At 41.2% G+C, this 121,896-nt stretch overlaps 7 protein-coding genes across 20 annotated transcripts; 2 read left to right on the top strand and 5 right to left on the bottom strand.

Annotated features, from left to right (window-relative positions):
• Nucleotides 1-386: 386 nt before the first annotated feature.
• On the bottom strand, nt 387-24,904 carry ptpn20 (protein tyrosine phosphatase non-receptor type 20). Its single transcript, XM_078273670.1, has 46 exons — nt 24,781-24,904; nt 24,421-24,584; nt 23,327-23,392; nt 23,049-23,228; nt 22,817-22,892; nt 22,223-22,303; nt 21,975-22,050; nt 21,183-21,336; nt 20,860-20,931; nt 20,481-20,655; nt 19,974-20,109; nt 19,736-19,874; nt 19,474-19,626; nt 19,121-19,306; nt 18,860-19,022; nt 18,482-18,749; nt 18,302-18,381; nt 17,698-17,775; nt 17,464-17,571; nt 17,200-17,316; nt 16,838-17,046; nt 16,522-16,623; nt 16,205-16,298; nt 15,551-15,636; nt 14,923-15,094; nt 14,310-14,521; nt 13,213-13,311; nt 12,597-13,129; nt 11,467-12,109; nt 10,494-10,664; nt 10,200-10,374; nt 9,895-10,105; nt 9,757-9,794; nt 9,419-9,505; nt 8,610-8,671; nt 8,017-8,178; nt 7,687-7,936; nt 7,313-7,419; nt 7,075-7,157; nt 6,545-6,681; nt 6,280-6,428; nt 5,150-5,240; nt 3,372-3,706; nt 3,049-3,264; nt 2,644-2,706; nt 387-2,548 (listed from the first exon to the last, which is right to left on the bottom strand). The coding sequence occupies exons 1-46, from the start codon at nt 24,902-24,904 to the stop codon at nt 2,438-2,440; spliced, it is 7,194 nt and encodes a 2,397-aa protein (XP_078129796.1). The 3' UTR covers nt 387-2,437.
• Nucleotides 24,905-30,066: 5,162 nt separating this feature from the next.
• On the top strand, nt 30,067-39,895 carry mapk8a (mitogen-activated protein kinase 8a). Of its 2 annotated transcripts, none has more exons than XM_078272607.1 (12): nt 30,067-30,238; nt 32,384-32,550; nt 32,809-32,938; nt 33,098-33,156; nt 33,293-33,431; nt 34,470-34,635; nt 35,393-35,464; nt 35,870-36,052; nt 36,175-36,299; nt 36,434-36,497; nt 37,389-37,466; nt 37,803-39,895. In XM_078272607.1, exons 1-12 carry the CDS (start codon nt 30,230-30,232, stop codon nt 37,976-37,978), a joined length of 1,368 nt encoding a protein of 455 aa, XP_078128733.1. In that variant the 5' UTR covers nt 30,067-30,229; the 3' UTR covers nt 37,979-39,895. The 2 variants fall into 2 exon arrangements, with proteins under 2 accessions (XP_078128733.1, XP_078128734.1); XM_078272608.1 differs by having other exon boundaries at nt 37,798-37,893.
• On the bottom strand, nt 39,189-52,760 carry arhgap22a (Rho GTPase activating protein 22a). 9 transcript variants are annotated; one of them, XM_078272603.1, is made up of 13 exons: nt 52,230-52,516; nt 51,458-51,582; nt 50,925-51,142; nt 49,581-49,685; nt 47,246-47,442; nt 46,404-46,491; nt 42,960-43,088; nt 42,575-42,785; nt 42,339-42,471; nt 42,184-42,257; nt 41,762-41,883; nt 40,608-41,619; nt 39,189-40,525 (listed from the first exon to the last, which is right to left on the bottom strand). In XM_078272603.1, exons 5-13 carry the CDS (start codon nt 47,426-47,428, stop codon nt 40,306-40,308), a joined length of 2,172 nt encoding a protein of 723 aa, XP_078128729.1. In that variant the 5' UTR covers nt 47,429-47,442; nt 49,581-49,685; nt 50,925-51,142; nt 51,458-51,582; nt 52,230-52,516; the 3' UTR covers nt 39,189-40,305. The 9 variants fall into 9 exon arrangements, with proteins under 9 accessions (XP_078128729.1, XP_078128731.1, XP_078128725.1 ...); XM_078272605.1 differs by having other exon boundaries at nt 49,581-49,648; XM_078272599.1 differs by lacking the exon at nt 49,581-49,685 and having other exon boundaries at nt 52,230-52,517.
• A 260-nt stretch (nt 52,761-53,020) lies between these two features.
• On the bottom strand, nt 53,021-58,329 carry LOC144532697 (uncharacterized). Its single transcript, XM_078273606.1, has 10 exons — nt 58,027-58,329; nt 57,310-57,445; nt 57,053-57,163; nt 56,834-56,966; nt 56,515-56,693; nt 56,292-56,365; nt 55,955-56,117; nt 55,770-55,852; nt 54,994-55,184; nt 53,021-54,583 (listed from the first exon to the last, which is right to left on the bottom strand). Exons 1-10 carry the CDS (start codon nt 58,145-58,147, stop codon nt 54,098-54,100), a joined length of 1,677 nt encoding a protein of 558 aa, XP_078129732.1. The 5' UTR covers nt 58,148-58,329; the 3' UTR covers nt 53,021-54,097.
• A 1,839-nt stretch (nt 58,330-60,168) lies between these two features.
• Nucleotides 60,169-105,620, top strand: wdfy4 (WDFY family member 4). 5 transcript variants are annotated; one of them, XM_078273219.1, is made up of 64 exons: nt 60,170-60,442; nt 61,605-61,862; nt 62,798-62,909; nt 63,764-63,891; nt 64,196-64,324; nt 64,475-64,664; nt 65,285-65,474; nt 66,149-66,309; nt 67,495-67,727; nt 67,821-67,960; nt 68,707-68,837; nt 69,068-69,169; nt 69,303-69,493; nt 70,409-71,130; nt 71,756-71,846; nt 71,948-72,162; nt 72,326-72,429; nt 72,592-72,817; nt 73,067-73,143; nt 73,229-73,447; nt 74,132-74,310; nt 74,398-74,629; nt 75,775-75,926; nt 76,002-76,113; nt 76,205-76,395; nt 76,516-76,668; nt 76,812-76,885; nt 77,231-77,389; nt 77,517-77,611; nt 77,719-77,815; nt 77,937-78,139; nt 78,403-78,569; nt 79,938-80,057; nt 80,147-80,326; nt 80,412-80,570; nt 81,033-81,159; nt 81,270-81,421; nt 82,503-82,741; nt 82,838-82,959; nt 83,064-83,255; nt 83,351-83,460; nt 85,906-85,983; nt 86,139-86,330; nt 86,419-86,494; nt 86,596-86,810; nt 88,331-88,479; nt 88,588-88,702; nt 89,007-89,092; nt 89,633-89,695; nt 93,077-93,119; nt 93,323-93,442; nt 93,533-93,656; nt 93,741-93,850; nt 95,431-95,581; nt 96,390-96,481; nt 97,740-97,949; nt 98,070-98,190; nt 99,523-99,680; nt 102,741-102,899; nt 103,004-103,183; nt 103,452-103,634; nt 104,115-104,202; nt 104,875-105,004; nt 105,259-105,620. In XM_078273219.1, the coding sequence occupies exons 1-64, from the start codon at nt 60,422-60,424 to the stop codon at nt 105,320-105,322; spliced, it is 9,762 nt and encodes a 3,253-aa protein (XP_078129345.1). In that variant the 5' UTR covers nt 60,170-60,421; the 3' UTR covers nt 105,323-105,620. The 5 variants fall into 5 exon arrangements, with proteins under 5 accessions (XP_078129347.1, XP_078129349.1, XP_078129345.1 ...); XM_078273220.1 differs by having other exon boundaries at nt 71,753-71,846; nt 78,403-78,563; XM_078273218.1 differs by having other exon boundaries at nt 71,753-71,846.
• Nucleotides 89,888-90,733, bottom strand: lrrc18a (leucine rich repeat containing 18a). The gene has a single exon (XM_078273692.1). It carries the CDS (start codon nt 90,731-90,733, stop codon nt 89,888-89,890), a length of 846 nt encoding a protein of 281 aa, XP_078129818.1.
• Nucleotides 105,621-107,281: 1,661 nt separating the features above from the next.
• Nucleotides 107,282-116,694, bottom strand: vstm4a (V-set and transmembrane domain containing 4a). The gene is made up of 8 exons (XM_078273224.1): nt 116,557-116,694; nt 114,824-115,276; nt 111,876-111,929; nt 111,665-111,772; nt 111,504-111,537; nt 111,232-111,383; nt 108,643-108,710; nt 107,282-107,883 (listed from the first exon to the last, which is right to left on the bottom strand). The coding sequence occupies exons 1-8, from the start codon at nt 116,603-116,605 to the stop codon at nt 107,731-107,733; spliced, it is 1,071 nt and encodes a 356-aa protein (XP_078129350.1). The 5' UTR covers nt 116,606-116,694; the 3' UTR covers nt 107,282-107,730.
• Nucleotides 116,695-121,896: the final 5,202 nt, after the last annotated feature.

Raw genomic sequence — 121,896 nt, 5'->3', positions numbered from 1 at the left:
CCAAGGGCAGTGAGAGTAGACAGAGAGAGAAGGTGAGGGAATAAATCTGCAGCCATGGCTTCCCCCAGAATCAGGTTTATGTGTGTTGAGCGTGCAGTGTGTTTCCAGTGTTTCCATGCTGTCACAAAGACCCCTGTGAGACCATCTTATTTACCCTGCAGTAAAACCCGAGAGGGAGTATACCCTGCAGTAAAAGTGAAGAGGGGGCTCAGTGGAATTAGATTTACGGCCGCCTCCGACTTTCTGTTCTGTGTGTGCCGTCAGGGAAAACCCACTCTGCTGCTCCTGTTCCGTTGTTCAAGTTGAGTTATGTTGTTCAGAAGGGGGTAAAGTGTGTTGTATAACATGCAAACAAGTTTCACAATAGTTTTTAATTAAAGAGAGAGGTATTACATTGTTCTCAGTTATTGGTTATATAGTGGCTGGTACAGTGACAAGAGATTAATTTAGCATAAATAAGCAATTGTGCAATTAAGGGTTATTCAATTTCACAATGCTATTGCATAAGCACTTGCTTTGACTGTACAAGATGCATTTCCACAGATGAATGCAAAATGTGCTTTTGTTTGTTCTGAAGATCTGAGGGAGAAAACATATCAACAGGATTTTAGAGAGAACATGAACTTGCACATAACAGAGAGTAACCTATCGCTGGAGACCAACCGACCAGCATTGATGAAAAGATGTTGCATACACAGAACAGAGGCTGATGGCTCTGCGTAGCCATCCACATGGCAAAGGTAGAGTAATGCATGTGTCTTACCAACATGCTCCAAACTGTTTGAAAGATGTTATCGGGTAAGAAGTTGACATTCTGATTACCCCTCCTTGTGGAGAGTATTGCTTTGTTACATTCCACATTTTGATCATGTTCAATTCATTCAGCCAAACTCCAGGCTCAGACGTCTGTACTTTAAGAGTCTGCATGCAATAAGAGAGCTGGTGTGTGTGTGTGTGTGTGTGTGTGTGTGTGTGTGTGTGTGTGTGTGTGTGTGTGTGTGTGTGTGTGTGTGTGTGTGTGTGTGTATGATAGCAGCTAAAAGAAGTTGCATACAGCAGTTACATCCAAAGTTCGAGGTTCAAACCAGCAGCTATAAATCATCTTTGATCTGTGACTCGGAGATGCAGCGATATTGCTATGTACACATCATATACAGCTTAAGTGGCAAAATGGAAAGTTTGTAAACCTCATATTTTTTGCATTTTTGGCTGAGTTTGTATTAAAATAGCTATGGAATACAGATAAAGGATGTTGTTACATAACAAATTACACCTTAATGCCTAGCAACTAACTAATTAAATGTCAATTTAAATCAGTTTTGTACATTCTACAAAAAATCTGAATATTTAGTGTTAACGCCTTGTTTAAATTTTAGTAAAACAGTGAATTGAAAATGCATGAATTCATCCAAACATTTGTTATGTTGAATCATTCTTTATCTGTATCAGGATGTGCAAGTTGTGATTATGTGTAGTAAGACTTTCATTGTTATAAATTCGGCCCACAAACAAAATAATTGACAGGCGGTGTGCAAACTTCACATTGTTTCTAAGTTACATTTGAACAAAAAGGTGAGATGTAATCCTCCTCTGGTTTGGATCAATCAAACATTCACCTCAGACCACAAACAGACTGAAAGCTACACATTCAATCTACAGTAACCACCACCGGGTGCTCTCAAATCAGTTTCATGCTCTCTGTTCCCAACCGCTTGTGACAAGTGGCTCGGGGTCAATGTGGAGCAAGCGGTGTGAGTCATTCCAAGGCACTTGATTCTTTTCATTTCCAGAGATGATGAACTGAAAAATCAATAGTGTTCTTTTGCTAATGCCCTTTTCACCAGGGTACAAATGCACTTAATGAAATGATGATACAATGCCTAATGAAATGCTACGCATCAAGGTTACAAACAGATTGGTATGATGATCTTATGATGATCTTATGTTCACTTGTGCACTTTGCTAATGACGTTAGAAACATTACTGCCAGATAAAAGATGTGAATGTTACCAGATTCTAAATCCCATGCAATATGACTGTTGCAAATGAATGCAATTTGCAAATTAAAGGACATGGAGAAAATAAATGAGATACATTCAAATAGTGACACACATTAAAAAAAAAAAATGCTAAAGACAGAAGGCAAATCACTAAGCCTGAAAAGGCAAAACAACCTCAGTGATCTAAATTAAATTGACATAATCACAGCACCGAGAGCACATACAAGAACAAAAACATTAAAGTTAAAGTCATTGTAACTAAACAATAGGCCTTCTCAACATAAAGTATCAAAACAGAATAGTTCAGGTTTCCTATTATAGCTAACTAAAATAACTACAGCCGAAGAAAAAGGTATAACCAGTATTATGATAGACTGCACATGGTTACTCATACACAGTCTGTGCTTTACAGGTCGGTGAACTGGAGGTGGAAACATTCAAACTACTTTGTGGTCTCGAGGACTTTCCGGTTGCCATTGGTTGCCGTGAAGTTGTAAAATGCCCTGTAAGACCTCCAACCAGACTTTGTAGCAGAAGAAGTACTGTTCCTGAAACGAAAGAGACAAAGGGGAAGTCTAGCTCTTGGAAACAGTATTTCTTTTAAAGCTGAACTTTGAACTATAACCCCTCTGTTGGTACTCACTTTAGTTTGAATCATCCCATGCCGCTGATATCTCATCTCCTTTACGATGTTGCTTACGTTAATCTGAAGACAGAGACAAAAGGTTGTTAGGCACAACTACAGCATGTTTTTGAACTAGTCTATGACGGTAGTTTATTTCTAACAAGGCTAAGCTATGTGAGGCTGTGCTTAGACACAGTGGTGCTTTGAGCTACATGCTAACAACAGCAAGCTCACAATGACTCCTGCTGGAGGAAAATACAGAGGATTACCAAAGTCAGTAGGATCCATCATCTAAGGACCATTATTTGTGAGACATTTCAGTCTGGACCAAAGTAGTGGACATGCCGATCGACATGCCACTACCATGGCAAAAAAATGTTATGGAAACCAATTAGTAAACCTAATAAAATGGCTTCCACTCACAGGCAAATCGTTCTGAATGAGGCAGAGGAGAACGTCAGTGCAAATGAGAACTCCTGTGCGTCCGATGCCAGCGCTGCAGTGCACAGTGACTGGTCCCATATGGTGCACTGCCCTCAGGTAGCGGATGAAGCGAACCAGCTGCTCGGAACTTTTCGGCACTCCGTGGTCAGGCCAGTGTGTGAACTTCAGGTGACGGACAAAATGTGTCTCACCGGTCTGGAATAACAAGAAGTTAAGAACCAAGCAGAATTTTGAAGTTTAGAGTAAACCATAATATTAATGGCATTAGATAGGCAGACAGGTATTCCTCACAAATCTTTTACCTCTGTCTCCACCATGCGGATGACCTTGATGTGGAAGTACTCCAGGTACTGATGGTTCTCCAGGTGAAGCTGGTACCTGCCGGATTCCAGAGGCAGGCCTAGCTTCTCTGGCCAGTACTTGTGACATTTGATCCTTCCTCGTTCTACTTCCTGGGTCATCATGGCAATGACATCAGATTTGTTTTCCCAGATCATCTGCCAGAAGGCCGGAACTGTGGAAGGCAGAGGGCCCTGACAGGAAATGTAGAAGAACTCTTCATCGCCGACTTGCATACGGATGTAGCTGGCGTTGATGTAGTCCTGGTTGTCTCCAATGGCAACACGGGTTTCATCATCTATGCGGGGAAAGAGAAAGAGGAAAAAACACATCAAACTGTGTTTGTGTGTGTGTGTGTGTGTGTGTGTGTGTGTGTGTGTGTGTGTGTGTGTGTGTGTGTGTGTGTGTGTGTGTGTGTGTGTGTGTGTGTGTGTGTGTGTGTGTGTGTGTGTTGTTTTGAGTGTGAGCATGCATCACTGCATGAATTCATAAGATTTAAACAAACTAATTACACCTCCAGCAGCATCCTCCCACAAACAGATCAGACAGACATTCCTTCCAGTTGGTTTTCTTGATGTTTGATAAATCCATTCATTTTTTGATCACAAACAACAAACACTGCTACCTTGTTGTTTTGCCAAAAGCATGCAGTCTAAGTGTACAGTAAATAAAGCCAAGTAAACAGCTCTGAGGTCTGGAGTCGGGTGCAACAAACCAGCGCTGTGAAGAGGTTTGTTGATGATGAGAGAGGTGATAGACTGAAGGCAGTTAGGAATGTTTTCTGGGTTGGTCCCCCACCTCCTGCTTGTGAGGTCAAAAAAGCCACAGACTGGAAACCAGGCTTTCTATAGAAAATAGTTAAAGGCTATAAGCAATGGATCGGATCGGGAAATAGCATGCCCTTTTTATCTGGACCTTTTGCACAAACAGCAGTTGTAACAGGCTGCAAGCAACAAGACGTTTGGTAAGGTGTGGTGGTATTCCACTGGGGGTCACTATGCTTTTTATCACGCTCATTCATTTCAACTTTGATCCTTTCAGTCCAACACACTGAGGGCTGGAGAAGTAAACACTTCTGTGTGTTTGTGTGCATTTGAGTGTGTCTCCAACTTTTATACCTTCTTCAATATTAACAGTGTTGAGCACAAGTATTACATCCCAGGGTACACACACAGACAGACACACAAACACACACACACACACACACACACACACACACACACACACACACACACACACACACACACACACACACACACACACACGTTTGTGGAGATATTCTGTTTCATCTTGTCTCACTGTATTTATCTCCTGAAATTCATATTCATTATACAGTTTATAATATAATTTTATCCAGATGTTGCTTTATTTATTAAAAATATAAATCCCAGATAATTACAAGGGGCAACAAATTATATCTTTTTCATCATCACATACTTGGCTAATTGGTGGGATGGGAGATTATAAGTGCTGCTCAAGTGAATTATTGATACTAAAGTAGGAAATGATTTGTTGTGCAGACAAGTGTTGTAAACAAACATCTCCACTCCCTTCAGTAAAGACCTTACAGAAAAAAGTGCAAATAAACTAGCTATCCTATAAATGCCAAGTCTGTGAGTATCCAGCTTTTACAAGCTCACCAAAAAAATAAAGTGCAGGGGTTTGAACAAATGGAGAAAGTAAAAGTTTAGATTCTGTCAGAAGAAAGTAAAAGTTAACAGAAGTCGTCTTTCAGACTTACAGGGTAGGATGTCTCTGTAGCGGTTCTTATCTCTGTTCTCAGGGGCTTTTCCCACCAGACAGTTGTCAGAGGGCTTCAGATGTTCCAGAGTCTGAATGAACAACATGAGCACAATGTGAAACACTTAAAAAAAGTTCAGCTGGATCACAGTATGTCTGTCCGTAAAAATAGTCTAAAACTGCGTATGTCTCTCTCTCTGTGTGTGTGTGTGTGTGTGTGTGTGTGTGTGTGTGTGTGTGTGTCTGCACTTTTTTTTGTGCTGATTTCTCTCAATGTGTCACATTGCAGTACTTATTATAATAACCTCCTACTGTATGTATAGCTCTTATGGCAGGTTCAATGTGGGAAAAGGTTACATTTATTTATTTATTTGACAGGGACAGTGACCAGCTCCTTAGCAGTACCAGAGTTAGCCATAAGCTAATTTTCATATGTAGTCCCTGGGCAGGAAACAGAGAAATACATCTTTGTCAGAAGGAAAACCTAAAACTGGAGTATAAAAAGGCTAACACAACAGTAAAAGACAACAATCCAATTTCACATTATTAAAACTCCACCACCACCACCACCACAACAACAACAACAACAATACAAAACACAACAAAAAAACACCACTCCGACAATAAAAACCACAACATGAAGACAACACTACAACAACAATACAATTTGACAGCATTAAAACCACAACAATAGTACCAACAATAAAATCACAACATTAAGACACCACTACAACAGGACTACACAACATTAAGATTAGCTGTTTGGGTTTATGCTTGATGGGAACATGCTTGGGTTGATTTCAGCCATGATTTCATCTTGAAATTAAAACCAGCAAAACAGTTCCATTCTCTGATCTCGCTTGATACTTTGTGGCTCTAACAGAGAAGACTGATCCGCCAATCTCAGTAGATCTGTGCTGTACTGCACAGTCACCTCTGTTGGTCATCCTAGTTCTCCTCCCATTGTCTGAGCGCAGTGATACAAACTCATTTAATGGAGGAGCGGCATGACACGCATTAATTGGTCAATGTGTAATTTAACCCTTTGTTAAGGCAATATTACAAAGAATAAATTACACAGATCGGTAAATACCATGTACATGAACTATGTTGTCCATAAAACATACACACCATGAACTCTTTGACCAGTTCCTGCTGGTCCAGCTGATGCTGCAGAATCTGGATGAGAGCTTTGACCCTGGAGCCTGAATACTGGCTGGTCGTAGCGGGGATAATGAGAGCTAAACTGGCCAGTTCCTCCTCTGATACTATGGGTGGGCCTGAGGAAACAAAACAGGAAAAGAGAAGGACAAGGGTTGCTGGTACTGTATGGCTCAGCATAGATACAATTTTCACTCTGACACAGCACAGTAGAGAGGAGTAGAGCAATAGACACCTGTTTGTGCTGAGGTAATTTCTCGACCAGTGGCATCAAACACATCATCATCTTCTTCTTCGCTGCTCCAGCCATCTGACTGGGTTTTCTGGATATCTTTGCAGGACCGGTCCAAAAGTTTGGTCACAATTTGTTTCCTGGGGGAGTCAGGGGGCAGGGGTGAGACCAGACCATTTTACTCTTCGGTAGGAGGGGAGGAAATCATGCAAGGCTGTGCTTCCTTTCCCTGCGACTTTTCCACCTAAAATACAGTATAGACAAGAGACTAAAATAGATTTATACTTCTGCCATACTTCTTGTTTTTAGGCTACAGAGAAGAGTACTACAAACTTCCTAACTGCTATTTTTGTCTCATTGGGGCTCACAGCCCATAAGCAACAGCATTTTTTTTTATTGCTCTCTGTTCCCTCCTGGTGGCTTACAGTGGAACTCCAGCAGACCAAAACAGAAGAAGAAGCAGGATGAGGAGGTGGAGAAGGGGAGGAAATAAGTAGACAATAAAATAGGAGAGTAGTTTGTGAAGTTACTACCTTTCAGAAGCTCCATGCAACATGTCAGTGACATTGAGGGATGGGCAGCAAGCTTGATGAGAAGGGGTGCTGTTACAGCTCTCCTGTTCCACACACAGGCAGCCAGAGGAGGCAACAGACAGAAGGTGCAATATGTTAGTAGTAGATGTTGGTAAAGAGGTAAGGAGGGGTGTGATTTACGTTAAATAGAAGTTGACATCATTATTACTACACACACTATAGTCCATGTGCTTGTTACCTGTATAATTTCAGTGTCATCTGTTACGACAGTCAGTCGGCGTGGTGGAGGAGGTGGTGAGGTAACAAACACTCCAGCTTCACTGACCAGAGGGTCTGAAGTCACCTCTGAGACAATGATAGTAGGACACAATGAATTTAGTTAGGGCTGTTTCTAAGTCCAAGTCTTCAAAGGCAAATTGCAAGTCAAGGTGCTGTCTTATTCATGTTTTGTGATTTTACCATTTACATTTTCTTTTTATTTGAATTCTTATGTCAAGACTTTAGGCAGTGAAGTCTCAAGTAAGATTAGCAGCACACACAGCTCTTTATTTCAGCATTATTTCCTTTCTAAAAATGAATGATAAAAGGAGGAGGAGTTGTCAGAGATCGTACCAGGGGGGCCATCAACTGGCCTTTTCAGCATGACATCAGGAGAGGAACAGGTATCAGGGCTGGACACAGGAGCCGGCTGCTCAGCTAAAATAGCTTCAGTGTGAGCAGACATATTGGGTGGTGTAGGTGACTCGGAGTAGGTCAGGGGCAGGATGTCTCTGCAGATGGTGAGCTGTACAGCGCCTTCAGCTCTACGCAGGATATCCACCACCTTACTGTGGGTCAGCCCGGACACGATCACACCGTTCACCTAGAATACACACAGTGAGGATGAGGGTCTCCCCATTATAAATAAATATAATGTAGTTTGGGTGTATTATGGGTTGTTACCTCTAATAGAATATCTCCCACTCTCAGCCGGCCGTCCTGCTCAGCTACTCCACCAGAGCAGATTTCCTTCACTCTGAGCATGCTGCCATTGGTTCCCCCAATCAAAGCAAAGCCAAAGCCTCCTCCTTCTGGTTTTGTGAACTCCACTTGCATGATGCAACTCTAAAGGGACCAGAGGTGAAAAGGAGGAGAAAGAAAACGAGAAATCGGAGGAGTCAGTTTCTTCCAGTGTATTTACAGGAGCACCTTATGTTGGCAGAAAAATGCCATTCTGTTGTTAATACATCAATCAGGTGTAAAGAAAGCCTGACACACACACACACACACACACACACACACACACACACACACACACACACACACACACACACACACACACACACACACACACACACACACAGTGACCCCCGCCAGCAGAGTGTGCATTCACAGATTGACACACAGTAGACTTATGTTAGAGTTTGTGTGTTTAAACACTTAAAAATATGTGCACTGCAAAAGGAACAGATAGAGCTGGCAAGAGGCGACAAAATGAAGGAGTACATCAGAAAGAATGAGCTTTTGGACAAAGATAAATATGTTCAGAAACTTACATCCTGTTCTTGTGTGAGAGAGTGACATCTGAAATTTCCAGGAGTCCCATACAAGGCTTCAGCTGAAAAAAATGAGAAGACAGACAAAACAATGTATTCAATTAATATTGATCAAGCCATTAAAAGCGATGTAGAAGCTAAATAAGGGAAAAGGTCTGGAGTTCGGCCCGAAGCAAACAATGGAACTTCCCTTCTGTACCAATTTCCATCCATGCGACCATTTACAGCCAATTAAATTTCCGTAACAGACAGAAAAAAACAGCACACACCAACCGGCCATTTTGAAAGAGAAGTGTTGATGGGTACGTCTCTTCTATGACAGATGAACAAGGCTGGTCTTTTCAGACTGACCCTCTCCACTGTCCCTTACTGATGCATGCACCGTCACCAGGCAACTGAGCTACCTGCCCTGTAGACCACTGGCTGTATGGCACTGTCTGTGTGTGCGCGTGTGCGCGTTTGTGTGATGGCTACAGCCCTGCAGTCCAATACACCAGTGGAGGGCCTGAAGCTTGCTAATTATTAATCCTGCTGTGAGAGCCCAGGATCTGTCTGTCAGCATTCAGATCACACACACACACACACACACACACACACACACACACACACACACACACACACACACACACACACACACACACACACACACACACACACACACACACACATACACACACACGCAAAGAGAACTATCTTTCAGCACTGAGCTCCGGCTTCACACAGACAAAAGACCAACAAGCAAAAGAGTGAAAGAGAACCAGTTATGGTGCTGAAAGAACATGTGAGAGTTCAATGGAGAAAAAACTCACCATCTTCAGTAGGAGAGTCTTTCTCTGGAGAAACAGGCTCTTCAAAACGGGCAAAGAACTTCTTTTCTTTTTTCCAGTCAAACAGACCTACAAAAGAAAACTTGTATAGAAATGCACTACCACAGATTGCACAAGGAAACAATTATTTTGAACTACTGGTGTCTTCCCAGAACTGAGAATGCTTTCTGGTAATGATTTAACTTGTTTTCATTGTTCAGTTGAGCACAAACATATCTGGTTTCTAGGCAATCCATCAGTGCATATAACAAGCAAACTAGGTGTTCTTGGGTTAACTCAATCAGGTGAAACCATCCCATAAATCATTCAGAAGCCCTTACCATTCCACTTAGCTTTGGGGTTCACTGGCTGGTCTTCTCTGTGACAGACACAAAAAGTAGAGTCAGTCATTCAAGAAACAAAATCAAACCTACTTCAGTGTCAGTATCAGTATCTCTCTGGGCTTTGAAGGCACATACCTGAGGATTTTAAGCTTGACTTTACGAGGGGCGATCTCACAGGCTTTGACTGCATCCTCCAGGGTCATTCCCAGGGTACACCTGCCACAGATGTAGAGGATCTTGTCACTGGGTTGAACGGTGCCCTCCTCGCTGGCTGGGGAGCCTGGCACCACCTGCAGACAGTAGATGCCCTGCCATTTGCTGCCAATGCCTCCTGTCAGCTTTATACCTGGAGAAGGCACACATATATAGTAGATACAACTAAATGATACTGATGATGTGTGTCTATGTCTTCAAAATCTGTGAAAATATGCAGTTCCCACCCAGCTGTCCTGAAGGTGTCTTGTAGAGAACTATATCAGGCAGGCTGTCACAGGACGGAGGGGCCACCAGGTTGGAAACAGCCCTCCCCAGGGTCATACTCAGTCTTCTCGGAGATGACCTGAGAATCGTCATGGCAACATCATCTCCCACATTGGTAACATCATGTCCATTTACCTAGAAACAAATGACAACGTGTCAACTTGACCAGCACATACTCAAAATATTTTTTGTAATAAAAAAAAAAAAAGTTTTTAAATGTGCATTAATGTACGGATAAGTGTGTTTGTGCATACTGTGACAAGCCTGTCTCCTGCCCTGAGTCGTCCATCTGCCTTGGCTGGGTTGTCCAGTATTTCCTGTATGTAGTAGCAGTTGTCCAGTTTGCTTCGAGTGATGGTGAACCCAAAGCTTCCATTCCTGGACTTGGTCAGAACCACTGTCAGCTCAAACTCTTTAACCAATCCCTGAGAGGCAAGAAACACTGATAATTTATCTTTTTATTAGCTACAGAAATTCTCCAAATAACTTGAACATCAAGGATTATTTTCATCACTTCATGTTTAAGCTTAAACTTCAACACTTTTTTTGACTTTGGTGAACCCTGTTGACAAAGCCCAAGAGTTCCTTTTCCTCTAATCACAGATTTCTAACCATAACTTCACTGTAAATCTGTTATGCAGAAGAGAGAGAGTCTAAGATGACTAACTATGGTACAGCATATTTTATATAAAGAAAACTATTTACTGTATGTTACATTGTAGCCTGTATAGCTTTTCGTCTTGCATTTAACATAGCATACAAGTATAGGATGTGATTAACCAGTAAGGCTTTGGTAAATAAGATTTATTTGGAAGCATAATAAAGCAACTGAAGTCCTCTTTTTTAATGTAATGTAATGTCATTTTATTTAAATCGGGACAATGCGCAATTAAACATTAACCTTGTATTAACAAGGAGAGATGCATTTATTATCATTTGTTAGTAGTATTGTTGCTTTTTATTTGATATTATAGTGGAATCACAATTAAAATATTGCATGTAAATTATACATTGAAAATGTCCTGGTAAATGTTTTAAATAGACTAGTTGTCTACAGTATCTCTTTCTCTGTTCATTGTTGGTTTCAAGCCAAAAAACCAGCCAACTTTAATTACTGGTTTGTTGTACCAAAGCTTGTATTCCCCAAACATTATGAAAAAGTTTTCAAATGTGTTTTCTGCTGGCAAAGGTAAAGTGAGCCAAGAACATAAAAGATCCCAAACTTGCCTTCCTTCGACTCTCTTCCTCCTCCTCCTCATTCTCTTCATAATCATCATACTTGTATTCCCTTTCTTTCTTCTCTGCTTCTTCTCTCAGCTGTGTATGGCTCTGGGCAGGAGGGGGCAGCATTGTGGGGGGCAGCGTCAGGGCAGGTGGACTGGCACAGGGAGGCACAGAAGGGACAACCTGAGCTGTAATGGGGGTCAATGGGGGATCAGGAGGCTGCGGTAGGGGCACGATAGGCTTATTGTTCTTGGAGATGGCTTTGTAGTGACATGGAAGAAGCCCCTGCTGGATCGGATGGTGCTTGGATTTTGGTGGCTGGGTTGTGAGCGGCTGGGATGGGTGAGCCAGGGAGCAAGTGGTCGTGGTGTCAGACGAGTGGCTGAGGGGCAAGCTGGTGGTAGTAGTGGGGATGTGAGGGTCGAGGCTTGGATTCTGAGAGCTAAAATTAGAGGAGCTGTTGGAGATTTGAGAGTGGAGGCCTGTGAGGTTGGTTGTTGGAGTGTGAGCGGCCACACTGGAGGGAAGGCTGAGAAGAGGCTCCAGTGTGGAGCTGATGGTCAGGTACTCTTCATCTGCCATGATAGTCAGTCCATTTCCCATCAGGCAGTAGGTCACACTTCCATCTGCCTCCTCTCTGACTCCACTGCAGATAAACAGACAGAAATACTGTATATAACGTACATAACATAATACATAAAACTTACCCAAAACTTTCTAAGTTTCTATCCAGAAAATGTAGAATTTAAACAGTACCCATCTTCATTAATTCATAAAAGCTGTTTTTAATTTCTAAAATCATCATTTGATTTTAATTAATCGTTTGATTTAAGTTGAATTAAAATAAAACGTCTAAAATGACATTGATGGCACACTACAAGCTTTAAACACAGCTCACTCCTTAGCTCACTCCTTGACTCTTGGTCAATGAATAGGCCATAGGTGGGAACGATTTTGCCAAGAATTATGCCAATATTCTAGTAAAAGAACATGCATTATTACTGTGCTCTGTGAAACGTTTTCATCTGGCACGCCAGGCTACAAGAGAGGAATAATTGATACAAACATTTTTATTATAGGATAATGTCCAAATATGTAACAGTTTTCATGTGTGGCTACTTTTGATACCTTACCTGGCATATGCGTAGTTCGAAGCACTCTTAGGACAGTCATCCATAAGCATCACAGTTGAGCTTGTAGTCGTTGCAACATCTTCTTCCTCTTCGTCTTTCCCGTCCTTGTTCTTCTTCCTATCTACTTCCTGTTGTTCCTCTAGTTTACCAGTGGTTGGTTGTGACTCTGGTGGAGCCAGGGGAGAGCTGCAGGCAGGTGAGGCAGGTGATGCTGGGGAGGCAGGTGAGGGTGGCGAGACTGGTGACGGAGGTGATATAGGTGAGGTGGGTGACGGGGGTGAGCGAGGAGGAGATGGGAGATTTTCGTTGGATTGCACTTCACCATCCAGACTCTCCTGGGTCTCCGGGAAAGCTGGAGTTGCATGATGATCTGAGCTTTTCTCTGCTGTGTTTGTCAGATCTTCCTCATGGGTGGATGACTGTTTTGGGGCAGATATTTTGAGATCATATTGGAACTTAAGGAGCTGGCTGTAGTCCTCTCCTAGTCGGATGTCCAGAGACTGAGATCGAACCTCACGGAAGAATGCAGGACTCTACAGAGTCGGACATGAGTATCACTGGGTCTTACTTTTGCTGTTTTTTGTGTGTATATGTAATTGTGTGCATGTGAGCTCACCAGTGTGTTGTCATCTGCATCATACAGTACTGCAGGACCTGGTCGGCAGACCAGCAGATGAACTTCAGATGGAGCTCCACGTAGCAGGAACAAAACCCTCTGAAACAACACCAAAAAACTGTGTGTTAGTGTGGGAATGTTTGGGTACAGCGTGAGATAGACTCAAAATGTGCAAATCTTTTAAATTGTTACATGCTGACTTGTGTAAGTGCACCTGTGTGAATGTCATTGTAACTTCTTGGCAGTACACAAAAGATTAAATGACAGACTAAAGGCTATGACACAAACAGCTTGCTATTTTCAGTGGCATGAGATTAAAGGATTAGTGGACCAATGACGTGGCCGAGATCTTAAGAAAGACCAGGGCCACTAATGGCCCTCCTACAGTCACCAGCCCATTCACAATTATTTATCCACAGACAAAATCACCCACTGTGCTGCCTAGGGCTAAAGATTTATTGCATTTGCAATAATATCGCAATATGTTAAAAGAAGATTTTTTAATCGCAGAGGCTGCAATTACACTCTGGTCCTGTGACACGCGAGAGTAAAGCAGTCTACAGAGAAAGCATCATCTTCTACCTCGACAGAACCTGACACTATGGAAAATTTAGTGTCAAAAAGGAACACTATGTCAGTTGTGTGGGACTATTTTGGCTTTAAAAAAGAAGATGCATCTGGCATTGTGCAAAAACTGCTTGCTAATGTTGCTATCTCACAGGGCAACACTACTAACCTGTATCAGCACTGACATGTAAAAAAAATAACCGCATATTAAATCGCAACCGCAATATTGGTTAAAACAAATCGCAATTAGATTATTTTCCAAAATCGTTCAGCCCTAGTACTGCCATTAGTGAACAATGCTTTAGGCTGTAGTCAGCACCTTATAAAAAGTCTATTATTTGACAGTTTTTAACCACATTGTGCACCCACTTTTTTAAGTCCCTATTTCAATTTTGGAAAAAAAGATGAAAACTGCATCCACAACAAAAACACATATATGCAATTAGCAAGCTCTACTTATGAATGTGGACCTCTGCTGGCTTTATTTTTAGGATAGGATTAATAATTATTTTAAATACCCTAAACCCAACCTGGTAAGAGAGGTCCTTGACAGGCTCTTTGTTGACAGACAGAATGATGTCTCCCTCTCGCAGCAGACCACTCTCTAGCGCTGGTTGACCCGGGAACAGACGTTTGATACGAACCACGCTGCCAGTGTCTGGACCCGAGTGCAGCTGCGAAATGTTAAAGCTGAAGCCGAGGCCAGACAAACTCTTCTTCAGCACCACTTCATGTGTGTTTTCTAGGAATGAGAGGAGATGGAGGGGAATCTTGGAGCATTAATATGTGTTGTGTAATCTTTAATTATTTTTCTCCAATGACAAAATATGAACAAGCAGACTATCCCTTTTTCACATATTGTCTCACATTGCCTTCAGAAGGAAAGCTTTGTAGAGATGAGGAACTGTCCCTTTAACTAAGCTCAGGCAGGAAACAGGCAGCTTCAAGGTTTCAGTGCATGCTGTCTCGGGGGACTAAGGGAGCGTCAGCCCTGGATGACTCTGACAGCAACCACAATGTAGCTGTCAGATGACTCACAGTCACCTTTGGGCCATGTGTGCAAGTGTGTGTGCGCCTGACACTGTCTATCTTTTCTTTTTTTCTCCTATGTGAGAGTATGTGCCCCTTCCTCTCGCCTCTCACCATCAGTCACAAAGCTGTAGTCCTTGGCTCGACCACTCAAGGTCGTTTCCATGGAGACTTCAGTCCTTAGGTGCTGTGTATGTGATGAACTGTGGGCCAAGGGGGGGCAGGGTGAGTCAAGTCTGGGCTCCAAGATCACTGTGGGTTCCCTTTCCAACAGCAGGTTCACCACCTATGGGGAACAGATTCACATTCAAGCGCTTTATATGTTCTGCAGTTCATACTTCAACATGCACCTGCAAGTACAGAAAATAATGTACAGTATTACCAGCTACTGTGTTTTTTTTTCGGTGCATATTTATAATAATCGTCTTTGAAAAAAGCTTCTCTAGATTACTGCAGATAAGGTTGAAGGGTCGTAAGGGTCCAACAAGTGCAACTAAAATGGGTTCATGATGTTAGGGAAGGATTGTGATGATCGTCGAAGAAAATCAACATTGACTGAGAACAGAAAAGGGGTAACATTGACACTGGACATGAACATATGCTGTTGTACTGCTATTAATGAAATCCTATCAGCAAAAGAGAAATTATGTCTATGTATAATTGTGCTTTACTGCATGTGCATGTTTGCGTGTGTGTGTGTGTGTGTGTGTGTGTGTGTGTGTGTGTGTGTGTGTGTATATACCTCCCCAGTCCTCTTCAGGCACTCGACAGCTTGGTGGTGAGTCACGCCCCTCATGTTGGACCCATCAACCTCCAGCAGTCTGTCACCTGTCATATGCACAAACACAAATCATCAATACAGTACATAAACGGTTTGTGCTTGTGTGTGTGTGTATATGTGTGTGTGTGTGTGTGTGTGTGTGTGTGTGTGTGTGTGTGTGTGTGTGTGTGTGTGTGTGTGTGTGTGTGTGTGTGTGTGTGTGTGTGTGTGTGTGTGTGTGTGTGTGTGGGGTTTGATGGGCATGTCAACAAATCTAAAAGTCGTTCCTGCTCACTGAAGCATGAACCAAGCAGATGCAGACATAGCACAGTGACCTTAATGTTACACTTATATTCATAAAGGTTTTAGCTGGCATATATATCACAATGTTCTTATGATATCATTTGATAATGATGCAAAGGGAATTGGAGATGTCATTCACGATAACACAACACGCTCAAAGAAAAAATTCACAGATGAGAAATGCAAATAAATGACATGAATGGCTTTTGCTACTATTTCCCTACTAAATCAGAAGTTAAGTGAACATCCCGCACAAAATCAAGCCTTTGTAGAACCTTTCATGTTTTTGGCAGCCACCTGATCACATATCGAAATGACAAATGAAAAGATTACCGATCTGAATGCGCCCGTCCTGATCTGCAGCACCTCCAAGCACCAGACTTTTGATGTAAATACCTCCATATCGCACATTGGTGTTTTGTCCTCCCTTTTGGAACAAGGGAGAAGTAATTAGTCAATGTCTAAAATAACGCTAGAAACAAACACTGACTCAGCGTAAATATATCCAAGTTAATGCGCATCATAGCTTGTTATCTATAAAGGATTTGTTGCAGGACTCTTGTAGTAGTTTTAGCTATGTGTACCTAATAAACTGGCAGCTGAGTGTATACGGTAAATGCTGTATAATAAAAAGAAAACAATTCACTCACAGCAACACTGATGCCAAGACTACCACTGTTTTTCTTCAGCTCCACCATAAACTGCTCCCCAGCTTTCAAACTTAAGATAGACGGGGACCTAGAAGACACATTCTGATAAAGAGAAGCAAAAAGGTAAACAGAAAACATTTGTTTTAGATTGAGAGAGGAATACATGAAGAAATGATAGAAGTGTGTTTTCAGGACACTCAGAGTTTTATCACATTATTCAGAGTACTTAATCCATTTAACAATAAGCACTGGGTTAAACTCTTGACCCCATGCTGACAACTTTGCTTCCATGGAAACAAAGTCACTTATCTCTAACCTGGGCATCATGGATTCGCACAACAGGAATGTGAAGCCTCCTGCTCTGTTTTTGGGTTGCCATGTTGGACAGAGTGATGGCCTCCTCCAGTTCCTCCACGACAGGACGGTACTCTGTGCCACTCAGTGTGGTCTGTGACCCAAAGCTTCTCTCCAATGCCAAACCGAGAGTACTTTGACTTAAGGAACTCATTCTGTCCTTCAGATAGTCTGATAGGAAAACAACCAGGTTGGATAAAGGACCTCAGTACACATATATGTTATATCAAGTGTCACTACTGTACAATGTTTTATGAATATTCCATAACTGTATGAACTTCTCAGACTGTGCATGCAGAGAACAAAGCATTAATCAGATCTTACATTTAGGCTGGGACACAATAAGCTCCACCTCTTCAGGGCTGCTCTGTAAGATGGCAGCAGCATCACTAAATGTCACTCCTTCCAAACTAGTCTTGTTTAGGGAGATAAGACGTCCACCTGGAAAAATCAACTAATCATTACAAAATCCTTGTTATAGGTTGTCACATGCAGCCCAACATGCAGCCCAATGTTATTCCTAGTGATGTTAAGTTGTAAGCCACAAATCTATGTTTCCAAGTTCTCAAGTTTGTTGGTGCTTCATACCGGGTTTGATTCGTCCATCTTTGTCCGCGGGCCCGTCAGGCACAATGGAAGCAATGAAGATCCCAAGGTCAAGTTTACCTGTATTGTCCTCGCCCACTATCACAAAGCCTGAAACAGGACCAGAGAGGAAGTGAGGACAAAAGTCTCCTGTTAAACAATCAGATATGTGGTACTCTGCTGTCTGCTCATTAATTTTACATCAAGTTCACTGCTAAGCTGCCTTAATAAACTCACCAAAGCCCAGTTTGGGATCTTTCTTCAGGGACACACAGACTATCTCTCTCTCTGGTGGGGTCCTGGTTGGTGTATCAACTGCAAGTCACATGTTTTAATTGGGCCACTGTAATGTGCTTATATATTTTAAATACCTGAATATCGTGTTCAGGGTCACATAAAAAACAGACAAACACATTCACACCTATGGGTAATTGTGGAATAAAACCCAAATACTTATTATTACTTCTTAACAGTGTTAACCACTGAGACACCTAAATATAATCATATAGACAGGTGACAAATGAAAGAAAAAGCCTCCATAAATGGGAAGAGAAACACAACAAATGCAGATGCAGAGTATAAAAATGTTAATCATATGTTAGGGCCTTCATGGTCAAGATCTCAACCCAACTAAACACCTATGGGAGATTATTGAGCAACATGTTAGACAATGCTCTCTACCACAACCATCAAAACCAGTAGAGGTCAATGATTTCTATGCCTAGGAGGATTAAAGCTGCTCAAGAGGCTCATGGTGGCCATACACCTTACTAAAGATGCCTAATGTTGATTTTCCTTTAACCTGTCTGTGTGGGTTTAACAAAAAAATAGACATTTTCACCTCGTATAGAGGAAGAGGCTTCAGAGTCCTGCTTCTGTAGCGAGACACTGGACATCATTCTGGGAATCGACTCTGGAGTGCTATAACACATGTGCACAGTTGCATTACATAGCTGTGTGATGTTCACAGAGACAATATTTCTATAAGAAGAATATTATTTGTTATTATCATAAGGGCTACCTCCAACACTGTCGCTCTTTCATGTCTCTGAGGTCTCCTGTTTCAGTGAGCTCCTTGTTCAGCTCTCTGCTCATCTCCCTCCTCATCTCCCTCTGCTGGCGCAGCCTCGCCTCCAGCTTGGCAGTCAGGTTGTCACAGGACTTGGAGAGGGAGTCTGGTTGACCAGATGTCAAACCTATATGGTGCAACATGCCCTCTGAGCAGGACATCCGCTTTAGGTCCACGTTACGACACCGGTAGACGGACATGTACTTATCCATGTTTTCATCTAGACAAACAGAGGTGTTATTTATTCTTTGTAATTCTTGGCTATAATATGCATTGGTGTAGTCAAAGTCAAAAACAATTCATTCTACACAATCAGTCAAATTTACTCACCTGGTATCATGGTGTGGTTAAGTTGACGGGACGTCATCTCGCTATGGAACTTGTGCTGTGCTGAGCAGAGGTTCAGAAGGTACTGTGCTATTTTTGAGCTTTCTGTTATAAAACTGTGCTTTTTCCCGCTGGGCCCACCACACTCTATAATGAGTTTACGACGCTGAAAGACAGACACAAGTCATCATACATTTACTTTGAGCTTCGTAACAAAATGAGCTGTACAAAGTATTGTCTTATATAGCAAAATCTCATTTTTACCCCAGTGGATATGGTGTCGGTTTCCCTCCAAAGGAAGCGTCTGATGACAGTCCGGAGGTGGTTCTTTATCTCGTACACAATGATTCCTTTGGCACAGACTCCCAAAACCAACTCTCCCACCGCTGTTCTTTTCTCTCTCCCCACACGGTGGAACATAACCCCATACTCCGGCAACTGCTGGGCAATCTAAATGGTACATATTTTTTTTTACATGCATTACATTTTAAATTATAGCCCTTTATTTTAACAATCCTTTAGATTTAAAGGAAAATAGTAGTAGTAAACAACTTATTCATTTAGAATCATGCAAGGTGAAATATGCATGTGAGTGGATGCATTGGTAGTCCGGATACCTTTAGGTACTCTGTTTCTGCCTCTTCAGGCAGAATCTGGGCATGACTAGCATGTAGTCTTGGCAACTCTTCCTTGACATTAGGGAGGGCCAGCTTCTCGAGCATCCTCTTGGACACATAATGCTCTGGCTGATAGTAATTCTTACCATACAGCTAAAAAGACACACAAAAGAACAAAATGTGTGGCTGTAACACTGAAAGTTGCTGAAAATGCTGGTATTTAAAGACATAAGGTGAACATTTTTCTTTTCATCCGCGTTACCTCTGGCATGTAATCCCCAAACTCAGCCTGCAGAGCAAGAGCAGCCAGAAACAAGCCTGTCTCCTCATTACAGTAAAGCCTGTCCTCCAAGAGATCCTTACGCAGCTGTAAGTAGTACTGGTGACGAGTCAGTCTGTGCCTAGGAGGCAGGACAAAAGATAAAGTAAAAGACTTTTAAACTATGTATTTCTATTAATGGGTTTTCTACATATCGGTAAAACGCCAATACTGTACTTACAAAATGAAGGACATATCATCAACAAAAAATTTGATTCGAAGAAACACCAAAAAGGAGAAAATCTGCCCTTTTTTCCAACTGTCAGGTGCAATTTTGGAGATTTTTGTTTCATGGTCCAAGAAGAAATATTCATCATCTGCAGAATGAAAGAGAAAGGCCTCTTTGACTTCATACTGAAACAACAAAACAGGCATAAAGATCTAATATATATAATAATATACAGTATGATAATATATAATATGTACTAAATTCAACTTTTTTTTAAGTAAAACAAATATTATCCGAGGTTAACCCCTCATGTCAATTGTGAGGGCACAATATCACTACATTATATATATATATATATATATATATATATATATATATATATATATATATATATATATATATATATATTGTGCAGTCACAAGTTGGACTATGGATATTTTGAATTTCTATTTGAAATGTTGCAATGTGATGCACAATCAGTGCAGTCCAGGTAGGTCCCACATAATATGTCACTCTTACCATCTATAAAGGCAAGACCAAAGTAGAAGTGTTCCACCAAGTTTGCGTGAGCCACCACCATGTCAAACACATCTCTTGCTTTGGACTTAGTGTCACAGCGAACCACCACGTACTGTCCGTTAGGCAGCACTACTGTCACTTCTCTCTGAGACGAACACGAACGGCCCTTTCTGGACTGTGGTGGACACGCACACAGACACACTTGGACATAAAATAAACTGACAAACACACTCACATGCATGCACATAAATACTGTACATGCAAGTATGCAAACAGGCATAGTTCAGCATGCAAAGAAAAGAAATTAAAATAGTGTGAAAAACAATTTACATCGATATTGAACAGAAGCAGAGGAGATAAAGAGAAATGATACATTTACCACAATAGATCCTGGAAGCTCGAGAACAATGTGTTGTTCGTCTTGCATTCTGACAAACTCAGGACCCAAAGCCTGACAAAACACACATTTATAATAAAATAAATAAATAATAAGCAACACATCTGACAGCTCATCTACATGCTCTGTTGTCTGCTTAAATATACTATAAACTATACTCCACAGTTCACTGTCATTCTCGTTCAACTAAATACTGTATACCAAAGCTGCTTGTACAGAACATACACTTTTAGATTGTGGTCTACAAAAACATTTCCCTTGCATTTATGTAACTGAACAAACATTTAAAAAATGCATAATCTTACCTTAGCTTTCCTCTGGCTCAGGCTGAGCGAGGACTCGCTGAAGGTGATGGAAGGACTGTGAGATCTGCCCGATGTCTTGGGAGAGATGTCGTGTTGGGGGCTCCTACCAAGCCAACTGCAGTTGCTGTCCCTGTGACGGACCCCACGAGGGAGTCTGAGGGGAGAGAGAAGGATGGGGCAAGGACACATTGTGTAATAGTTGTGCAGACAAGTTGGAAAACTCAAACTCTCAGACAATGTCATGTCCCCTTAAAGTCACTACAGACAATGAAGGAGCGAAAAAAAAGAAGTGGAAGGATTTATTTATGTTGACATGCACACGTAAATAGCTCTAATAGTTGAAGAATCTTTATTGAACTACACTATTAGTGGTTATTAGGCGATTTGGTTCTCTATTATAGATCCAAGATGAAACTGAGAGAAGGGCGAGACTCAGAGAAAAAGTCACAATTAAGAATCCGTTTGCTACTTCAGCACCACGGACAGCGCCATGGATTGATCAATACACAGCACAGTTACAGTTAGGCTACTGATATTTTCGAGCCATGATCAGGCCTATAGATTTGTAATTTGCACAAACCTCAATTAGATAAGGGATCAATGAGTCAGGCAGATTAGACTAACATAGTCAACTAAACAACCACTCTGCCCCTGCACTCTCTCTGCTAATAAGAGATGGAGAGGGGGGTGGCAGGTTAACAAGGGGCAGGCATGTTGGTCATTTTGCTAACATAGGGGATGGCATCCCCCCCCTCATATGGTCTACTGTGTAAGCAAGCATATTGTACATACCGGTCTAAAGAAGATTGGTACAACGGTGTGGGAGAGCTCCTTGGTCTTTGTCTCCAAGGTCTCTGAGGTAAACTCCCTAGAAAACGAGACATAAAACGATCACTTGCATTGTCAAAACAGCCTCTGATGAAACACACAATAAAGAAAACTTAGTGATTAAAATGTTGCATTTAATAAAGGATGACATGGATGACAAAGGATGACAAAGGAATTTTGTTAAGTGGACACAAGACACTTGTTTTCAGTACCTGACTTTGAGTCAGAGTCCGTTGAGTATCTTCTCCCTTCACCACTGCCTTCACTGAAGTCTGAAAGTGGCCCTCTCTTTCCTGTCAACCAGGTAAGATATGAAAGATGACAGCAATTTTTTATTCCTGTCCGTCACCGTGCTCCCAGGAGATACTGAGATGTTTTCACAGAACTGAGGTGGAGGATTTAGCCTGCAAGCATCCACACTCTGTATCTGATTATTGGCTCTCCCAGGATCCTTATCCTGGGCTTGCTTTAGGGTTAAGATTTTAATCCTGTTGACCTGTATGCTGTTTTGAATTAAAGGAGCAATGACTCAAACTAAATTCTACAAATATGTAAGGTCAAACTTCAAATTGATTTATGATGGTAAAAGAATATAAGCAATAAGGCATACTACTTACTGATGTACAGTTAAGTAATCAAAGATCTGCTTGTTTGTCAAAAACCCTTATTCAAGAAAATTCCCAGTATCATGCTTATGTTCAGTAAGATTTCATCTCCGCTTTCTCCTCTTTTACGTGATGCGTTGGATGTTACTTGTACAACTGGTTTAATAAAACTCAGGTTTGTAAGGACCATAACATGCTCACCATGAAGTCTCTCTCTGATCATCTGACTCCTGCCACTCAAAGGGATGTGACTGTCTGGCAGAGAGCCATGGTCCACCTGGAGGTAAAGAAATCGCCTACTATTCACAATAATTTTAATTTTTTTGTCATTATACAGATTGTGCTTTTAAATTCTGGCACATACACAATGGCCTTCAAAGAAGCTGAAATGCTTACAGACAGGAACATACTGTAGTTAGATAACTAGACTCACTGATTCGTGAAAAACCTCCTCCACCAGCTGTCTGATGACTTGGGCGGGTGGCGGCAGGATGGTGGCTTTATGCTGAAATTCGCAGCCTTCCAGGATGGAGATAAGATTCACCCTCCGGTGGGCCAGGTCCTCACACATGCTGAGCAGGAGGCTGTTTAGATGGTCACTCAACTGGACTGGCTGAGAGGAATGACAGTGGAAAGTAATTATAATACTTGAGGTTTGGGACTGTGATGGGACTGCATTAAAAACGACAGCTTTGTATGAAGGGCTCCTACCTGATTTTGAGGTAGGTGAAAATCAACTGACCAGTAGAGAGTCATACCCAGTGAATACACCTGCATCTGTGCAACAAAATGAATTGGTTAATACAAAATACAGATTGGATTATTTACCATTACCACCTAGCTCTAAAGTAAACTTTTACATACATGTATTTATGCTTAATGTATGTATGTTTTTTATTTTGCACTGTCAGGGGACTGCAGATATAAATTAGCCTGTGGCTAACGCTGGTACAATGCATCAAATGGTAACATTTATGTTTAAAAAAATGATCCTTCATGATGTTTTTTTCAAATAATACTTTATATTCAACCCTTGCACTATGATTAAAATCCTAAAATGAGCTCCAATCATTATCATTATCATTACATATGAACATAAATGATATATGTGGGATTTTAGATTTAAAGTGCAGGACTATGTTGACACACAACATCTTATGGTCAAGCAGGAGAACTATAAATTAAATATTATCCAACAAATTGAGAGGGAATTTATATAATAGACCAGGCAGGGACATAATGATCAAATTATGATGAAAAAATAGATTAATAATGTGTCTCTTAACTTATTCTTCTCTTAAATAGTTTACATAGGGTGTCTGAAAAGCTGTAGACGAAGAATAATCATGATTTAAAAATGCCTGTTTGAACAGACTACACAGTAAATGGTCCGTCTGTTAAGTAAAAGGCAACAGTGGTTAAGATTTCTATAAATAGCTAATAAGACAGCACATGTTGTTTTCTATTATGCAGGGGTAACATTTCCTGCAGCTTTCACACATAAAATGCTAACCCATCTATGAGTTATATTAATAGGACATATTGTGATTAAGAATATGAGAGGCAGATTACTTGAAGGTGTGTGTGAGACAAGCGCACACATGTGCAAATCTACCCAAAGTTCATAAATTAGGGCTTTGAAGGGCAGAATACAGAGCAGCAGTTAATTTGCTCAGCCACTAGATGAAGTGCTTACACCTCAGTTATCCTTCAACTCCTGACATCCTGAGATTTTACACTCCAAGGAAAAACACAGAGCAGTTTAAAGTTACTATTAGGACAAGTATGAGGATGAATGCACTGACCCTCTCTATGGCAGGTTTGGTTGAGCTGGCACGGCCCTGCAGCATCTCTGGAGCAGTGAAGGTGGATACCTCATCTGATAGGCCACAATTCTTAAATGCTAATGTACCAGTGGCTGACAGCAGCAAGGAGGTGGGGCTTATGATAGTATACATATTGTGCTGACCTGGAAAGAAAGTAGTAAGTCCATAACATATATGATGCTACTAATACAGTTCTACTGTAAAGTCTGAGTGAAACTGAAATACTGCAAGTTATATTCAAATGCTTATGTTACATTACATTGCAAAAACATAATGGAATGGTCATAGCATTGATGTATGTGCGACGACAATGAGAGGTGGTGATCTAAAATGCTTTACCCTTATAAGAGACATCCACTAAAGACTCTGCAGTGGCCAGCAGCAGGGACCAGACTTCCTCCTCCAGCAGAGGTCCCCCTCGTGCCTCCAGTACTTCAGCTAATGTGACAAATGTGCTGCTCATCCTGCACACATTCCAAGTACGCACCTGAGGATGTACGCATATAGAGTACACATACATACATATGAAACACACACATGTAAAAACCCAACACATCACATGTGAGAGCTTTTGCTACAGGTCATATTTCATATTTTTTTTGGCTTTGGCTTTGTTTACAAATCAAACATCTACAGCTGAATGTCTTATATGTCTTTCAACACTCAATTGAAAAACAACAACAATGGAAACTCTGTATTAGTCCAGCTTGTTATCCACTTAATTCTTTTCCAATCACCTATACTACACATCTTTACTTCATTTTTAGGCCACAACTCTGTGTGAGGGTATTACTGTTGTTGTTTAATCCTGTCAACAGTACTTTGTCTTCAGAGACAGTTATGATAGATAGTTCTGAGAAAAAGACAGTTCTTTGCTCTGGACCCTAATCATGTTATCTAACTTCAGATAAGTCTCACTGCCTCTCGCTCTCTCTGTCCCTCCCATTTCCTAATAGGCTTTCTTCTGATCAAAGGGAGCTGTGCTTCTGGGACCAAAGCAACTGTGTCATGATCCTGTGCTAGTTTGATGTCACATACTGGGTTGGTATTACCACAACTATTTACAGCTGAGAATATGGAGGAAAAAACAAACCTGACCTATCAGACAGGGGATGCTCTGCGTCAGTTATATAACATATATAACACAACAGATTAGTTTGACTATATATATTTTGGTCTTTCTTTGCTTTTCAGTCTGATTTAATAAGGTAAATGTAATCTATATTAAAACACATTAGATGAGGTAGATACATTCAAATTGAACCAATCACACACTAAAAGATCAATGCATTCTCCAATTTTCTAAAAGATTGCATGTTGTTGTAAATCTGGGCATATCAAAACACCCAATTAAGACTTGACTTGAAATTGCCATCATTTTGGAAGATTACAGTAAAGGCTAACATGAACATTTTAATTAGTATCTGTCTCAAAGGGCAGAACTAATTGCAACTCATTGATGTTTAAAAAGTCAGCAAAAACTGACTTGCTGTTTTCTTCCAACGGTATTCTCTCAATTACAAAAAAAAAAAAGAACCAGGTTGTTCCTGATGTGTGGCCAAGGCTGTGAGACCCAACCATCATGCTTTTTATTCCACCGGATCCATTTTTCTATTTGTCTGTTCCTGTAAATGTTTTAAAGCAGTAATACAACAGGCTACCCACAGTCAACCATGTATATACATAGTGTACTGAACGAAGCAACATGCTTCCAATGATACAAACTCAACCTAATTACTTTAGGCCTGATTATCCTGCTCTTAAACTGAATTTATCCTTGGATTGTGACACCAAGATTGTCAACTGAATATGAGGAAAGTCCAACAAGATTAAATGTGTGGCTACAAACAAAACAAAAAAACACAGATACAGTGAGGTTATAAGGTTTCCTAAAATGTAAGGCCATTTAGTGATTACATCATTATATTGTTAAGAAATATAAAAAGTCCTACTGGATCGCTGCACGCTGGTTTGTTGTTATGATGTAGAAGGGATCGAAGAAGAAAGTAGGAACCCTGCCAGGTGCACCCACCCATTCACTCTAGAGCAAAACTTTTGCAGCATTACTCCCTCAAAGTGGTCTGTCTACAGGTGTAAAGCTACTGTTGTGAAGCCATACACTACAGCACACGTGTCAAACTCAAGGCCCGCGGGCCAAATCTGGCCCCTTGCTAATTTTGATCCGGCTCCTATATACATTTAGGTTCACAATATATTTTGGCCCGTCTACTTTTTGTCACTTTTCATGTTTTTTTTCCGACATTTTGTATGATTTTTTCAAACGTTTTTGGCATTTTCTTCGACATTTTTGTCGACCAAACTGTAACTGAGAAGCCTATATGAGACATGCAATAATACAGTCAAAGATATTTGACTTTTCCCATGACATAAAAGCAATAAATTCTATGTTTGGCCCTTAGGAAAGCTGAGTTTGACACCCCTGCACTACAGGGACCGACACAGAAACCTGGGTATTGGTTGCTAGTTATATAGACACTATTATCATGTGTTGCTGGATATCTGGGGGGGGAGAGACCATAAAGGAACTGTGCTGTGCATATAACAACATAGCTTTTACCTACACATGTTAATTGGCTCTTCTGCCCTCGCTTACCATAACATCAAACTTTCGCATCCTATTGCAGCACCTGCATTCCCTAAATCACAACCCTTAAAAATTGATAATTAAGATGAAATATGTCTCATGCAATTGCAGGATGTTCTTTTGTTGTCTAGAACCAACTTTAGTTTAGTATCTAATAATATGATACCATGTCCAGTTTACACTTCAGTTGCCACACCTTTTCTCTCCTGGATGTAAAAGCATCTGTATTCTCCTATCCAGCCAGGGTTTTAATGAACCAGTCAACAACTAGTCTTATTACCCTGTTACATACTAACCACCTTAGTGCTCAATTAAGCAGACCACCACATGATGTAGACACAGACAAGAGGAGAAGCTTCCTTGGTAATTTGGGACAACATGCTTCTTCAGGATCTAGGTCTCTTACAGCCTTTTCTCACTACAGTAGAGTGACAACACATTCCCACGTTCATGTACCATGACAAAGTGTGGTAGTATAGCTACTGTGCTCAGAGTGCAGTTTAAGTAGCTACATCATAAGCAGCCTCTTACAAACAACACATTTCACCAAGATGACTTTTGTCGTCACAGGCCTGAATATGAAGGCTATAGGCTACTATGCATTACTCTTAAAGGTAAATCTCATTACAGTCCTGTGAATGTCTAGCTATCGTTAGTGCCTTTACCTAATTTCATCTGAAAAATCTGAACAAATGTAGGCTCTAAAAATGAAGACACCCACCTCAATTAACCAAACTGTCAAACAGCCCTATAGAAAGGAGGACGATGATTAAGAATAGATCAGTGGAAACATTACCTGGTACCATATGTAACCTATGTCAACGGTCTGCTCCTTTGTATTATCTTCAGTGCTCCCACCACGGATCCAAAATAATCCTTGTGATCATCGCATTGCTGTTTTGACGTTCTCTTAGTAAAGGCTGCTCCGCTCCGGCAGGTAATTCATCAATGACATTATCTATACATGGTGCCCCATTCATTTGCTCTATTGCCACCAGCACCACGCGGACGATCTGAAACTTTTACTGTAATTGGGGCTATTCTTAGCTTCTCGCCTTTAAACACTTAATTGGATTAGCCTCGCGGTTTGACAGCGACAGGAGAGCCACCAATAGCGGTTGGCGTGGGATCAGCTACACCGATTTAACTAATCCGTCGGACGCCCAAAGGTGCGGTGGATCCCCGGCAGTAGGTGCGCTACAGAGAAACCTGGGAAGGACGAACGACCTCGATTAGCGTGCTGCTGTAGGGCTGCCCACAATGATCATAACACTGCGGGCTCTCTTCGAACAAGGGGTAAGAAACCGTAGTAGCCTTGTCTTGCTGCGGGAGTCGGTGCTGGGACGTTTACATGCCGTTTCCCTTCTGCGCGCAGCTTGTCTCTGCAGGCCCCGGGGTATCTGCGCAGGGACAAGGATAAATAACAACCATCCAGTGCTGTCAGGTGGGTGCAGGGGGAACTACTCAGCGCTAAGTTAACGTAATTTTACCTAATGTCCTTTTTCAGTCATATGCCTTTGCAGAGCATGGCTCCGTGAATACCTCCGTTGTTGTAGCGTAGCGTAGCCTACTGATGCATGAACTCTAGATGGTACCCTAACTACTACGCTATGGATTTCTGCAGAGCCTCTGCATGTCATCGTTCACAAATGATCCCACAGTTTAACAGAAGATGCTCCACGGGCTAAAAGGAGATGCTCGCTAAATATTGCCCTGACACTGATCATGCAAATAATCATAATATGTAGGCTATGATCACTGCAGCGACACCGTTTACTCTGGAAACAGACATAGGCTTTACAGTAGACTAATAGACCCATTGGATCCAGACAAAAAACTAACTAACTAACCCTAAGTAACTAACTAACTAACTCATTCACTCACGTACTCACTCACTCACTAACTAACTTTGAAAAAACATACATAGTTAATGTTATTGGAAGCCTAGTCAATGTTTTTTTTTCTTTCTGTAAATCACAACTACTAAGGTGAAATGATCTTAATTGAAGTAGACCTGTTTTCCCCTTGTGTTCACTAACACCACTGATGAAAGACATCCCTTCAGAATAACAATGATAACTTAGATCTAGTTGTCTGTTAGTCTGCATATAGGCTACTATTGAAATACCTGTCAATAATAGTAACAGGGTTCCAAATCCATTTTTTTTTATATATATAAAAGGCATTCAAACAGCCACTAAAACCAACTATAGCCTAATTGATCTAAATAGACCTAAAGAAAGAAAGAAAGAACTAATTGAAAATTCTTACACATCAATTTCAAATGTATCCATATAGGCCTACTTGACTATTTAGCATGAAACTGGTTTCCTGTGTTTCACTATAGGGCCTACCCTTAATGTGGACATTGGGTTGTCCTTCCATTTATCCATGTGAAGGATTTTGCATCAAGGACAGTTTGTGGGGAAAATGGACATCAGTTTCCAATGCATTTAGTTTTAGTTACAGAAAAAAATGTGAATGACTTTTTGACTTGTGTGATTAGTAATACATAATCCACACAACCTGCACTCCCTCTCAGCCATTCTCTTTATTGTCACAAAAAAAAAAGAAATTTTATGAAATATTAAGCAAAAAATAAAATAAAAAATGCAGCCTCATATGTACTCTTCAGTTGGAGATGCTTATTTCACTTACACAACATAACTTGTGTAACTGTTGGACAGAAATATGGCCAACATTCCAATATCTATCATGCAGTAGGCTAGGGTCTATATTTTCAGTGAGGCCTACTGCAGACATAAGAGCATAAAATAACATCTAATTTATTATGTTTTAAAACGGAAGTGGGCCAAAACAAGTTTGTGTATCTATATAGATAAATAAACAGACAGACAGACAGGAGGCAGAGAGAAAGGCGGAAGGAAGGAAGAAAGAAAGAATGGATGGATGAATGGATGGATGGATGGATGGATGGATGGAGGAGCTGGTGGGTGTGTCTCTGTGGATGAGTGACGTACTGCTGGGACGCATGCCCCGTGCGCACTGCGCGTCCTGGCCTGTCAGTAGTAGCCAGATGGAAACGTAGGCAAGTGAATTCGGTGAGGTCATGTATTTCTAAGCCACACAACGGAATAAATCATCCTTCATTGGCGGCATAAACAAATAGTCCGGAACATTTCGCCGCTGATCGGACCGCAGGGGGATCGGTAGTTTCATTTGATGACAGAAGTAAGATGAGGATTCGCACCTCTGCTCCGTAGACGTGCTTATTGTTTGGCCGTGGGGGAGGGTCGTATGTCGCTATGTGCATGCTGCTTAACCGATACGGTTGTTGTTTAAGGGTGTTAAATTGTAGCTTCAGTTAGACTATTACTTACCCAAAATACTCTCTTTTGTGTCGTTACAATGTGATACGTCCGTTCACGGTGTATATAATGCATATTGAGACAGCAGCTAACGCTAGTATCACCACCGACTGCGCACTGTGTTTCATAAACAGGCCCTGTCATATCACGATATGGCTGTCATTATCACTGAAAAAATGTCAGTGTCCACTTTATTCAGGCTGCTACGCTTTTAGCATGCACGGCTCTTTTCTGCAGTCTTACAGTCCTTTACCTGCCAGCTACCTGTTCGTCGTCAAGAAAAGAGGGGTCGTGTGGCCAAGGTTAACGCGCATATATGAGGATATGTGACAGAATATATATTAGGCCTATCCATAAAGTAGATTATAATAAATATGTTTATGGCTGAGATTGTCCTTGTTTTTCCTCTTTTGGTGATGAGTAATGCATGTAAAGTGGGAGAACATGAGATGATATTCCACCTATGCAAATATATGATGATACATTAGTATTGTATTAGTTAAGTGTGTGCTACTAGTTTTAATGTGGGTTTGTGTGATGTTATAGACAAGAGCTGCACAATATCACTTAATATTGTGTTATTTGTGAACACAATGTGCATTTTTGTGAGAATGTGGGTTAATTGTAGTATACTTGTTAACAACCATTGCCAGGATCTGAATTGTTCTTTAAGTATGTCCCTGGAAGCCATTCATTAAATCATTAATATGAAGCAGCTTGTTTAGAGAAAACAGTGGTTAAGTCATTAAAGGGCAGTGCGCTCTAGGAATGACCTCACTATATTTCTGCTTTTGCAGGATACACAAGGCACCTAGGGTAGATGTATTACCTCTTCCTGCCTTCAAATCCATCCATCCAAGACCTCTTATGTGCTGCTGCTGAGACTACTGATGTGGCTGCTGCATTCCTTGTAAATACTGCAGCTGACACATAACTGCAATCTAATAGTGTGCCATTGATTTCAGAGGTATTTGTCAATGCAGCATGTAGTTGTAAGCATCAATATTTAGTTATTTCACAGCAGGGTCAGTACTATTAACACTGTGGGTGTGTGACTAAATAGGAATGTAGCGGATCAAGTCAGCCTGTGATTCCATTCCTGACTTGACCTGACCATCCTATCCTCATGGATAGTCATTATTATTATTATTATTATTATTATTACAGTTATGACTTTACCACAGAGGAACAGATAACATACCACCGACACTACTGCACACCAACTGCAATGTCATTCAAGCCTTCATAACTCAGACAAGTAAAATTGTCTTCCTGTCTGAAATTTAGAAAGAGGCGGCATGTCTATTTTCATGTTGTGAAGGAGGTGGATGTTATGTATGTCTTTGTGACGTTGGAGGAACAGAAGGAGAGCTGACTCATTTTATTCTGGCATTTATATCCCTCATATGGACTATGTGTCAGCAGAGTTAGGGAGTGAGTATGTTGCTTGTATAAGAATTGAAGAAAGGGAAAGGAATCCCTTTTTCCTTTTTAGATTTTTGTTTTAATTAAATGTTTTCGGGGACATCGTGCACACACATTGGCGTCTCTGTGTTGTGTCTTATCTGGGCTCACAGCCGCATGGTGCAACTTGACCCAGTTGACATGTGTCTGTGCAAGACCCGCTTGTAGAACTAGGCTGGAGTCCTGGGCTGGGGTCCAAACTCAGAAGGAATTAACACCAAGCTTGGTTTTCCAGTGTGACAGAGTCACTCTTGAGAGTCATGTTTCATATGATGTAGAAGACCTCCCCGTAGTCTGCTGTTCTGCCACCCCTGCTGTGCTGATGATATAAAATCTTCCATTCTGGTGTGTTTGCTGAGTTGCTGAGGTAAGGAGCCACAGCGCTCGCCTCAAGTGTGAAATTCAGCAGTGCACTTTTCTCGCTTCTAATCAGGTTTCTTGGGAGCAGGGATTTTCATTTGACTTTAAACATTTTGGCTGGTATCTGTGGTGTAGTCCTGGCACTACAAAATATTTGATTGCTTGCCTGTTCTTGTGTACACAGAGGACATTTTTGGATGCACAGAAAACAGTAATCGAAGATTTCGCCATGAACAAAAACAAGAGAGAAAGAGAGTTCTACAGCCTCGATGTTGGGGATTCGACGTTCACAGTACTGAAGCGATACCAGAATCTAAGACCCATCGGCTCAGGGGCACAGGGAATCGTCTGGTGAGTGTTGCAACCTCCTCCATATTCAGTTAACAGCTTCTTGCTGAAATATGTGACACTGTTTCCAATACGTCACCGGAACATTCATGAGAACCAAAACATATTTCACTTAATGTTGCCTCAAGAAATCACAATATGAATCCATAAAACTGTAAATTGTTCTCCATACCTGAATGAACCATAACCTGTAATGTCTACTACCTATAACGCTACATTTGTGACAATTTTTTGAAATTATTCACTAATCTTGTTCCTCAGCTCTGCTTACGACCAAATCCTTGACCGAAATGTTGCCATCAAGAAGCTGAGTCGGCCGTTTCAAAATCAAACCCATGCCAAGAGGGCGTACAGAGAGCTAGTCCTAATGAAATGTGTCAATCACAAAAATGTAAGTAGGCAAATATATTCGGCCGAATAGCCAGTGGGAAACGTGATATTTTAGTATGGCAAAATGCTAATAGCATTTTATGCTTAAATGTGTGTAACTCAATTTGTGCTATAATGACATGACAACATCAATCTGATTCATGTCATTTTATACCCACAGATCATTGGCCTTCTAAATGTATTTACACCACAAAAATCATTAGAAGAGTTCCAAGATGTGTAAGTAACTATATGTTTATAAGTGTGGATGTACTTTGTTTTAGAGCAGACAGTATGTATTGTTCATAGAATTGCCTCTCATGTGTTTGCTGAAATGCTTCTCAACCACTTGTGTAAACCATTTCTGCTCTGTCAGATACTTGGTGATGGAGCTGATGGATGCCAACTTGTGCCAAGTCATTCAGATGGAGCTGGACCATGAGAGGCTGTCCTATCTCCTCTATCAGACGTTGTGTGGTATCAAACACCTCCATGCTGCAGGCATAATTCACAGGGTAAGCATCAGCTGGCCATGACTGCACAGACTAATGCTAGGCCAATGTCAAAATGAGGTTCCATTAAACCTTCTGAGACACTTGACACTGAAATGTAAGGGCAAACGGTCAACTGACACACTATGAGATAATGAATATAGTATTCTAATTACCAACAAAACCCTCTTGAAAACATATTGTAAATTATAAAACCTTTATTTAAAAAAAAAAACTGATGTAAAAAAAACAACTTTAATTAATGAATTTCTTAATGAAATGTCCTTGCACAAAACACTGTACTTCTAGCACAGTACAGACTTCTGACCTCCATTTCAAAAAGTCCAGATGAATGTATCATATTCCCATATGGATCAATAATAAGCAGGTGTAAAGTGTGTGCGTGCACTGTGATTTACAATTGTACCTCATCATGAAGCATTAGAAACATGCAGCCAGGTGGGAATCTCACTGCAAATGGTATTACAGTATGGCAATAATTCTATTTGCTGATAGTAGTAGTACGTTTTAAGGGTATGTTACATCTTCAACAAAACATTATTCCTAGTTAGAATGAAGGAGCAGCAAACCTGAAAAAAACATTCAATAATGTAAAATGCCACTACTTGATTCATCTGGAAACTTTAAACTTTAAATGCATTTGCTACTAGCAAGCAAAACACTCCAATAAGCAATTTGTACTGCAGAGAACCATGACATAGACAAAAAGTAATCTTTAGGAAATAGCTGCAGCAGGAGCTGGAACCTCAGGCTATCAGCTGGATTTCAGTCATGATGGATAATGTAATTCAGACAATACTATGATCACAAAAATAAACAAAAAACAATCATTGTTTGAACAATGCTGATGTTCAAGATGTTGTAATGTAGGGTCCATTTTGTCTTAGAATGATGTTAGATGGTATTTTCCCTCCATGCATATTACATTAGCTGTCACTACATTTGTAGCTATCTGCATTTTTTGTCATTGCTTCGTATTGACAAAAATTAACATTTGAAAAAAAAATGACATTTTGGTGTGTTCGTTTGGTTCCTCTGTAGGACCTCAAGCCCAGTAACATAGTTGTCAAGTCAGATTGTACACTGAAGATTTTGGACTTTGGCTTGGCTCGGACAGCTGCCACGGGCCTCCTGATGACACCGTATGTGGTAACGCGCTACTACAGAGCACCAGAGGTTATCCTGGGCATGGGCTACCAAGCCAATGGTTAGTGATTATCTATGTATCTTTGGTCAATCTACAGTTTTGAGCCTTGTTGATTTTAAATGTTACACTGTAGAGCACCATAAACTATTTTTTGTAAGCTCTATTATAACTCATATACAGGGACCTGAAGATACATCTTACTGTTAACACTGTGTAAGCTGCATGGTGCTTCTGCACATGATGGGACTTTGTTGTAAGAAACTGCTCACTAACTGGCCCCCTATGTGTAACTAACCTGTTGTCATGCATTTCTCTCACCTCTTATTGGCTTTGTTAACCATGTTCCACTTCACTAGTGGATATATGGTCTGTGGGCTGCATACTGGCGGAAATGGTTCGCCATAAAATCCTCTTCCCAGGAAGGGACTGTATCCTTGGGTCTTTTTAAATTCTTCTTCATGCTGTTAATCTTAACAGTCTTTGTAAAGTGTTTGTGCTTCGTGCTGTGCAGACTGTCAGATCTTTCCCTGGTCAATTCTTGGCTTCAATACAGTATTTTGTGGCAGGCTATGGGGACTTTTTAATATAACCCAGTGTAACATGCCTTGTTAGAAGCGTTCTGGCTGTCATGGGCTGTAAACATTTTATCTGCTCAACACTGCATTGCACACTCTCATTTATATTTGGCTGGTTCTGCATGTTCTTTCATTTCCATCACACAATTCTGCGTGTATTCTCTCACCTAGTTTGTGCTTTTTTTAATCTCACCATTTTGTTTGCATGTCCACGTCCCTGTCATCTAAACGTCCACCTCCAGTGGACGTATGGTCAGTGGGCTGCATAGTGGCCGAGATGATCAGGGGGAGCGTGTTGTTCCCCGGCACTGATCGTATCCTTCCCCGTCATTGATTGATCACTGTGTCCTCACTTCCTTCTGTGTGAAGAGATCCAACACCATCCTGAGAGTTTCCCTCTATCACTTTGCTTTTCATTTTCAACATTTCCACCCGACAAACAGGACCTCCATCATTGCTCCGCTACACCCACCTATTGTGAGAATGTCAAGCCAAACCAGACAATAAAGGGCAGTGGTTGCTGAGAGAGTGTGTATCATAGTTATGTATGTATTAGCTGCATAGGAAAGGAATGAGTGGTTGCATCATTATGTGATCTAAGTATGGGTGTGTGAACTACGTAAGCAGAGCTTCAAAGAAGGTTAAATGTCACACTGTCCTAATGGTGTGTTACTGTGTGTGAGTGAATAGTGTGTGTTTCCTTAATGTTTACACTTCAGACATCGACCAGTGGAACAAGGTAATTGAGCAGCTAGGCACTCCATCTCAGGATTTTCTCATGAAGCTGAACCAGTCAGTAAGAACGTACGTAGAAAACAGGCCACGCTATGCTGGGTACAGCTTTGAGAAACTCTTCCCAGATGTGCTCTTCCCTGCCGACTCTGACCACAATAAACTGAAAGGTAGTGTTTTTTTCATGCGTTATCATATCGCATGAATTCATACAGAAATCCTTCATCATATACTTTTGTAGACTTGTGATTAATAGCAGGACATCTTATCTATTTGTTGTTTCTCCCCTCAGCAAGCCAAGCAAGAGACCTCTTATCCAAGATGTTAGTGATTGATGCCTCCAAGCGCATCTCTGTAGATGAGGCCCTGCAGCACCCCTATATTAATGTTTGGTACGACCCAGCTGAAGTGGAAGCGGTAAGTGGATCGCTGATCGGAGCGCATGATTCTTAAATGGGTCACTTGAGATTTTAATTACTTCACTTGAAATGGAAAGTTGACATCACTCTTGTACCACCAATGTGCCATGTAAGCCATTTTCTCTTTCTCAGCCACCTCCAAAGATCTTAGAGAAACAGCTGGATGAGAGGGAGCATACCGTGGAAGAGTGGAAAGGTTAGACTGCATACTGAGATTCTTAACGCTTAGTTTCAGTGTATTATTTACCTTCTGGCTTCTGAGGCAGCACAGGAATTTCCTAATAGGTATCACTCAGTAATGTTAAAATTGAATAGTCTGATAAAATGCATTTTCTTTCAAAAATGTTTGGGTATCTGCTTTGTTTTACCACTTCAAAAAATGACAAGTTATTGATTAACAGCAGATAAATGAATTTTGGTTTTAAGTTGACTATAAAACCTGCTGCTTATATAGCATCTAATATATTAGATGTCACAATTAAACCCACTACCCACTCACACAGTTAATACATTCAATTTTGTGCAAATCAGATGTGTTTACAATGAATAGAAATCGTCAGCTGGTCAGATTCTATGACTAGCAGTTCACCAGTGGTGACATGATTAATTTCTATTCATGGAAAGCACAAAAATAAACCGTGTCTAAAGAAGTCCATTGGGACAGCCAGTGAATGTGTAGATATGCAGTCAGCTGGTTACAGACATTGTTGCCTGAGGAGCTCTGTATCTTCACTAGAGCGTGCGTTGCGTGACCTGAAATCCCCCTTAAAGCCTCTCAGTTAGTGTTTTCCACTGTGGGGAACCTGATTCTGTGAGGCACGGAAAGACTTCAGATTGTGTGTAAATATCACTTTCAGTTGTGCAGCAGGATGAGCTCATCCTAACCCCTGCCAGGTGAAAATGACCCCTCACTCATTTTTAGAAGAGTCACACCAGCACAGCCTGTCCAAGTTAGAAACATGATGCCGTTTGGACTGTACAGTATGCAATACACTGTGACTGTACAGAAAAAGTGTGATACACATATCAATGATTTCTCTCTGTCTCTCCTGTCCCATTTAACCTTCTCTTGTTCTTTCATTTGTAGTGCTAATTTATAAGGAAGTGAGTGAATGGGAGGAGTGGACAAGAAATGGTGTGATAAGAGGCCAGCCACCTCCTTTAGGTGAGTGATCATTATAACTTTGGGAGATAAGGTGGGAAGGATGAACAACTGAATCAATAGAGGCACATGATGCATATTTATCAGAAGCTTGATATAAGCCTAAAAATGTTAACACGTTTTTCTTCACAGGTTTCTGACACTCACTCAGTCTGTACGATTAAATAATGCAAAAACACTTTTTATTTTATATGAAGTTCACTGAATTCTTCAAATATGCACAGTACTAACCTTACTGTACTTACTTACTGGGAATTTAAAGTTTAAGGCACTGTTCACATCTGCATTGCAGTATCCTGAATGAAACCTATGCGTTGACGTGTGTTTTTCGCAGCACAGGTGCAGCAGTGATCGAAAGCCCCCCTCAGCCCACGTCCTCCTCCTCTTCGGCCAACGATGTCTCGTCCATGTCCACAGAGCCCACTGACCCCAGCAGTGACCCCACCATGACCTCTGAAACAGACAGCAGCTTGGACAGCCACACCTCTCTGAGTGCACTGGCCTGCTGCAGATAACACACACACACACACACACACACACACACACACACACACACACACACACACACACACACACACACACACACACACACACACAAAGCAAACCTTTCCTCATCAGTGTGTGTGATGGGAGAGGATTTAGGCCAATGGAACTTCTCATGTTAGTTTCTAGAGCTGCGCTTTTAATGTACAGTTTGTTATTATTTCCCCTCCCCCTATACTGCTGTAAATGATTGTGGTTGGAAATTGTATCATTATTACTGTATTTTTGCTGCAAAGAATCAGAGTATGTTTTGATGTGAATCTGTGATGTATGTTATGAAAGAGAGGGATTTGAGTGTACTTTACTACATTGCGGTTTTTTAGCCACTGCTACACAGTTGAATACCAAGCTGTTAGCACTGCAATATTATGTTAAGTATATTTTTGAATTGTTCAATGGTATTTCTTTTTTATTGTTTTTGGGACATTTGAATGAATCTACACAAATTCTCTTTTTAACAGTAGACTATAGCGCACTTCATCTTGGATCCAATTGCAAATGAATGATTTTATTTTGATATTGTTCTTCATCTTTCTTGTAGAAAGCATCCTTTGGTGTATCCAAGTTAACTTATTTCTTAGTATTATGTCACCTTTGTTATTGTGTGCATCTCGACAAGCAGTCAAATGGTCTATTGCCCTGACACTGAATTTCTTTTTTACTATAGCACACTGTTAACTGACTGTATTTGAACTTGTTTAGTTACTTAGATGTAATTTGTAAGCGATGGTCTGTTGGATGAGGAAAAACAGGGTGAATGTAAGTAAATAGAAATGTGGTATAGTGAGGAGCCAGTGATTACTGTTAGCGCTGTAACAATTTAATATGGGCCATTCCACTGGCTAGAATGAGTTCTGTATTTGGGGACTGTCACCAGAGACTAAGTCTAAATTAGTCACTTTCCCCTTTTGGCAGGTTCTTTCAGGCATTATTCACAGCTGTCTGATATTTAAATTTAAAATTTAATTTAAGTGCCCTTACTCAGTTAAGTGATTTTCAGTCCTCTCTGTTGTAGATGCTCCTCTCTTCTGTGGTGCGTCTTTCTGAGTTCTACCTCACACAAGCACACACTCACTCAAACACATTTCTTTCAAGATACAGTTTGTATATCATGGCACACATAATTCGAAAGAAATGTGAAAAAGATCAATTTTCTTTTCTGTATTTGCATTATTTATTTATTTATTTATTTATTTCAAGCTAGGAGACGTCTATTGTATGTAATGTACATTTCATTCAGAAGTATTATTTATATGCATTTTGTTTCATTTTTTGTTTGTTTTCTGTGTAATATAATTCATAGATTAATATAGTCAGTCATTGATCTGTACATTTTACTGTAGATGTATGTATGTTTTCTGAGAGTCAGGAAATAGGCATTTGCTACCTGCTATGGTAACCTTTGGATGTAGTTGATTGCTCAAATTCCCAACATGTCCCTTTGCTCTTTTTAATGGTTGGGCACTCCAGGCAGTAACCCCTAGCATCAGCTCCCAGAATGCACTTTGGGGATTGTGACGAATGCCCTGACCTGTTCTGGGCCACATCTCAACTAACTGTTGTGGCCTTCTCTTTTTGTCATTTTCCTCTCCTCCATCTCCTCAAAAATAGAAAAGATAGAATAGACCATGCATGTGTTTTCTCTGGTTTTAGTGCAGGTATATTTAGAGGAAAGACAGGAAAGCCATTCAGCACTACTGGGATGATGCTGCAGTCTTCTGATGGTTTGGCCAATATGACAGCAGAGTTAACCTGTTGTGGTGTGTTTTGATCAGGCCAGTTGTGTGACGTTTAGCCTTTAGATCTGAAATTGCCTCACTAACAGACCAATTATATACATCAGAAACTGTCTACCTTCAACTTCAGCAAATAAAAGAGTTGAATTTTAATGTGTCGCCTTGTTCTTTCTTTTACTGTCAAGCTAACATTTCTTTCAAGAACATGAGTTCTAAGGGGAAATGAACAGGGTGTGTATGGGAAGACTGAACCTCATGTAATCAATACGGCTTTTTCTGCTCTCTTACAGAGGAATTTAGTCAAATAATCAGCTAAATGGCCTATGGTGTATAATATTAAGGACTTTTGTGGAATGGTAAAATGCTTGCTTGGTCCAGAGGAGTTCTTGTTTGGCACCAGCACTAGTCAGTGTAGGCACAAGACGGCTGTACTAAAGAGGACACGATGGCAAGTAGTACAGCACTAGAGGTATTTGGTCTTCAAAGCTTTGGGGCTGACTGGTCTTCCCAGTAATCAAGCGCCTCCTCTTCTGATGGACCAGATGAAGGCAGGTTGGTCTGGTCTAGTTGGTCCGTGATGCTCCTATGGTCAGATCTCCAAGGGTTTTGAAGAACTCCTCCATCTCTTTCTGGAGGAGAACGTTTCTGTTCTCTGCGTCTTGATGTGCCCTCTCCGAGTTCCTGAGTCGGATCTCCAGCATGTATAACTTCTTTTTCTCCTGGTCCAGCTCCTCCTCGAGGCGGTTAACCTGGGACTGGTACTTAGAACAGGACTCCTCCAACCTCAAACAAGAGAAGAAAAGGTAAGAATAACAACTCATGCTGATTTGAATTGGTTATTTGACAGAAAATGACTCATTCTTACTTGCGAATGCAGGTTTCGTAGCTTGTCCTCTGTTTCTTCAGCTCTTGCTTGAGCTCAGTCAGCATGTTGGTGAGACCTTCATCTGTTCCTGTGAGATCATCCTCAGTACCGCTTGCACTGTAATCCAGAGTACTTGCACTGTCCCTCACGTCTGTGGGTCTCTCTTGACCCTGCCCCAATTTCCCTGCCTTATCGCTTCCCTGTGGCTCGGCCAACGAGATCTCAAAGGACATCCAGATAGAGGAGGTGTCAGCAGGCAGGCTTAGACTGGAGGGGGCAACATTGTCATAGGCAGACAGTCTGTGGGACTGGTGGAGGGCTCTGTGAGACAAGGGGGTTTGAGAGGAGTCTTCATCAGAGTCTCTCTGTGTGTCCTTAAGTGGAAGAGTTGTCTCTTTAAGGGAGAGGGTTGAATCCTTCAGAGTAGGGTCTTTAAGTCTTTCACCGGATGAGGTGGTGCGCCTGTGAGCTCGGAGGGACGACAGGCCATTCATCAGCCAGTTGCTCCCACCAGCTGCTGACACATCCCCTGCTGAGCCCCCTATTTTCCCCCTCTGCCCCCCAGATGCTGCACCACCTTTGAAGGAGCACCTCCAGGAGGGCAGTGCTTTAGACTGTTTACTGGGGCTTACAGCTACTTCACTTCCACCTTTCCCATCAGTTTTGCTATCTGCGTTTCCATCGACTTTCTCTTCTGTCTTACTTTTGCCCTTCCCTTCAATCTGACCATCCTCACCTTTCTCCAATGTTGTAGTGAAGCTTGGTGCAACTGGCTTACTGTTTGTACAAGTGGTGAAAGATTGGGGTTCCTCTTTAGGAGTTTTGGAGCCTGTGCCTGAGGAGGGTGGCGGGTCAGTGTCTTCTTGTGAGAGCCATTCCACTTTGCACCGTTGGATAGGACTCTGCTGTTGCTGTGGGGGAATCTTGGCCTCAGTGTCCGGCTCCTCCCGTTGGTAAAGTCGGGTGTGTTCACTGATTAGCACAGTCATGAGGTGCTGCACCTGTGAACTTCCTGTTTATAATGACAAACACACATACACTTAAGTATACACCTGCTTAAAATGTTCCATGGCATTGTTGTACATATTGATTGGAAAGCAAGTTTGTGTCACACATTGTGATGCAGGTTAACATATGTTGACATTGTCACCCACCCTCCATCATGGTAACTGGATCCTCCACTCTGGGCCGAAGGATATTGGGTCCAAACACAGTGGCCAGATTCTGAACACTCATCTTATTCTCATTGGAGTGAGATTGAACCACGTCCAGAAACCTGAGCAGAAAGAACCAAAAGCTAGGAAAACTCAAACTAATGAAAAGGAAGACTAGATGCAGACGGCAGACAAGACATGCAATTATTCACATTCAGTGTCAATCAATGTGATGTTACTTCCCCTGATGACGAGGATGTGGGTGTAATGAATGTTATTTCTCTTGTATGACAGGCTGACAAATCCTCAATCATCAAACAGTGAATGGGACATAGCATCAACAATAAAAAACGTCACAGTCACATCAGTTAGCTTAACATCTACTGATATACACAGCAGCTGACAAAGTAGTGTTGACTTACTTGCAGATGTATGTAAGGAGGTTGTAGTTGACCTGAGGAAGGGATTTCACCTGTTTGCCTAGCTCTATAATACCCTTAAAGAAAAGTAAGACATGTTTATTGCCAAGGCAAGTTGGGAAATATACTTGTAAAGTGTTACGCAGATATGTAATTACCATTGCTTTGTCCTTGGTAAGAAGCTGAGCACAAGAGAGAAACTGTGTGTATTTGGAGAATGGGATTATAGGCTCCGGCAGCTCCCGAATGTACAGCTTTAGCAGTGATGCCACTGTGTGGACATCTGTGGTACTGTAAGAGACAGAGAATGGACATGCAGTAAAGAATACTATCCAGCATAGGTTATAGCTTGGCATGCTGCTATAGATAAAAATGCCCCCTCCCATTGCGTCACCTGTCAAACACTGGCTTCTCGCCACGGTCAAAGGCATCCTGCAGCTCTCGAACATGATTGGTCTGTCCAGGGGCCCTGAAAAGGCCCTCCTCCTTGAGCCCATGTTCACGTATGAAACACACACACTGTTCGACCAGCACTGGGACTAAGAGCTGAGGGCCACACTGGGCCTCGTATAACATTGTCTCCTCGAGGTGCTGCCCAAAGACACCTGCAGCCACACAGAAAATGAACACCAATCAGGTCATTAATAGCTCAGAATTTTTCCTCATTTGTACCCTAAAGGTTTAAGTCCCCTCTTCACAGCATTCATAATTGATTTGCTTAAACAGTGCTGTATGTAGACATTTGTATTTATGGGTATACATATGTTTAAGAATCACACCTCCTCCAAGTGGAGCCCATATGACTCTCCGTATGGCTCTGACCCAGTCCTCCATGTCACTCTGAGAGTTGGCCATCAACAGGAACGATTCATGGCTTATACCTGTTCGATCCTTTTCTCCAGCTCCCCCTGAACACACACACATGTTATTACTTTCTCAATCAATAGGACAAAATGATTAAAACATCTCAAAGCCACTGTGCTTCAAATATGTGGAATCATACACAGAACAGATACCACTTTGAAAAGTACTTTTCTGATCACATAAATTGTATAATCTGAAAGGAAGTCAGTTCTACTGTACCAACTGAATATACCAGCATTTCCAATAACCTTATTAGCTCCAGCACCCCCTTTAAAGTACAAATATAGACAGAGAAGCCATGCAGCTCTGCCTCCCTGCCTCTCCTTCCTCTGGCTGCACACAGCTTGATACCTCCCAGTTTGACATTTCAGTTTGACATTTTAGTTTATTTCAGTTTAGCTTTGATTACATTATTTCATTCAATTCCATTCAATTTTATTTATAGTATCAAATCATAACAAGAGTTACCTTGAGACACTTTACAGATAGAGTAGGTCTAGACCACACTCTATAATTTACAAAGCCCCAACAATTCCAGTAATTCCCCCAAGAGCAAGCATTAGCAGTGGCTAATGCGACAGTGGCGAGGAAAAACTCCCTTTTAGGAAGAAACCTTGGCAGACCCAGGCTCTTGGTAGGCGGTGTCTGACGGTGCCAGTTGGATATGTGATGAACAGTGGCAATAATAGTCACAAAGATAATGTAACAGTGACTACAAATGGTAGTCATAGTAGTTCATGTCATAGCAGGGCACTGAAGGGCGTTACAGGATGTAGCGTGGCACAGCAGAGCATGAGTGGACGTAGCAGGACGCAGCCGGACACTGCAGGGCATCGCAGAGCGTAGGGCCACAGTGACAGCTCCAACCAATATCTTGGTGCCACCATAATCCAAGGGAATATTCTGGGCAAGAATGTTATGTGAAATTCTCTTCCTTTATGTGACTTTGCAATTGCTTGATTTTGGAGAGGTGGAAACATTACTCTGTTACCGATGGAGATAAAAGAGTCAAAGCTGCTATTCATAAAATGTTCTTACATTTTGCACAGATGAAAACCTTCTAATAAACACAATCCAAAAGAGATTTTTTGAAGTGTTTTTTGTAGGGGTTCCTTTGTCATATATCAGTACCTGCATTCTTTACTAAGCCCTGCACTGTGGTGCATAGTGTGTTGTGTGTGAGAGAAATGACCCAGAAAGAATAATGTTCCCTCCGGACACCAGCAACTGCACCATATCTCATTTGTCTTTCTGTGCCGGACCTTTTCGTCAGCGTCTTTTCACACTGTTGTTTCACTAACACACAAAGTGACACCCGACACCATCTCACATGTTAAGAGACCACACCGGTTTATTTGCATGTTTTACCCCATTTACTACAAATTGCATATACTTTGCATGCCCTTGCCAACCATTTTTCAAAGCACATCATTGTGTTTTAGATTTCCGAATGTGTTTTTCTTAACTTATAGGCAGCCAATGGTCTCCATTCAGTTGTATGGAAATTGGCTTGCAGAGAACTAAAACCTGAGGGTAATTTATCAGAATGAGCATTTTATCTTCAATCAAATCAAAGTTGATTTTCATGCTGTGAAATGAAATTGAAACCTGTCTGTGAGGTGGGGGATGATAAATAGTTTGGGATGAGGAAAATATGCATGTTACATAACATAATGTATGCATTAATCAACAATTCTGAAAAGTTCAGTATTGCAGTATTGCAGTATTGCCAGTTGCAGTATTGCAAAAACATTTCAAATGTGCTACCTGAAGAATTAATACAGTATTGACCCAGGAAGACACCCTGTCCTTCCATAGTAAATTAGTTAAAACATATTAACACTGAAATGGTCCTTTATGTGAAGACGCACACACACGCATGAACAAACACAGAGAGGTCACATACATAATTAAAAAAACTAACTGCAACAGCCAAATAGTTTTATACCCATAGTATACAGTAGATGTATACTATGACCATCTACTCCCATATGACTATGACCAGTACACTACTACCATCTGATAATGATGCAGTGTGTTCCATGTATCACCATGCAACCCTGCAGTGGCGCTTAAATCTGATGACATTCATGTAATTCTAAACACAGGTAATGTGCTGTATATATGTATGGTTCAGTTAGGAGCATACACATTTTAATATAACCAGATCCATCAACTGCTGAGACAGTGCAGCATAACAGAGACAGCCAGTGTTGTCAGTCATGCAAAGTGAAAATGTCACAATTGTTTCCGTGCAGTGTTTCTACAGGACCTCTGATACAATACACAAAGACCTTGTCAATCCTGGCAACACAGAAAGCCAGAGAGGAAGATAAATACAATACCTTCCAGCAGTTCAATCTGCTTTGAAAAGTACTTCAATACAGTGGTGTTACAGTATTTCTACAATACATCCTCCAAGCCTTTCAAGCTGAAAAAATGTACTTACTACCATCATTAATGGGAACCTCATCCTCAGGATAAACTGTCAAGGTGTTAGTCAACCTGCTGCAGTAATGGCCCATGCTGAACCAGTACCGATAGTGGAAAATAAGGGCTACAAATGAGCAGTGGCAGCCCTTAAGGAAAATGAATGCTTGCAGCTGAATCTATGCTGATATGGGCGAGGATGTCATTCCAAGAGTGCCATCCCATCACAGCCAATGCAAACTGTCTCATATGTCTTTCTTTCTTTCTTTCTTTCTTTCTTTCTTTCTTTCTTTCTTTCTTTCTTTCTTTCTTTCTTTCTCTCTTTCTTTCATCCAAGCAGGCCCTCCTGATCTGCTGTACATACTGTCCTCTGTCCGTAATCATACCAACCCCACGCTGTCAAGAGCAGAGATGAATGAAGCCGTTGTTGAACCCTCAGACATATGGTCGTGGAAATCACATCTTTTCTGCTGTTCTGCATATTTCATGCATGCGTTACGGATTGTGACTCATATGTAGCTATTGATTTACTTCTGTTTTCCATCCATCACTTTGATTATTGTTTATTAACGTTTACACATAGAATATGACCTGCTGTATACAGTATGATTACAATTTAAAGCAAGATGGAGAGATACTTTCTGCAATTTACAGCAAACCTGACATCAGGTTAATGTTCTAGTGGTTGTGCTATATGCACTGATGTTGCACGATTTGGGGTTTCATCACCTTCTGAACAATAAAAACAAAAAATTATTACTGTATATCAGATTTGCTTCATCATACCTCAGGATTTAGTGTAACATACAATTTCAAAACAAAAAGTTTATTTGACACTTGGTACTAAACAGATGGTTCAGCAGCACTTGAACAAGACTTAATTACTTATTCACTTCCTTACACACAGAGTTCTCACCATGCCAACTCACCTGGAACAATTTCAAAAGGGTGACGTCCAGGCTCGTCCTGATTGGCAGGCAGCTCATTGACCTGACTGCCCTGAAGAGGAATACAACCCTGTGGGAGAAAGGAGAGGAAGGCGTGAGATTGGCAGATAGAAAGACGGACTGACAGGAGAGGAAAACACGTGTATCAACGGTATTCAAGGGCCAAACGAGAAATCAATTAGTGGTTCTGGACTTGGACGTGTGGTGCATGTTGAACATTGTAGAGTTCTGAGTACACTGAGCTCTGGGCATCCATCCAACAGAGGGAGGTAATGATGATGGAGGGAGGGATGACTCAGGGAAACATCTCTTCATCTATTTATCCCTCTGGTGCTTCCTGTACTGTGCATTTCTGATCCCTCCAACATAGAGAGGAGCAAAGGTCACCTACTAAGTGCTTACAACAGAACCATAGGGCAGCTAGTTACAACATTATCATTGTGTATGTCACACAACTTTAATGGAGAGGGTGGAATGGATATTTATCCAGCTATAGTTTGACACAAAAATATAAAGATAAGAGTATGCAGCTTTAAAAAGCACGGTCACATAATGCAGAAAAGTGCTTTATTTTACTCGAGGGATACAACATGTATTTTGCCGCCTGATTTAAAAGAATCAATAAGCTATTTTCAGAGTTGGAGAAGAACACACAATAGATCGACTGGCCCTGGGGGGAAAATACTAATCAGATAAATTCATGAAGCTTGCATATTTATCAGGCTTTGAACTGGAATAATCCAAACACACAGCAGTGCAGCCTCTTGGGGCAACAGGTGACATCAGGTAACTGTCTTGTATATGTGTTACTTTGTGAGTGTCACCTGTGCCTTGGTTTCATCCTGGTCCTTGTAGAAATACAGAGCTTCAGTCCTCAGGACAAACCAACGCAGTTGCCAGTTTTTCATGATACTCCGTTGTCTCTTCAGCCAGCCTGCTTTTAGTGCTTTCTCCTGATCCAGAGGAGAGCAGGGCCTGGAGACCCGAGACAACTCTCCAAGCACCATGCTCTTGGAACGTGCTGAATGGATACACACACAGAGATATAGTGAGGGAAAGGGGAGCTTGCAGGATTAAGAGCATCAGAATGAGAATGAGTTACATAAAAATAGAGGTTTCATGTTATTTGGGGATTTTCTTTCTTTGTTGTTTTGTTATTATTCTAAAAAAAAAAAAACATATATGATCCTGAATCATTATTCACAGAAGGCTCTCCAGTGTACAGCTACAGCCAAGCCCACAGGCTTGACCATGCATCCAGATTTCCTCTTAAGTCAATCTACCAACGTCCATTTTGCAGCGAAGACATCCTGCTTAAGATGAAATCCATAAATCCATCTATTCCATTACATTTTATTATGTGTTTCAGTTATAAATGAGTGCATATATCATTTCCAATTTCATTGAGGTACAGAGAAGAGTTTTGCTTTGGATCAGGTTACGCTTTAACTGCTACAGACTGATTATTGCAAGTATGTATTATATATTAGCATAGGTATGGGAAATGAATAGAGCAAAACAGTGACAGTAGAGGGATCCCTGGGGAGTCGGAGAGAGAGAGCGAGAGGGAGAGAGAGGGAGAGAGAGAGAGAGAGAGAGAGAGAAGGCAGAGGGAGCGGAGAGAGAAATCAATTGTGTCTTTTTCCTGTTAATTGCATCTTGCTTTCTGCTGAGGACAGCAGGGAAGGTATCTGCAAGGGCCTGGACTGAAATCTCTCTCTCTCTCTCTCTCTCTCTCTCACTCTTTTGCTTATCAGCTCTCTGTCTGGACTCTTCATTTTATTTCTCCCCTTTATGTTCTGGATGTCCTTCATTTGCTAGGAAGGGAGAAGTCAAGAAACCACGTAAAGCAGTCATTAACAAAACTGTATGCTGACAGCAGGAGCAGGCAGAGCAGGATCTATAAATAAAACAGACATGGCTGTGTCTTATAAATCATAGTCATCTTTAAAAAAAGGCAGGAAATCTCAGAGAGGAACTGCTTTTTTAAATATATTGTCAGCAAGGAATATATTAGTGTACAAGGATCAAATTGTTATCTTTTCAGGAAATAATGTTACTCAAAGTGCATCACTTCATATTTAAAACATTAATATACATATGACCTCATTAGTGTTACAGATGATAGAAGTATTCAGATCATTTACTTACAAACAGTAGTACACAAAAAGGTTCAGCACTCAGAATTTTAGATAAGTAAAAGTACCTACAAAGGATAATATTTCCCTTTGAATTGTAGTAGAAGTATAAAATAAGGCATAACATTGAAATACTTAAGTAAAGTACCTCAAATGTGTTTTTAAGTACAGTACCTGAGGAAATGTACTGTACTGTAGTCACATTCCACCATTGTAGGTATCAAAAGTGATAGTACTAATTATGTATGAAAATGGCCCCAGTCAGTGTTACATTATGTCACATTATTTATTAATGATGCTTTACTGTAGTATTTCACTGTGCTGTTTGGTTGCAGTGGAGCAAATTTAATTTGACTAAAAATGTATTTACTGTTGGGTAGATTAATCTATTGTAATGTGTCACATTTTCAGATCATTATACATTTTGTTAATATATAAAGTAAAGTTTTCAAATGAAATGGAGTAAAATGTACAGTTTGTCCCTCTGAAATATAGTGACGTAGAACATCTTAAACAGCCTTAAATGGAAATAACCGACTACTACTAAGTACCTTAAAATTGTACTGCACTTGAATACATGTATTAAGGTACATTCCACCACCACTGTAATTAACCTTTGGATATTCAAACCTGAAACTTACTTAATACCAGGATGTATTGTAATGGTTAAACATTAACAAATCATTATTTCCCCACACACACACACACACACACACACACACACACACACACACACACACACACACACACACACACGTTAATGGTCTATTTACTAACATAAATAGTACTAACATAATATAGAGACCATATTAATATTTTGTATTATTATGATTAACATGGTACAGCATCAAACCTTCTGCAGTTTGGACTGTCTCATTATGGAATCTCACTTATAGTGCCTCAAAATAATAATTGACTTAAAGCACTTCACTATTCATTCAAATGTCCTCATATTGACAGTTCTTCAGCCACACTTATCACTTTTACCAATAACTTCCTGTAAGACTCTACACGACTTAACTGCTTTAGGATTCTGCTCTGATAGCTCAGCTTCTAAGTGCAGATCCGGCTCTGTGATGCTGTATGATGCTGCATTAAAGGGTCAGAGGAGAGCAGAGCTGGGAATCTAATCAAAGGAGAATACCATTACAGCAAATTAGAGATGGCAAGCGTACAAAACGTTTCAAGCAAAGTGAAGTGGCTACTGCACTGTCCAACTGTGTTGAAGGAGAAAGAAAAGGCATTTCTCCTTCTCATCATCTTTTATGGTCTAACTTTTACTGCTGGTCTAGAATAAGAAGCCAAAAAGCACCAACCTTGCCTAAACACATACACAAAAGTAAGGGTTCTTGAAGCTGCTGCTAGCCAATATTTTGCTCTGTTATGTCCATTTTCATACAAAGATGTGAAATAAAGAATAAAGAAACCCTTCCATGGTGGAAATGCCTCTAAAACAGCAACTGTGTGGATACTCTTCTCTAAAAATCCATTTCCCTGAGATAAGTTGGCAATTGTCACAACCACGCAAGCCACCTAAAACAGCGTGTGTTGGTTGTCTATAGATACCACCTGCATCATGATAATATCGGTGCCAGGAGTTGATTCTGTGATGGACAACTTCCTTCTTTATCTTCACACAGTCATGTGAGAGGCATGTATACTGTATGCGGCGTCCCGACTTCAGTGGTCACAAGTGGGTTTTACCCGGCATTAGAGGAACTATGTTTGACAGTCAGCTGTTGTGATTTATAGGAGTGGAGAGCCCTGCATTCCTTTCACCACCTCTGATCTAAAGTCACCCGTCAAAACCATGCCAACCAAAAACTAACCCAATAAACCCTGAACAAATGGAGATACTTGTGTGTTCAGGTGTGAACATGTCAGGATGCAGACCATTGTTGGAGGGTGGATTATCCTTCCAGCAGCCATGTTTACTACAACCTACAGTATCTCCATCAGGATCAAATCTTTTAGTAGTACATACAGTATAATCAAGAGACACTATGGGTTACATCACTCTGTAGTAGAGAGACTGTTAACTATCAATGAGCATTGGACACAGAAGATAAAGCCTCAACACTTTAGATCATGCAGGAAACCTCAGGTCATCGCTGATAACAATAGTCACTGGGATGCAGAATGACACTGGTGCTACGAATATGGCGCTGTTCCATCTTTTTGAAGTCATTATCAATGAAAGCACTGACAATCAATATTGATGTCACATTATTACAAAGACAGCAGGACAAATAGAGCTCTGCAGAGACAGCGAGAGAGGGAGAGAATGAGATGGACTGCAGAGAGAAAAAGGAAAGAGAGGAAATAAATGGAGGGAGGGAGAAAGGGAAGGAGGGACTGTGCTTACCCCGGCGTGCCTGTTTTATCTTGGGGCTCAGCATGGTTACCGTTGCTGTGCTGCTCCCTCTCACTGAGACATGACTGCATCCCTCTGTTCACACACTATTCCTCAAACACACAGACACACTCAGAGCCTCTCGCTGCTGCCTCGCCCTGTTACTCCTCATCCTCTCTGAGCATCTCTCTCCCTGGCTCACTGTCTTGCACTTGGACACTGTCCTCTGTCTGATTTCACACACACATACACACACACACACACACACACACACACACACACACACACACACACACACACACACACATACAAACTTACAAACACTCTCCTCTTCCTCCCCTCCTTTCTTTTATCTCACTCCCCCGTCTGTCCCGGCGTACTGTTGTTCTCACATACTGTACCTAGAGTCCTGCCGACTCTCTCTCTCTCTCTCTCTCTCTCTCTCTCTCACTCTCTCTCTCTCTCTCTCTCTCGCTCTCTCTCTCTTTCTCCTTTGTATCTGCCTTTCTGCCTTCCGCTGCACACTCTCAGTATCAATTTCTCACCGTCTATAAATATATGTCTGGCTGTGAGTCCTCTGTCTTGTCACCCATGTCTTTACATTGGCTCCTGCATCGCTCCACAGTCTTCACAATCGCTCATGGTGATTTGATTATGGTCTCTTCTGTACCTGAAGTACAACCTCAGATCAATACATTTGATTTAACTGACACCATTCACACTATTAAATGTTTGATGCAGCATGTGCCTGTACCTATAAACCACTGCAGAGGTAAGATAAATTTGGGTTTTATGTTAATGTTAATGTTAGTTAAAAAAAACTTCACTGTGCGGCACTTATATTTAGTATTCAGGCTAAGATTTATAGTCTGAGGGGTAATGCCACACTACTCAGTCACTCAGCAATCTGTATAATCAAAATAATGAATCATAATGTTCTTGTTCCATTTCAGCCTGGTAGGTAGTGGATGTGATGAACTAGACTAAAATGCAGTAAAAGGACACTGCTGACTGTGCTTTCTCATAACAAAAAAATGACCTACTCAGCTCACACTTAACAATCAATGACAAATATTCCCCACTATACACTGCCTGAATGAAGGCTTTATAAAGGACTAGTAGTACATTAGTAGCATAACATTGGTAATGTCTTAAAAAACAGCTCATACCCTGACAGATAAATATCTTAAAATTAGAGCTTAACTGTATATGAGAGCTCAGATAACCAGATGGTTGGATCATAAACAACAACATAAATCATCACATTGCTTGATACAATGATCATTGTTGCAAAACAAACTAAAAAGAGAAATTTACCTGCCAATTCTTTTGGTTTGTCACTGGTCAGTGGAGTCCTGGATGGTTTCATGGTAGTGAACCCATCTGCACAGTGTATTCCTCTCTACTGGGGCCATTTCTAGAGCCACAACACAGGCACACTCAGGGTCTAAACAATGGCAATAATGAAATCTCAGCCCTTTACCTAATTGATAATCACTAAGAAACAAATCAAATTACATTCCCATACCCAAAGAGAAGGGACTACTATTGCTGCCATTATTAACACACCGATGACGTGTGCCTGAAGAATGCTGATGTGAACAGACTCAGATAGAAGGAAGGAAATAAAGACAGTCATGCGAGTATTACTTGCCATGTCATCTCGGATGAGCAGACCAGATGACTCTCAGTCTGGAGCCAGACTCTCTGTGCTGCACGAGAAAGAATCACCGTCCCAATCAGCTGCTGTGATAGGTACTGCTTTATCGAGAAATAAAACACAGCTGTGCGATGCTCTCCTGCTGTCCTCCTCTTCGGAATTTTTCAGTCTGTCTCTCAATAAGGAAGTGAGCTGTCTTGATGGAGAAGTGAAAACTGCTGACTTCTGTGTAAAAAATGTTATGAGTTTCTCCTTAAAATGTTGTTACTGTACATTTCTGCCACTCACAACAGTGTGAAATTCAATGATCTGACTGCTAGTGATTCTATGTAAATCAAAAGTGAAGGTCACAAGGTTTGAATTTGAAAAGACCTTAAAAGCCTGTTTCTTTTTAGCTAGACAGTGACATAAAAGAGAAAGATTCACGTTTTTTAAAACTTTTTTCAAGGCAGTTTTCAGTGTTTTTTTATTAAGCATATTTTTCCTACAGCATAAAAAGTCATCATGGCACAAATTAGGTATTATCTTGGAAACCCAAATATACTGTGTACCCACAGATAAAATACATTACTACATATGAAATATATTGGGATAGTAACAAGTTGCAGCGAGTTAAATACAATAACACTGATCCAGGGACAGAGATATACAGGCTTACATACGCTCATCTTAACCACTCCATATGCGTGACAGGCAGTACAGTAGACACTAAATAATATCACGTGACGTAGCCGCTCACATAGTCCAGACACTCCAGCCTCTGAGGGGTGTGGGGAACATCATCTATAATCTAGAAATATGGTCCTGAGGGACACAAAGGAAATGAGTGTGTTTAATTGAAGGCATGAAAAGAGCATGTCTCATTAGTGAGAGCAGAGGAAGTGTGATAGCTCAAATGACTGGGAGCAGGTCAGAGAGGTAATGACATTATGTGAGGAACAAAGTCTTTAAGTGCATCTGCTATTAACCATTATCGTTAATCTCAGGACTTGCTAATGTTATGAGTACAGAAATCGTCACAACGCTGAATGATGCTTTACACCATGACGCACTTTATTCCAAACAACAATAACAATGGTGTTAAAAAAAATATGCTGATTTGGGATATAAAACAGGTGTAAATGTGAGCATTCATTCAGAGGCGTTACCTGCTAAAACACAGCTTTGGAAATATCCAGTACTTTACACGGAACAATGTGAACCAATACATTATTTAGAACACTGTTATCTTAAAAGGGTTTCGTCACGTTTCTAAAAACTACTTGAACATCTAAACTCTTAGTGGTAGTTATCCTGCTAGCCACTTCATGGACAAATCTGATGTCAAATCTACTCTATATTAAAATAGAATATTGAGAGATAACCAAATTTTACATTCAAGTACAACATGTTATATGGCATTGGAGAGTTATTGAATCTAAAGAGGACATTATCACAAGGTTGAATGCACACCAAAGACTCCGTAAACTGAGAAGTAAGTGAGCGATGAAACAATTTCAGCTGGATACAAGACAAACTGGCAGTTTTAAATGTCTATGGAAGTCTTGTCCTCTTTTTGTCCGCTGCCCACCCGTCTTCGACCCTCCAGCAGAAACGACAGTACTTTAACCCAGCGCTGTCCTAGTGACCTCTGCCGTGCTTTGCTTTCACACTGTCTGAAGTAGGTGGTCGTTCCCGTGGCAACAGCATCAAACTGCTCGGTCAGTAGCCATGCCTCCCAAAGCAGTGTCAGTGCATTCATAACCATCATAACCACAACCCAGAACTCCTCCCCTAACAATGTGAGCCACAATGACAAGCTGTGATTGCCCGCAGGCATCTTGTCATACAGGTAACTTGTTGCCGTGGCAACAAAAAGAAGGTGGGCAATAACCATGAAGAGGATGAAGAAGATGAAGAGGCGGTGGTTACCCCGGCCGACGCAGCGGTTGAGGAAAAGGCAGTGGTGGTCATAGTCTTTAATGCACACATCACACAGCTTGCAGTGTTTAGTGAAGTCGGGCTGAAACAACTGAGGAAAGCAAAGACAGGGTGGGCAGGAGAGAACATACTATTATATTATGTAGCGAATTAACTAGAAAATGTGCATCTTTAGCTTTACCGGCTACATTTTTCAAAAGGATGCTGCAGGTTTTGTGTTTTATCTCCTACCTTTCAGACATTTACTGCTTTTGATACCTGCTTTTTAATTTCACTATGGGACGAAAATCAACTGGCAGAGACTTAATCACCTTAAATATTTCATCACATTTAATTGTTACATCATTGATTCATTGTGACATCTGAGAATTTTGAGCTTTTCGTAAGGGAAGACCATGTGAAGGAACACACCAAGAGGAGAAGGGCTGTGTGTCAATTTCTAGATCTAGACAGAAACTAGATAGAAATCTCTCTGAACCATGACCAGTGTGAATGTTTTACCTCACAGTATGGACAGAACCTGTGAGGGCTCTGGTTGTTCTCCACCAGGTCAGCGATACAGGAGAACCGAGGATCTGCATCTGCTCTGTCCATTGTCCCAGGGTCCTGAGTCAGAACCTTACAGAACAAACCGATGACTAGGGAGAAGTGGAACATTGCCACCTGGACCAGAACACTGATTGGCCACACACATTCAAAAGGTTAAGGATGAACCATTGTCATTTTAATATACAAAATCCTAGATTACATTTGCCGTACTGTGTATATCTGGGTGAGCAAGACAACTAAGAGAGCACTGGCCAGTTGACAATTTTCACAAGCGAGCTTGTGTAGTGCCCAAAATACAAATGTATTATTTGGGGAGCATGAATGTGCTTACCAAATGTCACTGCATTATACCCTTTAAATTTTGATATTTATTAAGTACAAGTGGAAAATGTGGCTCAATGGTGACACTGGAGGAAAGGTCAGACTGGGTAATTTAATGAAAATCCAAATACTTTTAGACGTTGGTCACACGTTTGGTTGGTCTGAGGGTGGCACTATAATATTTATGAATCATCCTGTGAGGACCATGATAATTAAGGACCAACTTTTAAAGTAATTTGGCTTTTTCTTGAGATATGCCTCTCTGAACCACAGTGTTGGACAGACCAACAGACCAACCAACATTGAGAGCATTATGTCATACTGTTAGCACGAAAGTAAGAGACAGATGATACATACAAATATACATGGGCATGAGACTAAACGTGTGCTATATTTGTTAAGGATATTAGGCATTATCTTTCCATAGAAGCAGAGCAGGGAATGAAACAAGCCAGCTATGAGGGTTCCCAAGTAGATTGGGTTGGGTAACCTAGAAGGAAGACAGATGCTGTCTGAACAGCGATATAACAAACAGTGAAATATGTTGACTTACTGATAAACATTTCACATGTACAACATTTTTTTGTCAAACCTTTGGTATGTGGTCATGCGGTGGTACTGTGTGAAGATGTTTCTGGCCAGCCAGGGGAAGAGCAAACTGCAGCTTAACCCCCCATAGCCTCCCAACATGGCTGCTATCAGCAGGATGGCAGCTCCACTCAGGGTTGGAAAAAACAGTGTCCAGTAATACAAAACTGGTGAGAAAAGACACATGATACAAACATAAAATGATGTGTGAAAAACTTGACACATGAATGCACACACAGCACTTTAAATGTTACCGTGCCATTATTATCATCACCATTGTCATCATCACAACCCTTGCTTTATCTCTAAAGAAATTAACAAAACCACAGAGTAATATTCACCATGAGACTCTCTGGGCTTGTGGTGTATTGGCTCATTAATGTACCGACTCAGTAGCTTGGTGAGTTGCTGATGTCTAGAGAAAAATACACAGTATTGCAATCTATTAATCAGCATCAGAATCCCAAGAGAAATCAGTCAACATACTGGATATCTAAAGGTACTGAGAGGTGTTATTATTCTAAGTCAGTGATTTCCACAGATTTCTTAAAACTGCAGATTCACCTAAATGTTTTCCCTTGTTTGCAGAGGTCAAGTGGTGTGAGGCCGCTGTGGTTCTTCTGATAGAGCATCCCGCACCCTGTTCTCTGCAGCAGTGTCCAGCACACCTCCACTGCACCCCTCTCTGCTGCAACATGAAGCGCTGTCGCTCCCTGCTGGTCAACTGCATCCACAGCACATCTCTGAAACAGAGTGTTGAGGTGCACAGCTGCTGCTAAAAGATAGTCACATCTGCACTGGGCCCAGTTGAAGCCAAAGTTTAGTCATACTGTTGGTCAACTGGAGCGTGTCAGTGAGTGAGAGATTAGAGACTATCTCATACCTGGTCTCTGAGCAAATACCGGACCACCTCTGTGTTGCCTGTGGATGCCGCCAGGTGAAGGGGTGTCACCTGGTGCATGTCTGTGTCTGAGAAACGGAACATTCCTGTCTCCCACAAATAGTGCACTGTAACACTGGGAAAGATAACTAACAGTTAGTGCATGCAATATATATATATATATATATATATATATTGTGATGTGTTGTTTCCTCTACTCACATGCTGCCCCCTGTGACTGCATGATGCAGTGACGTTTTTCGCTGCAGGTCTATGAGGCGCAAATCAGCTCCATACCGCATCATTTGGTACATGATAAAGATGTTCCCTTGCCTGATCGGAGTCAAAACCACAAACTGTTATGACACAGGATCAAGCACAGAACAAAATGCATGATGCTCATATCATGACATTGTCACCTCAAGAATCCAGGCATGTTTGTTTAACACCAGAGAACTAAATGTGCAACTACTGCTCACCTGCAGGCAAAATGAAAGGCTGTCTGTCCTGCATCACATGTCATATTAGGGTCAGCTCCATTACTAAGGAAAAGGTCAACCATGGAGCGGTTGCCATGGAGGGCAGCGTAGTGGAGCGGGGTAAAACCACCCCAGCCTGGATGAAGACAAACAAATGCACATCACAATCCCATCTGCAGTCTCTGTGACTGTAACAATATAGCCTGACATAAATGCACGGCCTGTCAGCCTGTTGATCACTGGATTCAGGTTTAGGGTTCCCTTTGGCACAATGTGACTTTGTGCCGTGTTGTCAGAGGAACTGTCCATCTATTTCTGTGCCAGACCGTCTCACAGAGGAGCTGCAGCAGTGTAAGTTTCCCCTTGGCATTGTGACAAAATCACATCAGGAGACACTGGAGCACGAAACGTTAAAGTGGTCCTTTGAAAATAACATTGTACTTGCTCAATGCTATAATAATTGCACATAGGCTAATTTGTACAGATTTTTAAAAGACAAAATTATAAATGACACATGACACAGATATAACAGGTTTGTTCTTTTGGAAAACAATGTCCATCGTCTTTTTAATAAGCAAATCTGGAAATACCATCACTGACAGGTAAATGCGAACTGTATGCTGACAAGTAGGACAGTAGGAAGTGGTCTGTAGTTTCACAAATATTCAGCTTATTGTCCACATCAAGATTTTTATTTAGTATATTATTCCACCTTACCTTTTTGTTTGAGAAGCGATCGGTCATTTTGAACGAACTGTATACACAGTTCAATATCTCCTCTTTGTATACAGTCAAATATGTCTCCACCGCTAACGGAGCACACAGGCATCGGATGCATTATGATCGGTGCACAGAGGCGGCCTGCTACATCCACCGACAGAAACTGCAACAGAAAAACAACAAAAACCAGTTCCTCGGACGAGGCGCTACAACATCATAATGTAAAGTGAGAAGGGAGATTATCTTTCACTGCAAAGTAACGGGGATCCTATATTGTGCTAAACTGATTGAGGCTGACCAGACCACGCCCTGGACACCTCGTTGGTTGGTGCAGGTCACGTGATCGGTGATGTCATCTGTGTCTCTAAAAGACGTGGTTCCTATATGTATTGCAGTAAATATAATTCAGAGAGGGTCGTTAAGAAATATGAGACAGAACAGGAATGGAGTTTTAACTTCAGGGAAATCAGAAGGGGGTTGGTAGGTTAATGATACAGGCAGGATTTTAAAAAAAGGATGTGTTTCATTTTTAAATGATTCGTTTTTATTTCTTTTCTATACACCCCGACACAGTAGGTGGCGGTATGCACCTTAAAGTTGGTTTGCGATCTGCCTATGAACACACAAAGAAGGTAATTAGCATGCTAATTAGCAGTGTGTGTCATGCTCTAATCGAACCCATACACCCATGTGCTGAACATGGAAATATTGGTGACAGAAATCTGAAAAAAACACTTTATTTGCAGAGATTATACAATTTAGCTCAACACACATAATTTGAATGTAAACTCCTAATATGCAATACATGCAAGTATTATTATTATTATTAGCCTAGGGCTATATATTATTTATTTCGCCAACGTTTAATTTGATACTGCGACGTACGCTAACCTACTAGAACTAATTAATACAGTGAGTGCGACTCGTTCTGCAGTGTTCAGAGACTGCATGCTCACTGGCTGAAATGAGAGTGCTTGTTTGGCTCGGAGGGTTTTCAGCTTATAGAAGTTAGTTAACAGTGCGGCAACAATGTAACAACTATTAGCCAAAGCACAGTGTATAAGGTACGCTATCTTATGGCGTTTTAACATCTCGAGGCAACACTGCAGGCCTGCAGATGGAATAAAATGGATTGAAAATTGGGGTATGTACGCGATATATGGAGCTCTTAAGTGCAGTTGTTGGTCATTCTTATGACTGATGGAGCTATATCTAGGCTACTTTAATGAGTGAAAACATAGGTTTATAGTAATATTTGTTTTCTTTTTGTAATGCAGTGCAGAGTCTTTTCTTCGTAGATATCTTGACTTTTCATACTTGTTGAAGGTGTAATTAATCACATTGTTTCATTCAATTTCAGAATAAGCCACTGTTAGCATCATACCATGCCATACCATGCCATACCATGCCCATACCAGCACAGTTAACCACAGATAACCACTATGGCTGCATTATTGTCATTGGTTACACGTAGTTTTCCTGCTAAAATGGCTTCAGTAAACAAAAGGCCAACACGATTGAGCAGGTTTTCTATTTATTTTTGGGACAGTTTTTTTCTCTATTTGGCTGATGTCCGCATTGTGTCATGTATCATTAAAACCCACAAGATGGCGCTGTTTAGCTAAGTTAGGTTAGCACTGCTTTGATTTTCTGTCACCGATATAAACACAGCAGTTTCACAATCTCAGTGCAGTTACACTATAGGCATTCAATCCAAGGCCCATTATACTGTTCACATGTGAACCAAATGTAAAACAAAGAAGAAAAAACAACAAATATATAGTATTCCTACTGAATTGATTAGTCTTTAATTACAAGATTTAACACTAACAAAATCCGTTTGGATGTTTTCTGATGCTGTTAAAGGATTGTTTACCTTTTTTTTTTTTTTTTTAAAGAAAAATATACTAAACACAATTTGTTTGTATTTGTTTCTCCTATAAGTCAAAGCTTTCAATCTCTCCAAATAAATCTATTATTACAAGTGGTGTTTGCTGGCTGCCTTGAATCATGGGATCCTGTGTTGTGATTCATATCATACCAGTCTTACATGACATATCTATAAAAAGCAAAGTGACTCTTCTTGAGCTGTGGTGGGAGGGCCCCATCCAACCAGCTAAACAACACTTTTTCACTTCTGCTTCACTAAGGAAGTAAGAAGGCACATGACCAGCTGATTTGAGTTGCTCTGCTTGTCCAAAGTTCAGTGTGCTTGGTGCAGATTAGTAGGGGCTGTAGTTTTACAGAAGGGTTAGCACAGTAAGCACTAGTCACATCTTAGCAGGTCTATGCTTGTCTTTCCTTATAACATGGGAACTGAGACAAACCACTCACTCAGTTGGATTAACGCAACACGGATAACAGCGTCCTCGTAGAGCTGGGAAAATCCCAGATGGCTCTCACACAAGTACAGGTAAGAGGACTTAACCATGAATCATTTTCCTTTCGAAATGCATATTAAAAGGCCGCAGAAGTGTCATTGTAACCTTGATTATGTATTTCATTTTGACATACTTGATTGTATGTAATTATCAATTGGGCTATGTGTTGCTTTTTTCATTTCACAAGGAAGCAATGACTTTGGATGCTTCTGTGTCTTCTTGCTGTCGGTCTCTCTCACACACTCTGGACAAAGAACATTCTCACATGAGAAAACATCAAAGTATTAATGAATTTCTATGGAATGTGAACTGCCTTTCCCTTTACTTTACCATCATAACTGATTTTACTGGCTTTTGGCTTATCAGTTTAACAGTCTGCCTCTACCAATCTCCCTCATTGTTCATTAGGAGTGTGTGACTCTAAACAGAAAGTTCCCAAAATAATATCACTGTAATGAGGAAACTGCTCTAGTTAAAGCCTCAGTCATACAGTAACATGTCTGCTTGGGAGGAAGACTTCTTACTCACACTAAGTGTGACAGAGAAGTATAACACTTACTGTATTAGCAGCATCCTGTGTGAAGGAATTCAAATTCAATTGTAGAGTAATTTTATTTCACATGAGCAATAACTTTGGCAATATTAGGGGAACCACGGAACACCCTAGGATTTTATCGTTGTCACATTCATTTGATTTTGTAAGAACAAAAGGTATTTACATTAACTTGTAAGTGACAGGACTGATTAGGTATTCCCAAACTACTGCACAATTACTGTTGATTAGATATTGCATGGTATAAAAGTGAAGAATACGAAAACATGGTAAAAAAAAAACATCTGCCGTAAAATGTGTCCATGCAGTGGTAAATTTGAAGCTTTTAATATTTACTGGCATTATGTGCTTCGAATTACTGAAACTTGGGCATCAATTATACCACACGGATCCCTCACAGAGGTTGATAATCAGTTAATAAAAAAGGCACATGACTGTCAGTGCTATCTGGTGACTTCTCAATGCAGACGGTGGGCAGTGTTGGGTAGGCGATGAGGCCTGAAGGTTTGGTTTGGGGCAAATGTTTTTGAGGAAGTGAGACAAATATGATTAAAATACATTTAGCATATTATGTAAACTCAGGGTATCTAAGGATTATAAATGAGGATTTCTCACTTTTGGCTCTATTTTTTTCCCTCCAGGACCAGACTGCTAAAGGGGAAAGGATCAATAAGGAAACCGGAGAGCTGAGTGCTTCAGGGGAGTTAGCCGTCTCTGTGGAGTTGAAGGTGGAGAAAGTGGAGGGCTCTTGTAGGAACCCTCAACTCCAACAAGTGCTCAGGGAACAACTACAGGAGCTGGGAATTCACAAATGCTCAAGCCCTGACCACAAAACTGACCATGTTCCTTTAGAGCAGAGAGAGGAACATCTAGTCAAAGTCCTGCCTCTCTACATACAGGTATGAACCACTGGGACAAGAATGTGTTCCTTTTCGTGTCACATTGTTCTTTTAGAGTTATAGTTTGCTATTCATCAACCAACTAATTTAGTTATTTTACTATCAACTGGAGAGTCATGAATCAACCAAAACTGCTCCAGACTGCATGAATGACAATGTGAGGTGGCATTCAGATGTTTGGCCCTCAGCTGATCCCATCACTGTTTCTTTGAACGGAAGTATATGTGGTCTCTCAGTAAATCTATACAGTTAACTGAACGCTTTAGAGCCATAGCTTCAGGCCTCGCTTTGATTAATTGGAAGAAGAGCAATTTCTCATTCTCCGTGCCTGAATTGCATCACAGTTATCAAGAAACCTCCTGACTTTTTTTTACCCCAGGCACACACTCGGTGTAAATTCCATCACTGATCAGTGTGTGTGTGTAACACCATTGATCAGGCTTACAGCTGCAGACATAATCACTCTTTGGTGTTGTGTGTAGTTCTGTGTGTGTATGTGTGTTGGTATATATGTAGAAGCCTCATGACCAGAGATTTGAGCAGAACGTAGGGCCTCACTTAAGAACAACAAACTCAGTGAAATGTGATATCCTCTTATGAAACTGAAGAGCATATATTATGCTTTGGCTTTTATGATTTATAGTGTAGTGCATTACCCAAATATTCAACTATAGTGTAGTTACTTTGTTTTACTGCGTCTCGTATCTTATAATGCACCAAATGTGGCAAAGTACAACCCAATGAGTACAACATGTCATTTTGTGCTACTAATTTACGGCAAAAAAGTTAAAAATGTATATTACAGACACATTTAGATACAATTTTCACCCAAAAATGCAATTTCATCTCATGTTTCATTTTGTCAGTATATCACAGGTGTTTTTTGCTCTCCACCAGTATCTTTGTATAATAGACTCTCTCATCTCTGATCCCAGGTCTGTGAGGATGGTGGCAGACTTGAAGGTTTGAACATAAAGGGGCTTGCAGCTCTCATTGCTGATATGGTCATCCATAACATCCACACCAGATTGGCAGAAAAACCTGCAGGTACTAACAACTGCTCATATCATAGCAAATACAACCGTTTTTTTTTTCCAGGTGGAGGGACTTTCTACCTCCTCTGGCTACTTCTGCATTTTCAGTGTGCTGCTGTTCTTTTCCAGTAGTTGTTTTCTCACATTGTAAATGTCACTCATGTCATGTTATTGAAAATGGAATGCCAAAGCAGAACATGCAATCTGTTCAAAAAAATGTGGAAACCTGTAATATGTAGTTCCTTTCTTGAGGTGTGGATGCTTTCTTTCTTATTACATTGATCTACTGATGTTCTGTCAGATTTCTCTCTCTCTATGTCTCACCTGTCTTACTCCCTGTCCCTCTGTAGCTGGTTGTTTATGTATTTTTCTGGAGGTTTGAAGGAGAAGCTTTTTTTGTTTTTAGGCAAGTTGATGCTTCTGGTTTTTTATGCTGGGTTCGAGTTTAATGAGGCGATAGCATGTTGTAGCTATTTAGTACTTGTAAGTGTGACTTTTCTTTCTTAAGTCGAGGCTCAGCTGGTCTTTTTAGGTGTCACTGTCATTAACATAATTTCACAAGAACTCTTACGTAGCCTAAAAATGGGCACTCGCCAAAATAGAAACAATGCAAATTTTCTCTCTGAAAACAGAAATGAAACTTTATTAGACAACGACCAAATTCTGTTTAGATATGCACTTTTCTTTTTATTTGAACACTGGTACACTTGACTGAAATGTGGATTTTACTGATTTCGAGCGATTGTGAAGTGAAGCAGCTACAGTATAAACAGTCTTGCACCATTGTTGTCTTTGACTTGTTCATCACACATTCTTTAGGCTCATTGTTCAGCACATGTTTAGTCATGTTGAGTTTTCTGTTTTCAGAGGGGGCTCGTAGTGAGGTGGTGCAATTCTTCTGGAGGCAGGATACTAAGGAGACAAACTGTGAGGGGAGAGACAATCAAGGATGGCTGCTGTTAAAGTCTCTGCTGCTGCTGACAGCTGACAGCTCAGTGAGTGAAAATAAAGTTTTGAAGTGAGGTTTCCATACTTTTAGTTGATGGATCTTGCCGAAAACCTTTTTACATTTGATTGGAGTCACTTATTCATGGGGAAATTACTCTTATTTATGTCAAGTCCTTGACTGGTGTTGGACAGCATGAAGTTATATTCATTATGTTGATAATTACCACACACATCTTCACAGTGCATCAAACTTCCCAAAACTAGGACAATATGGGTTATTATAATTAGTATTAAAAATCGTTTTCAAAAGTGTGTGTGTGTGTGTGTGTGTGTGTGTGTGTGTGTGTGTAGGATATATTGTCCTGTATAAACCCAGGGCTCCCTGCTGCTTTGGTGAAATGTCTGTACCTACTAGTGTGCCTTCCAGCTAAAAAGGAGAACTTGGCCATTGAAGAGACCTTTCAAGAGCAGCTAACGCAGGTCAGAGGCAATAGCTTCATTTTACAGTTTGTTAACTCTCTGTATTTTTCTTCCTCATCATGCAAGCTCTACTTGCCCTCTATGCTGCTTCTATCCTTTTTCATTGGATTTTGGTCTCACCCTAAAGTTTTTCCCTCTGCTCTTTTCCAGGTTCTCCTTCAGCTCTGTAGGCAGCCAGCCAATGTTGAGAGACTGGTGGAAACTCAGGAACTGCAGTGTCTTATCATTGGCCTCACATCACTATGGGACCAGACCAGCGCCGCATGGAGACATCAGGCCTCCCGCGTGCTCAAGGCAGTCTCGGCTGTAGCAACAAGCAACACTGTCCCGAGCTTGCAAGGTGAGGTAACTATTGGTAGAAATAACATTTCTATTTATCTTATGGTCATTTAATAGTTTTGCTTCCTTGTTATAATAGACTCTACTCCATTAGTTCCACTAAACACATTGTATTAAATACATCAGAAAACAGGCTGCACAGAAAGTGGCTAATTAGATTTTATTTGTGCAGACAGATATGTTTATTCCAATAATGAGTTGATTATACAGAGACACATGACCATGCATCCCAGCAGAAATACCTACTGCAAGAAGTTTCACATGATGCCTCCATCCGCACAGATAATTCACTTAAATGTTCTGCTACACATAAGTTTACTTCGATTTGTTTTGGACACCAAGAAGATATCAGCATTTTCCAGCAAGAAGTGTTTTTTCTCTTTGCTATAGAATCATTATTCTATAACAGTTTGTCAAATCTGGGTGAAGACAGGAGTGAAGGAATTTATTGGAACTGTATCGCTGAAAAAGAGGAGTGCACTTGAAGCAGTACTTGTTTGTGGTGATGTGTTTCTTGAACTGGAAACTTTGAGTATGCAGGCACTAGTCTTCTGATGTACTTTATATATCGCAGAGTAATTACTTATTCATTAACCAAGACCACTGTCTTTTCCTCATTAGTCAAGAACTGTGTGCGTATCTGCATCCAGAACCTGCTGCACATCAGTGCTGATGTCTCAGGGCCGCTGCTAGCTGAGGTGGCTGTGGCTGTGTTTAGCTTCATTAGAGACACCTATCCGCTCAATCCAGCCCTCTTCGTGGAGTTTGACACCAACAACGGCTACAGGGCCCTTGAGAACATCCTGAAACGGTGAGATAAAGGGACATGAACAGAAGAAGAATGAAACAAATGAAATGGGACTCAATCAAAGAGTGCGCTTAGAGAGGACAAACTTGTTAAAAGAAATGAAAAGGCATCAAAAGAATATGTTTGTGTTCTTTTTGGTCTTGGTCAAAAGTAAATGGACATTCTTTGAAATTAAGTGGAATTTTATGGTGTAAATATAGAGCCCCTTCAAAGGGTGCAGTTCTTCATAATAATGTTATGTCTGTTCTTAGAGTTAGGGCTGGGTACTGAATTCAACACTTTTTAGGCACTGACCGAATTGCCTCCTTTAGAATCGAGTGAAATGCCTTGACATTCAGTACCAAATTCCAGTACCTAAGGAGGGTGGAGATTGGCTGCACATTGTAGAGACAATCAGGACAAACTCTACATTACACACAGAAACAGGGCTCACTTAGTAGAAGCTGAAAAATAAATAAGAATATTGTGCTGTAATGTGTAATTTCTTTTGTTAAAATGGATTTTATAAAATTGGTATCGAAAAAAGTATCGTTCAGGAACCGGTATTGAAGTCACAGCGTTGGTACCGGTATCGAAATCTTTTGATCGTTACCCAGCCTTACTTAGACACAGAGATCTTTATTACTCTGCTATGCATTTAACTTAACCCCTTTGTCTCATCATTATACCATCATCAGCTGTGAGGAAGGTGTTCCTGTGGAACAGTTCCAGCCTGTGGAGGAGTTGCTGGCTCTCATTGCATCTTTCACCCTGTTGGGAAAAACGGAGCTGAAAGTGGCTCTTTGTGTCACCAACCCCCAACCTCCAGCCTTTAAGTTTGACCCACCACTCACCAAAGGTAGGTCAAGTCTTTTTCACTTTGTAAGTTCTGCATTATTACTCTCTGGCAACCCCTCCCTAATTATCTTTACTAACAGCTGATTGTATTATGAGGATAAACTCTGAACCGTCCCTTCCAAATTCAAACCATCTAATTATCATCACATGCATGACTCAGCAAAGATGGGCTTAGGGAGGGGAATGGGGCCCCCAAATGACCACAAAGTTCATCCCTCCTTTGCACTTTTGCCCTCATAAAGCCCACCCAAACGGCTCCACTCCCTTTTCCTGATTTCCCACACACCCTGGCTCTCCATTCCCGCACTGCTACCCCGCTGCAGTGCACAGCACCCCTCAGGTTAACAGGAAGCTGAGGTGATTATGTCTGGGATGATGAAGTGAAGGCTTTCCCTCTAACTTTGTTAGGATGCTCCACATCCACTCACCACTGGCCTACAGCAACCAGCCATCTATCATAGATGCACACACACCTCCATCCAACACTCGTAAATAGAGTGTCCATAATAAACACAAACACACACACACACACACATCTAATTATACACACAGACACACACACTCAGTACCCATCCATCACATCAAGGAGAAGATCTCTTTCCAGCAGAGGCACCAGAGGGACTGTTTTGTGCTGATCTTATTTGGATTTGATGCAATTTTGATTAAGTATGAAAATTAATCCTATTACTAACCAGGTATATATTTATTCGCAACAAACACTCCCAAATCTAAGACCTCCTCTAAACATTTTGACAATGCAGCGAACAAACTCTATCAAGGCACATTATGCTACTTTTCTTTTGTGTTCATGCATGTTGTGCTGTTTGTTTTCAATCTATCTATGTATGTATGTATAACTCGATTGGCTTATTGGATTTAGCATGTGCTCTGCGTTAAAGGTTGTTTGTAATATATTTGTTTTCCTTTTTCTATAAAATTGACTGTCTGACCTTACCAGAGCAAAATCTGATAAATTGAGCCTTAAATTCAAAAGATATTTTTGGCTAAATTGACCTTAGGCTGATATTGTTTTGCAGTACCATATTTCATAGACTAGTACAAGAACATTTTATTAACGTTCGATAAACAAACACACAGACTATTATTCTATTCATTGACCTATTTTTAACGACTAAACCCTCCGTAGACAAGTGCACTGACACCTTCTCTCCTAATGTCTCTCCAGGTTTAGCAGTAAAAAACCTGCCTGCCTTCCACCTGCTGCAGGCCTCCCTTTTGCGTTCTCAGGATTCACTGCTATGCTGCCAGCTTCTTCAAACCCAGCAGACAATATGGGAGAGGGACCCAGCCAATTTTTTCCTCTTGGAGTGGACTGTCCAGTCGATGGCCCAGCTGGCTGCCTGTCTGTGGCGTAAACCAGCACCTGTACAAAAACTATTCTTTTCACTGCTAGAGATGGTATGACTTCTAATGTTGGCAGCAAAGTCCTTGGCATACTTTTTTTTATATATACACTGTGCGTTTGAGGTTTGATTAAATTATTTCCTACAGGTGATATTTAAATTGAACTACATCCCCCATGAGACCTTGCGGGCACTGCTGGGTTTGCTGAAGCAGAGCTGGGCTGGGACACTGGCTGGAGGAGTGGCGGGGATAGAGTTTGGAGTGGTGGCTCTCAAGTGTTTCCACAGGTGAACAGTGCTACTGTAGTTACTCTGAATTGTTCAGGATACTCCTACTTAAAATATTTTATCCTAAATGTATCTGATACTAGTCAGAATTTGTTTTTTTTATGTTTTTTTTCATGCTTTTTGGCTTTTTCCCTTTCCTTTATTGTGTTTTATATATATATAAAGTGAAAAAGCCCAAACTCCACCCCAAAGGCACTTACCATCTCCAACAGAAAACACTGTTCACAAACTGCTCCAAACAGCTCTATTGTAGTCCAGCCTTTACTTCCGTGACGAACGTGCGTCACTTTGTAACACGTTATAATGCTCGCCTAGCTGCTAGCGTGGCAAGCCGTCATACTCTGCTTCTGACTGGGTAGTTGTCCGTACCTAGGTACTGCGCATCTGCGACTCCCAACAAAGATGGAACAGAAGTGAGATGTCTCACTCTGTAGCTAAAACAGAGAGCTCAACACACAGGGTGAAAAGAGGAGCTGCAGCAATGTGCAGTACAACAAAAATATGGTGTTTTTTTTTTTTATTAAACCACGTAAACCTATTCTGGTACAAACTCTAATTACAATTATGAACCTGAAAATGAGCATAATATGAGCACTTTAAATACAAAAATAAACAAAGATTTAACCTTCTCCAAATTGTACTGTACAAGCTTGGTTAGTTTTATCGTTAAGACAAATGAACACAGAACAGGTAAGACAGGATAAAGTTGCAGATCTTTTCAATGGTCTATCTCCTCTGCTCTGTAGGATGACAGTGTACAGTGGTATGCTAGCTGAGGTGCTGAGTGACTGGGGCCTGCTAGAGCTGCTGCTCAGCGAACTGCGTAGGAGAGCCAAAATCCTCAGGAAGGCTGGAGTTGTCTCTCCCCCTCAAATAAGTATGAACCAACATATTTATTTCCTCAACGTATGATGTAATTATGATTGTACAACTACTAAGAGCAGACAGAGAGTGATTGTTGAACATAATGACACATCATTACTGCAAATTTGGGATTGAGTGAACACACCCAGTCATAATTCAGTACTTTTACTTTCAAAGTGAGTGATTTTCAAACTGAATTGATGTGTACAAAAAAAATGCATCTAAAGTTCATGTGCTCTTTAGACCCCCAGCAGCTGCCACATGTGGAGGAAAGTGAGAGACTGCTCACTACCTGTATGCTTCAAGTTGTGTCAACCCTTACTTTGCGTTCAATCAAAAACACAGGTATATACCTTCACTTCTTTTCATGTCCAGTTTTTGATTAAATTCCTTACTCTTTCACCATCTGCAATTTATTCTTTTCATTTATGTCAGGGCTTGAAACTGCTGTTGTATATTTTTTGTGTGTATATTCCAGTTTCAGTGCGAGACCTTGGTATGGTTCCCTACCTAAAGATCTTCTTGGATGAGGATCAGTATCGAAGTCCTACTCTGAGCATTTTGGAGCAGCTAGCTGAAATTAACCCAGAGGAGTTTATGAGTACCGCCATAGGAGCCCTCTGCTCCTCTACACAGCAGGAACTTAGTTTGAAGCGGGACCTTTTGCAGGTACTTACATTTTAGATTCACCCGCAGTTGGACAGCACACACACATCCAAAAACACTCAAGATATGCAGTGATCTCAGCTGAACTGTAAACATAGTCTCCACTCTACATCAAATCAAACACATTGAAATGCACTCAAAACATAATAAGCTAGTGAATTTATTTTCTTAGCATGTGGGACCCTCATTACATTATAGACAAATGCAGATTGATTTGCTAAAACAGGTTTAGTTGTTAACTCTAGACCGATTTGATTAGGCCAGCAGCCTTGTGCTGTGGCACTCTGAAGATTACCACCTCTATCAGATCAGTGAATGGGACAGAGATCTGATTAAGCCTAACTAAGTTACACACCCACTGTATGTGTCCGTTTTTATAGATGGCAGTGAGAAGAGCTCTTACTTGCAGATAGTGTGTGTGTGTGTGTGTGTGTGTGTGTATATGAACTTTGTGAATGCATGCTTGTTTTGGTGTGTGCGTGTTCTTTGTACTAACATGGTTAAAGCAGGTGGCAATCAGATTGGGTACGACCTGGGTTGGCAAGTGTTAAGAGCCATTGTGATTACTCCAGTTTCAGTTAATCACATTTCCCTCTGCGTTCTGCCTTACAGATTACCTACCTGATGGATTAGGTCTCTAAATTGAATAAAGCTAATATGATTTTGTTCACCTCCAAAAACTAGTTACCAGAAATGATTTATGATATATCTATGCGTTTCATCTATTTTTCATGACATTGTTTTAATTGACCAGGGAGATGCTATTGAAAGCTGAGACTTTGAGCTAAGCGTAGTGTCTATCAAAATACAAGTATAGAATCCGCTTTGTCACGTGTGTAGTTAGGCTTATGTGTTTTTGGTGGTTCCACATGCTCACTGTCCAAATGGTCTGTCTGACTTCTCACTTCTGTATTTCAGTCTGTGTTAAAGGTGATGGAGAGCCCCAACAGCTGGGACGCCTTCAGGAGAGCAGGAGGCTTCACCGGACTGCTTTCTCTGGTGATCGACATGGAAGGAGCTCTGTCTGACCCTCCCCAGGGAGAAGTGTGGAAGTCCTTTGGACACCAACTGCTGCTGGACCTCCTCCTCCTCACTCTACACATTATGGCCTTGGCTGTGCATCTTCACACAGTAAATGCACACCATTTTGAGACTGGTGGCTTTTATGAAAGGCTGGCAGAAGCTCTACTCCAGCTGGGCTGTTTTTACACAGAAGGCCATGACAAAGTGAAGTTTGATGGAGAGGAAGGCTCCTGTCTCAAGGCTGCAGAGGACGACCAGTCTCTTGAAAAGAGCTTCCACCAGTTTGTTGAGTTAGCAGAGGCCCCTGAAGCTCCCTCCACCACACCGCAGCCTAATCTGCCTGTCACTCTTCGGACATGTATAAGGCTGCTCTCGTATCTCGACCAGTTCGCCACAGGGACCTACTCTTCTCTGGAGATAAACTTGGGACTAGAGCCACAGGATGGGTGTGACGGAGATGAAGAGAAACTAAATGGACCAGCAGGGCATGAAAGAGTGCATTCAGGGTCCCCTCCTGTCCACTTGAGATCAGGCCTGCAGTCCGTGGAGAACACACAGGGAAGGTCCAGAAACACAGCACCCAGTATTTCCACAGTCTGCACAGAGTCTCAGTACAGGTGGATATTTCTAACCATTTGGAGGTCGTGGAAACCATATTCCTATAAGATGAATTCGAATTTCCTCTACATCAGGGGTCTTAGCTGAAAGAGAGACGGAGCAGGAACCCACCACATATTGTATTAAATTGAGTTGCATATTAAACTGGGCCTACAATATCGTGTAGGGCGGCCTAAAGTCTTTACACATACCATCTGATGGTACATACAATACTAAGCTATTAAAATAATAATTATTGACATTCATTCATATACATGTTTTAATGTTAAACATACATGTAGCACAGTGAATCCTTAAGCTTAACTGTATCTGGCTACCTTAGTGGCTACCTTACCTACAGGCCAATAAGCGTGTCATCAATATTGTGTACGTTTTTGCTAATAATATGTTGGACTCATGTTTATGTATATTTTCAGACATATTACCTTTTGAAACTTTTTTTTAAATGATTGAACAATAACTTGGGGCCCCCCTGCAGTAACTCTGAGGACCCCCTAAGGGTCCCGGACCCCCTGTTGAAGATCTCTGCTCTACATTCATATCTAAATTGTAGTGAATGAATGTGATCTCATTAGTATCAACCCATACTTTTTTGTTTTGTGTTTTTTACTTGGCTTTCAGTAGGTTCACCTGCAATCATGTTATTCTTCATCCAGGAGCAATCCGGGTTATTATGACTCTTCTTTCATCCGTATTTACTCCTGAACACCCACAGGTACCTTTTCTAGACTGAACATATTACAGTCTCTTAAGTTGCACATTATTAAATACAGGATATGGTCCCAGTATGAGACACATTTCTTTCCCTTTTTCTAGCTCTCTATGGAGGTCCAGTTGTCACTGGCGCACCACATCCAGGCCATGGTTAAATCTGAGCGAAACCGCCAGATAGTGTGCGAGGGGGGGCTGGTCTCCACACTCCTGGCTCACTGTCGGAGCATGTTGCTGGCGCCAAACCACCTGTTACATCTACCAGTTACTCGCATCTTGGAGAAGCTCTCCTCCCAGGCCATCACACAATCAGACTTGAGGTAAAACATACTCCGTCTCCGAGGTTCAGACACATGCATTTCTTAATTGCACTGGAGATGAAGAGGCTTTTGGATTTTTTTGCTTTTTAAATTTATTTTTAAAATATTTTTCCTACAATATTCTGAATCTGACATCTGATCGAGTTTACTTTTTCCTCCTCAGAAAGTTCCTGTGTTTAGGGGACCCACTCATGTGCTTGGCAGACAAAACGGCCATGCAGTCGCAACTAGAATGTCACCCACAAGTCAAAGTTCCTGTTTCAAGTGGTACAGACTAGTTTCATTCTAATGACTTAATCATTCTGTTATTTTATGCCTGCTCTTTACTCATGCATGTTAAATTCAGTCCACTTAAGGGATAATTTGGCCTTTCAAACACAGACCTCAATCAGGTCACAGATTGGATTTTGGTTGTGTTGTCTAAACTAGGTCACAGTACAGAGGAAGATGCCTCATCGGGATCTTCAGGAAAGACACTGAAGCGGACCTTCAGCTTGTTACAGTCTACAACTCTCAGTGAATCCTCTGGTTCGGCAATCCCTGTCCACCAGATCATCAGTCTGGTGACCATGACATCACCGCGCACCTTCAGGCCACACCGAGTCTCCTCCTCACCTGCCTTTGTAGAGTTTGACATGAGCGAGAGTGGATATGGGTGAGTCCTTGTTTTACTGGGTGTCTGTGCAGTCCTGCAGTATCAAAGAGACTAAACTACAGTAGATTAGACTAAATTGGACTTACTGTATAGTTATGCTCTACGTAAAATAATCAGAATGTATGTGCTGCAAAAATGACCTCAGTGAGGTTTGGCTTGTGAGGAAATCTCTCTGTAATGTAAAAAAAAAAACATGCAAGAACATCAATTATTTACAAATTTCTCGCCATGTGACGGTATGCTTTGCAGCTGCCTTTTCCTGCCCTCTCTGGCGACAGTGAAAGGAGTGACTGCTGATTCAATCCCAACAGGTGGAATTGGAGGAGGTAAGTGATGAGTCTAAATGCGTCATACTCACATATTTGTGAATAAATCAGAATAAAATGGCTAACAATCTCTCTCATATTTTAGACTGCCGGGGTTTTCCTCCTATAGCTGGTCTCTCATTTTCCTGCTGGTTCCAGATCAACCGGTTTAGTTCAGCCTGTGATTCCCACCCAATCCGTCTACTGTCAGTGGTTCGCCACATGTCGCGGACTGAACAACAGTATATCTGTCTGTCAATCTCCTTCTCAGCCTATGACGGCTGCCTGGTCATCTCTACAGAGGAGGAAGCATTTACATACCTGGGTAAGAGCAATAAAAAGTTTGGTCAGTATTTGCCCTTAAACTTCACATAACGTTTATTGATTGACAAAATGAATTAAAGAAAGTAGGAGAATTTCTTTAGCATTGTAGTTCTCTTGCTAGCTTTCACAACTGTCCTCTATTCCTTATTAATTCTGTTTAAAGCTATAGTGCGTAGTTTCTGTTGCCCCATGAGGAATTTTAAGTAATGACAACAACAATGGACTGACGCAAGCCTATGGTGATCGCCCACACCCCTCCTCCACGCAGTTGTTATAGCATTTATCCCGTCAAATCAAGGAGGACACATGATGAAAAAAACATGATGGACTCTTCAGAAGAGGTAATTATCCTTAATTTGTATGTCCTCTTCATCTACAAAGCTGAACATTGCTGTTGCCCTTTCTCAGCGGTGACGTAAAACGCATCACTCAAGCTGCTGTGCACGAATGTCGCCGGACTACACCATTTTGTAAACATAGCCATACTGAAAAATACAGAGAGAGTTTTGTGGAGCTGATAACTCAATTAGCTTCATATCATTTGGCAATGGCTTGAATGTAACGGACGTTCATTAATATAAAATAGTCGCGCACTATAGCTTTAAAATGGGACTGCACAATAGTTGCATCATGAGTTTGTACTGCAGAGATTGACCGAATGTCTTTCTCCATCTTTGTTCAACAGATATGATGGAGCCAGAAGTTTGCACTCCCACTTCTTTGCCTACATCACTGAGGTTCCGCTGCTCCAGCATGCTGGTCCCTCGTCAGTGGCACCACCTGGTTGTGGTCATGGCCAAAGACGTGAAGAAGAGCTGTCTGACTTCAGCCTACTTCAACGGCAAGGCAGTGGGGACAGGAAAGGTATGACAAGAGGAGAGAAACTGAGGAGCTGATGACTGAACTGGCATTTATATATTCATGTATCATACCCTCTGCATTTTCCATCAGATGAGGTATATTCAGCCATTCCCTGGTCAGTATGTCTCCATGGACCCCGCAGCTGTGATTGATGTGTATGGACTGATAGGAACACCAGCTCTTTGGAAGGAGCATGCTGCTCTAGTATGGCGAGTGGGTCCGTCTTACCTGTTTGAAGAAGCTTTGAGCTCTGAGGCTGTGGGTGTCATGTACACACAAGGCACCGCCTACCAGGGCAACTTCCTTGCTCTGCGCAACACAGGTGAGTCTCAAGATCTTGTGCAAGAATTTCACAGGATTTCCACAGTATGTCTTTTTGTTTACTTACAGTAAGTCATCCTGAATAACCGCATATTATACATGCTGAATCTGTAAATATATCTTTGTGGTCCTAGAATAACATAAGGTTGTTTCTAGATGCATTAGGAATGTCATTTTGATCAGTCTATGTTCATCTATTTTGTGCTATGTATGTCTTTCCACCATACCATGGAATGGAGTAAATGTCATGGTGCTCATTGCATGCATGCATGATTTTCTCTGCAGAACAGATGATTTGCTTTGCTATAGGGGACATTGTATACTGATGCAGAACAACTTGAAATGGTGACATTATTTAAGGGACACAAATTTGTTGTTTATTTCGTGGTGCTGAGGACGTATTTGAAAGTAATGTATTTCAATGGGAAACATCTTTTGTGATAACAGCATGATTACAGTAGCGAGTAGTATTGGAAAAGCCGAAAATCCGCGTAAGGAGGTTGGTTGGGGTGGTGGATGGGTCAAACAACACAGGACTCTCACCCTGGAGACCGGGGATCGCGTCCCGCGTTTGGCAGTTCCTTTCCGCGTTCTTCTTTTTCTAACCACAACCGTCACTGTTGTTGTCGCCGTCTCCTGCGTGTGACGGTTCCTTTCCCCGTTCTTCTTTTCCTAACCACAACCGTCCTGTTGTTGTAGCACGTCCCCCAGAGACCGGGGATCGCATCCCGCGTGTGGCGGTCCGTCCTGTTGTTGTTGCCGGTGTGTGCCGTTTAATTTCGCCATTGTTGCGTCCCCCAGAGACCGCAGATCGTGTCCCGGCAGCTGTTGTCACGTCTACCGCGTGTGGCGTTTAATTTCTCCGTTGTTGTGTCCCCCAGAGCAGGCTGCAGCTCATGGCAGTTCGTGAAATGGTCACGTTCCCATTTCGTGGTGACCACCACAAAATAAAAAAGAAAATCGTGTCCCTGTACACGAATCAATAGATCAAAATAATGTGACCATTTCACGAACTGCCATGAGACCGGGTTGTAATGTGTTTATGTGAGGGCATAGTGATGATTATGGTTACACATGACATTTGACTTTTGTAGGACGGTTCTACTTTACTTACTTGTGTTGTCCCACCTCTCTCTTTGTGTCCAGGCCATGATCTAGATTCTGAGTCTCTCCCTCTCAGGCTGGTCCCTGAGGAGAGGATCTCATTTGGCATCAACCCAGCAATTTCTACATTAACCACTGTCCTGCAGATCAGAGAGGATTACAATGAGGTGGACTGCAGACTGATTGCTAAAGAGGTAAGATGAGTCCATGTTAAACCTGTGTTTGTTGTTTTGATACAGAGCAGCAATCATTGTGTGCAATTATTGCAGATGGGGATAACATCTCGGGATCACTCAACCCCTGTGTTCCTAGCTCAAAACATCAGCCAGCACCTAAGCGGTACAGCTCGCACCATAGGAGCAGCCCTGGTTGGACATTTTGGTAAATAAAGTATTATTTGAAAGTGTTTTTTTTGCCCTTTAGTTGATTCTTGCAGGCACATTTGGTAAGCTCATGGTCCATTTCATTCTAGGTGTGCGTACATTCACCCCCAGCAGTGCATCCAATGGTTTCCTGTACGTTGGTGGGCCTGCAGTTGTTCTCAGTCTAGTTGCAATGGCGCCTGATGATAGCTCCCTGTATGCAGCTGTCAAAGTTCTTCTTTCTGTTCTGGAGACCAACTCTGCCATGCAGGAGGAAATGAACCGCATCAACGGATACAAGGTCTTGGACTTGGACTTGGACCTGGCAAAATCACTGCTTCACCTTACGTAGAAACAGACATCAAAATCTGCTACCTTACTGTAATGATCTGTCTTTATGTATAATTTGTTCTCCTTGTAGCTGCTAGCTTTCCTGCTGAAGATGAAGTGCAGTCTGGTCAGCTACAGAACCCTTCAGTTGGTTCTGTATCTTTCAAACTCAGTGGAGCTGAGCTCTGGTTCTGGTTGCCTACAGAACACACTTGCTTTCCAGGCCCTGCTGTGTGACCTGGAAGTAAGCATCCACATTTTAGCACAAAAGTTCAGCGGATGTAGGGATTGGATAATTTTTTATGTCAACCCAGTATTTATTTGGAAAGTTTGTAAATGTAAAATCGTTTATTTTGTGTTGCTGTCTCATTATACCATGTTTTTTAGGTGTGGCAGAACACATCAGATAATTTGGACCTTTCAGTCCTAAACCACTTTGCTGAAATGCTGAAGTCCTCAAGGTAAATTCCACAGCTATCGGCATGTGACCAGAGAAAACCATACCTTTTAATCTAATTCATTATCAAGTCACATGGCCAACTAGTTAGATTACACAATAAAGAGGGTCCTGTTCAGGATTGAAAACACTTTCTTTGTCAACATCTGCAGCAGCCTTGGGCATCAATATCATGTAAATGTACAACTGAAATAGTCAAGGGAATGTTCAACAGAGTCAGTTACAGAGGCTGGAGAGAAGTGCATGACTGAAAGTGTGCATGGATTGCTGAATTAGATTTCCGGTCAGTGGGAACAGATTGGGATTGATATTAATGCTTTTTCTGTTTCTCTTTCTGTATTCTCGGCAGTGACAGCAGAAATGCAGTGGTCATGCACAGTATGGGCCTGCTACCAAAGCTGCTATTCGAGCTTTCCAATCCTGCTGTGACGGTTCAGAAGGTTAAGATAATTTCTTGTGTCGTCACATCCCTCCTAAAAGCTCACTTCACCCCTCTGGACTTAAGAAGGTACTGTCTGGGAGTACATCAGCCACAACAAAGTGTTCCTGTCATATAGTTTTTGCATGAAGATATCAGGCCAATGAAGTTTTCAGGAATAGCTCTGTATTTAAAACATGTCCTTTTATTCGGTCAGACTTGGGCTCTTCCTGGTCTACACACTCCCTCGTCTTAGTAACATGAATGAAGGCAATGAGCTATCTGACAGTGATCTTTCACAGGATACGCCAGGTACACCATATAACACCCAACCACATCTTATACAGTCGATTACATGTCTCATGGATGACACAAGTTGTTGCCAGTACTGACCCAGAGTTGTCCTATCTGTGCTGTAGCTCAGAGTTCTGATCCAGCCAACCTCATCTGGATCCGCAACCAGCTGTTACTCTCTCTTTGTGAAATCCTCAACTCATACAGCATTCTAATCAAAGAGTGAGTGGCATCTGTTACTACTTAGCTAAACCAAAACATATTTCCCTAGTATTTCATGTGCCATAATATTATAGCAGAAACATTAACTGAATTAGTCTGTAATGTTCTTCTTCCCCACTAGTCAGTTGAAGGCCTTATTAGATGCCCTGGGCAGTGATTGGTTCCTGGTCTTCCTTCAGCCCCACCTTCACCCTTCCACCTTGAAACTGGGTCTTGTCCTGCTCACACACTTTCTGTCGAGTCCCAGCCAGCAGAGCAGCTTCAGAGAGGGTGTACTTCCAGCTACACTCATAGAGTGCATGGAGGAACCCTTTACTGTCTTGGGTACATAGAGTTGAATACCTTCTCACAGGGAAGCAGGAAAATAATTCAATGTTGTCATTTTGGCCCCTTTACTGGAATCATATTGTGATGATATATACAAAGTGATGTTAAATTGTATTTACATACTGACAAAAAGAGGTACTTTTAAGAAATATTTGGGGGTTTTGTTTGACATTTCCATGCCGTTCAGTGTAATGAACAACAGTTAACATGATAACATGATGATTCTATTCTATTCTATTGATTTCTTGCCTTGTCACCAGACAACCTTCGAGCCCATTCTTGGTCTTATGAGAGCCTCAGCACCACGTGTCCAGGCTTTGATGTTCTACAGGGGCTGCTGATCAGACACTCTTACCTACCTCAGGTGGTTGAAGCCTTGGCTGCTCTGCTGGTGGAAAGGAAGGCCAGTCACACTGCAGAGGTAACGGTGGGTAATTTTTCATCTGGTAAATCATCTTTATTCTTTTTTTTTTTTATTATTCTTTCTTTTAAGCCAACACACATTAATCAACATTACTGTAAATGTGCCAGTGTTAGCCAGCTGGCTAATTTCCAACCGTAGCCCTTTTGGCAAATGTTTTGAGACCAGAGCAACAGGAAACAGCAAGACATTACTGTAGGACAGGTTCAAATTTACAGAAAGAAGACAACAAGATGCCATAAAGACAGTAAGCATAAGCATTCTCAAGACAGTGCAGAGCAACAGGAAGCAGCAAAACATTAGTACTGTAATACATCAACAATATCCACATTAAGTACATGCAAACAACACGAAGCAACAAAGCAAAGCTTTGACGCATGCAAACATGCAACACAGCAATAAGCAATGAGACAAATAAAGTACCACAGTCATGATGGAGATCTTATAGATAAAATGTTAAAAAGACGCAGTAAAAGTTAGTAAATGGTGAAATAGTTGGGGTTGGGTACGGTTCACATATTAACTTTGATGTTCTACAGGGGCTGCTGACCAGTACCGGTATCTGCAAATCGGTGGCTGATGCCCAACGGTACCTTTTTTTGGTACTTTACTCGCTGTGAAATAACAAACATTTATTTCAGTGAATAAAAATAAGTCCAAACCTCTCAATTTCAATGTTTTATTTATTTTGAAATTTTACACACTAGACAAAATAATCTCCCTCTCCCCTCCCAAACCTGTCCCTACAACCTATTAAATAAAATAAGTATTAATTTCTTACACTGCACTGTAACTTTTATTCTTTTATTTGTATCTTGTTCTATTTTAACCTGTTTTTATTTTCTATCATGAAATTGTTCATCTATTGTTTTTAATTGCCTTGCCTTGCCCTACAACCTCCACCCTGTTAGTCTGTCACCAGGACATAGAAAATGCTGTTGTGCCTCTCAGAGGAAGTGTAACTGCACCACGACCGCTTTCGGCTTGTCGTTATATTATATTGCAGCAAACGCTCTCTGCGTTGAGTTTTAAAAAGTGTAACCACACTTGTGACCGCTTTATCAGCATTACCGTGACTCACTGTGACTTGAACAAGCTGCAGAGGTGACATAGTCTCGCACCATCTGCACGCAGCTCTGCGTGCGTGTCTCTTTCTGTCAAACATGCAGAGAAGAGGACAGAGAAGCTCACGCTTACACGCTCTCAGGTACGGAATTTGGCACCGATTGATTTAACACGAAAAAGTAATTTGGTCAGTACCCTAGAAAGTACAGAGTTCGGTACCCAACCCTAATACACGCACCTCCATATAGATACTTAATATGGAAAAATCATCTTCATCCCTGTGATAATGCTCTCATGTGTCATCTACAGATGCATTTGGATGATATCCTACAGTCATTGATTGACAGCCAAGCAGACAATCCTGCTCAGCAGCTCTGTGTTGAAGCTGCGAAAATACTGCTGGAATTAGTCAAAGTCATCATCACTCAGGTAAGAATGTAATAACCTTACAACTTCAGTATTTTTCACCACAAATTGATATTGTGTAATACCAATTGTTTATCTTTATGTTTTAACAGCCTGTTCCTCCAACAAAGCACATGTCAGGCACTGATGCGTCATGGGAGCTGCAGCTCCCAGCAAGTGTGATGCAGTTCTTTTGTCTCCTCCATAACCTCCGGCCCAGAGACCCACTGTGGGCATCACCAGAGTTTCTCTATGCACTCGCGGGAGTTGTGTACCCTGTGGACGTTTCAGAGGTTTGTGTGTTACTCTGGATTAATGAAATCCTAAGCGTTCTCATATCTCTTATGTCTTATGCACTGGTTTGTTCACTTCTTTCAGAGTGGGGTTGAGCCTTGCTTAATGAGTGAAGGTGAAGACAAATTCAAGAGTCATCCAAACAGGAAGCCGGTGTGCGACTTCATCCGTATTCTGCTGATGGACAGTCTTCTTAATGTGTCTGTCAGCACCAACACACATCCTCTCGTTCTACTGGTGGAGGTGAATGCGTGCACACACACACATGCACGTATTTAACCAATTATTTACTGTATTATGTTAGCTCAGAGATTACACTCAAATATTAACATACATGCAACACATATGCATTATTGCTACCACTGAAAAAAGGCTCTTCAAATACTGCAAAACTCTAATCTCTCCAGAAGGTGCCACTCTTTGCTTAGCTACTAAATAAGCCAGAGCCAAGGTACTATAATATGATTCACCACTAGGAGAGAGCGAACACCACTAGGTCTGCAGAACTACAGATTTCTGTAGAGGTGTTTTCAGCTAGACAAGCTTAATTTGCATGCACACACACACCACCACCGACACCTACACTTTAGACAAGATGTCAATCAAGCATAATAGAAGAGCTGTCGCATATTAAAGTGTCCATCTATTTTTTATTTTATCTGTTTCAATCAAGTTTTTAACTAATAAAATGCTTAAATGTCACAGTTTACCCCTGATGGTTCATCGTTGGAGCAGAGGCAGAGTTTCCAGACTGAGTTTCTGGAGTTGATCATGGACATCATCCACATGCTCAGCCATGAGAAAGAAAACAACACTCATCTCAACTCACAAGGTAGAATTACAATGCATGCTTCCCTCATAGCTCCAACTGGCCTGACCATGCCCATGCAACAACAACAAAATCTCTCGCCTGAATGTGCTGCTTTTTATTTTATCTCTCAGACTGCAAGAGTCAGACTCCTGAAGGACAGATGGGCACGTTGATGGAGAATGTGGTGCTCTTCAGTAAGACTCTGCAGCAGAAACTTTACAGTGGAACATTCTTGGGAGACTCTGGGAGTTTGATCAACTTCCTTGCGGATCAGATTGTGGTGGTGAGACCAACACATACACTAGTTTACACGTTAGGGTTGGGTACGGTTCACATATTAACTTTGATGTTCTACAGGGGCTGCTGACCAGTACCGATATCTGCAAATCGGTGGCTGATGCCCAACGGTACCTTTTTTTTGGTACTTTACTCGCTGTGAAATAACAAACATGTATTTCAGTGAATAAAAATAAGTCCAAACCTCTCAATTTCAACGTTTTATTTATTTTGAAATTTTACACACTAGACAAAATAATCTCCCTCTCCCCTCCCAAACCTGTCCCTACAACCTATTAAATAAAATAAGTATTAATTTCTTACACTGCACTGTAACTTTTATTCTTTTATTTGTATCTTGTTCTATTTTAACCTGTTTTTATTTTCTATCATGAAATTGTTCATCTATTGTTTTTAATTGTTTTTAATTGCCTTGCCCTACAACCTCCACCCTGTTAGTCTGTCACCAGGACATAGAAAATGCTGTTGTGCCTCTCAGAGGAAGTGTAACTGCACCGCGACCGCTTTCGGCTTGTCGTTATATTATATTGCAGCAAACGCTCTCTGCGTGGAGTTTTAAAAAGTGTAACCACACTTGTGACCGCTTTATCAGCATTACCGTGACTCACTGTGACTTGAACAAGCTGCAGAGGTGACATAGTCTCGCACCATTGTACGCAGCTCTGCGTGCGTGTCTCTTTCTGTCAAACATGCAGAGAAGAGGACAGAGAAGCTCACGCTTACACGCTCTCAGGTACGGAATTTGGCACCGATTGATTTAACACGAAAAAGTAATTTGGTCAGTACCCTAGAAAGTACAGAGTTCGGTACCCAACCCTAATACACGCATCTCCATATAGATACTTAATATGGAAAAAAATGTGTTTACCATAAATCTGACATTTTAAATTCGTAAACATGCTAACTAATGTCAACCTGTGCATGAAAGTAATCTGATAATTGTCAATGGTAAGACAGTTCCTTTTAACCAATGGGAGCACTGGATTGTGAAAATCTGCCCATAGGCCAATTATTTTAATTCCAATTTAATACTGTATGATAACCGATACACTGCCGTATACTTCTAGGCTCTGGAGAAAGGCCAAACTCAGAAAGAGAAGACAGTGTCAGCCCTCTACTCATGCACCAATAAAGTCCTGCTTTGTCTCTTGTCTCAACCACGACATTCCCAAGAAGAAAAGGACGGGGTCATCAAGGCTTTACAGACCTTAATGGAGCGCTGGGATGTTGTCATGGCAACTTACAATGCAAATGTGAACTTCATTACATGCCTTCTTCATTGTCTGTTACTGATACGATCGGGCAGGTAAAACAAAAAACGTACATTGAGATACACGGAAACATGTTGAAACCAGGATTCACTGGTAATTGAAACAATACTTATAATTTCTCTTTTTTTAAGCTACCCCAAAGGTTTTGGATGTGTGGCACAAAAAGTGCTGAACAGAAAAGCTTCATACCAACTGGATGCTACCAGAACCAGACATTCTGCACACATCAGCAACGGAGCAGATATTGCCACAGGTATGAAGGCCAGTATGTGAGGGTTTATTTAAGCCTGACATTTTTGTAGATTCAATGGAGATTTACTGGGCCACTTGAGAGCTCAACGGGTGTGTGTGTTCCAGATGACAGGGAACTAGTGTCCTTAGCGGAGGCCTGCTGGTCAAAGGTCATGGTGGATAGGCAGCACACACTTGAAGAAATCTCTAAGATGGAGATTTCAGCGAGCCACACAGCGGAGACGGGGCCTGTCAGCATGACTGACATCAGCCCTCTGTGGGAGGAGATGGCACACAAAGCCTGGCGGCTACACACAGGTTAACTCTCACTATGCTAATAACTGAAGAGGGAAATGGTTCCTGAATGTTAGCTTTGTTCTTGATTTTTTTATTTATTTTGTTTGCCTTCTCAGAGTCTCAGAAGCAGAAGGTGGCCAGCAGCTCTCAGAAGACATTTCATATGATCAGCAGCGCTGTTTGCTCAGCTTTCGGCAGACAAGGCAAAGAGTCAGTAACCGTAGAGGTAAATACACACACACTCACTTTCCCCCAAAGTTCGGTTCTTTGGCACAGGACAGGATAGAGAGATGTGTAAGGTTTGTGACTGTCGTCTTGAGGAGTGTAGGGTCGTTACCTTTTCCCAGGTGCCCAAGCATCCCAGAGTGCAGTGCCCAAACACTTATCCCAAAGTCACTGCTGTGTTTGTGCTGTGGGCCGTCCAGCCCTGTGGGGGTGTTTGATTATTTCTTTAAATGGATTTGGATTATCACAGCTGATTGCCCCTGAGTGGGCATAGTAATTGATATGTGTTAGGCCTATCCATGGGAACACTCACTACAACACACTGTTTGCTGCTGAAGGTTAAAGACGCGTTTATTGTTGTTTTTCCCCCGAAACACATGGCCCACATCATTAGTTCCCCCACACCGCTTAAGACGTTGAGCCATCTGGAGCAAGGAGCGGGGACATATTACTCAGGCACACAGGCATGAAATTACCGCGTCTGTGTGTCTTTCTCATCCCCACAAAGTGTGTGTGTGTGTGTTCTTGTTTGTGCGCTTCTCTTGCAGACAGAAATCGGGTTGGCAATTATAGTGGTACCAATCTGATGAAAACATTATTCATTTGATGTTATTCTTTATCATATCAGTCTTTGACAGGCTATCAGACAGGGTGATGAATTGTTTTTCCATCTGAGAGGCGGGGAAGAAGAGGGAGGGATGTTTGCCTTCTTCCTCTCTGCCGTGAGTTGCACCACTTCACTCTGAGTAGGTTGCAGCATGCAGCGAGTAATAAAAAAAAAAAATGATGTTCAAATCATCAGTAGTAGCCAGTCTGTTCATTTTTCATTCATCTTTATGAAGAAACAAGTGAGTAATTAATTAATTTCTGGATCATCAACTTATGACCTTTGGTTGGCAAGTCATGAGCTTATGGGGAGTTTCTTCTCAGTCACTGGATCCATAGTGATGTATTTCTTAGAGCACTGAGCATAGTTTCCGGGTCTCAGATATCTACTTTTATTGAACAAAAAAAGAGTTTTAAAGCCTTCTGTAGGTAATGAATGAGAATACAGAGACCGATAGGCAGTCTGTGTCCTCAGTCAAGCTTCAGTGCAATTCTTCTAGAGATTTATTTCATCAGCGAATGCAGTTTCCATAATCATATCTGTGTCCTCATATTAGAAAGATAATTAACAGCACTAATGATCACGTTAAGTTCATTACACATTCACTGCCAGCCCAGAATGAAGTTGACATTATGTTGCCTTATCATCAAAGGTGGCGTATTGTTGGGAAGTCATTAAAATGGAAATGAGTGTGATGTTCTGATGTTAATTGCAGAGGGAAGAGATGAGTTATGTATTTAATGCAGCATTTAAAAAGCCAATGAGGTTCCTATCTGCTAAATAGGGTAATTAATGCTATATATTACTTATGTTTGTCTAAATGAAGGAATGAAATTAGGAGATGATGACGCCGACTTGCTGTTTATCTGCTGCAACACAGCTCTAGTTTGCAAACTTCATTATTACACTCTTTTTTTGTCTGTAATATTTCTATAATCTCCCCTCAAATTACTCTTTTATTTTTTTCTCGGCACAACTTCCCATTTGGATAGGCAGTCAGTCATTTCGAGAAACAGTTTTCATTCTCCAGAGGGCTTTTCAAAGTTTGTTGTCAACTTTTACACATGGGTTTATTCTGAAATTATGTTTTTTTTGCATCTCTTGTATTACAGAAGTAGTTTTTTTTTTAATTGTGCTTGAAATCAATTATTGCATTAATGGGGTTATTCGGCAAAACGCAGAATTAACATCTGTAAATAAGACTAGATATAAAGAGTTACTGCATGTTCATTCAGTCAATTAAATGGCTTTCCTGGGTCAGCTCAGCTGTGAGGATGGACACATGTTGTTTCACTAGTCTCTCAGCGAGCACTGCTGTGATGATGGGCTTAATGAAGCAGTTAACAGTCAGAATATGATCCCAGTGTGTCTGCTGAACATGAGCATCCTGCAGTGTCAACATGGCTCTGTTTTGGGGTTTTTAAATTTTTTCTTTTCTCTTTTAATTGACACACACATACATACATACATACATACATACATACACAGACTCACCCACAGTAAAGGTGCACACACACACTAGCCTTGCCCTTGACTGTGGCGTGGCTCAGTGATATTAATGTTTATGTTAATTAGATCACACCAACAAATGATTACATTTCCAGACAGGGTTATTGTAAGACTGTAGCCACTAGCTTATTTTGCCCAGTGAATGCAATTTAGAACATATGTAATTGTATGAATGCAATGTAATTGCATGAGGAAACAACAATACCATTATGAATATGCAATCTCTGTGAACATGTGTGCTGTGTGTTTACAATATGAGCTAGAGGAAGAGCGATTGTGCCGCTCGCTCTTTTCATTTGCACCCATCAGGTTACTCTCCTTTTGTTGTAGGAGTTTCTGTCCTACACAGAGTCACATCGACAGAGAGGCCACAGCATGTTTGAGAATATGAGGACAAGCCACTTACAGGTTTGACAAAAATGACTATACTATATAGTACTAAAGTAATAAATAACCAAGAATATACTGAAATTAATGTTATCAAAAAGCTAAAAATGGATCTGTAATAATGGTTATATCTGTCTCATCTATTCCCCCTATCCGGGCCTGTTTCTGCGCCCCAGTTAAGAGCCAGTGAGTGGGAGCGAGTGAGCTCCCAGTGGCTGCATGTGGAGGCCGAGCTGCTGAGGGAGAGAGCTGTGTTTGGCCCTGGCCCAGGGGTGCTGCTGAAACGAGACTGGGTGCAAGATGCTGCTGAAAGACCCAACCGGACCAGATCACGCATCCGCAGAAAGGCTCTGAGACGATCCAAACGGGTATAGCCTTTTAGTTCAAAGCAGAATCTGTGGAGCAGGGTCCTATTCAGTGTTCAACCTTTAACACTGCAATGTGTTGTTACAACAGGTGCTAGGAACGCTGTGTCTGAGTTTAAGGACTGGCATGTCTGAGGATAACAAAACTAGAACAGAAGGTCACACAGGTAAAACAAATGTGTTGCCTGATGATTTTTTGTTTATTTTGTTTTTACTATTATTATTATGGATGTAAACTCAGTGGGAAAATGTGTTTCCTTTGTAACAGAGCCCAAGATCCTGTGTGAAGTTGGAGCAGAGGCTAAGGAGGATGAAGAGGAGGGGGGACAGGATTTTGACCGTCTGACCTTCTTCCCTGTTCTGAATGAGACAGCTGCTGTCACTGAGGGTCCCCCCGATCCCTTCACCCCCGAATCCTGCTCTCACACACAAGACTGCCAGGACATACGCATCATCCTGCAAGAGCTGCACCCTGGAGAGGAGGTAATGTAGCACAGGAGGGTGTGTTGGTATGCTGCGTTTAAAACAACATTCCTCCTTCCCACCCTGCTAATATTCACAATCATAATTATCTGATGTAGACTAAGGGATTCCAATAGCCCAGCGCTGCTATCAGAATTTCATCTTTCCTCATTAGTGTAATGTTTTAATGTCGAGGCCCAGCTCAGCTCTTTGCATTCTTCCAATGAGTTAGAATCCAAGGCACATGTTGACAGGGACTCTCATCACTCCGGCAACCAGCCGAGGCTTTTAATGTTTCTGACAGAAGTATTAATAAAAACAGTAGGAGGTGATGCAAGCTGTCTTGCATCCGCTTAGTAAGTGTGTAATGTGTGCAAGTGTGTCCTGTTGTCTTGCAGTGGTTCAGTGTGTGAGTCCTGCTGAGCTTCCTGTCAAATAAACACAGTCATTAGCTCTGAAAAATGCACACACGGACTAACACACACACACACACACACACACAAAGGGAGACCCACTCATAATTAGCTTGCCAGCGCCAATAGTGTGATTATGACAGTAATGTGTGTGGGGAGAAATCAATGGTCTGACATTAGGCTCTCAGTCAATAAAAGTCCTCCTTTTCTCTTCTTCCCATCATCAGCTAAATCACCCACAGACTGATAATGCATATCTGTCCAGTGCACAGTAAGGAGATAAGGAAACTAGTTTATTGTGATGTATTTAATCTTTGAAAACAATAAATGTAACTAGTTTTTTTCTGAAATCGAGTCATTGTTAGGGACAGTATTCACTAATGGAATACTGCCATACAGTACAATCTGACCATGATATAGCTCAATGTAAGATTCCTGTGCCATGTAGCTAAGACTCGCTCACCTTGACTCTTATTAAACAATTTCACGTGACAAGTGATATTATCCATCATAGCGTGTCTCTGTGTGCATTCAGACCAGAGGTTCTGATCACTTAGCAGGTTTCCTATTGTGTGCTTGGCAGTGATTCATTTTCCTAATAATGGCCAGGCAGTGCCTCCTCTTCCACAAAGTGTATGACTCTGTGTCTGGTGGTAGGGAGTCTGATTTGATTAGTATAAATTGTAAGGGGCCTGCGGGTATGTTGGGGCCCCATATGGTTTTTGGGCGCTGAGTCCCAGAGGGCCGGCAGAGGGGCCAACACAGGGAGACAGCCAGGTGCACACACTCACTGTGAAATGAGGAGAGACAATAGAATTATCCACACATTATCACAATGCAGTTAGCATTAGCTACAACCAGTGCTGAAAGCAGCATGTGGGTCCACTTTGGCGCTGGATGAAACACACAGTCACACGCCTCCCATCAATCAGCTCTGATAATGAAGTGTTCAACTGTGTCTTTTTAATAATGATTAGAATATGTGATTAAAATGATCAATCAAGTAAAGCCTGAAGTGCCTGCGTTGCTGCCATGTCATGTCCCGGGAGAGAAGTGTGCTGATGTGTATTGTGCCTCTCACACAGGGCTTAATGTATCTCTCTGTCTCTCTCTTCTCTCTCTCTGTAGGTAAAGGCTAAGATGTGTGTAGTGACGGTAAGCGGCCTCAGAGTCACAGAGGGGGTGCTGCTGTTTGGGAAGGAGAGCCTGCTCTTGTGTGAGGGATTCACTCTTAGTCCTGCTGGAGATGTTTGTTGCAGGCAACACCACCCCAGCAGGTACAGCTGTGTGCAGTTACAGCAAAACATATAAAGAGCATACATTAGCTTTTTAGTTGTCTGAATCAGTCATCTATCGTTCTCCGTGTCCCTTTCTTTCTCTGCCAGTGTGAGGGATTCAAGTATTTCCACCATGCTGAGTAAAGAGTTGCCACCAGCCCGTTGCAGACGCTGGCTCTATGAGGATATCAAGGATGCCCGCTTCATGCGTTTCCTTTTAGAGGTCAGACATCCTAATGCTCCAGCAGATGCCTTGAATTAACGTGCATTTTATATTCAGATTATGTCTATACAGGATTTAGTTGGAATACATTCACATTAGATGTAAAAGTTTGTCTCTGAGCACTCATAGAAATCAGATCGTTAACTTACTCTGTTGTTTTCCATTAGTTGTTTCTGCGTGTGGATAAAGGAGTCAGTCAAGAGTCTAGGTTTAAAAGGGATTGATGGATAAAAATATCTACTTGACACAAATGTAATTAAGTCTGAGTTGCAAAAGAGCCACTGTGCATCTCTGTCACTATCAGGGCAATGCTATCGAGGTCTTCATGAAAAACGGACTTTCAGCCTTCCTGGTATTCCTGAATAAAGACCATGTCTCTGCATATAAAAGGTACCACATTTATTTTGACTGGATGGAAAAAATATATATTTTCAGTATTATGATTGATTGTCATTCTTTCTTTCCTGGTCCTTACTTTTACTTTACTTTTAGAGCCCTGCATGGTCAAGTTCCTACCTACATATATGACTTGATTCAGCTTCACACTCCCACCCAGAGTCTGAGGTCATTAGGTCAGAGGCTATTAGTGGTTCCTCGCACTCATTTTAAAACTAGAGGGGACCAATCTTTCCAGGCAGTGGCTTCTAGGCTGTGGAATGCTTTGCCTCCCTTTCTGCGTTGTGTGAATTCTGTTGAATCTTTTAAAAAGCAACTGAAGACTCTGCTCTTCAAGCAGGCTTTTAGTTAGTCAAGGGTTTCTTATGGTTGTTTATGTTTTCTATTTGTATTTAATTTTCTTGTATTTTAATTTGTTGTACTGTATTACATTTTATTGTGAAGCACTTTGTGATTTTTTTATCTGTGAAATGTGCTATATAAATAAACTTTACTTACTTACTTACTTACTTTCCTCTCTCTTTCTCCCTAAAGGTTGTGCATGGTAGTGTCAGCATTAAAAGGCCGAGGGGTTGCTGAGGTCATTGCTAATGCCAGGTAAGACTCCACAGTTAGTCACAGTCATCCAACAGCACATTTTGAGACAGTAACATGTAATCACTCTTTTTATTTCATCAATTGAAACGGAAAATAAATCAAAATGTAGTTGTGACATAGTAAGATATGCAAATATTCTTAAAGTTTTGAGAGTTGCCTAAAAGTGACATTTATTACATTTGTTCAATAAGTTTAAGATGACTTTTGCGATGCTGTTTGGTCATTCGTGTGCTCCATCTTTCTTATTCTCCACACATCTTGATTGATTGTAGCCACTGAGTTTGGCACTATCAGTCCTTCATAAGTCCTTATCCTTTTCTCTTCAAACGCGTCACCACCTCCTCCTCCTCCTCCTCTTCCTCCTCCTTTAGGAACCCCTTTCCTTTGCTCTTTACACCTCTTAAGGCATGTCCTGCACAGGCTGCTCTCATGGACCAGGTACACATTTTCCTCTGGTTCAGTTTTTTCCTTCTGCCTCCCCTCACCACCCCCCTGAACATACGCTAGAGGATTCCGTTTCATGTTCACCTTCGTGAGGTTGCGTAGGACTTTCACAAACTCTGGTGGATTGATGAAGAGGTTATCAAACAGACCTAACTCTTGAAGACTATCTAGAGCCATCATAGTGGGAGGCAGGCTGTCCAGCTGGTTCATCCCCAGATAGAGAGTCTTCAGGCTGGTGAGCAAGCCCAATGTGGAGGGTAAACCTGCAGAGATTAGGCGGTTGTTCGAGAGGTTGAGGTGGGTCAGTCCCACCAGGTTGCCGATGGACTCGGGCACAGACTCCAGCGTGTTGCTGTGTAGATCCAGCCATCTCAGTGACGAGAAGTTCCCAATGTTATCTGGGAGTTTCTGTATCAGGTTTCGGCTGAGGTCCAACTCGTCCAGGTTGGTGAGTTTTAGGAGACACTTTGGGAAGATGGTTATACCCATGTTGCTAAGGGTGAGTCTGCGCCGTCCATCTGGTGTCATCCGTATTGCCTTTTTGGCTATCTTGAGGGTCAGCTTTGTCCCTTTGGCTCCCTTCCCTTTGGGCATAGTACTGCAACAACACAGAGAATTACCGACCCGGACAGTTTAAAATTTCAGCTCAGTCTCACTTTTGCCCCCAAGAGGCTGATTTCAAATAATTCATCTAATCTACACAACTACACAGTACTATTGCAAATAAATGAGTTGTGTGTATGTTTACGTGTAAATATGTGTGTGTAAGGCTGATGTGATTTATTCAGATACAAGGGCTTATGTATGGCCTAAGGCAGTCAGGAAAGCATGCTCTCTGAGGTATGAGAGCTTGTGTGTGTGTGTGTGTGTGTGTGTGTGTGTGTGTGTGTGTGTGTGTGTGTGTGTGTGTGTGTGTGTGTGTGTGTGTGTGTGTGTGTGTGTGTCTGCAGTGTTATGTCTGCACTAGTGCATGCTCACCCAGTGTTGCCCATGGGGGTATTTAAGAGCATGACTCTCTAATTAAGGCTAATGCAGGGGAACAATAGGAGAGAGGCGACACAGGGTAATAGAGCAAAAACAAATGAGTGCTGATGCTTCCTCACCATTCAACTGATTGAGCTGTTTGGTTCCTCTCAGGCAAGAAAGGTGTGTGTGTGTGTGTGTGTGTGTGTGTGTGTGTGTGTGGACAGACATGGATGTACTGTACTACAGTACATGTGCGCATGCACAAAGAGTCAAATCAGGACTTTGATAAATGATAGTTGGGTAGTGTTGGGAGTGTGATCAGGGCTTCGCTCTTCTCCCCTCCGTGTCTAAAAGAGCAAGGTGTGTGTCTGTTTGTGTCTGTGTTACACCCCAAGGCCCTCTCTCGCCTCATTCATCATCCTCAGGATGAGAGAGGTTATCCACTGGTGCTTGTTCCCATTATAACCTCCTATAGAAAACGATTGCATGAAATTATTGCCTGCAATTAGATAAAACATACTGGGCCAAATGCAATGATTGATTTAGTGTAGTTTTACAAAATAATTTGGTCAGGAGTTATTGGACAAGGGGAGGAGTTATTGGATACACTTCAAATAGCCCCTCACTCTCTAAACCCATTTACTGTTTTTTTTCAGTTGGTTTCCTACTGTTAAACCTTGTATCTACATTTGAAGATATCTACTCACCATATTTTATCTTCTTTTTTTCTTTAGTTTACGTTAATCGAGTAATGAGATTGTCTTCAGTTTTAGAAACACACCAACAGCTTTAGCTCCTGTGAACTGGCAATTCAACCCGAAGCCTCTCACCCTTGTACCAAAAAGTCATAATGTTATATCACAGCAACCAAACGTAAAACACTTTAAAAACTACATTTCCAATTTGGTCAGCATGTAGAAGTTGCACTTATAATACCTGGTAATCCTATCTATGTGGCGGCGAAGTCAAGAGGAAAGATCAGGAATTCCCCTTTTGTATAACATTTCCCTAGCTTACCTAAAGTCAAGGCTCCTCTTGTTTAATACCGTTACTTAGCAACTGGGTGCTTGGCGCCAGGACTTTATTTATTGCCTAATGTTACTGGCCACAGAGGGAAAAGGGGTTTCAGGAGCAGTTGAATGCTAATTTAGATTAAACAAGTTAAGATTGGTGTTACATGAATAACATATGTAATGAAATGTTCAGCAACATTGTCATTCAGTATAGATGTTTTGTTTAGCCAAACACGTTCTGGTAGATTAATTGGAAACAAGGTATTTTGGTTGAGCAGTTTTTGTACTCAGCAGTAAAGCAGAAACTTCTATTTGAGTGAATGCCTATTAAAGGATCACCTTACAACATTCTGTGAACAAACACCTAACGCTAACTAAATGAAAAAACAACTAAAGAGAAACTATTTGTCGTAGCTGAACTTGTCAAAGCAGGAAGTCTTATTATTTTTTTCTTGGAAATCAGTGAACTGAACTGTTCTGCGAGATAAATTTGAAAGAAAGAAAGTTGTTGTTCCTTGTTTTAACCTGTAATAATTAACCTCTGTATGTCATTTAAAAACTTACTGCACAAAGAAAAACATTACTTCCTCTTTTAAATAGCTCACTTAGCTGATGGAGGCTAGTTAGACAAGTTACAGTGCTACTTAAAAAGTACATATTTCCTCACAACCTACAGATGGCAACGTGCTACACCCTCCACATCTCTACTCACTATTTATGCTACAAAGTGTAGCTCACCTCAAGCACATAACTGCTCCTACAGCTGTGAACACATTTCAGTTTCACTCACTCACCTCCACTCTGCTGCTTCAGAACTCTTGCTGTGTTACATTTCAACATGGGTTGCTAGGCAACAGAGCAAGCGGAACAACTTTGTGTTGGTAGGCATTGCTCAGTGATTAGCCTCTGATGTTAATTCAAGGTATTTGTTTGTTTGTTTGTTTTTATTGTGCTTTAGGAAGATACCTGTGGTTGAAAAGGCAGCCCTTGGTAATTGGCAGGTAATACAACAAACATAGCCCTTTTGTCAGAGTTGTTTATGCTTACAGATTAACTTCTTACTCCTTTGACATCAGTAGAGACTGACAAAATGTTGAACAGATGTGACTGATTAATAGTAGCCCAGGTCCATATCTGTTGTAACTATTTACCTGTGTTATGTAAGGTGGTTATCTACTTAATATTACTCTTGGCTGTCCTCCAGAGAGGGGAAATAAGTAACTTTGAGTACTTGATGCATCTGAACACCATTGCTGGGAGAACATACAATGACCTGATGCAGTATCCAGTCTTCCCCTGGATCCTAGCTGACTACCAGTCAGAGGTTAGATCACATACAGTGGCACATTCTTACTGGAGGGGGGGGTGGGGTAATGAAAGTGTTACAGGTTGGATTTATCTCTATCCTTGATAGACGCTCGATCTGTCAAATCCCGCAACTTTCCGTGACCTCTCTAAGCCAATGGGAGCTCAGACAGAGAAAAGGAGACAGCTGTTCATCCAAAGATATGAAGAAGTTGGGAACATTGAAGAGGAAGGTATGATTTCAGCTCCTTACTTTTCATTCTTTCTTTCTTTTGCTATTCACTGTACTTTTCATTCAACACACTTTTACTCCATAGAAAATTTGTCGACACAATGCCACTACTGTACCCACTACTCCTCGGCCATCATAGTAGCCTCCTTCCTTGTCCGGATGGAGCCGTTTTCACACACCTTCCAGGCACTGCAGGTGAGGCCTTGGACGCTCATTGTTGGTACATTTTTATGCCCTTAAAATAAGCTGGTATTGGATAAAGTTTGGTGGATCAGTGCCCAAAGGTTGGGACTGATCCATTTCCACACAAAAAATGTACTTCTTTAGTTCAGAATACCATAGAATAGAAAATGGAAGAATCTGTTCTTTGTGAACACACTATTAGTTTGTGCCATGACATTAAATACATCCATCACATGCAAAAGTATAATACTAAACAACTACACCTTCTAATGTGACTTTATCACAGCAATTTTTTTTTTTTATCAGAAAGGTCAATCATGGGGCATCTTATAGCTCACCTGGTACAGCGAGTCCTTGGTAGCGGCCTGGGTTTGAATCTGACCATCCCCTCTCTTTAGCACCATCCTTTCCTGTCTATCTGTACTATCTAATAAATAAAAAAAAATCTAAAAAATCATCTTTAAAGAAAAAAAGAGAGGTCAATCATAAAAACTTATATATAATAGTTACAAGTTAACTGCATGATGACAGACAGGATGAAGCGTTTCTGAATCCATTGCCTTTAGCAATTGAAGTGGTCTGTTGATGAATCAAATACAATCTAATGTGTTATAACACCTACAGCACAAGATTTTCAGTTCCACTAACCACGTCCTTTTGGCATGAATGCAAGGCTCATCTAGCACATTGGAGTCTCACACACATGAATACATGCATTCAAATCTACACATGCAAACACGTTATAGTAATTGATAAATGTATAATATATTGTGTATAACGGTATGATGTAGGACAAATTCTGAATTGAATCACTGCTGACGACTGCAGGTGTGGTCTTGATTTTTCTGGAGAAATGAAAGAAAGTTCAGTTTATTGGTCTGTTCCCGCTAACTCACTGGCTCTGCCGGCAAACCCGGTGCTCCAGATTCCCATTGACGTGCATCACTTTGTACATTTTTACTTTCAAGCATAAACTTGCTAATAATCTGACTCTAATATGACCTATTTTCAGAACTCCAGATTCTGTTTCAATGCTGTTTTTGGCATTAAAGCAGATTATAGGGAGATTTCAATATATATGCAAATAATTACAGAAAGCATCTTAAAGAAGCCAATGCAAATGCCCACAGATGTTACCAATTTACAATACAGCATCCAATTGATTATAATGAAAAGGCATGCATATTTGATAGTCAGAATAAAGCAATAAAGATGTTAGTCTGGTGAATTATGGAGCCTTTTTGTCTTCTGAAGCGCATAACGGGTGTGTAGTAATATCCATAACTGGATTTACATATCTAACCGAGTTTACCAGTATATATGCTATTTTCATTCATTGAGGTAATTGTTTTACTCTAAATTACATTCTCTCTCATGAGATTTCCATCATATATTATGGAATTTTACAGAAAGATGAAAAGCTTCCTTCAAATAGTAGCAAATATTTCTTTCTTACGTAACACAATAAGGAATATAAAATATGGTTCACTACACTGAATCAAGCGGATTACTTTATTAATAATGCCTGTTTGCAAAGTTTGGTTCTACAGTGTGCGAGGGGTCAGACAGTGTTGTGCTTTCTCTCCCCACAGGGAGGGTTTGATATCCCAGAGCGGATGTTTCACAGCGTAAAGAAGGAGTGGGAGTCGGCCTCCAGAGACAACATGGGGGACGTCAGAGAGCTGATCCCAGAGTTCTTTTACCTGTCTGACTTCCTGCTCAACTCCAACCACATCCAGCTGGGTCAGTCACACAATTTCCTGCTAAGATATATGTCTTATGCAAGCTCCTTTGTTAGTTATGCGCTCAAAGGTTTATCATTATTCTATTTTTTCCATATTGTCAGCAAATCCCATGAAAACACTCAAACCAACAATGTGTTAGTCCATCTCTCAATACTTTCAGACTTCCCTTCCACTGTCTGAGGCTTTCAGTCCCAAGCCCATTTGTTTCTAGAAGACGTCAATCTTTAAAACCGGATGCTTATCGTAATGAGGGAACACATCACCCAGTGCAACAGTGTGGCTCATTGATATGTTTTTAATAGTTTTTGGTATTTGGTCTGTCCATGGACTTTGATGGCAATAAAAAATATACAATATCACCAGCTTATTCTTTAAAGGTACCCCGTTAAGTTTTCTTGTAAACAAACACAACTGTTTACATTCAGTGGTTTTTAAATTACCAAAACACAATGTATTTATTCTAGAAGCCTTACAAATGTGTATAATGCATTTCCTTCCTCATAAATCATTTGGAAAGACAATTTTGAAAGAAAGAAGTGACAGTGTGAACCTGCATTGTTTACATCAACTAGCGGGGATGTGGATTGAATTACTCAGGTGCTAATGCACGTTTGTATCCTTGTGCGTGTGCTAGTTGAGCACAAAAATGACACAAAAAAATGGTAACCCACTCATCAAAACATTGCTCCATAGTGCCACCAGTGGGGGAAAAAACTCCACACGGTATATTTAAACTCCTTTTCAAGGATGACATACAGTGATGTGACCCAGCATGCTGTGTGTACTGTTTATCCATATCTCTGTAGGCTGTATGGAGGATGGTACCGTTCTGGGAGACGTGGAGCTGCCTCCATGGGCGAAAGGTGACCCCCAGGAGTTTATTAGAATCCATCGAGAGGTCAGTACCCCCCCCGTCCCCAACCTCACCGGGCTTGTTCGTTACAATTGGCCAGTCTGGCCTATTACATACAAGAACCTTTCCCTTGAGACCTAATAATGTTTGTTAGTATTAGCTGGTTGATGTACACAGAAGATGCACTGTTTTTGTATCTAAAACAAGTATCCACTGTAATAGTCGCACTGTAATAGTGTTGGTTGCAGTCAGTCTGTTTGTCTTCATTGTTTCTACCACAGTATAAGAGACAGATCTTATTCACAACAGCCACTGTCTGCCAATGTCTATTCATTATATTCTCTAAAGGCCATCTTGTCTCATTGAATTTGGTTCAGTTAAATTCTTTTAGCACTGACTGTTTTCAAATATAATGACCAGTTGTTTTTCTTATCAAGAAAATCTATGAAAAGGCATGTATCTGAAGTTTTAGATGCCAGACAGTGATGGACAACAAGCCTTTTTAACACTATTCAGGGCATGCACAATACTCACTATTTTTTCATAATGCCATTATTTCTGCAAGTTATAATAATAATAATAATATGTTCCCTCTTTTCTCTGCTCTTTCTTCTCTTTCCCTGTGTGGGGTTATTGTATATCTCTGTTCTTTTTCTCTCTATTGGTCTGATTTCTTTAGTGTGACCCTCCCTTTTTCCATTCCTGGGGCATCTATGGTGGTTATCACTCTGTAATCTACTGAACTACTCATATTGCCCACCATTCTCATAAAATTAGTGACTTTAGAAGATTGTTTTTTTCTTCCATAGACAAATTAACTCAGGACAATATATTCTTGTTGTGATGGGTTTTTTCTTCAGTTTTCTCTTATTGTTGGATGGGTTTATTAGGATTGTGTGCAAGGATACACATTCTGGTCATAATGCCCACTTTACCTTATAAACTCTTCAAAACCAATCTCTGGCTAATTCTACCCAAATCATTCTTTAATTTAAACATGAAGATATGCTCATAACACAGCTGTGAAGCTTCCTGCTGTTCTACACTTCTAAATTGACTTTTGGAAGAAATCGTACTGTACCTGAATAATTTGATTGGTTGTGCATTCTTGGAGAAGTTTCATGTGTTTCTAAACTCTCATATTAACAGTTTGAGTGATGGTTTTGGTCCCACTCTAATAACATGCACTGCACACCGCTGTATTTTAAGACTGCGTAGTGCATGTATAGTAGTTTTGTAATATTACTTGACTAGGTGGTCCTACTGTAGTTTATGCCACAATATCCTGCACTGTTTCCCTCAGGCCTTGGAAAGTGACTATGTGAGTGCCCACCTCCACCTGTGGATCGACCTGATTTTCGGGTACCGGCAACAAGGCCCAGCTGCTGTAGAAAGTGTTAACACGTTCCACCCTTACTTCTATGCTAAGAGACACCAGCAGGATGATAAGGATCCCCTCATCAAGAGCACAATCTTGGGATATGTCAGCAATTTTGGCCAGGTTCCCAAACAGGTAAAGCGAAAAAGCTAAGTGGGTGAAGTGCAAAAAGTACATTTTCTTCCTGCATGTAAGTGTATCATATTGTTTTTGGAAATAATCTTTCTTTGTAAATCATCTGTGTCTTTCTCATAGCTCTTCACCAAGCCACATCCACCTCGCAGTGGCACTAAGAAAGATGGATCATCACCACCCCATCCAACTCCATTTTTCTTCAAACTGGATAAACTAAAGACCACCGTGCAGCCATTCAGAGGTACAGCTAAAAATTAAAAGAGGACCTCAGACAGCAAATATGATATCTTAAACTTAAAGGAATTGTTTGACGTTTTGGGAACTACGCTTTTTTGCTTTCCTGCCAAAAGTTTTATGAATAGATGCCACTCATGTCTGTGTGCTAAATATGAAACTATTTTCATTTTGTACACATTAAACAAATGACATGTAATGTGTTAATTAGTGAGTTTTTTTACCAGTGGACAGAGCCAGACTAGCTGTTTCCACCTGCATCCAGTCTCTCTGCTAAGTTAAGCTAATTGGCTGCTGACTATAGCTGCATACTCTCAGCCCAAATGTCTATTCCTTTAAATGAAGGTATAAAATTAAAGCAAATTGTAACATTATTATTATTAGCCTTATACACAACAACAACTAAACTAACATAACTATTTTCTGCAAAGTAAACTAAATTCAATCAGTTATAGTCGTGTGCATTTGTCGCTTTTTTGTATTGTTCCTGCTTTATTTTATTTCACACCGTTTGATGTCAATTATTATATATAGGATGTGCCCAGGTCTCAAGGGGATCGTTGAAACAGAGCGAGAATGTCCATAGATTAATTTACACTATGGAAGGGTAGAAGGAGCTATCTTTTAGAGCTACAATATGGAGATGACTCTTCTGCTGAGCCCTACTTAATAATCTGAAGATCCCTACAGGCCCACTGAGGGAGAGGAGATGAATCTGCGAATGCTCAGGGAGAGATTCCTGCATATTACATTTCATATTAAATCTTAGAGTGTCTGATCTGATCAATAAGCAGATAGAGATGAATAGGAGGAATGCTAAAACTGATGCAGACACAACTTCTTTCTGGGGAATTACAAGAAGAAAAAAAAAACTGGTGATAGTATATAGTGATTTCTGCCTGTTCCTGCATGAATAGGTCAGTTACAGGCACAATTACAGCCACTCTCTCACTGCCTCACCCTCAAACACACACACACTCACACACACGTACTGTACAACTTGTGCTGTTCAGGATGCAGGTGTCCCCCCAGGACAGAGCCTCAGCTTGTTTAAATCTGGGAATAGCCGTTTTAATTGCCCAGTTTTCTGTAGTTAGCAATTTAATGAAATTCTTTACAAGTTTACTGAGCTACCAAACTCTTTAATGTGATGTTTTTGAAGAGCCATTACCTTTATTTGTCCAGGCAAGTTCATTCAGGTACACAAAAGGCAGAATGAGGTCACTTTTAAATTTTTCGACACCATAACTTTTTTTTATGGTTTAACCATTGTTGTTATTTTAAACACCCTCATGGCTTTGGGGCCCCACTCTCAGTAACATTGTAAACCTTTCTGCAGAGCTGCAGAGAGGCCCGGTAGGTCAGATACTGTGTCTGGAAAAAGAGGTTATAGTCCTGGAGAGAAACCGTCTCCTCCTGTCGCCTCTGTCGGGCTGCTTCTTCAGCTGGGGCTTCCCTGACAACAGCTGTGCCTTTGGAAACTATGCCACAGAAAAGGTATGTTTGTCAGCCTATACAGTGGATCAATTTGATATTGTTTGTATTATTTATAGGGCTGTCAAAATAACGTTAATTTCGATTAATTAATCTGAGAAAAAATAACGCGTTAAAAAAAATTAACGCAGATTAATCCATTCCATATTGACGTTTGCATACAGACGAAAATCTGGTGCTACTGATATGTCTGCGCTTCTCTCTGATGCTCTGAAACAGACGTTACAGGAAACACAAACCCCGCTGCATGTGACGCTAGTTAACACTATACTCAACAGCAGCTAACGTTAGCCTACCGCTAGCTAGTTAACGCTATACTCAACAGCAGCTAACGTTAGCCTACCGCTAGCTAGTAGCTGGATTAAACACGGTTAAAATGCTGACAGCTAACGCTAAACGGTGTAAAGTTTGACTGTGTTTTACTGTAGAGGATTCAACACCGGGATGTAACAATCTGCAGCTGCCGTCGGAGAAACAACACAGACGGTGCGTTCAATGAAACTTGGTAAACTACAGCCTCGTGGTACATTTGAAGTTATTGTAAATTTTTCCTTTTCCTATCTGGTTGTTGTTTTTGTCGTTCAACAGCAATTTACTAGTGAAATAAGTTATTGTTATGGTTATACATTATTATTAAATCATTTAATTTTGACCATATGGCCTTAGCAATAAACAAGCCGTTCTTTAATGTCACCAACTGTTGTTTAGTACCCTTTTTTTTTCTTTTTTTTTACTTTCTTAAAAAGTATCGGTTCAGGCATCGTTAATTATGTATGCGATTAATTTCGATTAATTAATCACAGAGTATGTAATTAATTAGATTACATTTTTTAATCGATTGACAGCCCTAATTATTCACAACCTTCCATCTCCACCCACTTGCATGAATCAAATTGAAATGAAACAATTGCCTGCCCCCAAAGAATAGATTAGTTTTTAAATCCAAAAGTACTGGATCCATACATTAATGAAACTTTAATAATATACAATTTACTCCCTTTTATTAATTAGATAGTGCTCAGTATCAGTCTTTAGCACATTTAAAGAAACATAAGTTTACCCAATTTAATCATTGCATTACATGTCATTTAGCTGACGCTTTTATCCAAAGCGACTTACAATTGCTATATATATCAGAGGTCACATGCCTCTGGAGCAACTATGGGTTAAGCGTCTTGCTCAGAGATACATTGGTTGATGTATCACAGTGGAAATTGAACCCAGATCTCCCACACCAAAGGCATGTGTCATATCCACTACGCCATCACCACCAATCACCTACGCATGAAGCTTCTCACTGGATTGTGGGTCAAGCCACACACAGTCAGCTCAGTAGCTGACTCTTATATCGCTAGTCGTGCTCAATCAAAACAGTGAGGCGATCTGACAAGCTTTCACTTACTTGATAGTGCTACACACTGCTGTCTTAGCTGTGTCAGCTGATTTCTTGACAGCTATTTAAATAGTTGTGTATTTACCATACCTGGCAATGCCATCTCTTGCCCTCCGCACGCTGTATCTGTTATCTCAGCGTTTTCTTGGTTTCTGTTCATATATACAATGCTGCAAGAGACTTTGGGGAGCAATATGATAGGGTTAAAGTGAAGATCATTTGAAAAAATAATTTAAAATCAAGAAAATGTAATGCATTCAAAAAATGTTTTTATCTACTATCAACTTCATAACTACAAGTCTGCATCACATGATCTTATGAAAATATTTAATATGCTAAACTGCTAAAATATCAATTCACTCACTGCATCATCTGTACTTAAAGATCCAATATGTAATATATTTACTGTAATAAATCCAAAAATGATCTCAATGCATCATCAGATATTAAGGAAACACGCAAGTTGAAATACTATCTTTTCTGACAACAATGCTAATGCCAGTATTTTCTCCTTTTTGAAATTTCCGTTCTGTGACGGAATGTCTGTCTGTGTTTTGGCCTGTGTGTGTTGGTATCAACTATAGAGTTTGACAGCCAGTCCGGGTTGCCAGATATACCTGTAAAAACGTAAACCCAGCGCGCTACAGCTGTAGTACAGCCATGAAAGCAGCAAACAAACAAACAAACGGGATCAAGGGAGATGGATTCTTCCCGACCTAAAAAAAACTTGGCATATTTCTAACAGTTGCGTGACCAGAGAGCATGGCTTTATTAAGAGGACCAGAGACGTAACAAACCCCGGGTAAATATTTATCACGGCTACTAGGGACGGGTATTTTATGTCATTTCAATATTCGTATACTCACACTGAATTAGTTATATAGCTAGAGTACCCAAGTTGGTTACTTTCAAAAACAATTGAGACAGTAAAGTGATCCCGACTGGTCCTGGCTAACGCTGCCTAACTGCTAACGTTACAGGAGGACCAGACAAGCGGGCCACGGCTGTTTACAATGTGTAACGTTAGCCTGTTCAGCGGCCGTAGCCGAGAACGGTGAGTTATTTTAAGCCAAGAAAGGGGGGCTGTAAATTGGGAAGAGGACCATGAGTTTGCAGTGTGTTTAGCGATTGTTGCCGTAATTCTAAGTCAATAAAGTGTGTTCAGTCGGGTGGCCCGTGGGAAGGCGGAGCTTGACATCCGCCTTCCCGCGGGCTGCCGCGAGATGCTCCTCTCTCAGCAAGTAGGGCGCCTGCAGCTGCAAGGGGCGCCGATTTGCCAATTCCCCACCACACAGTGAAATGATAGATAACAGAAAACCGTTTCGCGACGCAGAGGATAAGTTCTCGTGCCACCCCCCATGTGTCATGAAAATATGCCGCCCCAGGCGACTGCCCGGTTCGCCCATGCCAGCCTCTAACGTTAGCTACTCTGCAATGTCTGGCTATGTGAGACAACCGTCCAGCAACATTGTTGTGAATGCTGCGGTCTCAGCCTGGCAACCAATGTGAACTTCGAGTCTGGGGAGGAGGGGCTGAGGGAGACTACTCTCTCCAGTATTTTGAATTTGTACTGCAGTAACTATTTTAAACACTAGCTGTCAGTATTACATATTGCAGCTTTAATATACACATAAAGTCATAATGGTCTACTTATGTATGTTCATCTCTAGACCTTTGCTGTGTGTGAGAGTTTGTGTGACTGGGGGAAGACGTTGTGCGCCGCCTGTCCCGACCCGACAACCATCGTCACTGCAGGAACCAGCACTGTGGTGTGTGTGTGGGACGTGGCTGTCAACAAGGACAAACTCACTCACATGAAACTCAGACAGGTTAGTTTGTCTGAATGTCTGTTTGCAATTTAACAGTAACATCCTAAATGTATTTGCACACCCTTACACACTCAATATAACACCGACCCAATTTTTCTTCATAGCCGTTATATGGTCACACAGATTCAGTGACATGCCTAGCTGTGTCTGAGGTCCACAGCATGATAGTAAGTGGCTCTCGTGACCTTACCTGTATCCTGTGGGATATGGAGGAGCTAAGCTACGTCACCCAGTTAGCGGGACACACAACCAGCATCTCTGCACTGGCTATCAATGAACTCACCGTAAGGCCACCTTCTTGAGCTCCTTCTTTGTAATTCTCTTCCTACACAACTCTGAAAATCTCTCTTTTTCCTCTCCTTCGTCTGTTCTTTGTCATTTTTGGCTCACGATTGTCATGTTGATCCCCTTCATTCAGCTCGCAGCATGAGGAAGAAAGGGTTCTCATTGTTGAAAGCATGCATATTCTCTTTGTGTGCGTTTTGCTTTTCTGTGTATCTCTGTGTGTATCTTTGCGCAAATGGGCGTCAACACCATATTACTCTGTCCAAGGGTGAAATTGCGTCATGTGCGGGACCTCTGCTCTACCTGTGGACCATGAAGGGTCAGCTGTTGACCTGCGTTGACACTTCCTGTGGGCCTCTGGCAGACATCCTGTGTGTTAGCTTCACTCAGCGACACGAGTGGGATGCCAAGAATGTCATCGTCACTAGCTGTGCAGACGGCATCATACGGGTGAGTTTTTTTGTATTTGTGTAATAATGAGACAGAGACAGGATGTCTGTCTTTACAGTCACTGTCTGGCAGCTCTTTTTAATAGATCAGCGAGAGAGGTTGCCTTGTTTTTATTCAGTATACCGTATTCAAATGTGGCAGTCATTACTTTGGTATTAGCCACGCAGGTAGCAGCTTGGATGTCCATCAAGGTATTAATAACAGCATTTGGGTTGTGTGTGTGACTGCTTTTGTGTAGGATTAATATAAGCACATACTGCCTCTCTGCAATCAAAGCTGCAAACTCTAAATTGGGCTTCACTTGGGAGTGGGTGCCCATGCCACATGCACAACACACACACATAAATGGTATTATTACTTTATTATTACCTTGATTTATGGGGTGTGTGTGTGCGTGCACGCTGGTGCTTATGTGAGTGTGTTTGTTATTATGTTGAATTATGTCAGATTTTTGCTACTCGTTATGTGTCTCTCTTACAGATATGGAAGACAGAGTACACCAGAACACAATTACCTGGTCCTCCAGAAGAGCCTGTGTCCCCAGGGCAAGACCGAACAGAGAGAGACGGTAATGTTACTGGCAGTAGGATGGGATATGCATATAGGTATTGTATATCTAACAACACAGATGATGGGAGTGGCTGACATTAGCAAAACTGTGAGACTGACTAAGATGCAACTGCACAAAAGGAAATGATTCTTGTTTTCAAAAGAAACCCTACGCTATCTAATTAGATAAATCCTTAAGTGTGAGATGATTATTTTTAACCGCTCATCTCAGAGCTAGACAGCGTTGTTTCCAGATGAGAGCTTGTAATGCCTACCCCATCCCTCACTAGCATTAGGGGCTAGCAGGAATTATGTTGTTATAAAGTTATTAAACATAGAGGCAGTAAACACTGATGAGTAATTCTGCTGACGTGTGTGTGCATGTATAATTTAGAAAGCAATAATACCCAGATCCAATTTGGCATACGTTGGTTACAGCCTCGTGTCACCTCATAGGAGTATTATGCCTTGCAAATTACATTGAGGCAAGTCTTTACGTAACATTGAAGCATTTATTTTTGAGGGATTTTTATCCCTTTAACGGCCTGCTGACCGCAGATAAACACGGTGTTAATGCACTTTTTATTTTTTTTTGTGGGGACCGCTGGGTCAGGGTTACAGACAGGTTGGGCACCTGCCCTGTGATTTAGTAATAAAAGGGTGTTGATGGATTCTCATGATGTATCCACAGTGAGCAGCTCATGCCAGGTTAAAGGCTGGGAAAGACATCTGGTGTTATGTCAAGAGCTGAACAGAAATCTTGCTATGTCGCAACGCCGCAGCAAAAATAATCCGGCCATCACAGCGCTGGCCATGTCCAGGTACAGTAAATATCATGCACCTGCTCACAGATTTAGTTAACATATGCAAACATTTAACTTTTTGTTTTTTTAAAAACATTTAATAATTATGTAGTAATTAATTACATTTCAAAACTAATACAGTTCTGGAACTAACTTGCAAACCTACTCTCACCAACTCTGACTCACATTGTATTATTAACAGAATACATTTACATAACCTCACTGATTGGAAACAATTTTCACATTATTTAAGCATCTTCTCTTCTGTGTAGGAGCCATGCTACTCTGTTGGCAGGCGATGCCTGGGGCAGAGTTTTCACCTGGACCTGTGAGTGAGAGGTGGCAGGGTTTGAACACAAGCATGCCTCAGGCCACCATTTCTGCCCAGTGTGTATCTCAAAGAGACTCTGACAACGAAAATCCATCGAGGTCTTAGATCTGACACCAGCTGAGCATTGAGACCTTGCTGTATTTCAGTTCAGTTCTGTGTGTACATTCAGGAAGAACTAACATTCAGGTCTCAGACAATATAGAATATTGTATTTCCTATATAGATATTTCACTCTATATTTTTCTGTGTAAATACTGAATTTCAACAAATTTGAATAAAACTATTGACAGCCATCTGCATAAATTGTCTTCTGAGTCTCTGTGATTTTGATTATGACTGAAATCTAGGTTGGCCAGGATTCTATTTTATTTCATCTGAGATCATCAAGATGAAACCGGAGATCTCCAGAACTGCTGGGTGAATTTGCATGAGGAATGTGAAGGGGTAAACAAGCATTTAACTCACTTCAAAACCATCATTTAAATTAACCCTTGCTGCTCCAGTAAAGCTTAAAATGGGCCACTGGGCAGCTTCAAGCTGAAAGCGAGAGGAATTGTGTGAATGATGAACAAGAGCGTGCATGCTCAGCCAACGTTCCCTGAGAAACAGCTTTTTAATAGTATTGTAGAGCTGGAGCAGTTCAATTCTCACGATCTGCACAACAAGCATCCATGATCATAAAAAGAATGGCATGCACACGTCAGCATTTTGTGCTATGGGGGTTGTAGTGTTTTGCTTTGGTAAATGTTTGTGGTATGAACAATTCTGGATGTTTAGTTAGTTGTGAATAGTTTACTGAGCTTTTTGTTGTTGTCCACAATGTGTTTTCAATCTGCTTTGTAATGTATTGAGCATTTGTCTGCTTTTCCATGTGTGGTACCATGATCCTTCACAAGTTTACTGTGTGTGTGTGTGTGTGTGTGTGTGTGTGTGTGTGTGTGTGTGTGTGTGTGTCTGTTTATGGTTAACCAAGGACAAATCAGACTGCTCAATCTCTGTTTAATCACTGTAGGGCCTCAGCATCATACTCCTGGGTAAATCTGACCCATTTGAAAAGACAGTATAACCCTTTTTTAAACATTGAAAAGTACAATACTGACATGTCAATGCACTGATAATCCAACAAATAAGTTAGCGTTTTAAATGATAGTAGATTGTCTAGATTGTGGAGGCTTGCTCTATTTCTGTGTCTGCCTTTCTTGCTTGCTCTCTAATGCACATGCACCACTCCTCTTTATCATAAAGGAAGAGGTCTCTCTCTTTAACCTTTTGTGTGTGTGGCTAATTGTGCTAAGTGGAGTAGCTTAATAGAGTGGAAAATAGTCCTCATAATTTTCCCAGAGAGCGAGCAATGACCTTCTCTAAAGCTAACGGCCATCTCCATTCTCTCTACATCGCTGGTTTTATGATATGAAATGTCAAACCATTGGGTTCCTCAGAATAATTAAATCAAATAAATTATTGCACCTAGGCAGAACCATCTTGTAGTCTAACCCAATTATAATGCACTGTAAAGCTAATTATTAACCATGATTACAATTAGTCTAATTTGAATAAATGTAGTCATTAGCGGGTTCATTCTAGTCAGTGAGTCTGAGCTGTGGGGGATGAGGGTCTCTCTCTCCATCTCTCCCACTCACAGAGAGAAGGGTGTGGATGTGCATCATTCTCTTTCTTCATGCACCTCTGTCTTCATAACCATTTTTCACACACTGACCTTCACAAAATGGCCTACACCCTTCACCTTTCTTGGGTACTTGAGCATAATGCGTGTTGCTTCCAGGATTCATATTTGCCATTGCAATATCCACCTGCAGCATCACTGAATGCACTGCAGCTGTTACATTGCATTGTTTTGTCTTTTGTTGTGTGAAAGAGATTTTGCTTGTGACCTCCAGACAAATTATAGATCAATCTGACAAAGTGCAATCCAATCCACTTAGAAGATATCATTTAAAACAGTATTTATATGAATCATCAGACCCAGGCATATATTTATTAAATTTGTGTATTAGTTCTGTAATTATAAATGCATTTAAAAAGTGGTACAGTGCCTTATGATACTGCAGTAAGAGAGCCTGGACAACGGTTTCTTTCCACACAGTCTCCTGAGTTTATACAGAAAAGTTAACAGTAAGAGCGTTCTACAAACATCTGGCTCACACACCAGCGATGCCAACAAACAAAACAACAGAATTATAAGACCCAGAAACTGCTGTGCTGGAATGGAACCGCGCCGAGGAAACACAAAACCCTCATTTACCAACAGTTGTACTGTAGCGTACTTACAGCCAAAAAAACAAATGCTATATGCCATACTGATAGTTCATAAATAGAGTTCTTTGGTTGCTACTCAGTTCAGTTGGCCTCACTGGGAGGTACCATGGCATCCATCTGTCCAGAGCTGCTGTGTTTACAGCTGTTTGTCCTGGAAGAGGATCTGAGCATACACCGTGTCCGGGCTGGAGGGAGTGGGGTCAGGGTTGGAGGAGACTGGGGGCTCGGGCCTTGGCCTGACCAGCTCCAGTTCTGCATATGTCAGACTATCCTCCTGTGGTATTCGAGGCTGGAGGAGGGAGGGAAAGAGTGAGATAAACTTAACGGAATTTAACCCAGAGATAAGGCAAAAAAGGGAAATATATATATATAGTGAGCATAGACATATCAGAAAAAAATATGTATATAGGAAGTGTATGCATTTAATCTTTTTCAGCAAACCGTAGTTTCTTCCACTTTCCCATGATAAACATCCCCTTTGTGCTTTTCAGCTGCAGAAAGTATGTGTTTACAGGACCTCTTGGAACATCCAGTTTACCCAAAAAACATGTTGTACAATAGGAGTCCTATCCAACATCGTCAGATCCTCCTAGTTGCACTAATCCAATCAGTATGTTCGTGCAAAAGAAACGCTCACATCTCCGGAGCTTCGTTTCACTTCACAATCACAAGAATGTAGAAATACTGATGATCCTTAGTTTTAGTAGTTTTCTGCTGTATATACTTGTTTGACATTTTTATTGTAGATATAAAACCAATGAAGCACTCTAAATAAATAATTGTGTTTGAGAAGCAATAAAGCTAAATAGAATTATCAAACTCATAACTGAATGAAGAGACGGCAATAAACTCCTGTAGACAATCATGCAGTCGTGAGACAAATTCCCTCTTGCATGTACCTCAATAACAATAACTCTGTGCATGAAATAAAACATCTTTTCAAAATGTTAATACATACATTTTAACATATATATTAAGTGCATATGCTTTATAATTGATTTTATGGAGGAAGTGGACATTGGTGTTTGTATGACGGGTGAGAACTCACAGTGGCAGAACTCCTGAGCTGAGTCTTTAACCTTCTGGGCTTCTGAGGTCTCTTTGCAGCAATAGGCACTGAAAAACCGAGACAACCTTAATGACTCAAAAAGAACAGCCAAGAGGAATGAACTCACAAATATGACTGTGGTCCTTTACAACCACTTCTAAACCTAGTCAAGGTGTAGTTTAAAACCAAAATAATAGCTGTATACTGTCATTGTCAGCATCAGTGTTGATTCTACCTCAGACAATACACTCAGCAGGATTTTACCCAAATGCAGTATAAAGTTTCATTTGCCTTTTTGGGGACCTTATCATACTCAAAAACTCACCAAACTTTGTACACACATCAGGCCTGGTGAAAAATTTTATATTTTAAGGGTTTTGGGAATAGGCCCACAAAAATGGCTCGCTAGCTCCCCCTACAAAGTTAAAGAAATTGAGCCCCTACAGTAAGTTTAAAGTAGACTAACAAAACGTGGTACACATATGTAGCATGTCAAGACGTACAAAAAAGATCATTGGAGCTATACCCTAAACCCAACAGGAAGTCCGCCATTTTAAATTGAAAGTTAGAAATTAGTGCGATTTTGGCCATTTCCATATGTCGAACTCCTCCTAGAGATTTCATCCGATCAACTTCAAATTTGGTCTGTGCCATCTTAAGACGTTAAAGATGAAAATTTCTTAAAAGAAAAACTTTTCGTCATAGGGCATGGCCGTGGCGGGGGGGGCCATTTTGTGCGTTTCGCCATCGAAACAGGAAGTGGGTGTAACTTGAGTGTACATTGTCCAATTGGCTCGAAACTTTTCAGGATTCATAAGAGTCCAACCCTGAGGACATATAAAGGCCGATATTGGCTCAAAGTCATAGCGCCACCTAGTGGCAACAGGAAGTAGGCCTAAAAGTCAAGGTGCTATACTTTAACGAACTCCTAGAGGAGGCCTGAGGACATTTATAGGCCAAAATTGATGGTCATAGCATCCCCCGCTGGCAACAGGAAATCAGCCTTATATGACAAACATCATCCGATTTACATGAAACTTATAATGTGTGGTCTACGTGTAATACTGAGCTGCTCCCTATACTTTAACCATGCCCACATACTCAGGCCACGCCCCCTTTCATAACATTTGAACCGTTTAAGGTAGACCCTTGTGTGAGGTATCATTGAACTCAGCAAAGAGTTCTTTTTTCATTGGTGATGGTTTGGCCCGCCCCCTATGCTTAAGCTACGCCCCATTTCATAACATTTGAACCGTTTAAGGTAGACCCTTGTGTGAGGTATCATTGAACTCAGCACAGAGTTCCTTCTTCATTGGTGATGGTTTGGCCCGCCCACTATGCTTAAACCACATCCCCTTTCATAACTGGTGACCCATTTAAGGTAGAGTCTTGTGTGAGGTATCATTGAACTCAGCAGAGAGTTTATTTTTGATTGGTGATGGTTTGACCCGCCCCCTATGCTGTAACCATGCCCCCTTTTTATAACTTGTAACCCGTTTGATGTAGACCCTCGTGTGAGGTATCATTGAGCTCAGCAGAGACTTCCTTTTTTATTGGTAAAGGTTTGCCCCGACCCCTATGCTTTGGCCACACCCCCTTTCACAGCTAATGAACTGTGTCTGAGTGCCACGCAAATGCACGGTTGCAAGGAACGGCGTCCGCCAGTAACCCTGACACGTGCAGAGGCGCGAGGGCCCGTCCAACGCTGCTTGCAGCTTTAATTTACTGTTGTTTTCTTTACTCACTAATTCCTTTTCTTGGGGCTGGAGCCTCTCTCAGTCCCCTAACTCCCCTTACTCTAATGCAGTAATCAGGTTGGTTTTTTTTTCCAAGATTTCACATTTTTGTGAAATACTGGCTAATTTTACCTCTCCAGGCTGATATAAACCATTTAAATGAAACATTCTGAGTAGGAGAAATACTCTTTGGTTAAATTGCTCATAACTCATGTCCACACTGAGGCCATAGCCTGTGACATGGGGTCACAAATAGACTTTGCTTTATTTTAAAAGGGCACAAGCCATTATGGTTGGAAACCACTGAAGAATTTAAAGTGCTCATATAATGCTTTTTGGCTTTTTCCCTTTTGTGGTTTCCTTTATTGTGTTATATATCTTTTTTGTGCACGCTATAGGTTTACAAAGTGAAAAAGCCCAAAGTCCACCCCAAAGGCACTTACCATCTCTAACAGAAAACACTGTTCACAAACTGCTCCAAACAGCTCTATTGTAGTCCAGCCTTTACTTCCGTGACGAATGTGCGTCACTTTGTAACACGTTATAATGCTCTCCTAGCTGCTAGCATGGCACTCCCTCATCTGCTTCTGACTGTGTAGTAGTCCTTACCTAGCTACTGCGCATGTGCGACTCCCAACAAAGATGGAACAGAAGTGGGATGCCTCACTCTGTAGCTAAAACAGAGAGCTCAACACACAGGGTGAAAAGAGGAGCTGCAGCAATGTTTTTTGAAAACAATGTAAACCTATTCTGGTACAACCTCTGAATACAATTATGAACTTGAAAATGAGCATAATATGAGCACTTTAATTTTCCCCAGAGGTTCCATCCTGCCCTCACAATGTAATTTTACCTTTGTGGTGTGGTATGTATGGTGGTGGCTCCTTGGGTAGTTTAGGTGGTGTTACTGTTATTCTTCTGTCAGGTTTCTGTCTTGTGTCTTTCCTTTGGGCTTTTGGGGAGGAACTGGAGGAACTGCTGAAGCTGGTTACAGTCTCTCCTGAGCTGCATGGAGCAGAAGCAATACTTTAAAATTTGATTATCAAAATTGTGCCTGATTAATTTTCTGTAAATTGACTGAGCAATTAATCAATAAATTGTTTTAGCACTAGTTTAAAACTGTACCTGCTTTCTGGACACTTGACCAGAAGGTAACTGGCTGTGGAGAAAGTAGAAAAATCCTGGTGACTCAGCAAAGGCATCCAGTTATTGTTTTGAATAGGAAAACTGCAACATAAAGGTATACATGTGGGGTTACTGTAGTAAAACAAATGATGTTTTATTACCTTTGAGCCTTTGTCTTCTGTGAAAGTACTGGCATGTGAGAACCACAGAGAACAGGAAAATGGACAGCAGGCCCAGAGAGCAAATCAGCACAGCACACAGATACACATCTACAAAACAGACAGACAGAAACAGAAAGACATCAGAACAGTGGCATTGTCAAAGTGAGACTTGTGTATGATGAAACAGAAGGACTAGATATGAAAACAGTACCTGCAAATAAACGCCACAGTCCTTTACTGCTACCATCCTCAAGAGTGAAGTGTACTAAAGAAAAAAATGGTTTAAAAAGTCAGCAAAAATAGTTTGTTGAGAGTAGAAAACTGTGTTGAGACAAAGTATATTTGTAAATTGCTGTTGTCTGAGGGCACTGGCGCAACACAGCAGACAGCCTCAGTGGTTTCCAGAAATATCAAAACTGCACTCATGAAGGGAGATTCTGCTGCAGCATCAGCCAAACCCACAACACACACACACACACACACACACACACACACACACACACACACACACACACACACAGAGGCCTGGCTGTATTGCTGTTCTTGGACAGTGTTTTTGGGGGTTCCCCGTTGCTCTGCATCTCCACTTCCTTTTGTTGGTCACTTCACAATCGTTTAATGTTGCAATTTTCTTTTTGTGCTTATTAATGTGAAAAGGGAACCAATAAGGAAGTTGTTGTCAGTGTGTCTCAATGAATGATGGGTTGTATATAGGTCAGGGGTATTTAGCAAGAGGTTGAGGAGAGTGAATACTACAGAGGCTTTGCACATAAATTACTTAGTCTCTGCTTCCCGTAATGAGTTTTTAATATGTCTTTTAAACACAGGTTGATAAACATATTAATAAGAAATGATAAGATATTAACTCTAATTGGCTTCTAGCCTTTTTCCAGACCGCTGGACTGGCAGCAAAATTGTCAAATGTGGTCTCTGCTGTTCAGTCTGAATATCATGGTAATTAATGTCAGGCAGCAACACAATGGCTGTTGTGAGCAAACGTGAGAAACTGTATCAGGTGTTCAGTGATCAGTTTTACAGGCAGTAAAGGCAGGAGAAGCTACACTTTAGAATCTCAACACATTACTTCTGTTATGTTATATAATCTGCTGATTAGATTTTTTACGCTCATTTTTTTTTTCTAAAATATGCATCAGTCCAAGAAACAAGACTTTAAAAATATTTTAGAAAAGAAATGAGGCACATAAAAAAATCTAATCAGCAGATAGACATCAAATGGAGGCTTTATAACAGTGTAGTATAATACAAGAGCCCTGTAATATGCTTTTTTTTTAATAAATCTTAAATGTATGTGTTGAGACTAGCTAATTAAATGCTATGATCATTTTTGTTTGATTGGACTGCATTCATGTATGGTGTTCCTGTTTTTTTGTCCAACCACTGTTTACCACAAGATGACAAGTAATTACAGAATTGTAAAGTAGACAAATTGTAGTCTAACTCAACTGATGAGGTGACGGGCTACATTTAACAGGCATCTCTTGACAATTTGAGCAGTTAGCAGTTAATGTAAATAAACCACATATCTGACCTTTACACTGTGGTTAACCACATGCTAAACCCCAAATGTGATCTGTGCACCAGTCCCAGGTTAACAAGTTGGCTGTTGGTTCTCTACAGATGTGTCTACACAAGCTCAAGTTTATGCAAAAAAAACATATTATTCGGCTCATCTGCTTTCCTCCCATCAGTCCAGCCGTGAAGGCAGGATTCAGAAAAATGAACCATCCGCTGAAACTGGTAGGGTTTGAAACCTGAAGTCAGACAAAAGTGTGTAAGATTGTAGTACAGATTGACTGCTCATTTTTCCAGTTTAGAAAAGCACCAGAAATCACTCAACCATTAGGTCTGAAGTGGGGATTTAGAGATGTGGGAGAGGGCAAGTATCTTGTCTCCGTGCAAAGTCTTTTGAATAAGACTAATCTAATTATCTCAGTGGGGTGTGGCCTTTGCTCTGAGATCTGCAGACGGAGGGGTTACCTGGATAATAGTTACAACTTAGTTTTCTCTTTGTTTACACTTATAATGTCAGCTCTTGGGTTTCTGGATCTGTGGTCAATGCATGTCGGAGATGCCTGAGGTTGTGTGGCTTCCTTAGTGCGACATTTCCCTGAATATAGGACAGGGCGTTGTCAGATGGCTTTGTCCAACTCTAACTAAGCTTTTCTGGCATTTAACTAGTGAAAGGTAAACTGTTTAACTGTGTCAGGTGTAGCCACTCTTATAGCACAGTATAGCAACGTCTTACATCTCTATTGAACCCCTTTTATCAGTTGCATCCCACAGTGACAGACGGCTTCCTTGTTGATCAATCCAGTTAAATCAGATGAAGGATCGTACTGTATAAATACATATTTATTAATACATCAGATTTAAATTAGTTCTTAACCTGATTAGTTCAAGATGTTTATCACACATTGGCACAGACTAAATAAGTTCCACTGCAAGTGAATTCTCCAGTACATTTTCTCCTGAGGTGTGCATAAAAGTAAACCCAGAATGCTGACATCATGTGTTATAGAGTTTTTGAACGTAGCCAGCTCAGCAACACTTTTACTCCTCACACTCCATCGACACACAGAGTGATATTGTTGAGTGTGGTTTGGCTGTGTGAGCTCATTGTTTTGAGATGGAAATGCCAGAGGATTGGGGTCACACTCAAACACACACTACTTACAGCAAAGCGCGGTTCGAGTCAGAAAATATATGCTACACATTTCTATTTGGCCTTTGTCCTTTAATAAAAACTATTGCTCCTCCTTCATTTGGTAATTTCCATTGCCAGATAACATGGACAGCATGCCATCAGCTGTGCGGCTGTAAGGGAATTCCTTGGAAAGGAATATTCCATGGAAAACCTTTTCACCGGAGGCCCATTTGCTTTGATCCTCTTTTGTCAGTGACGAGGGTTGTGCAAAGGTATATAAAAAAGTAGAAATGTAAAAGACTTTATTCATATTTTTTGTCAAAGACCAAATGGTGTACGACACATTTCACACTTTTACTGTGTTGTTTAATGCAATCTGACCTATCCTATCCTATTCTGCTAGAAATAGTGCAATAAGTGCCTGGCCCTTTCAACAGACAGACACATGTGATATGGAGAGCAGAGTGTGTTAAAGTAGGCTACACCTTTATTACCTGTCAGCTGTGTGGTGCTGGTACCATTGGACGATGCCCTCCATGTGTTTCTGTGTTTGCGAATCTCCTGAACTTTGCAGGTATAGAAACCCTGGTCCGTCCCTGTCACATTGAAAATCCGCAACCGGTACAACTCTCCCTCCGTTTCTTCATACAGACGAAACTTTAGCTGGGGGAAACGACGGGTGTAGTTCCCGTACAGCTTAATTTTCTTTATGCCCATCTTCACAATCAGAACCTGAGAGGGCTCGATTGCAGGGGGAGAGCGGGATGGAGAGGATGGAGGAGGCACGAGAGTGGGAGCAGCAAGAGGAGAAAGGAACCAGCGTAGGATGAGGACGCTGCCGCTCCTCTTCCTCTGAGATACCAGGCAGGAGAGCGTCACATTGTCTTTCTCTGTTACCACCACAACAGGCCCAGGGGTCACTGTCACATTCAGGCCATGACAGACCTCTGTTGACAAAAGACACAAGCAGTACAGTTGGTATGTACAGTCATTTTTTGTTATTTTCTGTTTTGCATACAAATATCTTATACTCTATTGAATGTGTTCCTTTTTGTGTGTGCTTATTGTATTATGCATTGTTAATATTTATTCTGTATGTCATACATGTTCTGTTTTTTGATGAATAAAATCAAGCCAAATCATAAAACGTATGCTTTTCCAAACATAAGGACACTCAGAATACTGTGATCTGGTAGCTTGTGTGACCCCTCCCTGCTAGTTAAATTAGTAATTGCAAATGAACCCCACATGGGAAAATCTGAGTTAATTTTGGCAAGATCTTTGATTTCCTGCCAATTAAACATAATTGTAGCATTTAGACAAAGCACGTTTATATGCACACCCACAGTGGCTGCTTGGATTCCACACTATCTTTGGTTCTACTTATATATGTCATTCCATCACTGGATGGGAATTTGGTCTGTCACAGCTAGAAAGTGCAAGAGGACTGAGACTCAGAAAACTAAAACATACTTTGTGTGCACCTATTTTACTCCCCTGAAGGTACTTTTATTGTGCTGCCAGCTGGGTCAGGTCTGGAGTTTGAACACAATATATATGATCAAACAGGCAAAGAGAATCTACAGGTGGAAAACATTCATATTCAGTACGGTACAGCCCGAAACAGGCCAAGAGAAACGCAACAAGATAACAGGGACCATCTGGGCTGCCTTGCTGTTTTGTTTTTTATTTTGTTGCTGTGTTCGTTGTGGAATCTCCCTCGGGGTCTGTCCTACACTATTTAATTTGACAACAAAAGTAGCAACAGGGACTCAAACCAAACACAAAACTGAGCATAACCAAAAGATTATAGGGCAGGAAATATGAGTTGTATGTCCACTTTATGGCAGTTTATAAAATGCAAATTATACTGAGGTTTTCTCTGATCACAGGGAACAAACTTGCTTAACTCCACAACTGGTTTGATTTTAAACAAAAATATATTTGCCCAAATTGCCCAGTTTGCAAAACACCATCTGCTACATCAATATTTTCAATAATGTAGAAATAATTAAAGCATATGTAAGTTTTGGTTGTTGTAGACGATGACTGTTAAGATGTGTGTTTTTTTGTATGTTTGACATGTTTTTCATGCTCCATAATACACTCAAAATATATGTTGTTGCTTAGATGATAGATCAAGTTACTAGTTTAGACACATTCTCTTTCTTTCTTGCCAGCTTGCTCACTTTCTTACTGGTTATTGCTGTAAACAAGGTGAACTTACCTGTGACCAGAGCCTTAGTCAGGACAAGGACCACTATAGAGAAGTACATTTTCCACAGTCAGCAAATCCATAAACCCAAAAAACTGCACAGCACTTACACAACCAGCTACATTCAAAACAGAGCCTGGCTGGACAAGCCACCAGAGCCCTTACCCACCATTAACTCTTCTCCTCTTTCTCCTCTTTTCTGTGTAATATGAAACAGAAAATTCTCTGTTTCCACTTAGAAACTCCCACTCACTCTCCCAGTACACTCTCTCTCTCTCTCTCTCTCTCTCTCTCTCTCTCTCTCTCTCTCTCTCTCTCTCTCTCTCTCTCTCTTTTGCAAAATGTAGGAAATGTCATTTCCTGTGTTCCTGTGAGGAGTCTTGGACAAAAGCCCCAAACCCCAGAACTCTAAAGCGATGGTCAAGTCTCGTGGTTTGTGTGTGTGCATGCGCCTTTCGTATTGTGTGTCATTTGGAGAAGCAGATACAGTAAAGCGCTCAACATGCATAGTGTGTACATAGTGGTAATCCTCAACTGACATCTCACAATAAAGTTGACAAAGAGCAATGTTCATTTATGTGAGCTTTGTGTGCATCTGCATGCATGTGTTCATGTGTGTGTGTGTGTGTGTGTGTGTGTGTGTGTGTGTGTGTCTGTGTGTGTGTGTCTCTGTGTATGCATGTGTTATTGCATTTATGTGAATGTGTGTGTGTGTGTGTGTGTGTGCGTGTGCAGGAACCTCTCCCTGTCTGGCTGCTGGTCAGAGTGGCATGGGCTTGTCTCTGGCTGTGGTTGTCAGACTGTCCCAGTGGTATGAAGCCTGCTGCTTTATTGGGCAGACTGAACTGCTGAGGCAGGGCTTCTTCTGGCGCTTCGAGCTCTGCCAAAGCCAAATGGAATTACACAACAGATTTAACCCTTCAGGTCATATGTAGGATTCTCCAGAAAAGCATGGATTCAGTGGAAAATGGACTGGCTAGGTTGATAATGGGGTTTAATATTTCTAACCTTGACAAAATATTTTATTTTGAAAAGATAAGTCTTACAAGTTTATCAATTGAGTGTCGTGTAAAAGTGTCAAAATAATAGAAGAAACATGATGTCTTCTGAACTACATCTTTTACTTGGGGTTTCCCAAAAGTTTTCCTTTACATAAGTCTCAAGTTCAAATATTTTCTCCAGTGGAGAATCACTCTCCTCTGCCCTGCAGTGGTCAAAGCAGGTTACTGCTTCTCAGGGGATCAACAATACATTACATTACATGTCATTTAGCTGACACTTTTATCCAAAGCGACTTACAGTTACTACATACATCAGAGGATGCACACCTCCGAAGCAACTATGGGTTTAGTGTCTTGCTCAGGGACACATTGGTTGATGTATCACAGTGGAAATTGAACCCAGATCTCCCACACCAAAGGCATGTGTCATATCCACTGCACCATCACCAGCCATCCACAATACTTAAGGTTACTCTGAAGCTGGGGTGTATATGCAATGCAGGCATTCTCACCACAGCCATGTACATTTTATCTGCATTGGGGGAAACAAGGCAAATCAAAGAAAAGACATTTTCATTTGATTATTTCTCATTGGATCCCATAGGTATACTAGACAAATACATAAACACAAATTTCATTACCAAAATGTTATTTTGTCTTTTTGTGTTTATCAACTCTCTCAAGACATATCATTGAGCGCTCTCAATAACACTTTGTAATTGCCTATGCACTCAGTAAAAAAGACTCTTCATTTTGAGTCATTTAGACCCAGGGTACATTTCAAGAGTGAGAACAGGATCACAGTGGCAGTAATATTATATTGTTATTATAGTCTTCTGAGTGGTAAAATCAAATCAACCTGTAGCAGCAATCTTATATTTTTCCTTTTTGTTTATATATAATCTGTACAATGTGATTTTGAAAGACAGTCATTGTGATGAGAAATGATTTATTTGAATCACGTGTGTTGTAATTGCCTGAGTAAGTCCATGTCACACAATTCTGTTTCACAGCAACACAGAAACATTCTCACACACTTCCAACTTTAAAAATGGACTACAGTATGAAATTAAACCTCCAAAACGGCAATAATCACATCACCATGTTTTCACTTTGACACAGTGGTTGAACACACAAACTATGCTTTACACCATCTGCAGATATTTAATTGACACTGTGGGCTTAATCACAAAATGCCAAAAGTAGGATTTCTTCAACAAGAAAAAACAAATTGCAAACTTAAGCAGGCCTGCCAGTGTTCAAAACTACTAAACACTGTGGACACACTGTTGCTGTTTGATATATGATAACATACTTTTAGGTTTAGTAGGCAATGGGATACTGATCATACAGTATACACAAGAAACATATCTTATCTTCTCACATTCAAAAGTCAAATGGAATGAACTTCTCTGTAACACAATAAATAGCTCAACAGTGAATCACCAAAATCAACAGCATCAATCTAACAACATGTCACAAGGGCCCTTTTAAAACTACAAACCAAAAACTTTCTTAGACTATTTTCACTTGAAAAGTAATTTACAAACAGTTAAAATACTGCATATTATGATTAATTCATACTGTGCTTTATTTGATCAAATACTTTATTTAGCTACCCCTTCTGAGTAAAAGCTACCAGTCTTTGTTCTCACCAGTCAGACACCTCCATAAAGTCCTCCAGTTCACTCATAGTTATTATATCACGAGGCTGACTTTGTGAGTGGGCTGAGTTATCATTTTCACAGACTGAGTTTCCTGCAAGCTGGCTGTTTGTTTCTCCCTCTGGGGACGACTCATATGGGGCATTTGTGCTGTAAATGGTGTTATATGTTTTGTCTTTATCATTAACTGTGTCCATGTATGGAGTCTTTTCTGGGCTGTAGCGATGCCCTTCAGAGTTCTGTCCCATTTCAGGGGCTGGATATCCGTAGCTGTGGCTCTCCCTGACAGGCTGTTGGTCCTGGTGGAGAGTCACAGGGGCTGATGACCTGTTGCGGGGCACAGCGTTGATAGCCAGAGGTTGGTAGTCTTGGGGATAACTCTGGCTGCCCTGATAAAGCACAAAAGGATTGCCAGCTGGAGAGGCCTGGGGCTGTTGTTGAAGCTTGACCTGCATTTGGGGTTGGAGTTGAGGTTGTGGGTACGTCTGCTGGGGCTGGGTTCGGGAGGTGCTCTGGCCCGACTCGCGAACATTCAGCTGGACATACTTTCCTGTCTCCGGGTCAAAGAAAGTCTTCTTTTTCACTTGAACAGGCACGTCCACCACGAAATACTGACCAGAGCCGAGGTCTTGCAGCACCTTTCGCTGGGTTAGTGGGTAGGACTGGTGATAGCTTGACTCTACATGGTACTGTGTCACTGGAGCTGGGTGGTTGGCATGATGGAGAGTGGGAGAAGAGGAAACATGAGCAACTGTCTTAGGAGCAGTAGTGTGGGAAGCAGGGCCAGTAGCATTAGGCAAGGCAACAGGGAGGGAAACAGGGGCAGTAGCATGAGGTGAAGCAACTGGGATGGAGATAGGACCAGTGACATGAGGGGAAGCATAGGAGGAGCTGCGAGAAGATGTGTGCTCTGTGTGTGAAGAAAGCAAGCTAGACCCCAATGTTGGAGCATGAGCGAGGGAGACAGGTGAGGAAAAATGGGAGGAAGCCATAGCTTGGCGGCTGGAAGAGCGTACCTCAGTGGAGGAGGAGGAAGTAATATTGGAGACTTCTTGAAGAGATTTCTCAACTCCATCAGGGCTGTCTGCTGCAGATTTGGACAACTCCTTTTTGATTCTCCGAGTAGTCAACCTTTTTGCTCTGCGCAAGGCTTTCTCACTCTTTGGGGGAACAGTCGGAGGCTTGCCCAAAGAACGGGAAACATCACTGCTAAAGCTACAGGCTGATTCTGGCCTCTCTCCATCATAGAAGCCTCGTACATCTGCCAGGTCTGCTGCACTGGTGGCAAAACTCTCTACATCCTCTGACATGTTGCTGATGAGAGAACGGGAGTCATCTTCATCCAGAGCTATGCTCTTCCTGGAGTAAGGCCTGTGTTGTGGGAGAAGGGCTGAGTAATCCTGTGATGAATATGCTGGCTGAAAAGTGGAGGATTCTTTGATAGCAGCAAGTCTGTTTAACCCTGTCTCCGGATAGACAGGCGTTCCAGCACTGTGTCTCATTATGTCTTGCTCTTCCTCTTTTTTCTCTGACCCCCTCTCCATCGGCGAACCCACTCGGTAATCCTCTCCAAAGTTCTTATGGAGGCGTGGTTTGACAGACTTGAAAGAGGAACCTCTGATGGTGTTATCCTTCACCCTGAACATTGAGGGCTTGGCTCCCAGAGCAGGAGAGGAGGATTCGGAGCGGGGCAGAGATGGAGCTGGAGAAGCAGGGGCATGTGGCCTATAAGGCCTAGTATGGGCTCCTGAGTCCTCAGGTGATCCAAGCCCTGATGGATTGTGTCTTTGTTGGGATGGTAAAGGGGAGCATAGTTGTCTTTCTCTGGGTTTCCGCTCTGATTCTGTTGAGGTGATGGCATAGTACTGGAGAGCATCCATCCTCTGCGCTGCTCCTTTTTGCTCCTCCATCTGTGTCTCTCTCTCCTTTTCTCTGTGAGCTGCTAACTTTTCTTCTCCTCTCTTTTTAGCCCTGATCTCATCCTCTCTTTGAGCTAGCATCCATTCTTGTGCTAGTCTCTTCTCCTCTTTCAGTGCTGCTTGGCTCTCCTCAAGGAGTCTGGTTCTCTCCTCTTTGGCTTGCTTTTCTTCTCTTTGTTTTATAATTGTTTTGTCTTTTTCAACAGCTCTCTGAGTTCTCATCCATTCTTCCTTTTTCTGTCTTTCTTCCCTCAGCTCTTCAATCATCTGCTCTGCTTTCTTTTTCTCCTGGATCTGTTTGATCCTTTCCTCCTCTGAAATCCGAGCAGCTTTTTCCTCAATATCAGCGAGTATCCGCTCCTCAATTAGTTTAGCTCGCCTTTGCTCCTCAATCAGAGCAGCTCTCCTCTGCTTCTCTTCAGCAGCTCTCCTCTGCTTCTCCTCTTCAGCAGCTCTCCTCTGCTTCTCCTCTTCAGCAGCTCTCCTCTGCTTCTCCTCTTCAGCAGCTCTCCTCTGCTTCTCTTCAGCAGCTCTCCTCTGCTTTGCTTCTTCAGCAGCTCTCCTCTGCTTCTCCTCTTCAGCAGCTCTCCTCTGCTTCTCCTCTTCAGCAGCTCTCCTCTGCTTCTCCTCTTCAGCAGCTCTCCTCTGCTTCTCCTCTTCAGCAGCTCTCCTCTGCTTCTCCTCTTCAGCAGCTCTCCTCTGCTTCTCCTCTTCCGCAGCTCTCCTCTGCTTCTCCTCTTCAGCAGCTCTCTTCTGTTTCTCTTCAGC

The sequence above is a fragment of the Sander vitreus genome, chromosome 17 (assembly GCF_031162955.1).
Source record: "Sander vitreus isolate 19-12246 chromosome 17, sanVit1, whole genome shotgun sequence".
Classification (NCBI taxonomy): domain Eukaryota; kingdom Metazoa; phylum Chordata; class Actinopteri; order Perciformes; family Percidae; genus Sander; species Sander vitreus.
This window is presented reverse-complemented; position numbering and strand designations above follow the sequence as displayed.

Bases quoted from the DNA above. Each gene is read 5' to 3' on its own strand.
- ptpn20 (XM_078273670.1), bottom strand. From the start codon at position 24,904: ATGAGCAGCACATTTGTCACATTAGCTGAAGTACTGGAGGCACGAGGG. The intron at 19,307-19,473 runs GTATCCGGACTA...TGTACCATTTAG, and splicing joins CAGAAACAGAGTACCTAAAG to ATTGCCCAGCAGTTGCCGGA. The intron at 10,375-10,493 runs GTATGCACAAAC...ATTTGTTTCTAG, and splicing joins CAGGAGACAGGCTTGTCACA to GTAAATGGACATGATGTTAC.
- mapk8a (XM_078272607.1), top strand. The intron at 34,636-35,392 runs GTTAGTGATTAT...GTCCACCTCCAG, and splicing joins CATGGGCTACCAAGCCAATG to TGGACGTATGGTCAGTGGGC. The intron at 36,498-37,388 runs GTTAGACTGCAT...TTTCATTTGTAG, and splicing joins TACCGTGGAAGAGTGGAAAG to TGCTAATTTATAAGGAAGTG.
- arhgap22a (XM_078272597.1), bottom strand. From the start codon at position 52,281: ATGAAACCATCCAGGACTCCACTGACCAGTGACAAACCAAAAGAATTG. The intron at 42,258-42,338 runs GTAATTACATAT...CTTTTCTTTAAG, and splicing joins TTACCAAGGACAAAGCAATG to GGTATTATAGAGCTAGGCAA. The intron at 40,526-40,607 runs GTAAGAATGAGT...CTCTTGTTTGAG, and splicing joins TACGAAACCTGCATTCGCAA to GTTGGAGGAGTCCTGTTCTA.
- LOC144532697 (XM_078273606.1), bottom strand. From the start codon at position 58,147: ATGCATCCGATGCCTGTGTGCTCCGTTAGCGGTGGAGACATATTTGAC. The intron at 57,164-57,309 runs GTGAGCAGTAGT...GACTCCGATCAG, and splicing joins GCCTTTCATTTTGCCTGCAG to GCAAGGGAACATCTTTATCA. The intron at 56,118-56,291 runs GTGAATATTACT...TTTTCTCACCAG, and splicing joins CAAGCCCAGAGAGTCTCATG to TTTTGTATTACTGGACACTG.
- wdfy4 (XM_078273218.1), top strand. From the start codon at position 60,422: ATGGCTCTCACACAAGTACAG. The intron at 74,630-75,774 runs GTGAGTCTCAAG...CTTTGTGTCCAG, and splicing joins CCTTGCTCTGCGCAACACAG to GCCATGATCTAGATTCTGAG. The intron at 82,960-83,063 runs GTATGAAGGCCA...TGTGTGTTCCAG, and splicing joins CGGAGCAGATATTGCCACAG to ATGACAGGGAACTAGTGTCC.
- lrrc18a (XM_078273692.1), bottom strand. From the start codon at position 90,733: ATGCCCAAAGGGAAGGGAGCCAAAGGGACAAAGCTGACCCTCAAGATA.
- vstm4a (XM_078273224.1), bottom strand. From the start codon at position 116,605: ATGTACTTCTCTATAGTGGTCCTTGTCCTGACTAAGGCTCTGGTCACA. The intron at 111,773-111,875 runs GTACTGTTTTCA...TCTGTTTTGTAG, and splicing joins ACTGTGGCGTTTATTTGCAG to ATGTGTATCTGTGTGCTGTG. The intron at 111,538-111,664 runs GTAATAAAACAT...CTTTCTCCACAG, and splicing joins CAGAAGACAAAGGCTCAAAG to CCAGTTACCTTCTGGTCAAG.